This window comes from Pistacia vera, unplaced genomic scaffold (genome assembly GCF_008641045.1).
Source record: "Pistacia vera cultivar Batoury unplaced genomic scaffold, PisVer_v2 Contig625, whole genome shotgun sequence".
Taxonomy (NCBI): domain Eukaryota; kingdom Viridiplantae; phylum Streptophyta; class Magnoliopsida; order Sapindales; family Anacardiaceae; genus Pistacia; species Pistacia vera.
Genome location: NW_022196474.1, coordinates 475,385 through 611,262, shown reverse-complemented (window position 1 = coordinate 611,262; position 135,878 = coordinate 475,385). Strand labels below are relative to the sequence as shown.

The following is a 135,878-nucleotide window of genomic DNA, read 5'->3' as shown; positions in this document are numbered from 1 at the left end:
TAGGCATAAAACATAACAAAAAACATAATATGGAAGGAATAAAAATATATAAATTACACTCTTATCAGTGCTGCAACGGTTGAGAGAAAAGCAATTGTATGATAAATTTTCTAAGTGTGAGTTTTGGCTCGACCAAGTAATATTTATGGGCCATACTGTGTCTAAGGAAGGGATTTTAGTAGATCCTAGTAAGGTGAAGGCAATCCTTGAATGGCAGAGGCCGAAGACAGTAAAAGAGGTCAGAAGTTTCTTAGGCCTGGCAAGTTACTACAGACGATTTGTTGAAGGGTTTGCCCAATTGGCTAAACCATTGACAGCTCTTACCAAACAGAAGACTCCTTTTGTATGGTCAGAAGCTTGTGAGGAATGTTTCCAAGAGTTAAAGAAGAGGTTAACAACAGCTCCAGTGTTAGTGTTACCATAGGAGGGTGTAAATTATGATATTTATACGGATGCCTCATTGCAAGGTCTTGGCGGGGTGTTAATGCAGTTAGGTAGGGTAATAGCTTATGCCTCTCAGCAATTGAAAGAATATGAGACGAGATACCCTACGCATGACTTAGAATTGGCGGTGGTGGTCTTTGCCTTAAAGATTTGGAGGCATTACCTTTATGGTGCAAAGAGTAACATCTACACTGACCATAAGAGTTTAAAGTACTTCTTCACTCAAAAGGAGTTGAATATGAGACAAAAAAGGTGGTTAGAGCTGGTTAAGGACTATGATTGTGAGATCAAGTATCAACCGGGAAAAGCCAATGTAGTAGCTGATGCCTTGAGAAGAAAAGCCTATTTGTCCCAGCTCACTAAGCAGAAAGAACTGATAGAAGAGTTGTGTAGAGAACTAGATGAACTGATTCTGGGAAGGATTGCCAGGTTAGAGGTTCAGTCTACCTTACGGGAAGAAGTCAAAGAAAAGCAAGTGGCTGATGAGTGGTGTCAGAGAATAGTTCAACAAGTGCATGAGGGCAAGGTAATAGAATTCCACTTGGTAGATGGTGTCCTCTATTTTAGGAATCGATTGTGTATTCCTCAGGACGGTGCGCTGAGAAAGAGAATTCTTATGGAGGCTCATGACACACCATACACTGCCCATCCCTGAGCGACCAAGATGTATCAAGATGTAAAGAAAGGCTACTGGTGGCCAGGTATGAAGAAAGACATTGCAGAGTTTGTAGCTAAATATCTGACTTGCCAACAGGTGAAAGCAGAACACCAAAGGTCGTCAGGGTTGCTTCAGCCACTTAGTATTCCAGAATGGAAATGGGAGAGCATTTCGATAGATTTTATCACAGGTCTCCCTAGAGTATAGAGAAGTTATAATGTATATGGGTGATTGTGGATATATTAACTTGTTAGTAAACAGCCCCATATACGCAGCGGAAACAAAACAAATAATTCAGGGATCATTTACATGAGCCAAGATCAAGGGTATAATTTTAAAATTTATATTAAATAAAATCTGCAGAAATATTAAACATGAGTTAAGAGAAACAAACGCATGTTGGAGGCTCCTCCAAATTTGTCGATGAATGTTTTTCTACCGATCCAAGTATAGGATCGAACCTGCGTAGTCGACACGAAGACAATCTCAAAAGAACTAAGGAGGGATTTGCTAGATCCTCCTTAGCCTTAAGAATGAAGAAGACAAATCAAATGAATTGATTTTGGGCAAAAATTGGATTCTGCCATAGGAGTGTAAAATGGGGGCTGTGTGTTTTGTTTTTCAAAGAAAAAATCTATATGAAAAATCACACACTTTTCTTTTTGTAGTAAAAACAATTTGCCATAATCCCATACAGAATAGACTTGGGCTCCAACCCAAACGCCCCATGTTGCCAAACACTCCCAATTTGATTTATTTTATTTTCCATCATTATCTCAATTAAAATCAATTAATATATATTTAAATATATATTAACATTTAACAATAATGATAATATATTTAAATATGTAGGAACGCACATTTAAAAGTAATTTCACTTATTTAATTTTTCTAACAAATTAAATAAAGGCTACGACCTCAGCAAATTTAATTGCACTGTGAAATTACCAAAATACCCTTTCGCCTTAAAAGACGAAAACGCCCTTCTTTCTTCTTGCATCTTAAATTGTCTTCTATGTGTGTGACCCTTAGGCTCCTCATCATATCGGCAGTGTATAGTATTGCGATTAACACCAATTAATCGTCTCACTAATACACAGACCAAGATTGGCCCCTAGCAAGGCATCATGGCCACCCGATAGATTCGGATTCAGCAAAGTAGCTACCTGTCAACGATATGGTTACCGTGCAATTCGATCCTTTCATCATACGTTATCTCGACGAGACGAAGGCATAGAAATAGTGTCAACCTTCGGTTACTCTCGATATTATTTATTCAGTTTCTGGACCAATGACCCGTATTATAAACTGGATAGAGCAACAACTCAATCCCACTGTGGCCACAGTTTTAGTGTCATTGCCATATACTGAATTGCGCCGTGAGATAACTTTCTCCCGTACCCGGGAGTGATAAATCCTCTGTCAATCCACCATAGTCTTGATACACTCCTTGATGCAGCCAATCACCACCGTATTGACAGCTCTGAAAAGAACTGCGTTAGGCTAGTGTCAAACTACACCAATCGGTGCACAAGGCGCTCCGGTGATCTCAAGTCTAAGGATCACATGCACCACCATTCGTTAGAGGATTTGTTCCATAGACACTGGGGTTACCATCCATATGGAATCCTCTGGTGGGTCAGTCCAGTGAACTTGCTGTGGTGTAATCGCCTACAACAAACACCCATGTGTTGCACCAGGTTGTCACCAAACAACCTTGACAAGTGAGATCAGTCACTGCCTTTCGACAGGGTCGTTCAACACTATGATAGCCTTACCGTATTATCTGTGCCCTTAGTTCAGAATAATACTGGGGCTACAGACGTGTCTAGAATGGCCACCATATGTGCTCATAGGGTTCTCACTATCAAGATTTGAAACACTTGATACCCTCGTCATGGTTCTACCATTCTAATGAAATATATCAATACATATTGCAATAATAATGATTTACGCGATATAGAATAAGATGCCTTTTATTATTGATTAATTAACATTATTACAAAGAGTCAATTCTTGGCTCTAGGGCACCTACTCCAACAATCTCCCACTTGCACTATAGCCAATCATTCATGCACTCAACACTGAATGACCCAAGTGCCTGCACTATAGCCAGTCATTCATGCACTCAACATTGAATGACCTAAGTGCCCATCATGCTTCTACTACAACAGAAACTTTAATAGTGGGTTGGTAGGTATTCTACAAATCTGCACATTCCCTTTCTTATCGATCCTTTAGATCAGACTGAATCAACTAAGTAAGTGTTTGGATTATTGGTGAGACCGTGATTTCTCAGCCACAACAATGGCTCCATTATTATCGCAGTACAACCATACTGGATTGGCAATGCTTGAAATCAAATCAAGTTCAATAATGAACTTCTTGGTCCAAACCGCCTACATGGAAATAATGCGATATACTTAGCATCAAATGTAGAATCCACTGTAGTACACCAATTTGAGCTCTTGCAGCTCACTGCAGTTATATTGAGACAAAATTTGTAATCCCAAATTGGGAACTATAATCATCCTTTTCCCATTTGGAAATAGCATCACTGTATTCTCTTATAGTGACTCATCTTTCCTCCATAATCCAAGAATATATATTCTTAAGCCTTTTTCAAGTACTTAAGAATGTCTATTGACACTCACCCAGTGTCATTCACTTGGATTTAGTTGATATCTTCTACTAGTGCTGAATGCACATAAGACATCAATCTAAGTACATAACATATTGCTCACTTGAGCCTGATTGATATCCACTACAAGTGCTGAATGCATATTAGATATCAACCTGAGCATATATGATGGATCCACTTGCTGAAGCATGTGGGATCCTCTTCATTCTATCTCTATTAATGTGTGGTTAAAGACACATATCCTTACAGAGATAGACACCATATGCCTTACAGAGACAGACATCATATGCCATCAAAAGAAATCCCTTCTTGGATTCCTCTGTACTGAATCTCTTCAGTACTTTATGAATATATGCACTCTGACTTAGGCCAAGCAACCTACGCGATCTATCACTATAGATCTTTATACCAAGGATATAAGTTGCTTCCCCTAAGTCCTTCATGGAGAAGCAATTGGATAACCAAGTCTTTACCGACTGCAAGTTCGGTATATCATTCCCGATCAGAAGTATGTCATCGACATACAACACTAGGAATACTACTGCGCTCCCACTCACTTTCTTGTAAACACAGGGCTCATCTTCGTTCTTGATAAAATTGAATTCTTTTACNTCCAATGGCTCCAACCATTGTCCTCAATTGTGATTCTCAGTGTCAGTAGACTGGACACTACATGTCACAACGTACATATAATATGTGTACTATTCTACTATGCCTATGACACGTTTATCAACCTTCACTTTGGCGAACAAGCAAAACCATCATTTTAAGTCGACCCATCACCATTAAGAAAAACTCCAATGTATTTTAACCTCCCACTGGTAGAAGTGTACCCTTCTCTTTGGCGAACAAGGTTTCAACGAACAGTGGTTTGATTACAACCATGATGATCGAAGGCTTTCGTGACTTAATATACATTGATTGAGGGTTTCTTATTTAATGTCTCACCAGATTATTATCTTTGTTAGAATGACATTGTTTGACATGTTATTCAACATTCAACCTTAGCATGCATTCTAAACATAATATAAAACGTGCCGGTATATGGCCCAACTACAACCGATTTCCTTAAGCCTAGAGGAATCGATGGGTCACCTAGGGGTCCTGTAATAAACATCTTGAGTCTTCAAGTATGGTTGCCCGTCCTTTGCTCCGTCTTCAAGTACATTTCAAAAAATATCATTCTAAATTTACAATAAATAACTATACAAATTCTTTACATCAATAAATTTAGAAACCTTGATTTACATTCGAGGGGAATTAGATGAGAAGAGAATGTACATCGAGAAGAGGAGAAAGGCAGGACACTCAAGCCCTATTTAATAAATAATACAACCATACATACCCAAAATATTTTAAAACATTCACCCTTAGGTCTAAGGCTCATGTATCGGGCACCATGCAATATACAAACAAGTACAAAGCATACATTTTTTAAAAAAAATCAATTTTTGAAATTTATGGGTTAATTACAATTTACCCCTTGATAATTTGTAGAACTACAGTTTGGTCTAAAAGTTTTGAAGCTTTACATTCTGGCCCCTACGCACTCGGAAGTGCGCTCGCTGTGGTGATGAGTTAGATCACCGTGGCATGCATTGATTACTTGACGTTCACACTTAACGTACCTTCACCGCGGCTATTTGGTACACCGCCCATCCTAAGGACGATGGCCGCGGCGATGGGCGCTGTTTTTGTATAGCGCTCGTCCAGAAGACAATCGCCGTGGCGAGCACTGGTTTCGTCACCAGCGCTCATCCAGATGACGATCGCCGTGGTGATGCTTTATATCGCCGCGGCGAGCGCTGGTTTCGTCACCAGCGCCAGCGTGAACAACGCTCGTTACGGCGATGGGTTATATCGCCGCGGCGAGCGTACACAGATTTGTAGCTCTGGATCTGTTTATACAGTAACCATATACACTTTAAACGATTTTTGCAATCAATCAAACACATTGATCTTAACAAAAATCCATCATGCATTAAACCAAACTTGCAATTCATCAACAAATCAGATTAATTGATTAATCAATTTCTCAAAAACATGATTTAAGGTAGATTTTATAAGGCAACATTATATCATCGAATACATGTTATCAACCATCCAAATAACAATTGTAAAATTCAGTACCGTAGGCTCTGATACCACTGTTAGTAAACAGTCCCATATACGCAGCGGAAACAAAACAAATAATTCAGGGATCGTTTACATAAGCCAAGATCAAGGGTATAATTTTACAATTTATATTAAATAAAATCTGCAGAAATATTAAACATGAGTTAAGAGAAACAAACGCACGTTGGAGGCTCCTCCAAATTTGTCGACGAATGTTTTGCTACTGATCCAAGTGTAGGATAGAACCAACGTAGTCCACACGAAGACAATCTCAAAAGAACTAAGGAGGGATTTGCTAGATCCTCCTTAGCCTTAAGAATCAAGAATACAAATCAAATGAATTGATTTTGGGCAAAAATTGGATTCTGCTGTGGGAGTGTAAAATGGGGGCTGTGTGGTTTGATTTTCAAAGAAAAAATCTATATGAAAAATCACACACTTTTCTTTTTATAGTAAAAACAATTTGCCCTAATCCCATACAGAATAGGCTTGAGCTCCAACCCAAATGCCCCATGTTGGCAAATACTTCCAATTTGATTTATTTTATTTTCCATCATTATCTCAATTAAAATCAATTAATATATATTTAAATATATATTAACATTTAACAATAATGATAAATATGTGCGAACACACATTTAAACGTAATTTCACTTATTTAATTTTTCTAACAAATTAAATAAAGGCTACGACCTCAGCAAATTTAATTGCACTGTGAAATTACCAAAATACCCTTTCACCTAAAAAGATGAAAATGCCCTTCTTTCTTCTTGGATCATAAATTATCTTCTATGTGTGTGACCTATAGGCCCTTCATCATATCAGCAGTGTATAGTATCGCGATTAAAACCAATTAATCGTCTCACTAATACACAGACCAAGATTAGGCCCTAGCAAGGCATCATGGCCACCTGATAGATTCGGATTCAGCAAAGTAGCTACCTGTCAACGATATGGTTACCATGCAATTAGATCCTTTCATCATATGTTATCTCGACGAGACGAAGGCATAGAAATAGTGTCAACCTTCGGTTACTCTCGATATTATGTATTCAGTTGCTGGACCAATGACCTATATTATAATCCGGATAGAGCAACAACTCAATCCCACTATGGCCACAGTTTTAGTGTCATTGTCATATACTGAATTACGCCGTGAGATAACTTCTCCCATACCCGGGAGTGATGAATACTCTGTCAATCCACCCTAGTCTTGATACACTCTTTGATGCAGCCAATCACCACCGTATTGACAGCTCTGAAAAGAACTGCGTTAGACTAGTGTCAAACTGCACCAATCAGTGCACAAGGTGCTCCGGTGATCTCAAGTCTAAGGATCACATGCACCACCATTCGTTAGAGAGTTTATTCCATAGACACTGGGGTTACCATCCATATGGAATCCTTTGGTGGGTTAGTCCAGTAAACTTGTTGCGGTATATCTGCCTGTAGCAAGCACCCATGTGTTGCACCAGTTTGTCACCAAACAACCTTGACAAGTGAGATCAGTCACTGCCTTTCGACAGGGTCGTTCAACACTATGATAGCCTTATCGTATTGTCTGTGCCCTTACTTCAGAATAATACTGGGTTACGGACGTTTCTAGAATGGCCACCATATGTGCTCATAGGGTTCTCACTATCAAGATTTGAAACACTTGATACCCTCGTCACGGTTTTACCATTCTAAGGACATATATCAATACATATTGCAATAATAATGACTTACGCGATATAGAATAAGATGCCTTTTATTATTGATTAATGAACATTATTACAAAGAGTCAAGTCTACAATAATTGATTGGCTCTAGGGCACCTACTCCAACATAACTAAGTCTGCCCATTTCCTTCTAGTAAAGAAGAGTACCACTACGGATCAATTGGCTCAGATCTACATGAAAGAGATAGTCAGGTTACATGGTGTGGCCAAGATTATAGTGTCAAACAGAGATTCGAGACTTGTCTCAGCTTTCTAGACTAGTTTACAAAGAAATTTGGGTACCCGTTTGGCATTCAGTACCGCCTATCATCCTCAGACGGATGGCCAAATAGAGAGAACAAATCAGGTGCTTGAGGATATGTTGAGAGCCTATTGCATGGATTATAGAATGTCGTGGCATGAAATGTTACCTTTGGTGGAGTTTGCCTACAATAACAGTTATCAGTCTACAATTAAGATGGCGCCTTATAAGGCGTTGTATGGTAGACGATGTAGATCTCCACTACATTAGGATGAGATTGGTGAAAAGGGTGAGTTGAGTACAGCTCTTGGGTGAGAGATGACTCAAAAAATGATAGAGGATGTAAGATCAATCAGGAAAAGAATGAAGCAAGCCTAAGATCGACAGAAAAGTTATATCGATTTGAAGAGAAAAGAAATGGAGTTCCAAGTGGGTGACAAGGTATTTTTGAAAGTTTCCCCCTATAAACAGTAATGCGCTTCGGGAGCAAATGGAAGTTAGCACCGAGATATATTGGTCCATTTGAGGTATTGCAACGAGTTGGGAAGGTTGCCTATAGATTAGCACTACCACTTAGTATGGACAAGGTACATGACGTTTTCCATGTCTCGCTACTACGGAAGTATGTAAGTGATCCCTCCCATATCTTGAGTATAGAAGATGTTGATTTAGCAGAGAATCTTGTGTATGAGAAGCGTCCAGTACAAATTTTAGATCGGAAGGTTAAAGAACTCGGGAACAAGAGTATTCCGCTAGTAAAGGTTCTTCGGAGGAATCACAAAGTAGAAGAGGCCGCATGGGAGACAGAACAAGACATGTAGAATAGGTACTCGGAGTTATTCGTGTGAATTTCAAGGACGAAATTCTTTTTTTTTTTTGGGGGGGGGGGGGGGGGGGGGGGAGGAATTTAACGCCCACTTGAGGTACGTAGTTAAGATTTACTGTATTACTTAAATGTTCATTGATTCAACTTCAATTGAGTTTATGTTGTCTTGGTGGTTGGTTGGCCTTTAATTGAAATGGTATGTTGAGTTGGTTGAGTGTTTGCCTTGAAATTGGTTGAGACTTGAGGAATTTGGAAGAACAGTCTTCGTCGTGGCGACGTTGGCTTTTGTGTTGGCGGTGCCGTTCTGTAATTCTTCACTGGGGCGACAAAAATTTCTTCGCCGTGGCGAAGGGACAACATAAAAGTTTAATTAAGTTTCCAGAGAATTCTCCATAGGGGTAAAATGACCATTCTACCCCTAATTAGCAGGAAAAGTGGGGAGTAAAGTGTAAGGAAATTTAGTAGAGAATGTGTTGGAGATGAGGGTGTGATTGTAATGAATTAAAGGACAAAGATGGAATTTTCAAGGAAGAGCAAGGGTAAAATGGGAATGTTTGTATGTAAATTGATCTAACAAGTGACTAAGTGTAGTAAACCCTTCATTTCACCCATTTCCACCGCCATTCTCATTCTCTATTTTCTTCCCATCCTCCATTCAATCTTCCAAGATTTCTAAGGAGTTTTAGGGAGCTTTTGGGTAATTTTTAGTAAAGATTTCATCTAAAGCATCCTAAGGTAAGGATTCTTGCTTCAGATGTAAATTTGCTTATATTTGTATCTTGAAGTCTTATGGTTTTATTGTTTAAAGTTGTAGAGAAGGGATAAGTTACTAAGGAAAAGGAAAAGTGTTAGTGAAATCACTCCATTACAAGGTAAGTAAATCCAACCTAAGTTGAGATTTAAGAACTCATTTGAGCTTTAAGAATTCATTTGAGTAGAGATTGTGTATGTATGTGTATGTATTATGTTTGTTGAGATGAGATGAGATGCGATTAGTAGTTATTTATGATTATTGAATATGTTTGAGTATGAGAAGTGTTGAGCTTCTATGATGTTGAGTTGGGTTGATAGAAGTTGGAGAGAGTTTTGAGCAAACCTTATGGGAGTGAGTTTATTTGATAGGAATCTAGAGAGTATGAGGGAGTTTTCTCCCATTTTTGGATGATTAAAGAAAGGAGAATAGTTATAGTTAAAGTAGAGTTTTATATGCACATGAGTTGTATGATGAAATGCTTGAGAAAGGCATGAGTAAGAGTAAAGAACCTTAATTATTGCTACATGGCATAATTGCATTTCATGAGTGCATGAATGAGCATGAATCATCCATGTGCATTAATTATGCATTAGAGAAAGAGTAGAAAAAGAGTAGAGTATTTTGAGTGTGAGCTTCTCTAAAAGAAAAGAGAAAAGAGAGTAGAGTAGGTTATGCGATGGGGAACCCGTGAGTAATGGGTAGAGTATTCCCGCATGTACACTGCAAAGAGAGAGAGAAAGCAGCTTGAGTATGAGAGAGAAAAGTGGTGTAGCCCATAAGAGTACATGCAGATGAGGGCTATACCAAGAGTACCCGAGAGAGAGATTATACACTCACATGGCCAAGGGTTCCGAATCCATGCATAACCAAGTCCGATCGGCTGAGAATGAGTAAAAGTCATAGAGAGCGGGAGCGAGTCCCGGCCGTGCCTCTCGTAAGATGGGGCCGTGACTTACAGAAGAGAGTTGGTAGAAAGAGAAACAGAGAGAGAGAAGCAAGAAAGAGAAAACAGAGAGAAAAATATAAAAGAGAGTAAATGAGACTTGTAAGGAAAGAATTAGAGTGATAGAGTTACAGGGATAAATGAGTAGAGGGTTTACTTACTGAGTATTATTTGTGCTCACCCCATTGTCTTTCTATGTTTTGCAGGATCAAGGTGAGGACACGGTCGGATGGACGTCGGCATGCGAGGAGGAATGGCTACACTGTCCACATAGTTTTTGATAGTTTTTGTACATGATACTAACTTTTTGTAAAGAATGTGTATGTTTAATAAAGAAAAAATTTGGGCCCAACTCTTTATATTATTTTTATGTGATTATACATGTATTTTATTATGTATATTTTACGAGCATATGAATAGGAAGCAGTTATTACACTATCCCACATTCCTTCAGGTACTTCAGGTATGTCTAGCTCAACTTGCCAAAGTTGGCATAGTTGTCATTTTGAGATTATCTTTGTTGTCTTTCTTAAGAACATATTATTATGAAACATTTTCATAAAGAATATTATTTATACTGAAGGACATTAATCCATAAGTAAACTAATATTCTCATTTGTCCTAAGTGGACACAGAAATATAATTTCTAGAAACTGAAGAAACACCATAATAATCCACAAGTTCCAAGAAACAAGTCCATCGGCTAAATCTGACAATAAGATCCTATAGCAAATGCAGCAGCACGTGCTTCATTTCCAACTGGTAGGTTCACCTCTCCCTCGGCAAGCAATTTACTCTACCGTAGTTTCTGTACATCAATCAAATGTGAGAACCATATCTTGTGTCAACTAGATGTTTACGGGAGAAGTTAATCTCAAGAATGTACCTGACGAATAAGTAACATTCTTCTTCCCTTTTGCTAGGAAGGCCTTGCAATGTTTCCTCCAATGGCTGGGATTCCCACAGTGAAGACAAACGCCTTTCCTTTCTGCAACTGTTCTTTCCAATGACTTCTGAGCCATTTCCTTTTCACTTGAGTTGGCTTCAACCAACGTCAATGTTTCTGACATTTTCATGCCTGACTCAGTAGCCTTTAACAAATCCAGAAGCTCGGAAAGGGTATTCTTCTTATCTTCCTCAATAAAGTCATAGACGAATTGGGAATAAGAATCTGGCAAAGATTGTAATATTAGGTTTATCATTAGACCTTCATTAAGTCCACATCCCAAAATCTCAAGCTTATTCATATACTCGGTCCACTTGAGTACATGATCGCCAATTTTGGTACCCTCTTCCATCCTACATCTGAATAACAACCTGTAACACCTTCTTTTACTTACTAATATACCCAAACACATACATACATAGTATATGAAATATAATTGGGCCCAAAATTTTTTCTTTTATTTATAAAACATAATTCTTTACATATACAAAAGTAGTATACACAAAACTTATACACAAGGGACAGTGGTGCCTTTTCTCTCCACTCCATGATGTCCATCCGACCGCCGCTTACCTATATCCTGCAAAACATGGAAAAACAACAGGGTGAGCACAAAAAAGCTCAGTAAGTAAATCCTCTACTACTTATCCCCGCAACTTATTCTTGGTTCTTTCCTTACTCTAATCTTACTCTTCTTCATTCTTTCTTTTTCTTTCTCTGTTTCTACTTCTCCCTGTTCTTTTCTTTCTTTCTAATTCTTTCTATTCTTTCTTCCTATTCTTCCTATTCTTTCTTCCTATTATTTCTATTCTTTCTATTCTTACTCACCATGATGAACATCAGGGTAAAAATGCATGAATGCAATGCACTCACAATAATGCATAGTAATGTATTTTCTTTCTTTCTTTTCTATTCTTTCCTTTTCTTACTCAAGTTATTCTTTTCTTTTCTGTTCTTGTATGCTTGAGTTTTCTCATTCTTATTCTTAGTCTAGCTTATTCTTTCTTGTTCTTATTCTTATGCTGATCAGACTCGGTTGATGCATGGATTCTGAACTCTGGCCATGTGAGTGAGTACAGTCCTCATCTATATGCACTCTTATGGACTATACAAATTCTTTCTTATTCTTGTGCCACTCAATTAAGGTGGCGTGCATGTAGGACTTTCTTTTAGGTACAACCCTCATCCACATACACTCTTACGGGTCGTACAATTTCTTTCTTCTTCTTATGCCACTCAATTAAGGTGGCGTGTATGTGGGACTTCATTCTTATCACTCACGAGTCCCCCATCGCAACAACCTATTCTTTTCTTTTCTCTAGCACTCTCTTTCTAAAATTCTTTAGTGCTATTCCTTTGTTTCTTTTTATTCTTAGCATTCTTTATTCTTTTTTACTCATGCATATGCAAAGATACACATGTGGATGGTATATGCTTATGTTTCTTTCTTTAGTGCAATCATATAATGCAAATATGCAATGTTGCACAAAAATAAGTTCTCTACTCATGCATATGCTTCTCTCAAGCATTTTATCAAACAATTAAGCATGCATAATTAGACTTTACTTTAACTATAGTTCTATTTCTTTCTTAGACCATCCATAAATGGAATAAACTCCTCCATAATAATTCTAAACCTGTCAAGGGAAGGCACATCAAAAATCTCTACTCAATTTCTTCTCAAATTTAGCCAAACTTCCATTGGCCATCCCAACCTTGACTCTACTTCTCATGGCTCAAAACAACCATTCATCAACCCAAAAACTCATCCACAATTACAAACATAGCAATCAACCTCACAATTATAAGTATATAAATACAAATCAAGTCATATAAATACACATCAAGTCATTTGATTGCTTAAATCTTAACTTGGGTTGGATTTACTTACCTTTTTCTTGAATTCTTCCACAAAAGCTCTCTAACTTGTTGGACTTGCTTTCTTCTCCTAATTCCTAAGCATAAACTTAGTAAGAAGTTAACCTTACATAAATAAAACTCTTGATACAATTGTAAAACCCCTCCTAGCGGGTATTTCCTAAGTATCCCTTGGCCATTGAGAACCTAGAAAACGCACGCCTAGGAAAGAAGTTTATTTAAAATCCTATTCAAAGAATAAACTTGCAGTTTAAAACATATATATAGTTATGTGTTAAATTTTTTTTTTCTTAACTTTAATAAGTTTGTATAATAAAAAAATATAGTGTCCTTTCTTGGAGTAAATTAGGAAATCCATAGTAATTACTAGAACATAACACATTACAAAATTTACTAGCAATTTGATTTCCTTTATTAACCAAACAATATATACTCCATTATAACATGGACATGTTACTACATTATGAGATATAAACATAATTACTACACTAAAAATAGCAAAACCATTCAAAAGTCATAATAAAACATCCCTTCATGTCATAGCGTCCCTCGGAATCCTCTCCCAGCTTCATGCCTTAATCTTTACCTGCAAAACATTTTAAAACAGTGTGGATGAGCGCTAATCGCTCAGTAGGAATATGGCCATTATAAACTATTAAGGTTCATTATACAAGTATATTACTTAGGACCCTACCTACTACAAAACATGACCTTCATCTTTAACATAACAAGTTCAAAAACATATCATACACTTTGGACTTTTCTCATAAACATAAGTCATAAACATAACCATACATAATATAACATAGAACATATATGACTTATGAAATATTCATGTACATGGCATGCTATTTGTTTGTCTTTATACTTGACGGTTTCATTAGTCTTTGTTATCCGACGGATTCATTTGAACCATTACCTTGTTCTTGGTCGTCACCTCAAAGGACTATGGTTTCCATAAGTTCATTCCTTGATCTTGGTTTATACCTCAAGAGACTCATGGAATTCTTCTTAACATTTTATAAATTTTTCATAAGACAACTAAATAAGCTATATGCATTACCATTATGAATGCAAACATATGGACTAACTCTCCCATGCTCAATCATACTATATTCTTCTACTAAACTTCTTAACTTAATTCATTCAATTTCTCAAACATACAAGGAATTTTAGTAGTAAGATTATTCAGGGGTTTATTAGAATTAGAAACAAATGGGAATTTCCATTAAGAAGGTGGATGCCATACAGTTCGTCACTTTTCAAGCAAATTTTTTCCTTATCTCCATTTAGAATTGGTTCTTGGCTAAACATAAAAGGTTAGGTCTGTTTCTGAAATTTTTAAAACTTCAAGAATCAACGAAATTGGACTTCTATAACTCCAGTTATGACTGATTCAGTGAAGCATGTACAGTATAAGTCTCAAAAAGCCAAATCCGAATTCTATTCATTTTAACCAGCCACCTTCATTTGCACATTCATAAATTACCATGTCATTCTAAGTATAAAAGGCCATAAAAACCTTCCTTTTTACAGAACCAAAAGTGCCAAAACATCGTCCAACTACAAGTCTCTAATGGATATAATCATCCTCCATATGCACACATACACCAATCAACACACCCATTTAAACAATCCCAACCAAAACATAGCCTCACACTCATATTAACATAAATAAATGTAAGTTTCATAAACCCTAGGGGTTATCAATTGCAGTCATAAGGGAGATTTTTTTTTTACCTTAGTAGTCAAAGCAAAAGGCACTCCTCCTTGGCTCCAAAGGTTCACCTTTCTACCTTACACACATAACCACTTATGAATTTCTCTTTAACTAAAAAATCAGAAAAAAATAGGGTTTGAAACTACCTTTAACCCTGAAATTGAAGTTCTTTAAGTGGGATGGTGATCTCCTTTGAAAACCAACTTGAAATCCTATGAAAATTTGAGAATAAAAGCTTGCATTAGTGGCTTTTGTGGTGGATTTGAGAGATGAAGAAGAAGATGATGCACTTGGGGTGTAAAAGGGACTCCTCTCATTTAAAATCTTGTAAATATTATCCATTGTTGCTCTAATGTGATTGGTCAATAAAAGTTAGATATAAGGGTCATTTGGCATAAATTTTTCATATAGGGCGTTTTGGTCATTTCTACCACAACATAAGATAAGCACTCATTAATGCCATTTGACTTTTAAAACACTTAACAATTAAGCAAACCCATTAGGTAAATGACAACCTTACCCTTAATGCACTTTTATGGATACTTATTTCATATGGATTTGTATGAAAAGACCATTATACCCTTGGTTACCGTTTACGCCATTTAACCATATCAATCAACTTTATGACCATTCTACCCTCATTACTCTTCAATGACATCACCCCTTACACTTTATAATGGCCACATCTCAAAATACATGTAAATTGACAATGTTACCCTTCCATTTAAAAAAAGAAAATTATTTGAAAAGGTAAATTTCATACCTTAGGGCATCGGAATAATAACGCGGGGTTTACAATCATCCTCCCTTATAAGAATTTCGTCCTCGAAATTCAGTTGAAGAGGTCTGGATATCTTTCCTTCATATCTTGCTCAACCTCCCATGTCGCTTCTTCTACATTATGATTCCTCCACAGTATTTTAACAAGCGGTACTTTCTTATTTCAGAGCTCTTTTATTCTTCTATCCAGAATCTGAACTGGACGTTCTTCATAAATTAGCTCATCTTTTAACTTCACTTCATTTGCTTGTAATATATGCAAAGGATCACTAACATACTTTCGCAATAGGGAAACATGGAAAACATTATGGATCCGGTCCATACTAGCTGGTAAGGCAAGTCTGTAAGCTACTTTGCCCACTTTCTCTAATACCTCATATGGATCAATATATCTAGGGGCAAGCTTCCCTTTTCTTCCAAACCTTATCACCTTTTTATAAGGAGAGATTTTCACAAACACTTTGTCTCCTACTTGGAACTCTATATCCTTTCTTTTCGGGTCTGCATAGCTCTTCTGTCTATCTTGGGCCTACTTCATTCTCTCTCGGATTAACTTTACATCTTCTATCATTTTTTGTGTCATTTCTGGACCAAGAGCTTGAGCTAATGCATTCTTTTCTCCTATTTCGTCCCAATGTAATGGAGATCTACATTTCCTTCCATACAAGGCTTCATATGGTGCCATTTTAATGGTTACTTGATAACTATTGTTATAAGCAAATTCAACTAGAGGGAGAATGTCACACCAATTCAACTTATGGTCAATACAGCATGCCCGTAACATATCCTCCAATATTTGATTCGTTCTTTCTATCTGTCCATCCGTCTGAGGATGATAGGCTATACTAAAATTAAGCCTAGTACCCAATGCCTTCTGCATGTTACTCCAGAATACTGACATAAATTTCACATCCCTGTCTGAGACAATACTATTAGGTACTCCATGTAATCTTTTCAACCTCGCGTTATTATTCCGTGCCCCAAGGTATGAAATTTACCTTTTCAAATAATTTTCTTTTTTTTGAATGGAAGGGTAAAATGGTCAATTTACATGTATTTTGAGATGTGGCCATTATAAAGTGTAAGGGGTGATGTCATTGAAGAGTAATGAGGGTAGAATGGTCATAAAGTTGATTGATATGATTAAATGGCGTAAAAGGTAACCAAGGGTATAATGGTCTTTTCATACAAATCCATATGAAATAAGTATCCATAAAAGTGCATTAAGGGTAAGTTAGTCATTTAACTAATGGGATTGCTTAATTGTTAAGTGTTTTAAAGAAGTCCAATGGCATTAAATGAGTGCTTATCTTTATGTTGTGGTAGAAATGACCAAAACGCCCTTATATGAAAAATTTATGCCAAATGACCCTTATATCTAACTTTTATTGACCAATCACATTAGAGTAACAATGGAATAAATATTTACAAGATTTTAAGTGAGAGGAGTCGGCCTTTTACACCCCAAGTGCATCATCTTCTTCTTCATCTCTCAAATCCACCATAAAAGCCACTAATCCAAGCTTTTATTCTCAAATTTTCTTAGGATTTCAAGTTGATTTTCAAAGGAGATCACCATCCACCCTTAAAGAACTTCAATTTCAGGGTTAAAGGTGAGTTTCAAAACCCTAGTTTTTCTGAATTTTTTAGTTAAAAGAGAAATTCATAAGTGGTTATGTGTGTAAGGTAGAAAGGTGAAACTTTGGAGCCAAGGAGGAGTACCTTTGTGCTTTGAATACTAAGGTAAGGAAAAAATCTCCCTTATGACTACAATTGATAACACCTAGGGTTTATGAAACTTACATTTATTTATGTTAATATGAGTGTGATGCTATGTTTTGGTTATGGATTGTTTAAATGGGTGTGTTGATTGGTGTATGTGTGCATGTGGAGGATGATTATGCCAATTAAGAGATTTGTAGTTGGACGATGTTTTGGCACTTTTTGGTTCTGTAAAAAGGGAGGTTTTTATGGCCTTTTATACTAAGAATGATATGGCAAATGATATGAATGTGCAAATGAAGGTGACATGGTTAAAATGAATAGAATTCGGATTTGGCTTTTTGAGACTTATACTGTACATGCTTCACTGAATCAGTCATAACTGAAGTTATAGAAGTCCGATTGAGTTGATTCTTGAAGTGTTAAAAAGTTGAGAAACAGACCTAAAACTTTTATGTTTTAGCCAAAAATAAATTCGAATTAGAAGATAAGGGAAAATTGCTTGAAAGTAACGAACTGTATGGCATCCACCTTCTTAATGGAAATTCCCATTTGTTTCTAATTCTAATAAACCCCTGAATAATCTTACTACTGAAATTCTTTGTATTGTATGAGAAATTGAATGAATTAAGTTAAGAAGTTTAGTAGGAGAATATAGTATGATTGAGCATGGAATATGTTAGTCCATATGTTTGCATTCATAATGGTAATGCATATAGCTTATTTAGTTGTCTTATGAAAAATTTATGAAATGTTAAAGAATGAATTCCATGAGTCTCTTGAGGTATAAACCAAGATCAGAGGAATGGAATTCTTATGGAAACCATGAGTCCTTTGAGGTGACGACCAAGAACAAGGTAATGGTTTAAATGAATCCGATCGGATAACAAAGACTAATGAAACCATCAAGTATAAAGACAAAAGAAATAAGCATGCCATGTACATGAATATTTCATAAGTCATATATGTTCTATGTTATATTATGTATGATTATGTTATGACTTATGTTTATGAGAAAAGTCCAAAGTGTATGATATGTTTTATGAACTTGTTATGTTAAAGAATGAAGGTCATATTTTGTAGGTAGGTAAGGTCCTAAGTAATATACTTGTATAATGAACCTTAATAGTTTATAAATGGCCATATTCCTTACTGAGCGATTAGCGCTCACCCCACAAAATGTTTTAAAATGATTTGCAGGTAAAGATTAAGGCATGAAGCTGTGAGAGGATTCCGAGGGACGCTATGAGCATGAAGGGATGTTTTAATTATGACTTTTGAATGGTTTTGCCAGTATTTAGTGTAGTAATTATGTTTATATCTCATAATGTAGTAAATATGTCCATGTTATAATGGAGTATATATTGTTTATGTTAATAAAGGAAATCAAATTGCTAGTAAATTTTGTAAAAGTGTGTATGTTCTAGTAAGCATTACTATGGATTTCGTAATTTACTCTAAGAAAGGAAACTATATTTTTTTATTATAGAATGAACTTATTATACTTAAGAAAAAAAAAATTAAACACATATATCTATATATATGTTTTAAACTACAAGTTTATTCTTTGAATAGGATTTTAAAGTAAACTTCTTTCCTAGGCGTACGTTTTCTAGGTTCTCAATGGCCAAGGGATACTTAGGAAATACCCGGCTAGGGAGGGGTTTTACATCTAGGTTAGGGATTCTTACCTCTTGTTTATTAGGATCAATTTCTCAACAAATTCCAACCAAAAACCCTCACAAATCCTTAGAAGAAGAAGTGAAGAATTGAGAGGAAATGGAGAATGGAAGAGGCGGTGGAATGAGGAAAATGAAGAGATTTAGAAGTCTAACCCTTAATATCTCATAAATTAAGGCTTTCTTTCCCATTTTACCCTTTCACTTTCTTGAAAGTTCCATCCTTATCCTTTAATTCTTTACACTTGCACCCCTTTTCTAAAACATTCTCCATGAAATTTTCTTGCAATTCACTCCCCACTTTGCTTTCTAATTAGGGGTAGAATGGTCACTTTACCCATATGGAAAATTTTCTTGAAACTTTACTAGAAAAATCTGCCGGTTCTTCGCCCCGGCAAAGAAATACAGTTCATACGTCGCCGTGGCGATGCTTCTTCTTTGCCGCGGCGAAGTCTGCATTTCCAAAATTTCGTAAGACTACACCAAAATCAGGGCATGCAGACCATTCTAATAACTTAAATAACATGTCCATTTAACTTAGGCCAATAAATAAAATTTAAAAGCAAATGAACATCAGTCAAAGATGTACCTTAAAGTGGATGTTACACGACCAAGACACCATATGCTTCTCATTTCTTCGAAGAAAATGAAGAATAGAAGCTAAATCCATTTTTTGGCACTGCTGTCGCAGTAATTGTGCCATTGATGCAAGCACAATGTATCTAGTCATTTCTACTTTTGCGTCATTTCTACTTTTGCATCGTGTGTATGCTGCACATATACATACACAGTCTCATGGATAAAACTATCAGCAGGCTCTGATGATAGAGCTTGCTCAATGGTGTATAATCTATCGCTTGACTGAAGTATATTATTTATACTTCTATACCANAGGTGCTTCGTGATCCCCACTCGATAGTCACTAAGAACGGGTTGGTGCTGTGTGAATTCCACCCGATAGTCATGAAGAGTGAGATGGTGCTGTGTGAACGCCATCCGGCCGTACCTTCGGTAAGATGAGGCCATGACGTTTAGTAGGAAACAACAGAAAGTGTGAGGAAAGAATTAAGAGTAATACATACGGGGATAAACAAATAGAGGGTTTTACTTACTGAGCATTATCTTGTGGTCACCCCGTTATTTTCCTTTGTGGATGCAGGATCTAGGTGATGATGCAGTCAGAGGGGCATTGGCAAGCGAGAAGCAATAGCTACACTGTTTCCCTTGTTTTGTCTTTTAAAATGGCATTTTTGTAAATGACGTTCTTTGTGTATAAAAGACGTATGACTTATAATAAAAAGGAGACGTTTTGGGCCCATTTTCTATTGTTATTATGCATGCATTGTACTAGTTTACAGCAGTTGTTACAATAATGCTCATTTTGGTGAATCTACAATTGCAGAAAAGATGGTGTCTTTTATTAAATGACGCTCCCACTATTTTACTCAAGCCAATAGTCCTTACTATTAACTCGGGAAAGCCCGTTGACTTTCCTAGTGGATCGAGATCTCATCCTACCTATTTCAAACCTTCGCTTTGGCAAACAAGCCAAAATGAGTTGATTAGGTAGGCCAACAAACTTAATCCACACCAGTTGATAGCTCCCACTATCAACCTCAAATGTGAAAAAGCCAACAAGCCAATCATACAATCCAATGGCTCTAACCATTGTCCTCAAGTGTGATTCTCAATATCAGTAGAGTGGACACTACATGTCACCACGTACACATAATATGTGTACTGCTCTACTATGCGTATGACGTGTTTATCAACCTTCGCTTTGGTGAACAAGCAAAATCATCATTTTAAGTTGACCCATCACCATTAAGGAAAACTCCAATGCATTTTAACCTCCCACTGGTAGAAGTGTACCCTTCGCTTTGGCGAACAAGGTTTCGACAAATAGTTTATCAACCTTCGCTTTGGCGAACAAGCAAAACTGTCATTTTAAGTTGACCCATCACCATTAAGGAAAACTCCAATGCATTTTAACCTCCCACTGGTAGAAGTGTACCCTTCGCTTTGGCGAACAAGGTTTCGACGAATAGTGGTTTGATTAAAAACATGGTGATGGAAGACTTACGTGACTTAATATACTTTAATTGAGGTTTTTATTTAATTTTTCATCAGATTATTATCTTTGTTCGAATGACATTGTTTGGCATGTTATTCAACATTCAACCTTAGCATGCATTCTAAACACAATCTTAAACGTGCCGGTACATGGCCCAACTAAAACTGATTTCCTCAAGCCTAGAGGAATCGGTGGGTCACCTAGGGGTACTGTAATAAATATCTTGAGTCTTCAAGTATGGTTGCCTCGTCCTTTACTCCGTCTTTAAGTACATTACAAAAATATCATTCTAAATTTACAATAAAATTAATATTAAACTAAATTTACATCAACAAATTTAGAAACCTCGATTTACATTCAAGGGGAATGAGATGAGAAGAGAATGTACGTTGAGAAGAGGAGATAGGCAGGACACGCAGGCCCTATTTAAAAATTTACAACCATACATACCCAAAAATTTTAAAACATTCACCATAGGTCTAAGGCTCATGTATCGGGCACCATGCAATATACAAACAAGTACATAGCATATATTTCAAAACAATCAATTTTTGAATTGGGTGGGTTTATTAATTAATTACCCTTTTATATGTGCAGAATGATTATTGGCTTTATAGGTTATCAAAAACTATAGATTGGTCCCTTCACGAAAAATACAGAACTAGGAAAGCTGCAGACTTTGCCGTAGCAAAGGTTTTATCTTCGTCGGGGTGAAAAATTCCAGAGAGCACTCGCCACGGCGAAGATGCGAAATCTGGAAATCCCCAATATGAACAATTCGCATTATTTTACAGTTTTTGTGTAACAACACGAATCCAAATCAAATCAAACACACACACATTCAACCAGGATATCAACCAACCAATATAACATCCATCAACACATTATAAACCATTTTATCATTTGAATCATTCATCCAAACACAAATTTTTCTTATTCTGTAGTTTTTGTAGATTTTTCAAAAATGACATGTTATCAACCAAAAACATGCTATAAATCATATAATAAACTGTAGAAATTAATACCCGAGGCTCTGATACCATTGTTAGTGAATGACCCACTTACGCAGCGGAAAAAAAAATGACATGGATCATTCCTTAAAACCAAGATCCGGGTATAATATCACAGTTTATACAGTATACAAATTAAATCCGCAAAAAATCAGATTGAAGTTTAGAAACCATACGCACGTTTGGAGGCTCCTCCAACTTTGTCCTTGAGCGTTTTGCTACCGACCCAAGTGTAGAATCGAACCGATGTAGTCCACACGAAGATAATCGAAAGGAACTAAGGAGGGATTTGCTAGATCCCCCTTAGCTTTAAGAAACAAAGAAGAAAATGAGTATTTGATTTTGGCTAAACCAAAATCTGGCGTGGGAGAGAAAATAAGGCTATAGGGTTTTACACTTTTCAATGAATAGTGAATGAATAAAAAACTCTCTCTACATTTTACAAAGAAGCATTTTCTTTTATAGTGATCTTTCAATTGCCCTATTCTCATATGGAATGGGCTTGGGCTCCAACCCAAAAACACCATGTTACCAAACACTCCCAATTAGGTATTTATTTTAATTCATCATTATCTTCAATTAAAATAAATTAATATATATTTAACAATAATGATAATTTATTTAAATATATGCGAACACATATTTAAATGTAATTTCACTTATTTAATTTTTTCTAACAAATTAAATAAAGGCTACGACCTCAGCAAATTTAATTGCACTGTGAAATTACTAAAATATCCTTTCGCCAAAAAGATGAAAACACCCTTCTTTCTTCCTGGCTCTTAAATTATCTTCTATGTGTGTGACCCATAGGCTCCTTATCATACTGGTAGAGTATAGTATCGCGATTAACACCAATTAATCGTCTCACTAATACACAGGCCAAGATTGGCCCCTAGCAAGGCATCATGGCCTCCCGATAGATTCGGATTCAGCAAAGTAGCTACTTGTCAACGATATGGTTACCGTACAATTTGATCCTTTCATCGTACGTTATCTCGATGAGACGAAGGCATAGAAATAGTGTCAACCTTCGGTTACTCTCGATATTATGTATTCAGTTTCTTGACCAATGACCTATATTATAATCCGGATAGAGCAATAACTCAATCCCACTATGGCCACAGTTTTAGTGTCATTGCTATATACTGGATTGCGCTGTGAGATAACTTCTCCCGTACTTGGGAGTGATGAATCCTCTATCAATCCACCATAGTCTTGATACACTCCTTGATGCAGCCAATCACCATCCTATTGACAGCTCTGAATAGAACTGCGTTAGGCTAGTGTCAAACTGCACCAATCGATGTATAAGGCGCTCCGGTGATCTCAAGTCTAAGGATCACGTGTACCACCATTCGTTAGAGGATTTATTCCATAGACATTAGGGTTACCATCCATATGGAATCCTCTGGTGGGTCAGTCCAGTGAACTTGCTATAGTATATCCTCTTACAACAAGCACCCATGTATTGCACCAGGTTGTCACCAAACAACCTTGACAAGTGAGATCAGTCACTGCCCCTCAACAGGGTCGTTTAACACTAGGATAGCCCCTATGTGAAAAACATAAAAGCAATACAGAACAGTAGCTTTCTTGCTACGGAGAATAAATTTCTTCACCATAGCGAAGTTCATACACACATGGATGCTGCGACGAAGTTTTATTTCACTGTGGCAAATGCTGTAAATGATAATCCGAGAATCATACTGTTTTTAGTAGGCTTTTAGGTTGGATTTTAGATACTTCTTAGTTCATTTATGCCTGAATTGCTAGTTATTTCTTTACATTTTGTGTTTCACGCTAAAATGGACATTTTGAGCAAATAATGAGCCAATTGGAGTTTCTGGACTCAGAAGTAAGCGAATCACAAAATTTGGGAGAGTTCTGAAGCAGAGTGAAGCACTATGAAGGTTGTTCCCATGAGAGAGTATCGAAGATCCAAGATCCAAGCAAAGAAGCAAGCGGAGGGCAATTATGTAATTTTAGAATTCTTCATGGAGGTTCGCCGCGGCGAAATGAGTCATGCACGAGAATCCATTTCACTTCGTCGCCACGGCAAGATTTCTTCTTTGCTGCGGCAAAGTCCGTAGTTTTCAGTTTCTTTAAAACGCACAGTTTTTTTAGGCAAAGTTTTAGGTTTTTGGGCGAGGTATAAAAGCGAAACTTTACCATTTTGAGGGGGGGTCGCGTTTTCCTTAGTCTAGAACAGCTTTTTCATCTTCTTAGTTTTAGATTTGACGAATTTGTGTTGAAAAAGTGAGAAGAATTGGGATTAACTCAGGTGGATTCTGCAACTAGGGGAGATCTCTTGTCTTTTCTCTCATTTTATCATGTTGAACTTTGTGTTTATCATTTTTCTTGCTTATTGTATTGATTTAGCTATGAACTAACCCATTTTGGGTTCGGGTTTTGATGTAGTTTAGATTCTCATGGATTAAGCAATTGATTTTTATTATTTTCGTATGCTACTGCAATGATTGTGGGGTTATTCTGTTTTAAATGCTATTAATTGATGAACAAGATGAGATTGAGAAATGAGTCATGTTAAGCTTCTTGGGTAATCACCATTGTAGTATTAAATGCTAGAGATAGATTTAAGAATCAATGAAATCAATCTAGGATTCTAGGTGCTTAATGAGCTTTGAACAATTAATCTTCAATTTGTTGGGTGCGGAAGTTTAATAGGGAAAAGTAGGAAAACATAGCTTGGAAGGTATGTTTACAATTTAGAGAATTCGATTTACAATCAATGCATTTGAATATGAAAATAGCATAATCTATAGGTATAATCCATAGAGTCCGAATGAAATCAAAACCCTACCCGTTGTTTTAAATTGATATTACCTTGTTTTTAATCTTGCTTTCATAATTTAGCTTTGAATATTTAGAATTTTTTCTCCCTTTAATCCAAACAACTCGATTGCTCCAACTTGAAAACAGTAGAAAACTTAGTGCTTAGCAACCAATCCTTGTGGGAACGATACTCACTCATCACTTTATTACTTTGTGTGACTAGTGCACTTGCTATTTATGCATGTTGTAGTAACAACGCATCAAGTTTTTGGCGCCATTGTCGGGGATTGAGTTTTATGTTAACATTAAAATTTTCTTGTGTTAGCTAGATTGGAGTGTTATTTTTACTTAATTGTTGTTTGTTTTTCTTTGTTTGGTGTGATTTCACTCTTTATATTTTCCTATGTAGTTTATACGAAGAGCAAGACGTCAGCCAGTGGTTCCTGTTGATCCTGAGATTGAAAGAACCACTCGAAGACTGAATAGAGAAAGAAGAGAAAGAGAAGCTACAGTTAAACCATAAGTAATAGCTATAGAGATGGTAGAGAATAGAACAATGAGAGAATTCTCAGTTCCCACAGTTGAAGGCAGTAGGTCGAGTATTACTAGACCAGCGGTACAAGCCAACCACTTCTAGATAAAGCTGGCAATTATCTAGATGATCCAGCAGTCGGTTCAGTTCAAGGGTGATTTGAAGGAATATCCAAATCTACACATTGTCAATTTTTTAGAGATTTGTGATACTTTCAAGTCAAACGGAGTGTCAGATGATGCAATCAGATTGAGACTATTCCCATTTTCATTGAAGGATAAAGCTAAGGGATGGTTACTGGCACTACCATCAGGAACAATCACCACATGGAATGATTTAGCACAGAAGTTCCTGACCAAATTCTTTCCTCCAGCAAAGTCAGCAAAGTTGAGAAATGACATCACGTCATTCATTCAAGAAGAGTCAGAATCATTGTATTAGGCTTGGGAGAGATACAAAGAATTACTGAAAAGGTGTCCACATCATGGGTTGCCAGTTTGGAAGCAAGTCCAAACATTTTATAATGGATTAACGATGAATGTGCAAACTATGGTGGATGCAGCCTCGGGAGGAGCATTACAGAATAAAACTCCAGAAGAAGTTCACGAGTTGCTTGAGGTTCTGGCAAGCAACAATTATCAAAGACCTAATGAGAGGGTGCAACCAAAGAAATGTATGGGTCTTCATGAAGTTGATGCATATACGGCCATTTTAGCCCAACTGAGAGCACTTCAGAAACAGTTGGGAAGTATGCATGTAAATTCCATTCAAGCTCCTTAACTAACTTGTGAGTTTTGTGCAGGTAATCACATGAGCAGTGTGAGAGCCCCCTTATCTTGGACCATGGGCTATCCCAGTCTTGGCCTACTACAGCCTCATGGGGTATCCCAGTCTTGGCCTACTGCAGCCTCATGGGTTTTCCACATGTGCCCCCTTATCTTGGGCCTCACTCACTTGGATATCTCCACCCCTGCAAGTGGGTTTCTTTCGCCTTCCCCATTTCTCGAACACAAGACCTGTAGGCTGGCCTGATGGTACTCATCTCTCTTGTCACAAGTACTTAGCCTGCAGGTCTTGTGTTCGAGATATGGGGAAGGCAAAAGAAACCCACTTGCAAGGGTGGAGATATCCAAGAGAGTGAGGCCCAAGATGAGGGGGCGCATGTGGAAATCCCATGAGGCCACAGTAGGCCAAGACTGGGATAGCCCATGGTCCAAGATGAGGGCGTTTTTGTCATTTCCACCATAACATATTGATTATCACTCATTTAATGCCATTTGACTTCTTTAAAACACTTAACAATTAAGCAATCCCATTAGGTAAATGACTAATTTATCCTTGGTGCACTTTTATGGATGCTTAAATCATATGGATTTGTATGAAAAGACCATTATACCCTTAGTTACCATTTACGCTATTTAACCATATCAATCAACTTTATGACCATTCTACCCTTATTTCTCTTCAATGACCTCACCCCTTACACTTTATAATGGCCACAACTCGAAATACATGTAAAACCCCTCCCTAGCCGGGTATTTCCTAAGTGTCCCTTGGCCATTAAGAACCTAGAAAACGCACACCTAGGAATAACATGGACATATTTACCGCATTATGAGATATAAACATAATTACTACACTAAATACTAGCAAAACAATTCAATAGTCATAATTAAAACATCCCTTCATGCTCATAGCGTCCCTCGGAATCCTCTCCCAGCTTCATGCCTTAATCCTTACTTGCAAAACATTTTAAAACATTTCGTGGTGTGAACGTTAATCGCTCAGTAAGGAATATGGCCATTTATAAACTATTAAGGTTCATTATACAAGTATATTACTTAGGACCTTACCTACCTACAAAACATGACCTTCATTCTTTGACATAACAAGTTCATAAAACATATCATACACTTTGGACTTTTCTCATAAACATAAGTCACAACATAACCATACATAATATAACATAGAACATATATGACTTACGAAATATTCATGTACATGGCATGCTTATTTCTTTTGTCTTTATACTTTATGGTTTCATTAGTCTTTTTTATCCGATCGGATTCATTTGAACCATTACCTTGTTCTTGGTCGTCACCTCAAAGGACTCATGGTTTCCATAAGAATTCCATTCTAGTGTATAGAGTACTATGTGCTTCCTCTAAAATCTTCTTTCTTAACTTAATATCCTGAGGAACATACACTCTATCTCTAAATTTCAGGATTCCATTCACCCATTTGAATTCTGATTCTCTTCCGTCTTTCAACTGCTGCTCAATTCCTTTACTAAACCCATCATCCGTTTTTTTTTTCTCTAATTTCCTCCAACAACATAGACCGAACTTCAATTTTAGACAATTTTCCAATCTCCAACTCTATCCCCTCCTTCATTATCTCTTGTTGCAGGTGCTTCTGAAAAGTTAGCTGAGCTAAGGAGACTTTCCTGCTGAGGGCATCTGCAACTACATTAGCTTTCCCTGGCTGATACATAATATCACATTCATAGTCCTTCACCAGCTCAAGCCATCTTTTCTGCCTCATATTCAATTCTTTCTAGGTGAAAAAGTATTTTAGACTTTTGTGATCTGTGTAAATATTACATTTCACCCCAAAGAGATAATGTCTCCAAATCTTCAAAGCAAAAAAGACAACTGCTAATTCAAGATCATAAGTGGGATACCTCTTTTTATAGTCTTTCAGCTGACGAGAGGCATAAGCAATCACCTTGCCTTTTTGCATCAATACTACCCCCAAACCATTATGAGAGGCATCGGTGTAAATATCATAAGCTACCCTATCCTCTAGAAGGGTTAAAACATGAGCAGTGGTTAATCTTCATTTCAATTCTTGGAAATTCTTCTCACAGGTTTCAGTCCATCTGAACAAGGCTTCTTTTTTTGTTAGAACTGTGAGTGGAGAAGCTAATTTAGCAAAGCCTTCCACAAATTTCTTGTAATATCCTGCTAAACCAAGAAAACTTCTAACTTCTTTTACAGTCTTTGGTCTTGACCATTCAACCACTACTTCAATTGTACTAGGGTCCACAGAAATACCCTTTTGTGAAACAACATGTCCCAAGAATGCTACTTGATCCAACCAAAACTCACATTTGGAGAACTTAGCATGTAACTTTTTCTCCCTTAGTCTTTGTAACACAAATCTCAAATGATCTTCATGATCTTCATTTGTTTTGGAATAGACCAGGATATCATCTATAAAAATTACTGGAAATTTATCCAAACAATCATGGAAAATCCTATTCATCAAATCCATGAAGACCACTGGTGCATCGGTCAATTCAAATGGCATCACTATAAATTCATAATGCCCATATCTAGTTCGAAATGCAGTCTTGGGAATATCCTTGTCAGCGACCCTCACTTGATGGTAGCCTGACCGAAGATCAATCTTAGAAAACACCGAACATCCTTTTAACTGATCAAACAAGTCATCAATTCTTGGTAATGGATACTTTTTTTTCACCGTCACCTTATTGAGCTCCCTGCAATCGATACACATTGTCATCGAACCATCTTTTTTCTTGACAAATAAAATAGGAGCTCCCCATGGAGAATGACTGGGTCGAATGAAACCTTTATCTAACAACTCCTGAAGCTGCTTCTCTAACTCTTGTAACTCTGCTGGAGCCATTCTATATGGGGCTTTAGATATTGGTGTTGTACTAGGAGCTAATTCTATACAAAAACTCCACTTCCCTTTCTAGAGGTCTTGGGAAATCTTCTGGAAATACATCTTCGAATTCTCGTACTATGGGTACATCCCGAACACTAAAGTCTGGAAACTTTTCTTTATTCACCACATTAGCATGTACCCTGTACAACCCTTCCTTATCATCTTCATTGCCTTCACTACACTTATCATCAGGCTGTGTAGATGACCTTCCCAAAGGTGAAACTATCTCCAGCATCTAAGTTAAACCTAGCCTTCTTCTTCCGACAATTTGTCAATACTCCATATTTGCTCAGAAAGTCCATTCCCAAAATCATATCAAAATCAGGCATATAAAAAACAATCAAATCAACATTCAACTCATGCCAATCAATCACTATAGTTTCCCTCATCAACAACTTATCAGCAAAATAATTCTCCCTATTAGGCATCTCTATTTTAACAGCATGTTCCACTTTACAAGGCTCTAAACCTAATATTTTTATAATACCATATGAGATAAAAGAATGGGTAGCCCCAGAATCAATCAGTACATATAAAGAGGTAGAGTGGAATTGTAACTGACCAGTAACTTCAGATGGATTGGCTTCAGCTTCTTTCTGAGCCACTGAGTAAACTCTGGCAGTCGAACCTCCAACAGTCTAAAAGGAAGTAGCTTGAGTAACTTTACAGTCCTTTGCCATATTTCTTGGTTGTTTACATTTGAAACACACATTGGTCCCTAATAGACAATTCCCTTTATGTTGCCTCCCACATTTTTGACAATGGGAAAGATTATTCCTTCCCTGTTGTTGCTGTGGAGTCCTCTCATTCTTCCCACCCTTCTTTTGAAATCCTTTCTGAAACTTTCTTTTACCTTTGTCCTCCAAGGCTTGAGTGGAATTCCCCACTTCAACTTTCTGAACTGTTGTTTGGCCTGAACTAGAACTACCAATCACCAACTTGGGGTTCTTCATCTGCCTCTCCTTATTAACATAAATCTCTGCTCTTAATGCCCGTTCCAGTGCCTCACTATAAGTCTGGGGAGGCTAACCACCCGCTATAACAATCTAGGCAATTTTTAGGTGTAGTCCATTAATAAATCTCTCTAACCGGCACTGTTGAGTACTCACCATAGTAGGAGCAAAACGGGCTAAGGAGTTGAAAACTGTAGCATACTCTCTAACAGTCATATTACCTTGCTTCAATTCTGTGAACTCTTGAGTCTTTACGGATAACATGTCCGTCAACCGGCATTCTGCTTCAAATAGCCTTTTAAATTCATTCCAGGAAAAAGCACTCGTCACATAGGCATGCTCCATTAGCTTCCACCATACCCAGGTATCTCCTCTCAACAAATAGGAAGCATAGCGGACTTTTTCCTGGTCACTCATGGGAAACAAGGCCATTGCCCGTTCGATAGTCTCTAACCACTCCTCTGTCACCGCCAGATCATTTGAACTATTGAACTCCGGAGGTTGGTGCTTTTGAGAAAGATTATAGATTAGTTCCCCTTGTTTAGAAGGTGTAGCACCCATTAGCATAACTGGTTCGGTTACTGGAGGTGGAACTGGTATTTGAAGCTGAGGCTGAACTACTAGAGTTGAGGGATTTGGGTTCACTTGGTTACTTATACTCTCCGGGATAACCCTCCTAAAGGCCTCAGTAATGGCTGCCTGAATCATCTTGTTGATTGCAGCTTGTAACGACTCCATTCTTATAAAAACATGCATAGTAAAAGTACATGTAACAATAATATAAAAAGTTGGGCCCAAAATTTTTCTTTTATTAAACATATGCATTCTTTACACAAATACATACAAGATTTGTGACATATGCAAAACTATCAAAATAGGGTGGACAGTGTAGCCATTTCTCTTCGTGTGCCGATGTCCATCCGACTGTGTCTTCATCTAGAACCTACAAAAAACATAGGGAACAACTGGATGAGCACAAACAAGGCTCAATAAGTAAACCCCTGAACTCCAATATCTTCGTAACTCTTTCTTTAATAAAACTATATAATTCTCTTTCTCATAATTCCTCTATGCTAACTTTCTTTCTAGTAAGTCACGGCCCCATCTGACCGGAGGCACGGCTGGGACTCGCTCCCACTCCCTATGACTTCTACTCATTCTAGCCGATCGGACTTGGTTATGCATGGATTCGGAACCTTTGGCCAGGTGAGTGCATAAAATCTCTCGGGTAAACTCGGGTATAGCCCTCATCCGCATGTACACTACGGGCTACATCACTTCTCTTTCTGATACTCTAGCCGCTTTCTTGATGCGGCGTACATGCGGGAATACTCTACCCGTACTCACAGGTTCCCCATCGCACAACCTACTCTATTCTCTTATTAAGCACTACTCTAGCTTTACTCTATAGTGCTCATTCTCTCTTTCTTTCTACTCTTAGAGTAGTCTAAAGTCAAAAGTCTCTACTCTTTCTCTACTCTCTTTTCTAATGCATAAGTAAAGCATAATTAATGCACATCAATGACTCATACTCATTAATGCATTTATGAAAAGTAACTATGANTGGGAGAAAGACACAAATCCAATACTTAACAACATGTCAAAGAAAATGAAAGAGAAGTTTGATAAGTATTATGGAAGTGTTGATAGATCGAACATGATGGTATTGATTGCAGCGGTTTTAGATCCTCGGTTTAAAATAAAATATGTGGAGTGGGGGTACAAAAAGATTTATGACAATGATTTGCAAAAGGTTGGGTTGATGTCTAGAAAGTTGAGAGATTTGTTACAGCGGTTGTATGATTTCTATGTGGGGGTTGTATCAGGTTTCCAAGAAAACCAAACTTCTTGTTCATCCCAAATTACAGAAATTGGACAGCCTTCAATTACTGGTGTGAGTTGTGATGAGATTGCGTACGACCGCTCCTTAGATGAGTATGAGGAGGAGATGGAGGTAAAGATTCATGATATGACCAAATCAGAGTTAGACATTTACTCCAGGAGAAATGTCTACCCGTGAAGTCCAACTTGAACATACTAGATTGGTGGAAAGCAAATGCTGCAACGTATAAGGTTCTCTTGTATATGGCAAGAGATGTGTTTGCTATTCCGGTATCTACAGTTGCTTCTGAGTCAGCTTTCAATACATCGGGTCGTGTACTTGATCACTTTCGGAGTTCTTTAAGTACACTGTAACGACTCCATTCTTATAAAAACATGCATAGTGAAAGTACATGTAACAATAATATAAAAAGTTGGGCCCAAAATTTTTCTTTTATTAAACATATGCATTCTTTACACAAATATATACAAGATTTGTGACATATGCAAAACTATCAAAATAGGGTGGACAGTGTAGCCATTTCTCTTCGTGTGCCGATGTCCATCCGACTGTGTCCTCATCTAGAACTTGCAAAAACATAGGGAACAACTGGATGAGTACAAACAAGGCTCAGTAAGTAAACCCCTGAACTCCAATATCTCCGTAACTCTTTCTTTAATAGAACTATATAATTCTCTTTCTCAAAATTCCTCTATGCTAACTTTCTTTCTAGTAAGTCACGGCCCCATCTGACCGGAGGCACGGCTGGGACTCGCTCCCACTCCCTGTGACTTCTACTCATTCTAGCCGATCGGACTTGGTTATGCATGGATTCGGAACCTTTGGCCATGTGAGTGCATAAAATCTCTCGGGTAAACTCGAGTATAGCCTCATCCGCATGTACACTACGGGCTACACCACTTCTCTTTCTGATACTCTGGCCGCTTTCTTGATGCGGCGTACATGCGGGAATACTCTACCCGTACTCACAGGTTCCCCATCGCACAACCTACTCTATTCTCTTATTAAGCATAATAACAAATAAAAACATAAAAAAACATGTAATACATAAAACGCTAGCTTTCTCTATAGTGCTCATCTCTCTTTCTTCTACTCTTAGAGTATGTCTAACTCAAAGTCTCTACTCTTTCTCTACTCTCTTTTCTAATGCATAAGTAAAGCATAATTAATGCACATCAATGACTCATACTCATTAATGCATTATAAAAGTAACTATGATATGTAGCAACCATTAAGGCTTTCTACCCTACTTGTGATTCTCTGAGCATTTCATCATACACTCCTGTGCATAATAACTCTACTCTAACTCTAACTTTTCTGTTTTCTTTAATCAACCAAATGGGAGAAAACTCCCTCATAAACCCTAAATCCCTGTCAAAAGAGAAACACTTCCTAATCTTGCTCAAACCTCCTCCAACCCCATCAAACTCAACCCAACAACGCAAATACAACACTTCTCATAACGCATAACTCAATCATAATTACTAATCTCATTCAACAATTAAAGAAAGCACATATGTATATCAACCTACTCAAAAGAGTTCTTAATCTCAACTTAGGTTGAGTTTACTTACCTTATAAGAGATTAGCTTCTTAACACTTCTCCTTTCCTTGGTAGCTTGCTTTCCTCTACAACTTAACCAATATCACAACATGAGACTCTAATCAAAACATAATAAAACTTTCATCTAAAGCACAAATCCTTACCTTAAGAGCTTTAGATTAAAACCCACTAAAGTTACTCAAAAAGGCTCTTGGAAATCCTTGGAAGATTGAAGGAAATTTGAGAGAGTTAGAAAGAAATGGAGGAGGCGGTGGAATGGGAAAATGAAGAGCTTTCAAAGACTAAACCCTTTTTAATATCTCTTAATAACTCATTCTTCCCATTTTGCCCTTGCTCTTTCATGGAAATTCCATCCATATCCTTTGATTCCTTACTAACACACCCCCATACTAACATATTCTCCTTGAAATTTCCTAACAATTAACTCCCCACTTTTCCTACTAATTAGGGGTAGAATGGTCAAATTGCCCTTAGGGAAGAGAATATCTAAAACTTAGCAAACATTTTGGTCGGACTGTCGCCGCGGCGAGGAAGCTTCTGTCGCCGCGGCGAAACTGTCCAGAAAGTTTCCCGTGGTTTCAACACCTCTTCGCCGCGGCGAAGATTCTTCTTCGCCCTGGCGAAGCTTGGCATACTACACTTCTTCTATCTTCAACCAATTCAGGGCAAATATTCAACACAACACACAAACTAATGTCAACCAAACAATACTTACCAAGAGACCAACTCAAATAAGAGCAAAAGAAGGAACAATAACTACGTACCTCAAGTGGGGCGTTACATACACCCATTGTGGAAGCATTAGTTTGTGCACAAGATTGGTTGAGATATGCATATACCCCAACTACTTTTGAGGATTACTTGATGGATGCAGAAAGTTATAACTCAGGTAACAAAATAATATCAATCTTTTATATTCATATTTAGTTAATTTATTCCCAAATTATTTTGTTCAATATTTTGAACTTACTAATTAATTTTCTTGTACTTGTTTTGTAGAAATTAAGGCACATGAGGCGAGCAATTCAGAGCATGGAGCATGAGATATTTTTAGTTTTTCATATTTGGATGTTGTTAATTGTTATGTTACTAATTTTATATGTTATGTAATTTCATCGTTTTAGTTTTGGAGTTTATAATTTTGAATTTGTGATTTTCAATGGATTATTGTAATATTTTAATTTTGAATTTGTGATTTTCAATGGATTATTTTAATTTTGGAGTATGAAATATGAAGTTTACAATTTTAATTTTGTTAATAAGTGCCGAGTGGGGGGTATTTGTAAGTTTTTAAGAGTTTTTTTGTCATTTTAAAAACTTTGGGGGGGGGGGGGATAATTAATTTTACAGGGTATCCAGAACTGGAATCGGAACCGTCAGTTCCGATTCCGGTTCCAAAAGTCAAGGAACCATCGGTTCCGGTTCCGATTCCGGTTCCTTCCAAAAGTGTAGGGTACCCGGAACCGAACACCCCTACATAAAATCATTCAACTCTAGGGCCCTTAAGAATTGAAAGCTTTAAGCGCAATAATAAAATTTAAAACAAAACTTAATAAAAATTAGCAACAAATAATACAATGCATATTCATAAAATTGGGCTACATCTTAGCCCTAGAAAATAAAATTAGTTCATACTTTCAATAATAAAAGCCATTGTATTCATAAACATGAGTATAAGAAAGAGTAGAAAAACTTCTCTAATTGGTGACCCAAAATTGCAGGAATTTGCAATCTCCAAAGAGCAGCTGAACTTCTCTCCCTTCTAATCTCCCCCAAAAATCAGCTAAAGACATCTATTTATTCTCCTAGGGTTTTAGGGTTATGATTGCCACTATCCTAATCACTTTAGAACTCTTAAAACAGGAAATAAACATCATAAATTTAATGTAGAAAATTCCAGAATCGCAGTTGTGTCGCAGCACTGTGCCTAGGCATAGTTGATTCTGCCCCAAAACTTGAAATCCTGAAAATACGGTGGTTTTTGAGAATGATAACGTTTGAATCTTGCCAAGTGGTGAAAATATGAATTGTAGCCCTTTGAATCAGATTTCCAACAGTTTAAGAATCATCTCGATCCAAAATCTACATCTCAAGTTATTGTCAAATTATTGTCGCATGTTCAAAACTGGAGTGTTTTTCAGGATTTTCACTTTAACTTCAACTCGCCATAACTTCTTCGTTTCAGCTTCAAATCACGAACCATTTGATTCTTGTCATCCCACATTCCATCATCGATATAATCTTCATCTGAATCTTATCTTTAAGAACCTGAAAACACTCAAAACATACACGTGATCCCATAAAAGACATTTATGAAATAATTAAGTTGAATTTCACAAATAAACACATTTTTCTACAAATAATCCAATTGAATCACTAAAAAATGTGTATTTCCAAGCTTTTATAACATGGCAGGGGCCAAACTAGTCTCCATGCCTTTAGCTAGCCATTTTGTGTTAAGTAAATCACAATGCCCAAAAATTTAAACTGAACTGCTAAAAATAGAGTATGCCCCTTTATGCAAATGTAGTTGGATCTTTAATGTATGCAATGATTAGTACTAGGCCAGATTTAGCTTTTGCCATTTCCATGTTGAGTAGGTTTATGTCTAACCCTGGTATGGAACACTGGATAGTCCTAAAATGGGTGTTAAAATACATTAATAGTTCACTGTGTGTTGGGCTAGAATACTACAAAAGAACTTCTTTTCTTGATCTTGTTGGCTTTGTAGATGCTGATTTTGTAGGGGACAAGGACACTAGAAAGTCAACTACAACCTATTTCTTCACCTTGGGTGGAAATTGTATAAGTTGGAAGTCTTAATTGCAACCGATTGTGGCTCTCTCATCAACTGAATCTGAGTACATTGCAGTGACAAACGTATTCAATGAGGCACTTTGGCTTAAGGGAATACTGTCAAAAGCAAACCTAACCAGTGGAAAGGTAACAGTTTACTCAGATAGCCTGAGTGTTATCCATCTGAGTAAAAACCCTGTATATCACGAAAGAACCAAACATGTGGATGTTTGCTTCCATTTTGTGAGAGACCTGATCACCCGAGGGGTTATTGAGTTGAAGAAGATCTCTACTGAAGACAACCCAACAGACATGGGAACTAAGATTGTTACTCCAGCAAAGTTCAAGCACTGCTTGAACTTGTTGTTTGTGAAGTAAGTAGGAGTGACAAGAGTGATAAGGGAGCTGGACTGGGCAAGCTGCACTAATGAGGGTTTTTAATGCTTCCAAGGTGGAGATTGTTGAAATGGAAGCTTGAAAACGATGTCACTTTGGGTTTAAGTTGGACGGTGTTGTTTTGAAGCATGGTTAAGTGAATCCTGGTCATCAATGATTCTCTAATCCAACAGGTACAATCTGTCTCTTGGTCAACAGTATATAAACTCACATATTCAGCAGATTAAATCAAGCGAGCCATCTTCTTCATCGAGCAAAAGTTCTTAGCTAGGGTTTGGGAAATTTCTTGATCTAAACTTGTTGTAACTAGGTAGATTGAGTGATTAGGCTGTAATCATTCTGTAAGAGGGTTAGATCTCTTTGATTGGAGTTTTCAGGGTGACATTATCTGAGGGTAAATTATGGGTTGATCTTCATTCAAGGGTATTTTCTGTAGGCTGTTCTTTTGCAGGTTTATAACTGTGATTCTTGAGAAATATTAGTGCAGTGAGCCTCCATTTCTAAAACTCAACGTGGATGTAGCTTATCCAAACATTGGATAAGTAAACCACAGTAAATCACTATGTTCTTTCTTTTCTTGTGTGATTGATTGTGTGTGTTAGGTTTAGAGTTTGTGGATTAATTCAAAACAAATTCAAAATAGTTGCCATGTTTGGTTCACTCTTAGTATAATTACCAAAGAGTTAACAACTTTTTCCCATCCAAATAATAGATTAATGACATTTTCCCACCCACAAACTTTTAAAATATCATTTTACTAACCAAACTTATATTCCAACGGCGATCAGAGAGCAAACTCGGTTCAAGGTGTTCGAGTTTTTGAAGAGAAGAGGTCGATGAGTCTTTTGGTAATGGAAGGTTGGATATTGATGGTTGAGATTGATCGAAATTTGACTTGGGAGGGGCGGTTATGCAAACCCTAATTGCTCAATTATCGGTGATTGGCGGGGTCGATGGGAGTAGGGTTTGAGGAGTTTTGGTGAGTGATAATTAGGGAAGAAAATGGTGATGGTGTGGGGTCGTAACAATGTCGAAATCAGAAACATGAAATAGTATTTTAAAACTCTACTGGTGAAAAAAGTGTTATTAAACCATTATTTGGATGGGAAAAAGTCGTTTACTCAATTACCAAATTTTTGATTTATGTCTTGGGAAAAGTAAGACAAAAAATTCGTGCATGATACATAAGATTTGTTTATTTAAGTACCTTTCTGAGAGAGAATTAATAAATTATCCATTATTCCTTTGCATTGGGAACATTGACTGATTAATGTAGTATATAAAGGAATATATTTAAATAATCAATAACACTACACATACATCATTCCCTTACAACATCCCCTTACAACATGACATGGCAACTGACGTGGAAGATGCCACCTCATCTGCCACATTAGTCAGATGCCACGTCACTTCCCTCCAAAAAATTAAAAAAAAAAAATTTCTCTAACCCTAAATTTAAAAATTTAGCATAACCCCGTGAATCAAATCTTAATCCCAAAATTCATTTGCAAACCCTAAAGTTCAAATCTCCTTTTCTCTGTCTCTCTCTCTCTCTCTCTCTCTCTCTCTCTCTCTCTCTCTCTCTCTCTCGCGGCCTCTCCTGCCACCAATGCCCTCTATCTCGTCCTCTCCCCCTTATCTTCTTGGACCCTCAAAATGTTGTTCAGTGTCAAGATAAGATTTCAAAAAAATCTCCAAATTTACACCCGAAAACCTTAAGATCTCTAAGCTTTACAATGTTGCTTCAATCCAACTAAAGCTTCTGGTTTTTCGATTAGAAATATGAATTTCACAAGAAGTTTTCACGGGAACTTTAGTTTGCTGCCAATGTAGTTCTTGCTGCCATGTTCGTCTTTAGCCATTTTTAGCTTCTTTACATGTTCCTCACGTGGAACGCTATCGTTTTGCAAGTTTTAGTTCATACCAGGTTTCAAGGTAACATTTTTAGTTTGTTTTGTTTCTCAATTTATTTATTTTTTTTGGTTTCCCAAGTAATGAAGTACTGTGTTTAATGTATATTTTGCAGGAAGAAGAGAGAGATTGTTTGTAGAGTAACTGGGACAGATACAGAATCAAGGTAACATTTTTCTTTGAATGTTCAAATTTTTTTGTTAAGATTTGATGCAGATGAAATGCATTTGTATGGTTATTGTTTTTTTAAGCAACTATTTTGAATTTGGTCTTGGGGCTTGGTTTTGGCCCTACAAAGCATACTCCTTTAATCAAATGTTTGTGTTTCATTAATTGATATTGAAGTTTATATGAATATATACAGGAAAAGCAAATAAATGAAGATGGGGAAAACCCACCTGCCACTAGTACCCATCAGAAAAATGATAAACCTGAGCTTGATTCGAAGGTTGATGATGTGAATCAGATAACCAACAATGATACAGAAACAAATGGTCTAGGTGGTGGTATGCAGGCATTTATTTATGATTTTTTATTGAATTATTGCTAACCTAAATGTTAGTCAATGGATATGTTTCTTGCTATATGCTGATTGGTTTAGTTATTGGTTAATCGGTGCTATCTGACGAATTCAATTTTCCATGCTTTGCCTTAGTAGTTGAACTTATGGGGATGTGATTTGCTTCATATTTATTTTCTTCTATTGTCATAGACTTCTTGATATGCTTAGAAAGTCGAAGGGTAAAATCTTGTTCAATATTATGGCTTCGGGTAATCTCATTAAAGAATACGATATTGACTTTTGCCTGTAGCATTCAAGTCTATCAGCTTGTTCATGTCCTTTGAATATCACACTAGATCACCACTTTCTAGCCTATTGTCCAAGAGAAATCAAGTTTCCACACAAACATATTGTCGTGACTAGGATATGATCCCAAGACCTTTTGTACAACTACAAGAGATCTTACTAGTGTGCTAGCTTGAACTCAAGAAATAAAAATTAGTTCCTTACAGAATATGTTTTCTGTTCAAATTTTTGACACTTGTTTTAGTTTTCATTACTTTCTAATGATGAAGAAAAAACTAGATATTTTTTTGTTGAGTAGGACGTGATTTTTAGTTCCTCTTATCCATATTCTATTATATTTGTTTAATGCACATTTTCTAATATATGTTTTCAACAACTTTCATTCACCATTCATAATTTTCTGGTTTATGTTTTACTCAAAATGACATAGGCTAAAGTTGTTTTTAACTTCAGGTTTAAGGTATCTCATGCGTCATCCAGTAATTTTAGCTGGAGAAGTGAACGTATGGCAATGATCGAAAATCAGAATTGGTGGGTGCTGGAAGTCGATCGAATCTAGTCATGTAACTTGTTTTGTAAATGTTGTTGATGAGGTTGGTGACATTATAATTTGGTGCTGGAAGTTTATTACTAAAAATGCCAAATAAAGAGACACATAATGTGTATTAGCATTAGTTACTCAGTGTCAAATAGATGTTCAATATAGTTGATTGCTAGAATCAAGTACGATGTTTGATTTGGAATCTATCAAGGAGATGGAAACAAATGTAAGGAATTAGTGAAGCAGCAAAATGATTAACTAATTATGATTAATTGTGATCTAAGAAACTCACAGTTCATCATAATGATGGATTTGAGCTAGAAGGCTAAGCCAAGGTGGGGGCTATTTATTAAATATATAAATCTCTATATTGCAGCATTTATTTTTTATTTTTCATTTTTAAATTGTATATTGTTATTGTTTTTAAATCGCATGACTTGTTTATTGAGACTTTATCCTAGTAAAAAATGCATCATTGTGTTTCTTTTGCTTTAAATTTGCAGCTAGTATGTCTATCAACATTTTTCTGAACATTTTCCTGGAGCTTAGATTTTAGAATTATTACTTTAAAGTTTGTGATAGTTCTTAATAAAATTGGTTTGGTCTCAATAGGTAATGGAGGCAGCCCAAGCTTCAGCTGGATTGCCAGGTAGTTATTGTGGTCATGCATTGTTGCTTTAGATTTCTGCATTTTATGTGAGGCCATGATTGATGTGCAGCTGTTGTAGATTGGTGGGTGCTGGATAAGAAGCCTAGGAATGTTGTAGTTTTTGCACTGTGTAGATTGAGCAGTTGTGCAGGTTGCAGTTTGTTTATGCAATTTCCAGGAGTCTTGGGCAATATGTGCAGGGTGGTGTGTGCTTGAATTGAAGTAGTGTAACAACTGCTGTAAACTAATATAATGCATGCATAAGAACAATAGAAAATGGGCCCAAAATGTTTCCTTTTTATTATAAGTCATACGTCTTTTATACACAAAGAACGTCATTTACAAAAAATGCCATTTTAAAAGACAAAACAGGGGAAACAGTGTAGCTATTGCTCCTCGCTTGCCGACGCCCCTCCGACCGCATCGTCACCTAGATCCTGCATCCACAAAGGAAAATAACGAGGTGAGCACAAAATAATGCTCAGTAAGTAAAACCCTTTATCTGTCTATCCCCGTATGTATTACTCTTAATTCTTTCCTCACACTTTCTGTTGTTTCCTACTAACGTCATGGCCTCATCTTACCGGAGGTACGGCCGGATGGCGTTCACACAACACATCTCACTCTTCATGACTATCGGGTGGAATTCACACAGTACCAACCCGTTCTTAGTGACTACCGAGTGGGGGTCACGAAGCACCTACCCAGTTTTCGTAACTATCGGGTGGAGACCACATAGCACCTACCCGTTCCTCATGACTCGGGTAACGATCACCAAGCATTAACCGTTCCTAATCACTGTGGTGATGATCACAAAGCATCAACCCATCTTAATAAATATCAGGTGATGATCACAAAGCATCAACCCCTTTTCTAATAACAACGGGTGATGACCACAAAGCATCCACCGTTTCTACTACCTATGGTGATGATCACAAAGCATCAACCCATTTTAATGGCTAGTCGGGGGATGACACAAAGCATCAACCCGATTCTCAAACTGTCGGGTGATGATCACAAAGTATCAACCCATTCTACTACTCTTCATTCACTCCACTCTAGCACTTCCATTCCTCCACCCTAGAGTAGTTGCATCCACAAAGTTCTCTACTCAAAGAGCAAGTGCATACACAAAGTTTCTACTCTTCTTAGGTCATTCTCAATGCATAATTTATGCTTATGGATGGTTCATCTCCACTAATGCACTTATGAAATGCCAACATGCAATGTTGCAAGAATTAAGGTTCACTACTATACTCAAACCTTATTAGGCATTTCATCAAACAACTCAAGTGCATAATAAAACAACAATAACAATGATTCTAAATCTTTCTCTAACCATCCAAAATGGGGAGAAACCCCTCACATAGCCACATATCCTGCCAAAGAAAGACACTTCCAAAAGGATTTCCTCAATACCTTCAATTCCATCTCAAACTACCTTCAACCCACATCTCACATCTCACATTTGCAATGTATAAACAGTCACAAGGCACTAGAAATCTCATTTAAGGCTCAACACATGGCATATAACATGTAATAACATACATACATAAGTGCTATCAAAACCCTCATCAAGAAATTCCCAAATCTCAACTTGGGTTGGGGTTTACTTACCTGTTATGGAGAGATTTCACTAACTCTCCTTTCACTGGTTGCTTGACTTTTCTCTACCTCAACAAATGAACAAAAACCCTCAAACTCAATATATACAAAAACTCACAAGACTTCACAACCAAAGCACAGAATCCTACCTTAGGATGCCTTAGGTTGATTTTTACCCCAATCACTCCAAAAGCCCTTAAAACTCCTTGATCAAAAGAAAGAGAATTGAGAGGAAGCAAGAGAGGGAGTGGTGATGGAGAAGAAGAATGAAGGGTTTGCAATGACTTAATTCCCTTTAATGAAAATTATACACAAGCATCCCCATTTTGCCCTTACTCTTCTTGGGAATTATTATATCCTTTGATTCATTACTAACACACCCCCATAGCAACATATTCTCCATGAAAATTCCTTACATTTTACTCCCCACTTTTCCTGTAATTAGGGGTAGAATGGTCAAATTGCCCTTAGGGAAGAAAATATCTAAAACTTAACAAACATTTGGTCGGCCTATCGCTGCGGCGAAGAAACTTCTGTCGCCGCAGCAAAACTGTCCAGCAGTTCCCCGTGGCTTCAACACCTCTTCACCGCGGCGAAGATTCTTCTTGCCCCGGCGAAGCTTGGAACACTGAACTCTTCTATTTTCAACCAATTTCAGGGCAAGTATTCAACATAACACTCAATCAAAGGTCAACCAAACAATATTACCAAGAAACCAACTCAAATAAGAGCAAAAGAAGAAACAATAACTACGTACCTCAAGTGGGGCGTTACACGTAGTGATCTGGACAGTGGTGTGTATGGAGGGGCAGCAGATTGTAACAGCCACTACTACTCAAATTATCATAATAAATACATATAAAATAATATAAAGAAATTGGGCCCACAATTTTCTTTTATTAAAGATATATACATATTCTTTACAAATATATACATTTTTACACAGATTATAATGTGTACAAAAGATATTAAAACATGGTGGACAGTGTAACCGCTTCCTCTCGCGTGTCACGTCTATCCGACTGTGTCCTCACCTAAATCCGCAAAACATAGGAAAACAACAGGGGGAGCACTAAAATAATGCTCAGTAAGTAAATCCTCTATCATCTATCCCCGTAAATCTCTCTCTCTAATTCTTTCTACAACTTCTCATGCAACTTCTCTTGGTAATTCTCTCTCTCTCTTTCTCTTTTTCTCTCTAGAACTCTTTTCTAATAACTCTTTCAAAGTCACGGCCATTTACCGGGGGCACGGCCGGGACTCGCTCCCACTCTACGTGACCTTACTCGTTCTAGCCGATCGGACTGGTTATGCATGGATTCGGAAAACCTTGGCCATGTGAGCGTATAATCTCTCTTTCGGGTACTCGGGTATAGCCTCATCCGTATGCACTCTCATGGGCTACACCACTCTCTATCTCATACTCATGCCGCTCTCTCAATGCGGCGGACATGCGGGAATACTCTACCCATTACTCACGGGTTCCCCATCGCACAACCTACGCTATTCTCTTTCTCTTAATTCTTAAAGTAGCTTTACTCAACTTCTTTACTAAGTCTCAAGCTACTTCTTAAGTGTATAAACAAATGTGTATAGCTAGCTCATGCTCACTAATGCACAATGAAATGCCAAATACAAGATTCCTCAAAACAGTATTTTGCACAAGTCACACAAAAGGGCCATAACTTGCGTATACACCTTGGATTGCTACGGTTTTGGTTCGTTTTAAAGCTAGAAAAAGGGCTATAACTTCTATGTTTTGGTCTCAGCCCATTTCATCGTAAGATGCCCAAAAATTACTTAGAAAGTCATGGCAGTGACAGGGCAACTTCACTAGGCATTTCATCAAATATAATGCATGCATACTTTAATTCTATTTTTGATACCTCTTTACCCTTTCTTTAACCATCCATAATGGATCAAAACTAACCCACAATAATCTAAACATGGCCAAGAAAAACACTTCAATTATTCTACTTAAATTCTTTCTAAATGTAACCAAACTTCACTGGTTACCACAACTTCATTTCTATTCTCATGGCTCAAATCTTCTCATCAAAAGCCATCACTCATCAAAATATCATTCTCAACAATCAATCTCAAGCTCATAATATGAGCATACATATCTATCATTTGATTGCTTAAACCTTAAGTTGGGTTGGATTTACTTACCTTGTCAAAGGTGACTTCTTTAGCACTTTTCCTTTCCTTTGTTGTCTTGTCCTTCTCTACAACTCAAAACAACACACAGAACAATAAAACAACCAAATAAGACTTCACTATAACTATAAGAAAACTCACATCTAAGTATGAATCCTTACCTAGGATGTTTAGATGAAATCCTACTCAAAACCCCTTAATTCCCTTACAAATCTGGAAGATTGGATGGAGAAATTAAGAGAAAGTAGGCAAATGGAAGAGGCAGTGGAATGGATGGACTAAAGGGTTTCTCTACACTTAACCCTTTTTAGGCATATTATAAGCATCATTTCCATTTGCCCTTGTCCTTCCTTGGAAATTCCATCTATATCCTTTGATTCTTTACAAAACACCCCCCCCAAACACAAACTCTACTAAATTTCCTTTCATTTTACTCCCCACTTTTCTACTAATTAGGGGTAGAATGGTCATTGTGCCCCAAAAGAATAATTCTCTAGAAAACTCAAGAAACTTTGTCTTGGTCGTCGCCGCGGCGAAGAACTTCTGCGTCGCCCCGGCGAAACAGAGCAGAACCTACCTGTGGGTGCAGCTCCTCCTCGCCGCGGCGAAGCTTCTTCTTCGCCCCGGCGAAGATTGGATTTCCAAACTTCACCAAAAATTCAACCAATTTCAAGGCAACCATTCAACCAACTCAACATACAAACTCAATTGAAACTGAAACAGTAAACTTTTAACTAATACAGCAAATCTTAAATACGTACCTCAAGTGGGATATTACAATGATTGCTGCATTTTTTGCAGTTTCTGGGTGAAGGCTTCAGTTTGGTTGTCTTGTGTAGTCTTACTGTTTGTGTATAAGGATTGTATATTGATAAGAGCTTGAAAATACACATTTAGTTAGTGGCTTTTGGGGCATTAATTGTGGGAAATTAGGCTTAACTTGGTAAGTTGCTTAATATTTTCATAATTGTCTTTTACGGGATCAAGGGTGTTTTTTAGTGTTTTTCAGGTCACTAGTGCTTAAATGTTATGCTCGGATGAAGAATCATGTTTCCAACGGAATGAGTGATGAGTGGAAACAAACGGATTAAGAATCGGAGTTGAATTGAAGAAGTTATGGAAGTAAAGAGAAGATTCTAGATTACGTTCCAGCTTGCGCATGCCTCGGTATTTTGATAATATCTTGAGTTTTAAAACTCGTATTTAGACGATTCTTAGACCGTTGGAAAGCTGATTCAAAGGGCTATATTTCATATGTTTAAAACTTTTCAAAATTCCATAGTTATCGAGTTAAAAAATCAACATCTTTGAAGAATAGTGGAATGATATGGGAAAAGGGCAGCAGCTATTGTGCCGCAGTACAGTGTCACGGCACACTTTTTCCAGTAGCTACTATGCTGCAGCACAGTACCATGGCACAGTCATGGAAGTCACTAGTTTGTTGTCCATTTTTAGCCAGGAGACTAGGGTTAAGGGTTCCAAATCAAATAAAATTAAGGAAAAACAAACCCTAACCCTTGTGGGATATAAATAGAAGTCTTTTAGCATTATTTAGGGGATTCTTGGGTGAGAAGAAAGGGAGAAAAATCTGAAGAGGAGAGAAGAGAAGTAACAGAAATTCTGGAGCTTTGATTCACAATATAGAGAAGTTTTCCTTATTCTTTTCTTGTAAACTCATGATGAATGTTTTAATAAAGATGATTGTTTCTTTCATGTTTATTATGAACTAATTTTATTCTCTAGGGCTAAGATGTAGCCCAATCTCTTAATTATGTATTGATCTTTGATTGTTAATTTTTATTAAGAAGTCTTCCTAAGTTTTACTATTATTCCTAATGCTTTTGATTCTTAAAGTCCCAAGAATTGAATGAACTAATGGACTAGGTTGAGATCGAGAGATGATACTTAGTTGGTCTACGGTAGTAAAATCATAGGTTGAGCGAACGCTAGAGATAGGTTACCGCGACTTGTGAAGTTTTGGTAAACTCCATAGAGCGTAATGATCTCCAATTGCTTAAATCTGATTAGAGATAATTCGGGTTAGTAATTAGGGGTTAATTTGATAATTGTTCGAGAGAAAGTTATTGGAAATTTAGGGAGTTTGAACTGTGGGAAGAGCTTAAAAAATTAGCATAAGAGATCGACACATATGAATAAGAGTTGGTGTGAAGTCTTGCCCTAGGTCTTGTCATCTTGTTTTTTTACCCAAATGTTCATTTTAATTGTTCTCTGTTCAGTTTTCTTTTTAATTCAGTTGTTAATTTTATTTTATTTAGGTTTTCCTTGATAAAATTTGGATTGATCAAATAGTAATAGGATAGTTTAATTGGTAATTGATAATAGTAATTCCCTTGGGTTCGATATCCGTATTTATACACTTTATCACTTGCACGATTTCGTACACTTGCGAAAATCAACAACAAGTTTTTGCATAATAAACAGGAAAGAAACAATCATCTTTCTTCTCTATTGAAGTAGTGATCTGGACAGTGCTGTGTATGGAGGTGCAGCGTGATTGCTGCATTTTTTGCAGTTTCTGGGTGAAGGCTTCAGTTTGGTTGTCTTGTGTAGTCTTACTGTTTGTGTATAAGGATTGTATACACTTGGTTGCTCTTGTTTCTTTTTGTGTAGTTTGGTCCATTGGGCATGTCCAAGGTCCTCGCCTATGTAAAAGGGAGTGTGATTTTTAGGATGTAATTCTTTTATTTTTTAATAAAATTAGTAGGTTTACCTGAAAAAAAAAAAAAAAAAAACTGGATTTTTAATGTTTGCAATTAACTAAAAGCAGATAATACATTATTTCTGCCATCACAGTTTCAAGAGGAAAAGCTGGCTCATCTCTGGCACCAAAAAGAACAAATAGAAAAAACAAATGTGAATTGTATTACTGATCATATGCAAATACATGAAAACCATATTTATCCACATGAAAGAAAATAAAAGTTCATGAAAGATATCACCACAATTGATTTTTTCTCCAGTTTCATCCTAAACAGCATGTTCCATCCTAACATCCTAAACAATAAGTCCAATTTAACAAGCTTCGTCCTAAACAACAACTTTTCTGTAGCTTCTCAAGTTCACAAAGTGGAGAAAGACTGCACAAATTCTGATTTTTTTTCAAATTCTACACAAACTGGAGAAAGATTGCAACTTCTCAAATTCTGCAGCTGCAGTAGAAACTGCCCAAGCTTCCCATCCAGCAAACTGAGAAAGACTACAACAAAAGAAAGACAAGCATCAGATTATAAACAGAAAAAAGACATGCATCAGATTATAAACAGAAAAAAGACATGCATCAGATTATAAACAGAAAGGAAAATACATGGAAAACTAAAATTAACTAGATCATTCATATTAGAGTTGATTTATCAACTAAGGCCAAGAAAATATATGTGTTCATATTATAGTTGATTCTAGCAATCAACTATATTGAACATCTATTTGACACTGAGTAACTAATGCTGATATACATTTTGTATGTCTCTTTATTTGGCATTTTTAGTAATAAACTTCCAGCAACAAATTATAATGTCACTAACCTCATCAACAACGTTTACAAAACAAGTTCCATGACTAGATTCGATCGATATCCAGCACCCACCAATTCTGATTTTCGATTACTGCCATATGTTCACTCCTCCAGCTCTTTTATGAAAACACTCACAACAAATGCACTTGGGAAGGTTGCATTTAGCAAGGTATTCTTCTCCAAACACCTTTGAGTAGCACTCTCATATGAAATTGCATCATCATAATCATTACACAGCCAAATTAAGCACTGATAATAAATTCACACATTCCATTAGTAAAATTTAAATGAGTTGGTAAAATTTTTCCGCACAGAGATGACAAAGAAGATGCATTGAGGTAAAAACTATTTAAAAGAGAAGGCTGCTCAATAGTACAAGAGTTAAACAACAATAATTTACATCTTTTAAACTTTATTTTCTGTAATCCACAATTAATAGACTAAAAGACTGGAATGTAATAAGCAAACAAATCCAACTAGTAACCACATATTAAATAGACTGGAATGTGAACACAATAAATTATACTTCCAATTAACCAGATATTGCAGACCATAAAAAATAATTATTGAAGGCTGCTGCCAAGCTGAACATTAAATCTAATCAACTATGTATAACTTGTCTTAATTCCATCAATTTCTCTCATTGAAGGTCTTCAAAGACAAAGCAACATGTTGCCATCCATTCCAAACTCCAAACGAATCAATAAGCATGTTATTCCTGTATTCCATCCAGTGGCAGTATCTCAAGCAAAATTAATGAATAATAAGAAACACATTTACAGTGAGAAGGAGCATCAAATGGAAAAATTTCTCAATCAAGAAAGTTTGTGAGGACACTAACACAAGAGTACATGGGAACATGTACAAAATCCTCAATACCATAGTTCATATTTCAGTTTCAAGTTCAAATGACCACATAAACGGATCACCATATGGTGTGTTTTCAAGCCTAATCTAGGCTAGTTGTAGACCACCGTACACCTAATTGTCAGCCAACCCTAGCACATGAAAAATGAAAATGAATAAGCTCAGTATATCGAAATAGAGAGCAACAGAGGCCAAAATATATTTGTCATATGGGAAGCGCTTGATCAAATGATCAGTGTCATAGACTATGTATCTGTAGAAGACCAAAGAACTAATTCCACCATATACAACAATAGTCGTTGATCCAAGAGGAAAGAACATCTAGAACATAACAAAAGGATTTTCAAATTCAAAGAAAAAAGAGCAGAGATACAGTCAAAGATAAACAACTGTAATGAAATGAATAAATAAAGAAATGGATAGGGTTAAATTCCCTCCATATCTGTTTATGAATCATAATTAGCAAAATCCTATTAGAATTAAGAAAATAAAAGAGACAGAGACAGAGAGAGAAATAAGGGATGTGGACATACGGATGAAAGGGAGCAATGAGAGGAAAGGGAGAAGGCCAGAATTACTCCTTAGGAGGTTGTTGATGGAAGAGTAGAGAAGGAGACGGAGGAAACCAGAGTGGTCAACACAATCAAGGCGGTCGAAATTCCATAGACCTGATAGATGAATACCCAATAGAGCTGGTGTAGAGGTCGACTTGGTGCAGTTGTAGTGGCAATTGCGTTTCACCTGAGATTGGGGAATGTGGTGGCTAGGGTTCTAAAAATTGAAAGGAAATCTGGGAAAAACTTGAGGGTTCGAATTTGAGTGAAAATGAAATTAATTTAGGATTTGAATTTAGGGAAAATGAAATTTGTTATCGTAAGAAATTTTTTTTTTTTAAATTTTTTAGAGGAAAGTGACGTGGCATATGACTGATATGGCAAATGAGGTGACATCTGCCAGGTCATGTTGTAATGTTGTAAGAGAGTGATGTATATGTAGTGTTATTGTTAAATAATTTACGTACAATTTTTTTTTTTTTTTGGTCAGAATTTAAATAATTTACGTACAATCTAAAAAGCTATTTCCTCACCGTTTCTTAGAGGCCCATGGGCTGCAGCACATGCTTTGTATAGTGGACCAAAGAGTAATCTCTCCCGTTTTTTGAAAGCCCATGCTTTCTCAATGTCTAAAAGCCATTCTTAACATTATTAAAACAGTAATTTTCACTGTAGGTGTAAATACAAGTACAACATTGTTGCTATTTCTTAATTATGTTTAATACATATTCTTCTTCGCAATGATAATCAATAGTCTGTGTTATCGTGCCACTTCATCATCTTAACCGTTAAATTATAGGTTAAGTAAATTAGCATCTTAAATTAAGTTAAAATTCTAAAGTTACTATAACTTGACTCTATATATTATAGTTAGTAAATAAAGATATGGCAAAAAAAGGGTACGGGAATTTTACGGGTATGATATGACAAATGGTGAAAAATACGTTTATAAAAATTTGGTCATAAAATTCAGATACGAGAAAAATAATATACGGGTATATACAAGTTTAATACGGTACATTGTCAATAATACGTTTTGAAAAATACAGTAATTCTTAAGCATATGTTATATATTTTATTATTATATATATAAGTCATGTGATTTTGTATTTGTATTTTAGGTATTGGACATTGTTTTATATTGAGAATTTCATGCACATCTTTTCTTGTTGAAAATAGATTATAACTATGAAATGGTAGCATTTAAATAACAGGAAGTATTATATAATTTAAACATTTTGCAATTTCATGAAATCTATCTCTTTTATTTTCTCTAAAGCTAGAAAGGAATGTGTTTTTTCTTTTTTAAGTCGGATGATTTGGTATTTTTCATTTAATAGCATTTTGTTTGTTGCATCCTTATGCATCGAACAGCTCTCTATGCTTAATTTGTGTAAAAGATGCCATCAATAGTTTGTGCAAGTCAAGGCAAACCGCAAAAGTAGACAAGTCTAATTTGGCCGTGACTTTCAAAATATCATTTCGATACAATAATCAGAATCCCAAATACAGTTCTGTATCTACATTGTCCACCCATCTAACAGTTTATGACCCACCTAGTTTGAATTTGAAGATGTGGCAAGCAGATAAGACGAAAATCAATGGTATTATCAACGATTAATCAATCAATTTCATACCAAAATCTTGACGGAAACTAACAACATTAAGTGAAGCTCAGTAGCTCACCTCCCACATTGCGAGCGCAAAATCACACTCAAATAGTTATAGAACTCTGACAATCATTTCATCAAACATGTTTAAAAAATGGTATCTTTATAAAGACTTATACAAAGAAAGCTACAAAATGAAGAAAAAAACAAAGAAAAAACGAAAAAAAAGAGAGAGAGAGAAATTATGAAGATCAAGGTAGGGATTGTCTTTGTATGTCCCCTTTGTATTTGTCTTTGTAAGACCAACACTTCTCAACATGTTTCGTACACAAGTCAATCCACCAACATAACAAATCAACAAGAAAAATGTTATCCTTACAAAGACCCATACAAAGAAGGTTACAAAAGGACATTAGCAAGAAGCAAAAAACAAAGAAAAAACGGAAAAAGAGAAAGAGAAATCATGAAAATTAAGGGTATAGATTGTCTTTGTATGCAATATTTGTATGTTTCTTTGTAAAATTAGCATTGCTCAATCAATAATCCAATTAAAACACTAAGTCAGCCCGTACTACTACTACTACTACTCACACACCAACACAAACACAAGCAATCCATTCTATGAACATACAAGATTCAAAGAGAGTTAAAAAAAGAATGAGAAGAAATATGTACTTGAGGCTTGAAGTCTTGGAAAAGAGAGTTAAAAACGAGGAGAAGAAGAGATCAAGACTCAAAAGAGAAGAAAAGTGATCAAGATTCAAAGATACGGTTGTTTTTGTTTGATAATTGATATTTGATAGCTGAAGAAGAGACAAAGAGAAACTGAAGAAAGGGGATTTCGTTGACAAAAACCCCCCTAAAACGGCGTTGCTTCCCTTATCAAATAATGAACTTTTGTCTGCAAAAATACAGCTGTATAATTTGACAATAATTCGGTTGGGGTATATAATTCACGAATTATACGATTGTCTAGATAAAATACATAAATTCATATTTTATACACGAATTATATGATTGACCATATAATTTACGTATAAAACACAAATGTATTAACTAATTATATACTATAGGGGTGTTTGTTTGAGCTTATAGGCTGATTAAACCAACTTATAAGCTTTAAAATTAAACTAACCTGTTTGTTTATAATTTTTATACGTATAAATTGAACTTATAAAAAAAAAAAAAAAATTGGGGGAGAGGTATTTCTTTTTTTGTAACTTATAAACACTTATATTATCACATTATCCTTATTTAATTTTAAAATTCTACTGTATAATTTATTAATTGATAAAATAATATAATATTATTTTTAATCATTTTAATAATAAAATATACTTATAAATTATATTTTTTCAAACGCGTTAATTACTTATCAATCACTTATAAATATTTTAATTAAATACGTAATTACTTAAAATTTTAAATACTTATAAATTTAAATTAACTTATAAATTAATTTTCACAAGGGATGATAAGGTTCGAAAATATTAATAATTCTATATTAAGATTTATATTTATCGTATTAGTAGGACCACCTAAAATGAAAAATGGCGTCTATAGGTAAACAAGTGGGTTTTAATAATTGTCATTATCAGGAAAATTAAGCACGATTATAAAGTCAAATTGGGGTAGTTAAGTGTCTAATCTAATTGGCTGCTTTAAAGTGATGAATTTGTCATTTGCCTAACTTTCGATTGCTGACTGTAATAATAAAATAAAATATTTCCATCAATACAGAAACGACAAATGGAAATTCAAGCGTTGTGAACGTCGAGTACAACTAGACAAACACAAAAGTTAGATATGTGAAATCAATTTTTTAGCCCACATTGATACGTGTGTCTTCTCAGGAATTTTGGATTAGGATTTAACTTGATCATAATCTGCTACTTTTTTCTTAGTCATAGAGCCAAAATTTTCAATAACGTTCATATTTATTTAAATTTAGCCAATAAAATAACATTACAAATCCCAAATACGTATTCTTGATATAAATATTATCAACTTAATACATCTATAAACGTTTATATTAAGATAAACGAGAGAGGAGGAGGTATTTTTTCAGTATAAAAAGTACCTCCAATAATTCTTCACAAAATTCATATTAACCCACCAATTAAATGATAATCTATACAACAATTCCAATTTTTATTTGTTTTGAAAAGAATAATTTAATTAAACTCTGCATATATATATATACATAACCCTTAGAAGTGTTAGAAAATGTATTTAACAATATATAAAAAATTCCATAGCACATTTTAATGCACAAGATTAATCTAACACAAGACTATCAAATTTTTAATGTTATGGATTCAATTATTGGAATCATTAAAACCAATCAAAGTATGTGCATGTTTGAACCAAAATTTAATCAATTGGAAGGACCGAATTGGAGTATAACGAGAGTCTTATTATAACATTACTAAAACCCAAAACAAGCATGATCTCGAGGGCTATGACTAAGCATAAAACTCGATTAAAACATTAGTAGGTAATAATACTACTTTATTAGCTTAAACCTAATCTGTACCACAGAGAAAAAGAAAAAGAAAAAGAAAAATATTGGAAATATATTTTCTCACCCCCTTCATGATGCTTAGTTTGAAGTCTTGACAAAGTCTCGTACACTTGTACTCCACAAACTGGCAAAACTTGCCTCAACTTTCTGCTTTTGTAGGGACAATTACCAAATCCTCACTCTCAGATCTGTGTCTTCTTTCTTCATTCTGGAGTAAACTTTCATCGTATATCCAAATACAGTATGTATTCCTCGGTAGCTAAGTGTTGAAACTGTCCCTTTAACTCTGTTATCAGCCTTCTATGTGCAAGTTAAACCCATGAATAAACACTCGAAAGCATATATCTAAACTAATTAAGTCCTTCGACACTTTTTCAACTCACGCTAAGCTCTAGATTGGGAACCCATTTTGCCATTGTTATCTTAAAGTTTGGATTTTTAATCCTTGTTTGGTGCTGGTCATGGATCCTTATTCTTGGAGATCATGTAGGAATGGCAATGGTATTGAATCAGTGAGTGATGAGCTATTTGTGAATAACGGGTTGCAAGGGAGAGCAAGAAATGGGTCCTCTTCGTATTCGTCTTTGGTTTTGGATTGTGAGAGAGGAGAGCTTGTGGAGGCTAGTGTGAAGTTGCAGAGAAAAGGGGTCCCAGTGGAGAAAAGTGTTAAGGCTTTGAAGAATCATATTGAAGCAGAAAGGAGGCGGAGGAGGAGGATTAATGCGCATCTTGATACGCTTAGGAGCTTAATACCCGGTGCAAAGAAGGTAACGTTTGTTGTTTGATTTGTATTCATAGCTGTTTAAAGTAAATTAATTTGGTAATGATGGTTCCTTCAAATTTTAAAATTTAGATTTGATGAAAACTGGATTGTCTTTTCTCAAAGGTTACTACATATGAGTTATTTTGATGTAAAATGGATTGAGAATAGCTGAAACATGCTGCTATGCTCACTCGAAATGATTTATTTTTTCTTTGTAAAAAATTTAAGAGGAATTAGTGAAGGTTTACTGGTAAATTGCTGTGAATAATTTTTTCCTTTTTTTGGTGTATCAGATGATTTGAGTCTCAAGAGTGGTCTGACAATGAATTCTTTGATATTTAATTGGATTTGTTAGTTTGAAAGAGCTAGTTGGTATTGAACATGTATAACTTCATAACTTCATAATTTAGATTTCAGCATGTGAATTTGGATTTCGAGCTTCAGGTATCAGTAACTGGGATTCAGTTACATGTTCATTGTCAATACCACTGTGATCACGCAGATCTCTTAACTTTTTGTGGTTTTGATGAAAATTGGTTGGCTTTTGCTGCCAATTTGAACTCTAGATGGACAAAGCTACAGTGCTGACTGAGGTTATCAACCAGTTAAAAGAACTGAAAGAGAATGCCACAGAAGCTACTGAAGGTTTTCTCATACCAACAGACATAGATGAAGTGAAAGTTGAACAGCAGGAGGAGGGAATTGATGGAGCCCCTCATTCAATTAAGGCATCTCTATGTTGCAACTATAAACCGGGACTTCTCTCTGACTTAAGACAAGCACTTGATGCTCTTCATCTCATGATAGTGAAGGCAGAGATCGCAACCTTGGGAGGCAGGATGAAAAATGTTATTGTTATGGCTAGCTGTAAAGAAAGGAACTTCGAAGATACTGAAGTATGCCAGTCTCTTGTGAACTCTGTTCACCAGGCAGTTATGTCTGTCCTTGATAAATTTTCAGCCACAGAGGAGTTCCTTTTAGGAGCCGGACTTTCAAATAAGAGGCGAAGGGTCTCTTTGTTTGATTCTTCCTTGTCATCTTCGCCGGGGGATCTCTGGTGACCATATGATCTCTTAGTGATGGTTTGCATCTTCTATTCTATTGCATATGTTTTCTCTGTCAATATGCACTGGCATACTGGGTGGTGATACAATGAATGGTTTTTTGACGTACTTTTTATTCTGCTTTACCAACTCTAGAGATAAAAATGTACTAATGTCTTGTGCCTTCAACGTAGATCACTTAGGGATCTTCATCGAAATTGTGAATCATAGACAGTATAGCAAAGTTCATGTAATTTTCTGTATCTCTCATGCTCTTGGATGAATAAATTGAAAAAGGGATTCTCATATGCCTGGAGATAAAGGGAATTCTTAAAAATTATTTTTATGCTTCTTTAAATATATTATGCCACAAGTTTCCACAAATTTGGGGCCACAATCTCTATGATGACTGCTGACTGGTGGGGAAATCTGATGACCAGTTCTATTTAGAGAAATTGAAGGAGTTGGTGTTCTAAACTAGTATATTCCAAAGGAGTTGTGGCAGAGTGCAGACACTGCTATTTGGAGGACTTTGTAACCGACAAGTTTCTTGATGAATTTCTCTAAGACTAATTAGAAGTTAAAAATGGGAGGAAAATAATTGACCATGGACTCTAATGTTGGAGAGTACAACAAGTTCTGCTATGTGTGAATGATAATTTGGAAGCTCTTGCTCTTCAGTAAATGTAATTATCTAGTAGATGCATAGGATCAGCCGATCAGCTTGAAGGTATTTCAGTGCATCATTTGTAGATAGAGATCATTATCAGTTTATCTCTTCCAAATTTTAGAATGAATCTTTGAAACACCTGTAGAGTTTGAGAAAGGGAAAATGCCGAACATAAAAAAGAAACTAAAAAATCTCTGCTGCATTTTGAAAATCTGATAATGAATCTCTCTTAAGATTCATCATAAATTTGTCCTATATTTTTTTAATTGTATTTTTATTTGTCTACGTTGAAGTCAAATCTAAAATGGGTCAATAAAATTTTTCTAATGAAAAGAAAGCAAAAAAAGTAAAAAATAAAAATCGTCTTTTAATGTATTTTTGCCATAAAAAATGAACTTCCCTTGGCAGAGAATGACTCGGTAAAACAAATTAAAAGGTAATAATGTATGAGTTGGAGTTTGCGAGTCGAGTGGACCGAGCCCAGCCCATTTATGGCTCTATGCAATGTACCGACTACCGTCAGGTTTGATCGAGTCAAAACTCCATGAGAGTGCATGCAGTGATACCCTTTTGAAAGACGAGAAAACTATACAGAAATCAGAAACAAAATCTATGCAACAAATACACAATTTTATCTAAGAGAAGATAATCTCAAAACAGTTCAGGAAGAGCAGAAACAAGTAGACTGAATCTCTACATTTCAAATTGACGGTTGAAAACTTACCAACGTTGGGTGCGGTAAGATCTGTACCACAGAATTAAAAAGCAAAGAAATCTGTACCCAAAAATGAAACTCAACATTACACCTAGATTACTCCATTTCTGTGATTCTTTCAAACCTTGCTGCATCAGAAAGCCATCACCATACAGATAGCAGTTTCCTTCCACAGTTTGTAGGCATCTCGTCTTCCCCTTCTCACCTCCATACTCATTTATCACAAAACACTCAAACGGGTACTTAAACAAACTCAAGTAGTGCATGAAAATCCAATACCAAGGAATGTCATCTTTTGATATAAAATAGCCTGAAAACAGGAAGTAAGACCCCATGAGCCCCGCGATCAAGGAATTCCCCATTATGAAATTTGGCACCAGAGCACTGAAACATACCACGAAAGAATTTGACATCATCACCACCAACCAGACCACCAGTGAGAAATAGAGAAACCCATCTACTTCCCTCCTTAGTCCTACTAGCCAGTACACTGGAATGGTGTAAAGAAGAGCCACGATCAATAGGAAAGGGAGGAACACCAGGGTGTTTGATATGACATAAGAAGAAACTCTATAAGCTCCTCTTGAGGTTTCTCTCATCAAAAATTTCCTCTCTTGCAAGAAAATTGGTAGGCCTTCTGTTGTAGATGACAACAGGAAGGTGAGGCTGAAAGCGAAAAATCCCATTTGAGTTTGTAGCATTGATTTCTTGGGATCATTACACGCATTCATGAATATAGTTCCAAGCACAACACCAGCAAGTATGGATTGTAATATTCTTGCAGCAAAGAGCTGTTTTGTTCTGCTAATATTCTTGGAGAATCTCTGGACGAGTATTAAAACCTCCATGAACGGATTATTGGAGTAGTATGTTTTAGTTTCTTCAGCTTTAGGTAGGTAATTGGGATTTTTAGTCGTAAGTTCATATTCCTCTTCTAAGATTCCATCTTCTAATTCGCTTTCTTCAGTATTTATGACCACAACTTCCGTCACTTCAATGGCAAACTCAAGCACATTAACATGCCGAGGAATAGAGTGACCTGCAAACCTAAGCCTGTGCTCTAGGAGATGCAAGGATCCATGATGAAGAACTGTTCCGCTTGATAGTAACAAAATTTGATCAAAAAGCTCCAGGATTCGGAAGCCTGGTTGATGGATGGTTAGCACAATTGTCTTACCTTGCTTCATAGCCATAGATTTCAGCAACAAAGCTACATGAAACGCTGATGCTGAATCCAATCCCGAAGTTGGCTCATCGATCAGAAGAACAGCTGGGTCGTGAACAAGATCGACCCCGATTGAAACTCTTCGCTTCTCCCCACCAGAAATGCCACGGCTTGATTGACCACCAATTCTCACATTGGCAACATGCTCTAGTCCAAGCTCCACCAGAAGCTCCCGCACTCTAGCCACAGCCTTGTCGAGCCCACCATGCAACCTGAGACGAGCGCTATACATGAGCGTTTCTTCGACAGTAAGGTGTGGGAATAGAGCTTCATCTTGTGTAACATAGCCCGAAACTCTTCGAAATTGTCTAACGTTCATAGGTTGCTCATTTACAAGAACGTAACCAGAGACACTACTCATCGGGACCATTCCAGCAAGAATCTCAAGCAATGTGGTCTTCCCTGCCCCACTTGGACCTGCAATTGCCAGAATCTGGCCCGGTCTAGCTTCACAATTAACATTCTTCAAAATGTATCTGTTATTAGAAGGTGTCCCCTTCAAGCAAAACCAATTAAAATCATCAACTCGCCTGGACAATCTGTAAGAAAGTTTCGTAGTCCTTATTCTAAACTGAGTTTCCATTGATAGAAAACGAAGAAATAGAATTAAAAAGAGAAAGCAAAGGAGACGTGGAGTGTAGAATAGAAAGAAGTAGAACTGGGAAGATGAGCTAACACACCAAACCAAGTCTCTGCATAACACGCAAGGTAGCGGCAGAGAAACAGATAGATATTTGTGTGTATGGCATGATTGAGTGATTAATAAAGAAGGGCAGTGCTTTTATAAACAGTGGATATATGTTCGAGACACCTTGACGGGGCAGGTGGTGGGAAAAGGACTATTACGAAGATTGACAGTTTCAAATAATGTGCAAGTAAATGCAATTACAGATGAAAATTGTGGAGTGTTGACTCGATGTGGGGTTGGTGTTTATTACATCACACATGGCTCTTTCCATGTGAACTAGTAATTTGCTGTTACCATCTCTCTGAATCCGAACAGCCGTTTAAATGACCATTTGTTATTACCAAGACATCGGGATAAGGTTCGTGCTTCTCTTGTGAGCTCTTGTTTTATTTCCAAGTTCTAATTTTGTCTTTATTTTATTATATATTTACAGTAATATACTCTAGAGTTACCAATATCTCATTCATTTTCTTGATGCAATGTCATTTCCCCGTAGCGGTGGCGAGGCAGTAAATATGGAATATGGATAGTTCTTTATTCCGGGTTGACCTTGCGATGGCAAATAGGCAATAAATAATCATTATACAAACGAACAATGTGGACCGTTCTACATTTTGGGTTGACCTTCTGAATAATTAAATTTATCCTTACTTGCAAGTATGAGAATGAGATGATGAAAAATAGTACTGTCACATTTTTTATTGTAAATTTGGGATCTGCCTAGAAGTAGTCTGATCTCAAGTATAGATCAAGTGATTTTCTGTTTGGATTTGAGCCTTTGACAGACAATAAACATGAATTTAGGGTAGGAAATTAGATGCAGTGACAGTACAAGAATAAAGGGTTATAGCCGATTTCTAACCGGTTATCTAAATTTTTTTAATAAAAAACAATATATTATTTTTTTAAATAATTTTGATTTATTTTTTAAAAATAATTTTACAAGTAATAAATAAAATAGTAGTCTAATAGTTTTTCCGAAGTTTAAAATACAATGCTATTATTTTAGACCTTCTGAATAATTAAATTTATCCTCACTTCCAAGTAGAGCCGTATATGAAGAGCGGATTGCTAGTTGTATCACTTCAACGGTAGTAAATGCAGAATAGCCAATGCTTATTATAATTTATATAAGAATTAAGATCATCATTTTGCAACTTGCATGCCTATGAATATGATGGTTAATTTGTATAATCTATGACAACTTTCGTTGATAAAATTATAGTTTAATATTCATCGTTACTTCATCTTTTGAGTTTTTTTTTTTTTTTTTTTTTATTGGAGGTATTTAGATTAATCTGTGTATACTTTAATTAATATTTTGAGATCTATAAAGTAAATCTGCTCGATATCGTTTTTGTTAATGTTTGAGTCTCAGAAATCAAAAACTCATATTAAACTTTTTTACTTTCTTTACCATCAAACTATGTTTTGTCTCTTGAGTTAACGTAGAGTCTTCTCACACCATCAATTCCATTAAAGGGTCAACTTTTAATATTAATTTCATTACAAAATAATAAAAATTGTATTACCAATTGGTTCTTATTTCCTGACGCAGACAAGATTCATTCTGAAATTTACTTAAAAGAGAATGAGTGGAGGAGATAAAATCTTACTCCTCCACGTGGGAGCTTATTATAGGTTGTTAAAGATACAGAGGCGACGTGGCAATCTCCGCTCTACGTGTAATCTATTTCTGTAATCTATAGTTTGTATTGCATTCTCTCTCAAGAGCTGAAATGGCTTTGTGTGCTCCAATCCAAAAACTGTCTCCTGCATCTTCATTATCAAATGGAAATAATACAACACCAAGAAGAACAAGAAAAAATGAAACAATGCTTGTACGGATGACAGCATCGTCAGACGTGGCAGCGTACGAGGAGGGACAGCTGGAACGACCCAAATGGGCTGGAGAGACACCTCTCTCGCGTCTTGTTGCAGCTGTCATTTCCTTCAAGCCCATCTACACAGTCCTCAAGTTTGGCGCTAGACAAGTTCTTATCAGGTTTTCTCTTGCACTTTAGCTCCATCTCTGGTAATATGGCTATTATTATATAACTTATTCTTGCAGTTGAATATTTGGATTTGGGATATGGGTGTAAACAGTACAGCTGAAAAGAATAACATTCCTTGGCGGGAAATGAGCAAAGAAATTTTGGAGTCAGATGTTTACAAGGAGATGGAGAGCGTTCAAAATCCCTCCACTGTGTACCCAGATTGTATGTCTTTTTATTTCTTCATTTCTAATTTGTTGGTTTTCGCTGTTTTATAATAACAAATAAAAAAAAAAAAAATGCCCTTTCGAATGCAATTAGTCAGGAGTTGGAACGATTAATATTCAATTCTCCAAACATTTGTTGTGTAATTGTTTAGCCATGAATAATTAATTCTTTTGTGTTTGACACTAATGTATCTTTTGTTTTGTTATTAAGTACTATAGATTGTGGTATGTAATGCTATTGAAACTATTTGAAGAGATAAACCTGTAACTAACTAAACAACATTATCGGTTCCTTGTTTTCTGGTACTTTCAAAATTGCTGCTCCCTTTCTTCCTCTTTTTAAGGTTTTCTGTCTACTTGTATCTTATACTATGTATATCTTGTTGTGTAACTCTTCTCATTCTGATTAAATGCTCTTTTTGAACAGATTATCTGAGTCCCTTTCATGCATATGATGAAGGCAACCTTTCTTGGCTGGTAAGTACTAAAACTAATTCTTCATCTTAAACTTGATGAGATATTTGTTTTTTTTTTTTTTTTTGGTTTCATTTTTGCAATTAAGGAACACACATTCACAGTAACACATATAGACTTATTAACTTCTATGTTGTGTTAGAGTATTTGTGCAGCTCATGTTTGAAATCCTGCACGTTTTCCTGTCTATTATTGATCCTATCTGGAAATTAGATTACTTTAAGTTTAGGGGTGAAGTAATTATGTATTTAGCTCTTCAACTATCTAGTACTGCTTTTAAACCGACTGGTATTAATACTTATTCTGAAGCTGAGTCTCCATGGGCATATTTCAGGCACATTTTTTAGGCTTTTCAGTTAGAAAATAACTTGTACTAATTCTCACTAAATTGCGATAATTTAACTGAGACAATACTTTTTAAAGAGGGTTCCATAAATGAACTAAATCATGAGCACTATATAGTGGAAACTAATATAACTGAGAAGAAACAATTTTACTTTCAAATTGCATGTCAAATGGTAGGCTGCAGCAGAAGCAGAGGCCGCGGACTTGTCAATGACAAGACGAGCAATACCATTTGCTTCTTCAGTTGATGAAGCAAATCGTATAATGCGTGGAAATTGGCTTGAAACAATTAAACAACATCATCAACAATATTCTGGAGAGATCAGAGACATTCTAGATATTGGATGCTCCGTTGGTGTGAGCACAGGATTTCTTGCTCACTACTTCCCTTCTGCTAAAGTCACGGTGCGTTGAATTGATGTAATAAGAAACTTTGAAGAGTGAAGTCCATTTTGTCTTTAATGTGCAATATCTCACTTTTTTATGTCTCAATGCAATTATCTGCAGGGGCTAGATCTGTCACCTTACTTTCTTGCTGTAGCTCAATATAAGGAAAAGAGAGGAACCCCAAGAAAGAATCCAATCAGCTGGATACATGCAAATGGAGAAGACACAGGCTTGCCTTCTAAATCATATGACCTTATCTCCTTTTCATATGTGGTATGTGTTATTTTCCAACTTAGTAACTCACGTAAATACGTTTCAATGAAATGCGAACATGTTATTAACTCATTGTCATGACTCATGAATAATATAAAATAGAAATCATACTACAATCTGTTTTCAATATCTGCATTTGTGTGTATTTTCATAGGTGGGAAGAGAGAGAGAGAGATTTTGGTAGAGGCCAAAGCATGTGTTGTTTCTTTCATGATAGCTTGCTAATTTGTGCTTATTCTATAGCAGCATGCCAATATGTCCGGAAACTTGAACACTGCACTTAATAGTGTATTTAGGGGGTCTAACTAATAGTTTTTAATTTCTGCTTAACTCTCTAGTGCTTTTCTTGAACCTATTAAGTGCAAAGGGGTTATCTATTTGGTAGATTTCAGTACATTTTATTGCCTTGGCACAGTAATGATGAACAAGGAAATAATGGATTGTTATAGTAGGCTTCGATGTAAGGATGCATGTACCTTTTAAGTTGTATGTAATTACTGAGATTTAAACTCTTGAAACATAAATATCTTTGTTTTCGAGGTTAAGTATGCCCAAGCTTTTACCTAGACCACCAAATGAGAACCACAGGTTATTGGACTAGAACTCTATACTGTTAGTAGGGCTCTTCATCTTCCTTGGCTTAAGATCAGAAAGTTTGTATTCTCCTATCTGTGCCATCTGTTTGTTCTCTAGCTTTTTACATGTTTTATTCTAATCCTCTAATGACAAATTTGTGCATCATTTTCTTTGCTTCAACTTTTGCTCATTAATCATTGTTCTCAAACAAGAATCTGACTCCACGGATGTATACAGCTCCATGAATGTCCTGAAAGAGCAATAATTGGTTTATTGAGGGAAGCATTCCGTCTACTTCGACATGGAGGCACCATTGCTTTGAATGATATTGCGGTAAATTAATATGACTCTGTGTCTTCTATCATTTTTTTTTTCACTGAACTGGCTCACATTAATTCTGCNTCATTGTTCTCAAACAAGAATCTGACTCCACGGATGTATACAGCTCCATGAATGTCCTGAAAGAGCAATAATTGGTTTATTGAGGGAAGCATTCCGTCTACTTCGACATGGAGGCACCATTGCTTTGAATGATATTGCGGTAAATTAATATGACTCTGTGTCTTCTATCATTTTTTTTTTCACTGAACTGGCTCACATTAATTCTGCTTCTTATGCAGCCAAAATCAAAGACCCTTCAGGTATGGTGCTGATACTCAACCATTGATCTGGCTTTGGTATATTTTGGCACAAACTTTAATCGAATATATATTAACGGAAATTTCTTCCAAAACATTGAAGTTTTGCGTTCAAACTGCCTCGTTTTGAAACAAGAACCTAGAACCCATTAAACATGTGATGGAAGTGGTAATAACAGAAACATTGACATTGGTTTTATGTTTGTAATGTAGGAACTATCTCCAGTGTTGTTTACATTAATGAAGAGCACCGAACCATTTCTAGACGAATACTCCCTGACTGATTTGGAAGGAAGAATGAAAGAAGTTGGGTTTGCAAATATAAAATCAGTTCTCACTGACCCAAGGCACAGAACCGTGACAGCAAGTGTGCCACATTAACAAGTCGATCTTCACTCTGCACCCTGCAGCATACTCCATTTTCTGTGAGGTTGTACTTGTATGTGACTGCATATTGTATAATTCCCTTTGATCCACACTCATTTAGAGAAATTAGTCGACTTTTATTTTTATTTTTATTTTTTTGGCCTTTCTGTTAATACAGCGCCAGAGGTGAAATGAAAGTGTTACCATTTTTTTTCAAAAAATTAAATCAAAGTCCATTTCATTATTTACAGAAGAATTTTCTTAAAAAGTCTTGTTTTATTGTTTTGAATAGTATTTTTTAAATATTATTGTTAGGTTGAGTTGGGTTATTATTTAAAGGTAGGATTTGAAAATTAAAAAAAAAAATCCCTAAGGTTGTTAATTTAGTTAAACACTTTAATAATAAAAAGTTTATAAATTAATAAAAATATTCCTACCTATCCACAATTGTTAGATTTCGATCACTATCACTAGAATTTGGTGTCATTGTGCATGACCAATCAGATTTGATTGGTCGTGCATCATTATGACCTTTTTTGATTAGATTTACTATGGGTAAGTTAGATCCACGATGGTTAGATTTTTGACTATTCTGACCATCGTGATGATAGTGTTTAGTTAAATAAACAAACATATAGGATTTAAAATAATTGAATATTACTAGATAGAATTTTGAGAATAAGGAAATGATAGGAATAGAATATTTTCAAAATAAGAAAACAATCGTAGCCAATTTTTACAAAATAAAAAAATAAGGACAAAGTAAAATAGTGTTTGGTTGGTAGCCGGTTGTACTTGTTAGTTCAGAAGGTTAAAGGTACTGTATGTACGAGTACGCGTCCCTTCCTTAGAAATGAAGCAACAACTTCACCATTCTCTACACGCTCACTCCGTCAGAGCCGCACATCTCTTTGACTTATACAAGATCACAGACGATCTCAGCCGTTCAGTTACTGCCATAGTTCTTGTCTTCGACCAAGAAACTGTAAACGACGTTCCCATTGCACATCGTGTTACGATCAATCTCATAATCCTAAAAAGGCCATTCTAGTTTCATTAAATTACCATCTAGACCTAACACTGAACTGAAATTCCTCCATTATAACCAAAAAAAAAAAATAAAAAAAAATTTGTCTCTTTAGATCATGGAGAAAGAGGAAGATAAAAAAGGGAGCAGCGAAGAAACTGAAGCTATAGAGCTTGTTCTCTTTCAAGTCTCTGAATGTTACGTTTATTTGGTAAGTCTCTCGGTAATTTATGAGTGTTTATGCGTCAAAGTGCCTTTTTTTTTTTTTTGAGAAATTGATTTTGATTTGGATTAAGTTCGCATAAAAGTACTTTTTTTTTTTTTTTTTGTTTTTTTTCTTTTTTTTAGATAGTACTGAAAATCGAAGAAAAATATAATGAATTGAAGGGATTTTATGCTACGTTGGTAATGATTGCAAAAACTGATGAGAGCTTAGAAGTTAATCTTTCGCTCTAAATATTATTGCGTTGCTGTTGAATAGAGATTTAGAAGCCTTTTCCTTTTAGTCTTGCGAAAGTATTGTGTATCATTGGCAGTTTTGTGAGGCAACATTTGCACAAATCTCTGATCTTTATTTACTAAATTCCTGTTAGTACATTTACTTGTTGAATTGCTGTTATGATTGACTGGATATACTCTGCCCCATTGTTAACTTAAGAAAGATGCATTTGTTGATTCGTGAGGATGAAATATTAGAAGTGCCTGATACTTTTCAGAGTTGGATCTATAGTGGTAGAAAATCTCAGATTATTGATAGCAACAAATTACTTCCCAATATTCTACAAAGATTGTTCTCTCTTTGGTGGTCCGTATCAGGTGTGGGGTGGGTCGGTTAATGAGGGTGTAGTATATGAAGACAAGCGTTAGATTTTTCTTTAATTTTTGAAATCACCGCTCTATCTACGTTGGTTATCCTATCTTTCCTTTTCCACATTTAGAATTAAACAATGGGAGTTCAATGATATGATGACTATTAAAATATCCATGTTATATTTTAGTCTTCTATCGGTTTAATTTATTCTGCACACATCTATAATCAGTTATTGTTCTTTTATTATACAATCACTCATTTTGTTGTTCTGGTAAAGCTACTTTGTATTTTAGACTTTATATAACCTATTTGGTCTAAGTTTGTGATAATTTTTCTTAACGATTTCATGTTTTTACTACATATTATAAGTAGAAATATGTGTATGCTTGTATGTCTTTTGTAGTGTTGTTTTGTTTATATAGTGAAGCTTAGATGCTTTGATCTGGTGTTTTAATTCATTCATAGACCACCTTGTTGGTCTTAACATAACCTATGGAAACCCTAGCAAGTTATCCACTAGTAAGTTTGTATTTTTCTCCCCTGCCTAATCTTTCTTTCCTGGATTTTCCGTATCACAAAATTAAGAATTGAGAATCTGCTGCATCCTAATCTGTTAGTACATTTTCATCACTTCATGTGATTTTAATTGCTTAGTCTAGTTATATTTATGTTGATATATCAAATTTTTTTAAGCATGGGATTTTTCCTATTTTTGTTTTGCATTTAATCCTTGGGAATTTTTTTATGGTCTTTGTATTAGTGGTTATGATGATACTGCATTATTAAACTAATTTTGCATGTTTCTGCAGATACCCCCAAGGAAAAGTGCAGCTTCATACAGGTTGTTACTCAACTCTACAAATTGTGATACCTGATTTTCCTCTGCCATAATCTAGATCTTTGATACAATATTGAAGTTTCTAATTTGTTCTGCACTCGATGGTTAAGAAGAATCTATTGTTGGTATTCTTTATGTGTGTGTGTTTGTTGTGGTGATCCTGATCCTTTTTTAAGTCAATGCTTTGTCTCCATCAACTTGGTTATGCAATTATCTCTATTCTATCTAAAGAGTTCTGAGTTTATTTTGAGTTTCAATGGCTTATATTGTAACTAAATTCCGAGTTCCTACCTGTTTCTCTATTTGTCGTCTAAGTTTTTTTCTTGCTTTTTTGGTAAGAAAAATATATATCTATGATAAATAAGTAAAATAGAGGAAGTTGAGCCTTGGCAGTTCTTCGGTTAATGTGAATGAGAAAGCTATTCATTCGAGAAGATGTGGTTATGAGGTGGGGGCAGCTGCTTTCTTTTGTTGATATTGAATGTTTATTCCTTGTTTGACTGCTGAAGGGACAGTGGAAGAAAATGTTGAGGGTCTGCCTTGCTGACTCTTTATGAAAACGTTGAGGCAGCCAACTTTGTTCTAGACATATTACAATGAAATCAACTTAAAGTGATACGTATTTTATTTATTTCTATGGCTGAGTTTGACTATCTAGAAGTCAAAAGAAGAAAATTAAACTCTACAAGTTCCTTCTGAACCCAGCCTTGTAATAGATTCTAATTCTCCATTTCTTAATTTATCTTTTCGGCGATTGATACAGCTTCATATTGAAACACATCTCCCAGCATTAGATTTGATGCAGGATCTTTTTGTGCATTTATGTTTTATGAGAATTGAACAAGGATATTTATATCATTGAAGTCAATTATAGGGCTGATGAATGGAATGTCAACAAATGGGCATGGGAAGGGACACTGAAAGTTGTTAGCAAGGGAGAGGAATGTATTATCAAACTTGAGGATAAATCCACAGGTTAGGTTGACTTTGTGTTTTATTGAGATGAAATCTGTGTTTTACTCTTTATCATTGAATGCATGTTTCTGTAATAAGTTGATATGTTTTAAATAGGCGAATTATATGCCCGGGCTTTTTTGAGAGATGGAGAACTTCATCCCGTGGAACCTGTAATTGATAGTAGCAGGTTGAGTTTGTTTCTAACTGAAACCTTTGCCCACCTTCTCATATTGTTTTTTTATAGGAATTTACCATTTCACATACAAGATGCATGGACGTTAGGGCCTTTTTGGTATCATCTTATCCTGTTTTCTTAAAAGTAAATAAGACAAGTTTAAAATTATTTTTAATTTAAAAGTAGTTTATAGAGAATGATTCTGTTTTTCTGACCTTGATTTTCAAGTACATACCAACGCGTTTTTGAATCTGCTTTTGGACTTGTTCATTTGTACTCTATAGTAAGGTCTCTGAATGGAAGTCCTTTCTTCTGCAGGTATTTTGTTCTTCGGATAGAAGAGAACATTGGTGAGAACTATGTTGCTTCTTCTAGCAAATTTGATCGGAGTTACTAATTGTATTTGTATTTCTCAAATGATCATTTCAAACAACTAAGTGATTGTTTAAGTTGTTATGAATGTTTTATTAATTTCTCTTTTCACTCCATTTATTCTCTTTGATTTCTCATCAACAATCTGTCGAGGGATTTTCTTGCTACAAATACTGAATTTAGTCCTCTGCATTTGTTTCTTATTGTTACTGTAATCATCTTCTTGTACACAGAACAGTCCATATTCTTGTGATGTCACATGCTTCACATAATTTGAAGTGTCCCTGCATAAAAGAATTTTAACTATTTTAGCAGTATGTAATGATGATTGATGCATCATTATATGTTTCATGGGCTTATGATTGCAGTTCTAAATTATTGATACATGTGACGTAAGTAGATAAAACTTAGGCTCTTCATATCTTGTTGATTTTTGTTCCATGTTTCTGACTTCCTGCTAACTTTAGTCTGCTATGATTAAACCTGTTTCACATGACATCACCATTGTGCCATGTATTATGACCCCACATAATCCAAATTCTGAGATTAACCCTCCGTACTCCTTCATAGTGCGTCTTGTTAAATTTGAAGAGGAAATTTCCATAAATTTAACTGCTGTTTTTGTTTTTCCCTTGTATCCAACTCAATGTTTTGAAAGTCTTGTAGGTGGTCGCCTTCGGCATGCTTTCATAGGTATTGGATTCCGAGAAAGGACACAAGCTTATGATTTTCAAGCAGCTCTACATGATCACATGAAGTATCCTTCCATCTAACCTCTGTGCATTACATATCTTTGTCATACTCTTTATTGATGGTAGCTTAAGTTGATGATTGTACCAGCATGATTCTGATGTGCTTTCCTTAATTGTATTAAAGATATCTGAACAAAAAGAAAACAGCGGAAGAGATGGAGCAGCAATTCCAGAACACTTCCTCTGGTGATTACAGTTTAAAAGAGGGGGAGACAATTCACGTCGAAATAAAAAATGTAAGCTTATTTCTGTCTTCATGTCATTGTCAAACTGTCATGCCATATATTTAAGTGTTTTGATGAGATTTTACTCATATTGGTGTCATCAGAAAAGTGGTGGCAGAGTGAAATCCAAGTTTTTTGAGCAGGGCATGAACAGTCTATCTTTGGAGGATAAGGGTGATGGTAAAGAACCAAAGATTTGTATTAAACCGCCACCACCTCCTCCAGCACCTCTTTCACCTGCTAGCACTGTTCAAAAGTCTCCATCGAACTTGCCACCTAATCTCAGTCTTGAAGAAGCTTCTAAAGATGACAGCCCAGGTTTAACCAAAGAAGACTCAGAAAAGCAGCATTCTTCGGAAAATCAAAGTACACAAGATATAGCAGATGACGATTTTGGAGATTTTCAAGCTGCAGGGTGAAATGATCTATGGAATTATGGTTTATACCAAATACTCAAAACAGTGACTTGTTTTTAATGAGTTGGGGTTGCAATGCTTGAAATTTTAATACACAACTAAAGAATCTTTTGCTGAGAGATATTTGGTAAATACTGCACATATGGAGGTATGCTTGAGATTAAACTGTACGGCTTCAGTATTTTCTTACATTTTATTTTTTAAAACATAAGTCTAGTTTATTGAAGAATCAAACTGTAATTGAGATCACAATTCTGTTATTGTATGTTAACTAGCTATGTTTGCTCTGTATCCCTGTGTTCAAGGAAATATTTGAGATCATAATGAGTTATCTGCAATCAATTATGTACTTAAAAAGAGTTGAAAAATAAATTTTTTTAGTTGATTTAAGCATTTAGTACATATTCCTGTTTTAGAAAGAAAAGTGTATATTGGCATAAATGCGGGTATTATGAAAATTGTGTAGCATATTGTCGTTGAAATTAAATTGGAAAATGATATCTTCATAACTCATAGAACATTTTTAAGATAAGTTGGGCGTTCAAAACTGATTCCTTATAAATATTGCAGTGAGATTATGAGAAAAAACTTTTTAAATGAGATGCACGTGGAAGTGAATGCCAATTGCTTTGTTGCTTTCTTAGATAGGCTTTAAGACTACTTTGTTGATGTTTGGCTTGACCCTCCACTCAGATTTATTGCTAATTGTATGTATCCCCACTTGATCTGATGTTTTTACTTTTCTTTTTGCAAAGAAGATGGATATTTGTTTCATGAGATAATCAGTTTATTTAAGCAATTAATCTACATAATTAATAAAAACAAGTTTTAACATGGGTGCCATATATTATAGTTAATGAGACAACAAAAGCCCCTCATAATTTATTTTAATGAACCCCACCTCTAAGTTTTTTCTATTAAATTTTTTAAATATATCTAAAGAAGCCCTATTTATTTATAATATAAAATAACCTTACATTTATATCTTTTACTTTCTCAATCTTTGTTTGCTTTTTCTAATATTCATTAAACATATCAATCAAGCATAAAAAGCAATTGTGCACATTTGCATCAGATGTGTTTTTTTTTTTTAAAGAATAACAAACTTATAAATTCTGCAAATGTGCAAATCAATTAAAAGTAATAAAATATGATAAAATAAATTTAAAGAATTTAATGCATATATGTTAGATCAAACTCATTTAGATCAAACTCATTTAATTTTGATGTAGAAAAGGAAATAAAAAATTAAATTAATAGCAAAATATTGTGTATGAAATACTTTTGTTTCTTATTTAATAATTTTCATAGAAATAAAATAAAATTATATTTAAGAACAAAATAATAATTAAAGTCAACTAAGATAAAAGGTGAGAAACCAATAACATTGTTCTTTCAATGTTATTGCGTACATTTTTAAAATTTAATTTTTTATTGTCTTAAATGATACATATGTTTATAACATAAATTTTGAACTACCAATAAATTCTTAACTGAAATTTTGATTAAAAGTTTAATTTATTTATTAAAATTAAAAAAAAAAAAAAAGCTATGGGAAATGAAAGAATCCCTTCATCTAAAGTAGCTAACTATTTCCCGCAAGTAAATACTAAATACAATCAGGTGCGGGGCCCAATAACAACCCCAATGTGCATGAACAAGAGCAGCAAGACAACACAGCCTTCAGAAATTTGTGGCCCCCACCCACCCAATATATAGAAAAGGAAACGTGGGACCCTTTATCCACAAAAGAACCCGACTCCAGGGCCCAACTCAACAGTTCAACACGTGTCCAAACCTAGGAAGGCAGTGAACTGAGTCCCTACGTCTGTCTATCTCGTATTTACAACAACAAGAAGAAGCCACTTTTTAAGTTTTGGTTTGGGTCTTCTCTTCTCTTCTCTTTAAGCTTACACTGTCTATGACTTGTGGGGTCATATCATCTCTCTCCACACGTAAGTTGTTCACCTTTTAATTTCTTGTAATTCAATAAAAAAAAATTTAATCTTTATCTTCTCTGTTTCTTTAATTTAAGTTGTTAGTTTGTTTTTGTTTCTTGATCACTATAATTCATGTCTGTTTAGTTTTCAACTGTGTTTTTTGATTAGTTTGTTGAGTCTGTTTCTGGTGTTCTGTGAAGTGTTTCTCTCTTCTTTTTTTTAATTTTTTGATTATCATACATAGGCAGAGCTAGCTCATGAATTAAAGTTATCTCTTTTGTTTGGTGTAATTTGATGGGGGTTTGGTGAAGTTTGGTATGTTGGAAATTGTTTGAAGGGTTTTGTATGAGTTGAATATTTATTCTGGGTTCGTCCAATTGAGGCTCTACATGTTCAACTTCTGGTTTTGAGCTGGTATTTCTAGGGAAGAACCGGCTTCGGCTTTGTGACGTTTTTCAATTGTAGGTTCTTGGCTTTGACTTTAGCTTTATTATTTTTTTATTTTTTTTGGTGGGGAAAGTGTAAAGATAATTTTTTTAAGCCCATATTTTTTTAATATATATATATATATATGCTACAACCAGTTTTGGATACCGCGAACTATGATTTAGAACTACTTTTTTTTTTCAGTTAAATCTAATGGTTCATTGTTTAATATATATTTTTTGCCGTAAAAAATAAAACTTGTTCATTGTTTTCTACTGAAAATTTAATTTTGTCCCCTAGTTCTCACAGCAGTTTATAGGTGTCATTCAAGATATAGAGAGAATTATAAGTTGTTTCTGAGTTGATTGATTGTGTGGAAGCTATGCTAGATTGTTGAATGACGGCGGAGTATCTTGCCACCAATTTGTTTAGCTATCTTTGAATGCATGCTGAAATTGCAGTAATATTTTATTTGTTATCTGTCCTTTACTCGCTCAGCAAGCTTTGATCCTGTAAGAGTTTCCGAGATTTGATATAGGGATTGTGTAGATGTAGGATATGTTTCTTTTGCTTGAAAATAATTCTTGGACATCAAATTAAACCTGTAAATATTTGCCATTCTGCTCTTACATTATATTTAAAGTTACAAACAACTTGCAGAAACTCAGAAGAATGAAAACTCTGGATTAATGATGAACAAGTTGAGCTCTAACATGTTTTTTTTTCTTGGTAAATGAGTATATTTGATTTAAACTCTTAGATTATGCTATATCATTATCCTTATTAGAGAGTGTCAAAGCAGGGTATTATGATCCTTTTAAAAGAAATAAAGTACAAGCAAACTGAACAAGAAATTGGATGATTGTTTTCTAAGTACATTATGCTTCATATGGACATGACATTTAAATATANTAGGGATTGTGTAGATGTAGGATATGTTTCTTTTGCTTGAAAATAATTCTTGGACATCAAATTAAACCTGTAAATATTTGCCATTCTGCTCTTACATTATATTTAAAGTTACAAACAACTTGCAGAAACTCAGAAGAATGAAAACTCTGGATTAATGATGAACAAGTTGAGCTCTAACATGTTTTTTTTTCTTGGTAAATGAGTTTATTTAATTTAAACTCTTAGATTATGCTATATCATTATCCTTATTAGAGAGTGTCAAAGCAGGGTATTATGGTCCTTAAAGAAATAAAGTACAAGCAAACTGAACAAGAAATTGGATGATTGTTTTCTAAATACATTATGCTTCATATGGACATGACATTTAAATATATCATTTTCAAGCTGTTTACTCTATTTCAACCATATGTTCAATTCTAGGGAAGTTATGAAAACTACAAAGTTATGCCTTAGATGCTAATCCTTATAGACAAAGAAGCTTTTATTTTATCCACAAAAAGGCAGAAAATTTCTAACAGCTCTTATACTCAGGTTAATTCATGGTCACTATGGATCTAAAAGGTATAACTTGGGTTGGACATGTGTACCAGAAGTTTGAAGCCATGTGCTTGGAGGTAGAAGAAGTTATGTACCAGGTATGCTCTTCTTGGTGATCCCCTCTTAACTCTGAAGCCAGCCTAAACTTTTTGGAGTATGGAAGGGGACTTTATGAATTCAATCCCCCAAACTTGCAAAATTGAAGGCAGCTAAGTATGTTAGGGTGCAATCTCGTGTCTCTCTCTATCTTGGTTAGACCAACAGTTTTAGTACCAGATTAGCTGACCATGTTAGGTTGATTGATCACCAGGTAGTAACTTTTTAGAACTAGGTTAATTTGAGCTGTGAGGGGTTAGCTGAGCGGTCAGGTCCATGGTTTACTCCAACGTGGTCTAGGGTTTGAGTCCCCTCATGGGCACTTACATGGCCAAAGGCTATTGTTTCTTGCTTCCCAAAGATTGTAGGGTTTGGTTGGAGGCATTAGCTTCGAACTCAGGTTCACAAGCAAGGTCAGGGAAATTTTGGATTATTAAAAAAAAAAAAAAAAAAAAAAATGAGGTTAATTTGGTATTTGAGTTGGAATCTTTATCTGACCAACCAGCCGGGACTTGAGTAGCTGTTAACTTACCTTTTCAATGTTACTTCTTGGGACAGGACACTGTTAAATACGTTGAGAATCAAGTGCAGACAGTTGGTGCAAGTGTCAAAAAGTTCTATTCGGATGTGGTGCAAGATCTTCTTCCTCCTTCTTCTATGGATCTTGTGAAAGGGGCTGCAACCTCCGACTTGGCTGCGGAACAATATACTGATATTGGGATCTATAAAAAGCCAAAAGTAAGTATGAAAGAAGAGGCTGTGATGGTTGATCGTGGGCAATCTGATGATTCACATGCCACTTATGATCTGGACAAGGCTGCAAGCCATGTACCATCTTTCCATGGTTTTGACATTGAAGATACTTCATTCCAACCATATTCTGGAAATACTGCCAAAGGCTCATGCTCAGGCTCTTACCCTAAGCAATATGGTAATAGGATTCGTCGTAAATCTAGACTGGGTGTGAAAAAAATATCTAAAGAGGAAAACTTTTCTTTGAGGGAAATGTTTGGAGCAGTCACTCATACAGAAAAAGATCATAGCCGAGCATTGTTATTTTCTGAACTCTCAGATAAAAATCAAAACACATTGTGTGACCAGAGAGATATAAGTCCAACCCCCGTTACAGTTGAAGTAAATGGTTGTAACTGCACAGAAGCAATATCTGATGAGTTTGAAAATGCAAGCAAGGGTACATCTGGTGTTGTCACTGATGGCCAAGGTTGTAATGAGATTGAAATTGCAGGTGCTCATTCCTCTTGTAATGATGTATTAGCAGAAATAAACGGTGACTATTTCCTATGCCCTTTTTCTATTGTTTTCCTCTCCTTGCCAGGGTCCTCTGTTAACATTTCTTGTGGCTTCTGCAGGCATTTGTAACAACAATGGGGTAGTTTCTCTGGTAGGATCCTCTGTGAACAGGGATGTTCAGCCCATTGAATTTCCTGATGAGATCATCCTTGTTTGCAATCCAGGTATCTATATGTCTCATCCATGAAATGAAGGAAATTGTTTCTGTCGGCTATTGTGAATTATGTGTAGGTTTTAAAAGAACTCTTCAGAGTATGAGTTGGCTTCTTTAAAAGTCATTTTAATCATTTATTCTGAAGTTTTATGATATTATATATATGGCTTTTTGTTGAAGTAATTTTTGGATCTAGTTTTTTGTAGTTAGATATTTGCTTACTTCTTTTTTAGTTGCATTTTCTCTTTGAATGGATGTACTACCTTTTACTGTGTTAAAAGTTGTTCTTAGTGTCTTGTTAAATTGATTTGTTGGGGGAACTTATTGATATAACTTATGTTGTGTTAATACCTGTAATCTTCTATTTGAAGATCAAACCTAGGGCTAGAGAGAGATGAGTGAAACAATAGAAAAGGAGAAAGTACATCAGCCTTATGTTTAACTTGCAGTTTGATCCCTATTCATATATAAATAAATGAGGTTATTAAGGGTATTTAAAGTCCACTTAAGATATAATATTCCGTCGGCTTAGGAGAAGAAATGATGATATCCATTACTTGAAGAGCAAACCTATAACATTCCCAGCAGTATAAGCCATGACTCAATTTCAGCCTCAGTTGAATTTTCACTCTTTGAGGTGTCCTAATGTGCCTAGAGAAAATGTTTCTCTTAAGTTTATATACTGCCTTTGATAGCTACTCATATGTGTTATTATCAGCACTGGGTATTTGTGAAATTCTCATTTCTGTGTCAAATAATATCTCTCTTTCCATCCCTCTGCTCTGCATAAGTTATTCATGAACTTATTTACTGATTTTAGTTATATGTATGTTTTTCATGTTATGTAGTAACTGGTGTGAGGTGAATTTTGCAGGACTAGCGGATGACTCAAATCCTGATACAATTGAGAGTAATATTCCTGTTCAACAGGATTTGGGAATAATTCAACAGGTTGATAATATTCAAGATGAGGAAAACTGTGTTCTGGTTAATGGAGATGGCCTTCATTTCGTTCCTGACAAGGAACGCAAACACAGGCCTTACAAGGTACTATCCCTATCCATCTATGTCCCTGTTTTCCTTCTGTCAGTCTCTCTTCCTTTGTCTTTAATTGCCTTCAATTAAACATTCTTGTGCAGAAAAAGATTAGAGATGCCATTTCTTCAAGAATGAGATCTGGGAGAAAGCAGGAATATGAACAACTTGCTACATGGTATGGGGAGAATGTAAATTCCAATCAAGAATGTGCAGGGAGTTCAATGCAAACTAATTTAATGGGGGACATGAAGAGATCACCACCTCAGAATCCCAGTGAGTCGGATTGGGAACTTCTTTAGACGCCAATGTTTCAACTTAATGTAAATAATTGCTTCGAAGTCGCTTCTGCAGCCTCTCTGAGCTGAACTGGATGTTAATAATAGCAACGGAGGGTCCAGCGCTAATAGAATATATGGTGAAGACGATAAAATGACAACCAAATTGGGAAAAAGAGGAAACACCTTTCTAGTAATAAAGAAAAAAAAATACTTAATAGTCCCCTCAAGGGATGCACGCAGGTTCATTTACAGGAGTATGAGCAATTTAGCCATTCCACTTGTGATTGTTAATTTAATGCTCTTCTTTTCAGTTATGCTGTTTTCTGGTCTTTGGAAAGTTTATGTCCTCTCCATTCTTGAACATAAGATTGGAAATGCCCAACCATTTAGAAAATGGTTGAAAAAATTCAAAATCGCAAGATTGACCGGGAAGAAATTTCTGGATGATGTTTCTGTGCAAGTTTTCACTTGTGCTGTATTTGATTCGGCCCCTTTCCACTTCTGTGGTATAGTAAGCCCCATTTTAACTTGGCCGCTAGCTTTGTGCCATAATTATCGATCCTTATACCCCAAAACGTCAATAAGCTCATTTTCTTATTCTGAGTGAATCACTGGCCAGCCTATCAATAAAGCTATAAGAGAGAGTTTGGGAAATAAGAAATGTACGCATGGACGATTATGGAGATGGGTGTTATTATATGTGGGCTCTCAATGTTAAAAGAGGAAAATTTAGATGGATTCTAGGTTTTCCAAATAGAACTCAGTAGGTCGAATCGCGTATGTCTTTGAAAGGTTTGGCTTTCTAATCCATTGAATTTAAATACAAAAGTAATAAATAAGAGTAATATTACACATAAAATATTTTATAATAAAATATGATTGGATGAAAGTTTATTTTTATTTAAAATTAGTCAATTATCTTTTACCACATCATGTTATATAAAAAATATTGTTTGTGTAATATTATGCGATAAATAACAATAATAATAATACTAGGATAAAACCTTAAAAAAACAATTGAAGTTGAACTAGCTTGGTCTAATTAGACGTGATCACGAAATCCCGTTTTCCATTTTGAAAAGGGAGAAAAGAAAATCTTTACAATTAGTCAATAAAATTCGATTAAGAATTGTCAACCATGGATGCATAGAGTAGTCTGTTCCACGTATCAGGCACTCCAGGCAAACACCAGTGGCTACAATCTGCATAAGACTCTGGCTGCCTCTGTTGCTTTGCTATTAACACTTGCTTTTGTTTTCTCGCATAAATTGCTGGATGTGCATCAATCCGATATTGAGATAGCTTTGTGATATTTAGGTACTTGACTGGCGTCCTCATGCCTCCAATTGTTTTCTCAACGATTCCTATAATTGACTTGGGGAATGTTGTTATCAAGGACTCATCCTTCATGGGTTGAGTTCTGTTGTAGCACCACTGCGTGCCTTTGTGTTCAGGAGACATGTTTCTAAAAAACACTCTTGTTATGGTTTTGTCCACATGTTTATTGATCCAGTGAGCCCAAGTATTCATGGCTATTCCGAAGGCCAACTCTAATTCCATGTTCTCCACCAGTTTTCCATCACGTTGAAACAAGTCCCACCTGCAAAATTTTCATCATTGAATCTGAAATTTATACGGCATTTTTAATTTTAAAATCCTGTCACTGTGATTCACTTTTTTAAACTTACGCTTTGATCTTTCCACGGTGCACCCACCAGTGACCCGTGTTGAACACCATTATGTGGGCGCCTTTCCACTTTTTGGCCGAGGTCGAAACTTCATCAAGCTTCAAAATATTATTCCTTCTACCCTTTTTTTGGTTTGTCTCTAGTTGCACAAGAAACGGACTCCAATAAAACTCAACAGAGCAATGATAGTCCTGTTAACACCAAATAAACAATCTTGGTACTAACTATTAAACTTTCACTGTTTAAAACAAAGATCTTAGCGTGATGGATTGATGTCATACCAGTGCTTTGAAGACCTTGTAGGTGCCACTTCGAATGTCAACATGGGCTCGAGAGGGAGATATGGCTGAATAAAGAAGGCAAGCTAGAGACTCCCATTGGTTTCTGTTGAGAGAGTCTCCCACTATAATCACTCTCTTTCCCTTGAGTCTCTTCAACATGTCAGTAGCATTAAACCTTAAAAACCAAAGTTCGTCACAAGAAGGGAGACATGAAACAGAAGATATACACATTATAAAACTTCTCTTACAGCTTACCTAGGAATCTGGCATAATCCTTTACCCTCCCAACTCCACTTCTGATAATCAATGTCTGGTCGTCCATTCCTTTGGCAGCTGACTTGATCACTAAGGAAGGGACACTGATGTCCATTGTATAAAGGACTTTCCTTGGGATTATAAATCCATTCTCCGTCGAAAATATTACACTCTTCCATTTTTATCTCCACTGGTTTCTTTTTTACATATTCATCACGAGTTGAAGTACGTAACTCATTAATGTCGGATGGTGCTACTGGTACAGCTAAGTGAACTGAAGTATTGAATTCATTAGTGTTGGATGGTGCTGCCGGTGCAGGTGAGAGAGCTGAAGTATTGAACTCATTAGAGTTGGATGGTGCTGCAGTTGCAGGTGAGTGAGCTGAAGTATTGAATTCATCAGTGTTGGACGGTGCAGCAGTTGCAGCTAAGCTTTGAACAGTTGAAAGGCTTATGTCGTTGCGAGAATGGTTAAGACAGAAGACCAAGATGATACCGCCTATGAAGCTTGCCAATATGCAAATTCTCCATCCATTATTGATGCTGGAGCTGCCTTCCATTGCCCCTGTTTGGTTTGTGTTAGGTTGAAGAGGTTTATGGCGTGGGAAGTTGTCAAGTGATGTAGGAACATACTTGTATTTTCTTAGATGGGCTGGTTTATTTTATGTTATAAGTTGATCTCTTTATCTTTATTTATTAATTTTTTACTTATTCATGGTTATTCTTATTGAGTTTTAAGTCCTCAATAATTCATCTTAGTGTATATAATTACTAACAATTTTCATCGTAAATTTGGAAAATTAAGTTATGGCTCGCCATCAGTACATATTCATATAACAAAGAAGAAAGTGTTAATTGTACTATAGGTTGAAGAAGATTTGAATGAGCTGATGGATGTAAAAAAAAAAAAAAAAAAAAAAATCAGCCAAGAACAAAAAGCCTGCCAATGGAGTTGGTTTGTTTCCCATACTATGTAAGTGGTTACTGTTAAAGCAGTGGAGAGCAGGTATCGAGGCGGTCTGGGTCAGCTTAACTTAAAATTTTTTTTGCTCACATTTGGTGCGTGGTAGATGTAACGAATCAAGTTTTAAAGCCTTATTTTCAACTTTTTTCCAACTTCATAGAAAATATAGAAGGAATTTGTTCATTGCATGAAGCTTCCACAGTTCCACTCTTGACAATTATCTTTCTTTCGTAGTCCTCTGTTTTGGCAAGAGCTAGCTTTAAACTCTTGAAAGATTATGTTTTTTGTTTAGATGACTGAAGTCGGAAACCACTCCTAACTTCATTCCAACTTTAATATTCAATATGACATATTTGTTATGTACGCTTAAGTTTATCATTAAACTACTCATTGCAGTTATGGATGTATTTTACTGATTATTAGTTTTGTATCATTTTTTTTTTTTTAGATTTAGAAGTTGTTAGAACAAATTCTGACAGAATACCAACCCGAAATTAAACATGGGGAACAATTAAAACAGAACACTGGTTAAATTAAAGAAAACAAATTGTTGCTGACATATCAGCTATCTATACATGACAATAATGAATGTTTACATAATAGTGAGTTGGAAAGGGAAAGAACATCAATAAGATTAATGGAAGTGGTTGAAATTTTGGGCTGATGATTCTATAAGGTTGACTTAGTTATATATTAATTTCAGTGCTTAATCATTAACTTGGGTCTGCACCTACTGTTTTTTTCTTTCTTTCTGGAGCAGTTTCATTTATCAGGTTGCTATCGTGGGCTAATTTTGTCCATTCTACTTCTATCGAACTGACTGGGACTATGGTAATGGGTTCTATTCTGATGAAAAAAAAATTCACTTTGATCTTTGTTTTTGCTGTACTTATACTTAGAATTGTTCCATTTTGCTGCTAGATTGCTGGGTAGATGATAGAACATGATCCTCTGGATGTACTGATCTGTTTTAATATCAATATAGAGTTTATTTCCTTTTCTTTCCTTTGCTTATTGATTGTTTGAACTGGTATTGGATAGATTGTTTGTGTGTATCTTGGTGGTTTAACAGGTCGGTGTTCTATCACAGATGCACTCATCTAATCTAAGCTTATAACATTTGTGTTCATGGCATATTTTCATGTATCCATAAAAAAATGTAAAGCAGATGTTTAGCCATTAATTCTTACATCATGTAAAGCAGTGGAATCATGAATGGTAAGGGCAAATGTAATGTTTTGGTACGGGTGCGGCCACTTTGTACAAGGCAAGCAGTGGAATCATCATGAGTGGTAGCGTAAAAGTATTGTTTAATTGCGACCATTCTGTAAGAGGCATGCAGTAGAGTCATGAATGATAATGTAAAGCTGGCCAAGTAGTTATCTGCAGGAAATCTTAGTATTCAAATTGAAAAATACAAAAAAAGAAAAATTTCTTAAAACTGTAAAATTGCTTTTTGAAGCACCAGGAAAACATTCTCTTCAAATTGAAGGGGAAAAGAACACGGCTGCCAAGGCTGTGCACTTGGACTCAAAGACCACAATGTCACATCAGAATTACCAGAAAGAGTCAGATATTTTAACTAAAAGTAACTGCTCCCTCAATAATTTTTATTGGGCATAAATGATCTAAGTATTCTCTTCTTAGACTACCTTTATAGTTAACTACTCCCTTAGTAATATCAGTGGGATGACTCTCATTAATAATTTAGGACCACCATCAGGGGCCAAACAATTACAATTAGCATTTTACAGTCCATGTGCAATGGGCTATATTGTATGGCTGCTCAAAGGCTTTAGCTAACAAAATTTTGCAAGAATTTATAGTGTAACTAAGGGGATTTTTTCTACTTTCGTGTTTGTGTAACCTGCTTCCGAAACCCCCCTTTACAGTTTTCAGGATTGGCACCAATTTAGTTGCCTGGTAAGGTAAGGGGCCATGCCTAAAAAGCCTGGTAGCTAGTATCAGTTTACATCTAGAGAAGTTGATTGACGCGCTAATGAAGTAAATGTAGAAACACGCATTCTAGGTCAAATGGTTGATTTATATAAAACGCCAGTTCCAATTTACATCTGGACAGGAATTTGCTTAAAGAATGCACATATGCTACTAATGGAGAAACACCCCTACTCGAATGTGCCCCATGTAATGCTAGTAATGACTTCCAATATATGAAAAATCTGCTGTCCAAGTCCTTAAATAGCTTAAATTTGGATTCATCTAACCTTTTCTTTCACTTTCTCTGACTTACATTTAATAGTTGTATATGATTTTCTCATCATCAAGGATTGGCTTCTTTTGTCTTGAATATTGCTGAAACTGAAAAGGTACAAAATTTGAAGAAGAGCAACTTACACGGAAACAAAATCATATACAATTTACCGGGGAGTCTAGGTTTCAAGGCCGCTGCCCGGACTGAATTTATATCAGAAATCATCCAGTGATTGGGTGTACAAGTCCTCTATATAAAGGCTTGAGTGCATAGCAACTCATTCATTTCAAAAGTAAGCACATCCTGAAAAATCATTGGCTATTCGATTATGGGTTTAATGTACCAAAAATTTTGTGTCTCGGCCATCTTTATCATTTTGGCAATTGCAAGTCACATCCCATGAGCTCCAAGAGACATGAACAATGGATGTCAAAATATGGAAAGGATGCTGACGAGAAAGAAAGACGTTTTAAGATATTCAAGGATAATGTTGCATACATAGAAACTTCTAATGCAGCTAGAAGCAAACCATACACGCTAAGCATTGATGCATTTGCGGACCAGATTAAGGCTTCCCGGAATGGATACAGGAGGCCTAATGGACTCGGTTCTAGGAAAGAAACATCATTTATGTATGAAAATGTGACGTCTGTGCCTGCTAGCATCGACTGGAAAAAAGGAGCTGTTACTTCCGTCAAGAACCAAGGCAATTGTGGTAAGAAATTAACAACAAATTTTTTTTTTTCAGATGGCACACGTTTATTTTAAAATTACTATGTATTAAAGTACTAATGTCTAATTGTCTGTGTTAAATAAGTGAAGCATGTGCGTCGTTTAAGCTAAGTAAAAACGCTGTCATTTTTGCCTTTTAGTCCAAGTCACAGCCATCAAATTAAAGAGAATCCGACGGCTCTAGTTCAATCACAAGTCAACAATATAAAAGGGAAACTTTTTTATGCAATTGGCAACTGTTCGTGTATTAGGGTTTTCTCTCTTTTTCTCTGTAAACACATTTTATAATTTGGGTTAGGGTTTGAGATTCATTCTGATTCTTCTCTGTGTGAATGGTTCTAGAGGCTTATTTTGAGAGCAAGGTGTTCCTTAAAGGGTATAGAGTACTCTAGTGGTTGAGATTTGTGGAATAAAGAGAAGTGAATGAGTGTGTGAATGTGTTGTTGACAGGGAAGGAGATTTGTCTATAATCTGTAATATTTGAAGTGATTAATTCTAGTGCAACGAGCTTCATACTCTGGAGTTCAACGTGAATGTAACTTGTTCTATATTGAACAAGCAAACCACGGTAGATTGTGTGTTGTGTGATTTCTTGTTCTTGCGTTTGTTTTGATCTGAGACTGATTTGGTGGTTTGAGTAATTAGTATCGATTTACACCAGTCTGCAACAATTAAAACCAAAAATAGGAAGTTGCTGGGCTTTCTCAACTGTTGCAGCCACAGAGGGCATCCACGCAATCGCTAAAGGTATATTGATCTCCTTATCCGAGCAAGAACTAGTCTCTTGTGACACCAGTGGTGAGGATCAAGGTTGCGAGGGTGGATTGATGGAAGATGGGTTTGAGTTTATAGTGAAAAACCATGGCATCAACAGTGATAAGAATTACCCCTATGACGCAATTGATGGAACTTGTAACAAAAAGAAGGAGGCTGTCCATGTAGCTCAAATCAGTGGGTATCAAAATGTTCCAGCTGATAGTGAGTCAGCATTATTAAAGGCTGTGGCAAACCAACCAGTGTCAGTGTCGATTGATGCTAGTGGAGCCGATTTTCAATTCTACTCAAGAGGTGTTTTCACGGGAGAGTGTAGAACTGATCTAGACCACGGTGTTACAGCGGTTGGTTATGGCACCACACCGGTGATGGTACAAGGTATTGGCTGGTGAAGAATTCATGGGGAACCTCTTGGGGAGAGGAAGGATGCAGCGAGACATTGATGCTAAGGAAGTTCTTTGTGGTATTGCCATGGATTCCTCCTTTCCAACTGTCTAATTGTGCTTGCACATTATTGTTACGACTTAATTCACATTTGGATTTTGGCATTGAAATTAGCCAATCTGAATACTTCTATCTTTGTTTGTAATTACAGTGAATTGTATCTAAAAAAATGCTTGTTATGGTCCTCAAATTATGTAACTTCAATTCATCGATGAATTTTGAAGTACGTAATTCTCCTCCATTATGAGGTGGTTAATCTCTCCCTCTCTGAAAATAGGTAACGCAAGATAGAAAATATAACAGTTAATATAATTTAATGAAAAGACAAAATACAAGAAGCTCTCGTAGCTCAGTTGATTAGAGCACCCGTTTAGTAAGCGGGAGGTCTTGAGTTCGACTCTCAACGAGAGCATATATGATTTTTGAATAACAGTGTTTGTGGCTTTGTGCTGCTAATTTGAATATGAATTTTGATGCTTAAATAATGTGAAATTTCAACCCCTTTCGAGAAATTTGAAACAAATGGTTTCATGGACTCTCTATTCTACAAATCTTATTTAGAAAGAAAGGAATGTTATTACATATTTATTAATTAATATTGAATTTAAAAATAGATTTTTTTATTTGTTAGGAATGAAATTCTCAAAATATTCATAAAAGCTTACTTGAAGACGTATGTATGGGATTACTTAAATTACAATTTGACTTATTTGAATTAGTTCATGGAACAACACTGAATTTTGCTCTAGCTTTCTTACCCAGTTGTTTTTCTTATTATAAATTCTGAATTTGAGCAAGAAAGGTTTTATGTTGGGGTGTAGAATAAATGAGCTATATAGCATGATTAGTGTTAGCTAATAACCTTGAAGATAAATATCGTGAATTCACTAAATATGGTAAAAGATGCAGTTCCTAATAAAATACTCCTCTTCAGAGATTATTTTGATTGAGTTTCATCTTACTATGAAGTCTTGGTTGGACAATATTTTAAATTGCAGCTTCTCAATTTATCAAGATATTACGACCTGCCCATAATTAACATGCTCTATTCATGGGTTAACTTAACATATGGAGGCAGGGCTTCTGTCATCTACAACCCGGTCCAGATGAGTTTTCGACAATTGAGGTCTTAGATAAATTAAATTTATTTTTACTTAAGTTTCCATTATCTAGGACATTGTTTTAACCCATGACCCATTTCCATCCAAATATGTACAAAACAAACAACCCTCATCTTTTATTGGCGTCTTTTTCTAATATTTATTTCCTTTGCATATTTGAACTTAAACTAAAATCCTAACTTTACTAGTCTAATCGTATAATTATAGAGTGGGGTTAGTCCAATTTATATTTATAATAAAGAAAATGAGAACATATAAATCCAAATCATGCTCCCTGACTTTGGAGAATGGAGACTGGTGTAGCGTGCAAAACACATTTGTTTGAAAATTAAGAAGTCAAAAAAAACATGTAAATTACGGGTCGTCCAACTAATTAATAATGAATTAGGCAGCTAAAATGGGGATTTCTTTTTTTGATATTTAAAAAGCACAGTTAGGTAAATGCGGCCAATTTCAATCATCATTGAGTTTCGAAATTTAATCGATATGTATATATAATTCCAAAATCAATAAATCATTCTGCTTAAAGGCAATTAATGATGTTTACTCATTCAACAAGCAACTTCTACAAGATTCATCTAAGTTTCTAATGGAGCCCACTACCCCAATTTAAGATTATCACTAATTGATCAGGGTTATTATCATTCCAGTGTACCAAAATTTTATTCATCTTATAAGCCATTTATTCTGACTGATCTAATCAAATGAAATGGGTCCATATCCACTTACAAGATATGCCTTGAGAGCAAAATGTTTACTAAATTTTCAAATAATTTGATTAATCACAGCCTACAAAGCGAATTACAGAATATTTTGACAGGCATATGAAGCAATTAAATGAGGAGGTTGTTGAAGTTGTCGACTACTTCAGCATTATTGGGTAACGCAGACATATTTGGGGGTCCCGTTCCTCGGTGAGCGGACAGGGGTCGCGGAGGCAACGCCACCGAGCCGGTATGTAACGCCCCGCTTGAGGTACGTTGTTATTGTTTCCTCTTTCGCCCTTAATCGAGTTGGTTTTTGTTATATTTGTTTGTTTGAATGTTATGTTGATTGTTGCCCTGAAATTGGTTGAAAATAGAAGAATTTGAGTGTACCAAGCTTCGCCGGGGCGAAGAAGAATCTTCGCCGCGGCGAAGATGGGTTGAACCAAGGGTGAAACTCTCTGGACAGTTTCGCCGCGGCGACAAATGTTTCTTCGCCGCGGCGACGGGCCGAATTTCATGTTGGTTGAGTTTTAGACATTTTCTTCCCTAAGGACAATTTGACCCTTCTACCCCTAATTAGCAGGAAAAGTGGGGAGTGAATTGTAAGGATTTTACATGGAGAATATGTTGATATGGGGGTGAGTTTGTAATGAATCAAAGGATATGGATGGAATTCCCAAAATAGAACAAGGGCAAAATGGGAATGAGTGTGTTAATATTTCATTAAAAGGAATTAGAATCAAAGAACCCCTCATTTCTTCTTCTCAAACGTGACTCTTCATTTCTTCTCCTCTCAATTTCTCTTTTCTTTTGGTTCAAGGAATTTCAAGGGTTTTGAAGTGATTTGGGGGTATAGAAAGCAACCTAAGGCTTCCTAAGGTAAGGATTTCTCCTTAAGTTGTGTGATATGTAGATTTTAGTTCATTTTGGTTTTTGAGGGTTTTCATTCTTTTGGTTAAGAGTAGAGAGAATAGCCAAGAAACCAAGTGGAAAGAAGATTTGGTGAAGTCTCTCCATAGCAAGTAAGTAAAACCCAACCCAAGTTGAGATTTATGAAATTTCTTGATTAGGGTTTTAATAGTAATGATGTATGTATGTGAAATACATGTGATATGCCATGTATGGATGTATGAATAGAGATTTCTATGCTTTGTGAATGTTAATACCTTGTAAATATGAGAAATGGGTTGTTGGATTGGCAAGGTAGTTGAGATGGATTTGAAGGGGTGTTATGAAACCCTTTTTAGAAGTGTTTTATTTGACAGGTTATTATGGCTTTGTGAAGGGGTTTTTCCCCATTTTGGATGGTTAGGAAAAGTTTTAGATTCATGGCTATGATAGAGTATTATAGTGCACATGAGTTGTTTGATGAAATGCCTAATAGAGGTTTGAGTGTGAGTAATGAACCTTAATTCTTGCAACATTGCATGTTGGCATTTCACAAGTGCATTAGTAGAGATGAATCATCCATGTGCATTGTTATATGCATTGACAAGTGACCTAAGAAAGAGTAGGGAACTTTGTGTATAGAAATACCCTATGAGTAGAGAGCTTAGTGGGTAAAATTACTCTAAGGGTAGAGAGCATTGAAAAATGCTACAATAGAATGAGTTAGAAGAGTAGTATAGTTGGGATGATGCTTTGTGATCATCACCCGACCGTTATGGGAATCGGATTGATGCTTTGTGATCATCATCCGAATAGCCCTTAGAGATGGGTCGATGCTTTGTGATCGTCACCCAATGAGTAATAGAAATGGGGTAAATGCTTGGTGAACGTTACCCAAAATTCATGAGGAACGGGTAGATACTTTGTGACCACTACCCGATTAGTTAAGAGATATGTAGGTTGATGCTTTGTGATCATCATCCAACGGCTAGTAGAAGCGGGTTGATGCTTTGTGATCATCACCCGATAGTGACTAGAGACGGGTAAATGCTTGGTGATCATTACCCAAAATTCATGAGGAACGGGTAGGTGCTAGGTGATCTCCACCCGATAGTTAGGAGGAACCGAGTTGGTGCTTTGTGATCCTCACTCGGTAGTCACTAAGAAAGGGTTGGTACTGTGTGAATTCCACCCGATAGCCATAGAGAGTGAGATGGTGCTGTGTGAACGCCATCCGGCCGTACCTCCGGTAAGATGAGGCCATGATGTTATTAGAAACAGAAATAGAAACAGAATTAGAAAAGGAAAGAATTAAGAGTCACACACGGGGACAGACAGTTAGAGAGTTTTACTTACTGAGCATTATTTGTGCTCACCCCGTTATTTTCCTTTGTGGATGCAGGTTCTAGGTGTTGATGCGGTTGGAGGGGCGTCGGCGCGCGAGGAGCAATAGCTACACTGTTCCCCTATTTTGTCTTTTAAAATGCACTTTTGTAAACAGTAACCTTTGTGTATAAAAGACATGTGAATTGTAATGAAAAGAAACATTTTGGGCCAAATTTTCCATTGTTAATTGCATGCATTGTACTAGTTTTCAGTAGGTGTTACACGGTAGGCGGTTTTGGGCTTTTTCATGTATAACCGCTATAGGATTTCTTTTAAATTACTAATTCTTTATTGGGTTAGACTTAAGAATAAGAATCCTTGTAAAACTAGGTTTAGTCTCTTAAACCTAGTATATAAACATACTTTTTTTTTTGTTATGGGTGTGATAGCAAATCATATGACAATTCATTCATTGTAAACGAGAGAGGTGAGACATATTGCAATAATATTGACTCAACTTGACGTAGCCCACATTGGGTGAACTAGGGTAAATCACACGTGTTATTTTCTTTATTTACTGTTTGATTTGTTTTACTGTTATATTTTGTTCCTGTTGTTGCCTCTATTTCGTTCAAAGGTATGTTGAAACCTAGAGAACGCAACACGGACACAATGATGTAATTTGAATTTAGGGGAATAAAGAAAGGCAATATGGGGTCTAGTTCATTGTGTAAAACTTACGTTACTCATGTAACGTAAATAACGTTTTGAATTTCATCAGTTTTAAAGTTGATGGTCCACGTTTGTTGTTCAGTTTTCAAATGCTTTAGTTTTCAAACGTTTGGAATTTAGGCACCCATTAAACAATGCCATTAAGAGCTTGATGGAAGCTTGACTATATATATTATTTTGGTCCCTAAGCTCAAGAACTCGATTATACTGAAAAATACACCATCAATATTAGAGTGTCTTGAGAGCTTATATTAAAAACTGTAAGAAATTTATTTGTAATCTAAATAGAAATACAAAGAATATAATATTCTTAAACTATAAACCAGGAATCAAGAATTACCTCCAGCCATTGAAACAAACTAAATACGCCATCAATATTAGAGTGTCTTGAGAGCTTAGAAGCTGAAATACAGCTGCGTGAGTTTGTTTCAATGGCTGGAGGTAATTCTTGATTCCTGGTTTATAGTTTAAGAATATTATATTCTTCGTATTTCTGTTTAGATTACAAATAAATTTCTTACAATTGGTATCAGAGCCATATAATACCTATGCCTTGATGTTTTGCAAAAGAATTTTTTGAAGCTCTCTCTTCATGGCCGTTTGAAATTTTTTTTTTTTAAATCAAAGTTTTTTTTTTAACGAAAATGAATGCTATAAATCATTAGGAAATTGGATTTCTATCATTTCTAGGCTTTGAAACAATTATTTTGGAGTTTAAATAGTGGATTTCCACCCGGGTTTGGCTATTGGGTCGTTTTCAGGCGGATATACGTTTAGATCCGATCAAAGGTTGAAGACGACATAGATGACATGTAATTTTTCTTCAGTTTTGAAAACGACATGTCGTTTACTTTTCAATTAAAAAAAAAAAAAATTTAGATCTGGCTTTCAAGGACAAACCCGTGATCTCGTGTAAGAGGTTTGCTACAGAGTCAAACAGGCCACTTAAGTTTTTGTCATTTAATTGGTAAGATAAAATTTATACTATTTCTATTTGCTCATTTAATTATGCATGTATATTAATTTTGTTTAATCATATGCACTTTTTGGATAAGTTAAATTGTGCAGATACTAAATTAATTTGCTCATATTATCTTCATGAATTGATTATATCTTTCTACATGCAATTTTTTAAGAGTAATATGGATAAAGGCATAATATAAATGTTATGCATAATATTATAGTTTTAATATGCAATATTTATGCTTATGAGAATATTTTGTGCATAATAATAAAAATATTAGTATTTGATTATGTAATTCGCAATATTAAGCTAGTCTTTATGGGATTTAATGTCTAGTGATCATATAATTTATAATTAGAGAATAGCCACAGCATCTTTAATTAAAAAAATTATTATTATGATTGATTAGGATCACATAAAGAATATTAGATATTAATTGTAATTAATTATATAATATAATAAATTTTTTCCCACGGGAATTTTTATATATTATTATTTATTAGGTAAAATATCAAGTTATTCATAATTTACCCATAGGAATATGAATTTAGTAAATAATTTTTAGTTTATCATAAGTTTAATCATAAAGAATAAATGAATCTGCTTGAATTAAAAAATTTAGCCCACAGGCAATTTTTATGCATTAGATTCAATTTTTTAAGCATGATTTACATTGGTAAGTATGATATTTTGTTTAGGTCTCAGTTTTAACATAAGCATGTAATCTATAATTTTATGCAATTGTACAACCTGCAAATTCTCTGATTTCGTTTTGATATCCCTGAACTTAAGGGAGATAACTATAAGGTCTGGAAGGAGAGAGCTCTTCTTCATTTGGGTGGATGGACATAGACTATGCTATTAGGAAAGCGAACCACCAGCACTCACTGATACTAGTACAGCAGCGGACATCACGCTTTATGAATGATAGGAGCGATCTAATCGTCTAGCATGATGTTCATTAAGACTAGAATCTCTGCTAGTATCCGTGGTTTGTGATCAGCATGAAAAGGTCAAAGACTTGCTAAAAGCTATTGATGATCAATTTGTCACTTCAGACAAGGCACTAGCAAGCACCCTGATCATGAAGCTCTCATCCCTAAGGCTCACGGTGTGAGAGGTGTGCGCGAGCACATCATGCAAATGAGGGATATTATGGCTCAATTGAAGAATCTCGAGGCTGAAATGTCGGATTCCTTCTTGGTGCACTACATCTTGAACACCCTTCCGCATCAATATGGACCCTTCAAAATCTCATCAACACACATAGGATAAATGGTCAATTAATGAACTTATGACCATGTGTGTTCAAGAGGGAGGGAGACTAGTGATGGAAGGAGAAAGTGCAATGCTCGCAACGCGCAATGCTTACAAACTCGGAAAGAGAAAATCAAGCCAATAAGAAAGGGAATGGTAAAATGCCTCCCCAAGGTGGTATCAAGAAAGTTCCAAGTGTTCTTTGTAAAAGAAGGGACACATAAAGAAGGAATGTGCAAATTTCAGAAATGGCTTGCGGACAAAGGTAATCCAACCTCATTTGTTGTTATGAATCTAATATGGTTAATGTCAATATTAACACATGGTGGATTGATTCTGGATCAACAATCCATATTTCAAATTCTTTCAGGGTTTGCAAAACCTAAGGAAGCCAGTGGGAAGTGAGCGAAGCATCTTATCAGGAAACAAGATGGCCTCACATTTGGAAGTTGTAAGAACTTGCTATTTAATTTAAGTAGTGGCTTTGTTTTAATGTTAAAAGACTTTTTATGTTCCCAGTTTTCTAGAAACTTGATTCAGTTCAAGGTTGTACCCTTTGGATATTCCTTTAATTTTTCAGATTTATCTTTCAACTTATTTTATAATCTGATTGGTGTAGGAATGGTACTTTGTCTGATGTTTTTACTACATTAATTTACAAACAATGCCACTTGTGATTCAATGCATGTTCACTGGCGCTAAAAGATGTGTTATTAATGAGGACTTTTCTAAATTATGGCACTAAAGATTAGGACATATCTCCATAGATAGAATTAAAGATTAGTAAATGAAGGAGTACTTAATACTCTGGATTACTGATTTTGAGACTTGTGTGGACTGCATAAAGGGAAAGCAGACCAACAAGTCAAAGAAAGGTGCCAATACGGGTTCAAACATATTAGAGGTCATACATACTGATATATGTAGTCCATACATGGACTCGCATGGTCAGAAATTTCATCTCTTTTATAGATGATTACTCACGATTATGTATCTCTACATGCTTTATAACAAGTACGAAGCATTAGGCCTTTAAAATCTTTAAGGCTGAAGTAGAGAAACAATGTGGTAAGCAAATTAAGATCGTAAGATCAGATAGAGGTGAAGAATATATGGTAGATACGTAGAGGATGGACAAGCACCTGGACCATTTGCAAAGCTTCTTCAAGATCTGGGATTGTGCCCAATACACCATGCCTGGTTCACCAGACCAGAATGGTGGTAGTAGAAAGAAGAAACCAAACATTGTTGGACATGGTGCGGAGTATGCTTAGTAGCTCCAATCTTCCTAAACTCTTGGGGTGAAGCACTTAAGACGGAGTGATATATTGAGCCGAGTTCCAACCAAGGCTGTTTCTAAAACGCCATTTGAATTATGGAAAGGTGGAAACCGAGTTTGCGACATATGCACGTTTTGGGATGCCCGTCTAAGGTGAGAATTTAATCCACAAGAGAAGAAGCTGGACCCAAGGACCATTACTGGGTATTTCATTGGATAGTTGAAAGGTCTAAAGGTTACAAATTTTATTGTCTATCTCACAACACTAGGATTGTGGAATCAAGAAATGCAAAGTTTCTTTGAAATGACTTGATCAGTGGGAGCGATCAAACCAAGAACATAGTTCTGAGAATGATCATTCAGAATCTCAACCTTCCACCTCAAGTGTAAATTGGTTATTGTTTACTGCATCCTCAAGTACAAATGGTGTTGAACAACCAATCATTGAAGTTCCACAAGCTGCTGACAACATTCCAGTAGATCAGGCAGTTCAAGATTGCCAAGAACTTTTGAACAACGAGTTGAACCACATACTTCTCGGAATATGATGGTACAACATTAGAAGATCTACTAGACCAAGGAGATCAGCAATTCCTAATGATCATGTTGTGTATCTACAAGAATCTGACTATAACATTGGAGCCGAAAATGATCCCGAGTTCTTTTCACAAGCCAGAGTTGCAAAGAATCAAAATGATGGTACAATGCCATGAAGGAAGAGATGATTCTATGAAGAGTAACGAAGTTGGGATCTTGTTGAGTTGCCTAATAATGTAAAAGCCCTTGGATGTAAATGGGTCTTTAGAGAAAGAAGGACTATTGGGCAACATTGAGAGATACAAGGCAAGACTCGTGCTAAGGGATTCACGGGAAGAAGGAATCGATTAACGGAGACTTTCTCTCTGTATCTAGAAAGATTCTTTGTGTGTGATTTTGGCATTAGTAGCCCATTTTGACTTAGAGTTGCAACAAATGGATTTGAAAACGGCATTTCTCAATGGAGACCTAGAGGAGGAGGTTTATATGAAACAACCTAAAGGATTTTCCTCTAGTGATGGTGAGCACTTGGTGTTAAGCTCAAGAAATCTATATACGGTCTAAAACAAGCATCGCCAATGGTTTTTAAATGTATATACCAGAAGGTTATGGGAGTAAGATATGCTTTCTTATTTTATATGTAGATGATATTTGCTTGCAACCAATGATAAGGGTTTGCTGCATGAGGTGAAACAATTCCTCTCTAAGAATTTGATATGGGTGATGCATCTTATGTCATTGGCATTAAGATCCATAGAGACAGATTTCGAGGTATTTTGGGTTTGTCTCAAGAAACCTATATCAATAAGGTTTTAGAGAGATTTTGAATGAAAGATTGTTCACCAAGTGTGGCTCCCGTTGTGAAGGGTGATAATTTCAATTTGAACCAATACCCAAAGAACGATTTTGAAAGGGAACAAATGAAGAACATTCCATATGCTTCTGCTGTCGGAAGCCTGATGTATGCTCAGGTCTGTACAAGGCCTGACATTGCATTTGTTGTTGGAATGTTAGGGCGATATCAAAGTAATCCAGCTTTAAAACACTAGAGAGGTGCAAAGAAAGTGACAAGGTACCTTCAAGGAACCAAAAACTACATGCTTATGTATAGACAAACGGACAATCTGGAAGTAATTAGCTATTCAGATTCAGACTTTGCTAGTTGTGTTGATTCACGCAAATCAACATCAGGATATGTTTTCATAATGGTTGGTGGAGCTGCATCTTGAAGAAGTGTAAAGCAGTCCTTGACTGCTACTTCCACTATGGAAGCTGAGTTCGTTTCTTGTTTTGAGGCTACTTCACATGGTGTATGGTTAAAGAGTTTCATATCTGGGCTTAAAATTATAGATTCCATTTCTAAACCATTGAGAATATACTGCGATAATTCAGCTGCTGTCTTTATGGCTAAGAACAATAAAAGTCGAAGTCGAAGTAAACATATTGACATTAAGTACTTAGTCATAAGAGAGCGTATTAAGGAAAAGAAAGCGGTCATTGAGCACATAAGTACTGAATTGATGATCGCTGATCCTTTGACCAAAGGCATGCCACCAATGAAATTCAAGGATCATGTAGAAGAAATGGGACTTCATTCTACTATGTAGTTGTATATATAATGTTTGAATAAAAGTCTTATTTACTGTGATGTTTTCTCATATTCATGTGCACCTTAATTTCTTTTGAGAAAATTCATCTGTAAGACCAAGAATAAACATATGGTTTATTCATTAAGTAAGGTTGATATATATAAAGTAAACTTGAGAAATCAAATGCATTGTAATACATGGAAGATAATACTCGTTTTATTTTGAGGACTTGTCGCCATGATTCGTGTATTTGTTTCTTCATGAAATAATGGTTAAAAATTTGGACCAAGTGGGAGAATGTAAAACTTACGTTACTCATGTAACGTAAATAACGTTTTGATTTTCATCAGTTTTAAAGTTGATGGTCCACGTTTGTTGTTCAGTTTTCAAATGCTTTAGTTTTCAAACGTTTGGAATTTATGGCAACCATTAAGCAATGCCATTAAGAGCTTGATGGAAGCTTGACTATGTATATTATTTTGATCCCTAAGCTCAAGAACTCGATTATACTGAAAAATCACCATCAATATTAGAGTGTCTTGAGAGCTTAGAAGAGCCAAAATACAGCTGCGTGAGTTTGTTTCAATGGTTGGAGGTAATTCTTAATTCCTGGTTTATAGTTTAAGAATATTATATTCTTTGTATTTTTGTATGGATTACAGATAAATTTCTTACACATTGTCCATTCTTGAGCGTTTAGTGTGGAGATGGGTTTTGTGGTGGTGCTGATTCTTACGACGCCAGGAGAAACTGGAATCAAAGCCGTCTCTCTTGACTTGCTTTCACAATTATTGCGGCAGGCCCTACTTCTTTGTAATCAAGGCAGGCCACCCCGAAAAATATGATATGTCTATCTCTCTCTTATTTTCAACTATTTCTTTGTAATCAAGTTGTATTGCTTTGTGAATGCCTATTAAAGGTGACTTTTAGTTTGATTTTTTTATTATTATATCTTCGCTAAGAAGATAACACTGCTTTAATTAATTGGATTATGATGTTCTTTTTTCTGGCATGTTCTTCTATTATGGCCGCCTGGAAAAATACCTTTATACAATGCAGGAAAATCTTTACGAATTACGAAGATTTTCTGTTCAATGGAATGTTGATTTTTGATTTATTGAATCCAAACTAATGATCCGGGTCACAGTCAGTTCTGAGTCACCAGTCACTAACTCTTCGGTAGCAAGTTGCAAATTTTGTACAGTGCTCCATCAACTTTATAACCTGGCAGTAAACTAGAGTCTAAAAAGTGAGTGTTTGGTGGAGCTGCGTGCACATGGAAGGATGGTGATGAGTTATTTTCTCATATGCAGTGCTGGGTGACTGTCACTCGACCCAGCACCATTTGTTCTCTTATTGTTTTCCTGGTTCCAGGACGGTTATAAGCTTATTACAAACCTACTTGGTGCAAATTCAATTCGGATAGATAATGAGTCACAGTCTAGAATGTAGTTTCCAAAACGTGTACGTATTACGTATAAGTGGGGGCAAAAGCTTTGTTGCCATCTGGGTAAACTTTGACATTATTGATGGGTTATATATCTGTCTCAGTAGCGTTGCCTAATTGGTGACTTCGTTGGTTAGAAGGCCCTCCAGATCATCGCTTTGTTGTGGTCAGAAAGAACCATGCAATTTATGGTGACAAGCTTATTCTAAATCTCATTATTTGTTTTTGAAATTCTTAATTTATATATAAATCTCCGATGTTCTATTTTTGTACCATCAGGGATATATTTTGTTACCTAAATTTTTTAGTAATTCTTGTCCAGGAAGCAACTCTTCTACTAACATACAAAGCTCACAGATTTAATAATAATTATTCTTTTTTAATTTATAAATTAAATTGATACAGTTTTGAACTCTTCTGCACTAAGTAAAATACACACTTTCACAAAAATGATCGGATTCTGTATTATAAACTACTGAATTTGGTGCAATACTTTTAATCTTTCTCATTAACTAACAGGTTTTATAATTATATATGTCATCATGGTTCGAAGCCTATCCCTTTTTGATCTTGTATATCATTCAATTATCATTTGCTTCATCTTTGAGGGATTAAATTGCTATGCCACATTAATTATTATGAAGCAACTCATTCTGAATTCTTAAATTCGTTTGGTTTGACCATGTCAGCTTCAGGCTGATTCTCAATTAAATAAATGGAAATTGTCCCCTTCCACATTTATCCATAGCTGAATTAAGCAGCCCTCCACCAAGTCGCACTACCCCATATAATATTTTCCAGCGAATTTTCCATTTTATTAATATACATGCTTGGAATTTTCTTGTGTATCAAAAAAGAAAAGATAATTATCCAGCAAAAAAGTACAAAACCTAGTTGAAAATAGAAGCCTGAAGAGTCTGTGGGTAGTCAACTGACTCAATTGTGGCTGACAACTCATTGCAATTAAACTATAGAACTTTAATCCCATTTTAATTAGTTGAAGCTAAAATTAATCAAACAAGAGACTCGGCTCACTGCTCATTAAAGCTCTGGTCCCCTCATTGAACTGGACACGTGCATTAATCCAAATTTCTGTAAATGGTTTTCACATTTCAGAAATTATTTCCGCATATTATTGCACGAATCATGAACCAGAAAAATGTGAAACTGAACACATGAACTATTTTTTATTTTTTATTTTTTTGCTTTCTGATTTTGTGCTTATTAGGTAGAAAGCATTTTGTAATATGGGTCTGGTACATGTACATACCTAAAAAAAAAAAAATAATAAAAAAATCATTATTATAATTGGATCGGCCTACTGTACTTTGAAAATTTTGGAAAATGGTAGGCAGCTAGTACACTTTCGTTTGTTATCTTGTTCAATTGCTTCACAATTTCCCTTTTTGTTTGCATTTGGGGATGAATTCAAATGGAGAAATAAGGCATAGACTTTTGAGGGAGGTAGAAATTTTGCTCCTATAAGAAGACGATAAAACAATTCTTAAATGTGAGATACATATATATGATTTTTTTTTTTTTTTTTTTTGGTTACGAATATCCACAATAACCATAAATACTAAATAGGGCGAGATTGAATAGGATGTATGCGTGATTAATTAAAATCAGTAAGTATATAATACCAAACCGAATAATAACAACACAAGAAGATTTTTAAATTAGTTTGACAGGGTAAAACCAAGCCTACACCCACTGTTATATTATTATTTTGGGTTGAAAATGGGGTGATTATAAGAAGAATAATGCAGTGGTGAACTGATAATGCTTCAGCGAGCTAATAATGCTCTACTAAGCAGACTTTTCTTTCTTTTTTACAGGGTTAACTTTTTTTTGGACCCCTTAATTAGAGGTGGCATCCCCCTCTTATACTAGTGTTCTGGCAGTGGTTAAGAATTGATAGATTATGGGGTGGATTATACACATAATCTCTCGTAATCTGAATCTAAGTCAACACCCTCCCATGCTTAAGTTAGAACAATCATACTTAATGATTGATAAGTTCACTGGTTAAGCTATCGACTGATTGGGTGACACATAGGCAATCTTGGTCGCTCGATTTTGTCATGGTCTCCGGACAGTTGGCGCAAATCAGACTGCGAAAAAAATCATTCACAACACACACACACACATATATATATGGTTAATTATGTGTATACATACCACAATATTTTATTTTTATTGGATCCGTGATATTGAAGTTTAATCAAATTTAGAAGATTATTGACAATACATTAAGAGCAAATAAACTGTTTGGTAATTAAACTAATTAAGTAGCAGTTATGATGGAGTTTGATATTGCAAGAGATCATCAATGGTGTCTGAAATAGAACAATGATGAAAAGGGTAAGAAATTATTATTCGACTTTTATACTTCATCAAATCATAATAATCTTGTAAGCAAGGTGATTATTTATTTTATTGCTGGATGTGTTTGTACCATATCAAAATAAGATTGTCAAAGATATATATGCACATGTGATGTGATGAGCTGAATGTGACCTTGATTAAAAGCAATTGAATTATAAACAAATCGATAAATAGAATTTAATTGTTGGGATTATGTAGATCCAAACTCAACCTAATTAATCATTTGTATTAAATAAGTCAACTTGCTTTAAACATAATCAAGATAAATCCAAACATGCTGCTTTAATCTTTATTCTAATTAATTAAGTCGTGTTAGTGATGTCATCCACCGATCCAACGTGGAGTATAAATATCAGCTACAAAAGTTCTTGAAGAAAAGAAAGCAAAGCCTTTAAAGGTTTGAATCACCTACCGGAAAAAAAAGAAACTTTAATAGCATAATATAATTTTTATCTTTCTTGGTAGGGAAAATGTTTCCCCTTATTTTAGAATCAAAATCATCATGATTCCTAAATTTCAAAGTAAGGGCTTGGATTAAATCCCACATGCCACAGTTAAAAGAATCCAACAAAAAAAAAAATAAAAAAATAAAACTCAAACCAATAAACTACTCTCATCCTGTGCGTCAAATTCCATGTGAAAACAAATCTCTCTCCTCTCTCTCAGTATATAATCACCAGTCACAGACAGCTTTTCTTCAGTACTCTTCGTCTTTTTCTTCAAACAAATTGTGGATCGAAACCCGAGATGGGGTTTCTATTCAATGTCAGGTTTCTCTCTCTGATATTGTTATTGATATTTCACCACACATCAGAAGCTGAGGACGTCAATGCCTTCACCAATACTATTGATAACACCAGTTCCACAGCCAGAGAACTTGCCGGTAACTGCAATTTTTTCAGGGGAAAGTGGGTTTATGACTCTTCGTATCCTCTCTACAGCCCTTCCAGCTGCCCCTTCATAGATCCACAATTCAACTGTCAAAAATATGGTCGACCCGATAACACTTACCTCAAATACAGATGGCAGCCCTTTTCTTGTAACATTCCCAGGTATCATTGGTTCATGCATTTTTTAAATTTCGGATATGTTATTTGTGCTGTTGGTTTGTTGATTAAAGTACTGAGCTATAATGAAAATGTTGCAGGTTTAATGGCTTGTATTTCCTGGAGAAATGGAGAGGGAAGAAGATCATGTTTGTGGGTGACTCACTGAGTTTGAACCAGTGGGAATCGTTAGCCTGTATGATTCACGCATGGGTGCCCAATACTAAGTACTCAGTCATAAGAACAAACGGTCTATCTGCGGTGACATTTGAGGTTGGTTTAATTAATTAATTATCCTTTAATTTTCAGCTTAATCATCTTGTTTTCTCTCACTTTTTTGGGTTCAAATAGGCAATTATGATTGCTTTTGCGGTGCATGCATGACCTGTGTGCTGTCATTTTCTCTGTAGCTAGCTTTTTTTTTTTTTTTTTAAATTTTAATTTTAATTTACAGAAGTTAAAGCTCTATTGTTTGAATTCAATTTCTTTTAATTCCAAACTAATAATGGTTAATAAGCTTGAAGTGTGTGGAGTATACGCATAAAAAGAAGAGCGTGATTGGTGGTGGTTAGGCTTTTCTTTTGTATTTGCCGGGGACATGTCAGGTCGTTATTTTTATGCGGTAATAATAAGTGTTTTTGTTTTTGAAATTTAAACCAAGGAACAGTATAGAACCATATCCTTGAAGTGCTGTCTTTTTTGTCTATTTCTTGAAAACGTGTCAACAGGATAAAAAAATAAACAATATTTACTTGGAGTCCTGAAATTAAGCAAAAAACAATTTCTCCTTTTTGGATTGCCAAAAAGTATGTACATTGCTTTTAGGAGAACTTTTTTTTTTCTGGAAACATTTCAAAAATATTTTTAGACACGACTTTTTTTTTTTGAAATATAATTTTAGATTGTTTCTCAAAAATAATTTGACCATCTTTTTTATTTGGTGGTGTTTAATTGAGACATTAAAAAAAAAAATTCAAAACTATATAAATATTTGTTAAATCTTTTTTTTTTTTAAAAAAAAATTCAGCACCATCAATTACTTTTGCCCAAAACCAAAATACTTCCGGAAAAAGTACTTCCAAATGGTGAAACTCTATAACAAGAGTACAAATTCCTAGTTATTAGAGTTTGAGCTAAATTTGCTTTTGTTTAAGTTATTTATTGTTTCTGAAATATAATTTTAATTGGATAGAATTGTACTTGCGCATCTTGTCGTACAATTTTAAAATAAAGACATCTTAATTAAGCAATCAAGTTGGGTCAGTTATGTACACCGGTAACACCATAATATAATATCACAGTTTAAATTTTACTAACAATTGTTACCATGGAAATGGAATTATTTACCTATCATACCTCAAATTTAAACGTATTCCATTACTTTGAGAATTTAGTTGAGAAGAAATTTAACTTTTCTATGTGTTTGATTTGCAACTTGAAAATCTTTTTTTGGTGGCTCTTTAGAAATCTTCCTGTATTTAACTCTCTTCTGAAAAAGTTGTTGATTATTAGATACAGGGCATACCAGAGGACCACTTGTCACATTACAAGTAATGACAATATAGAAGCAGAGTCGATAATCTGACCTATTATTGATAAATTTATATATTTTAAAATTCTTTACTGTAAAACGTGATATTGAGATTGATAAACTCATTTGATTAATATTTGTATTTTAATTCTTGCAGGACTATGGTCTGAAGATAATGCTATATCGATCACCATATCTCGTGGACCTTGTGAGCGAAAAGGGGGGAAGAGTGTTGAAGCTTGATTCAATAAGGAGTGGCAATGCGTGGAGAGGCATGGACATGCTCATCTTCAACACTTGGCATTGGTGGACTCACTCTGGAAGGTCCCAACCGTACGTTTAAACTTTTTAATTACCTCATTTTTCAGAAAGGAAAAAAAACCAGAGAATTCTAATTAATGTAGTGTGACCTGTAAATCTAATGCAGTTGGGACTATATGCAAGAGGGAAACAAATGGCACAAAGATATGAACCGGCTGGTGGCATATTACAAGGGGCTAACCACATGGGCCAGATGGGTCAACCGTAATGTTGATCCTTCTAAAACCAAGGTCTTTTTCCAGGGAATTTCTCCCACTCATTACGAGTAAGCAAACACTTGTAATTAATTTCATCTCATTCACTGCTCCAACTTTTATCTTCTTATTTATTATTTTGTATGTCTTTAATAGGGGCAAGGACTGGAACCAACCATCACAATCATGCTCAGGGCAGACCCAACCATTCCTTGGGTCACGGTACCCTGCTGGGATACCAATGGGCTGGGTCGTTGTGAACAAAGTATTCAGTAGGCTCAAGAAACCAGTGTATTTACTTGACGTTACAGGGCTCTCTCAGTTGAGAAAGGATGCTCACCCATCAGGATACAGTGGCGAACATAGTGGTACTGATTGCAGCCATTGGTGTCTTCCTGGTTTGCCAGATACTTGGAACCAGCTCCTGTATGCAGCACTATTTTAGTTGAAGTTTTCGATGGTAAAAAAAAAAAAAAAAAAAAAAAAAAATCTATTGTTTTCCAGACGCCTGGAAATTTCTTTCCATTTTTTATTGTCAAAGTGGGGAATAAGAGGGATGATGCTTCGATTGTAAATTTAGATTGATTATTTGGTCACAATTAGTTGCCTGAATTGAAGATCATTCCCTTGAAATTCAAAGGCTAGCTCAGGAGTTGTTAGTATTTAATTACATTGAGCATCTCGCTCTGCAAATTTGTATGAAGTTAATTATTTGATAGGCATAAACTCTGTTACCATGAAAAAGAATGGACTATATTTAATGCCTTCAAATTTACAAAAGCTTGTAGTTACGCGCAATCAACAATAATTATGTAATGTTTAATGATTTCAAATTTTCAATGATGAAACTGGATAAAAGAATTCTCATTCTTTTACTATCATTTAATAAGAGAACCTTAATATAGAAACTTGCATCATTATGTTTGAAATCAGAAATAGGCACTTGCATATTCAATTCTTTTACTGTCATTTATTAAGAGGACATTATGTTAAAATTTGCATTATTATGTTTGAATCAGAAATGGGGGGTTGCATATGCAATTGGTTATAGGATTGTGGGGCTACAAGTGACTAGCGACAGTGCCTGTCCTAAGTTTGGGTTAAGGCTCTGGCCTCTGGGACCAGCCAATCTGAGATAGAGAATTCGGAATTTGGTCACGCATAGGAAATTATCAACCAACTCTAGCTTAGAGCGCAAACTAATGGTAGATTGGCAATCCTCCAAATGTCTGAACTGGGTTGATCAGAACTATTGAAATTTACCATCTTTCAGCGGGGTACATACAGGTCAAATCCATCGAAACTTACAGAGGAAGACCTCATTTGTCAAAAGATACCCTCTTTTGGTGTTTAAAAGTCCAAGAAAAACCTCGATTTTGAGAAGTTCAATCCATCAACTCGACAATTTAAAGCTCTTTATTTATTGATAATCGGCTTTTACTGTTTCTAAACTTTCTATAATTTGAGGTCTGTTACTCTAATACCCATTATGACCCTTACATCAATTTTGAAGATTCATATCAAAATAATATAGTATTGACATATAAAAATATTGTATTATGACCTTCTCATATGAATCATTTGATTTTTTGAAAAACATAATACATAATGGAAAGAAAATTGACATTTAACACGTAGGTCTTTTTTGGGCTGTGCCGCATGGGCCAAACCTCAGTTTAGGTCCATCACATTTCTACAATGCCTTATTGAGTTATTCAAACCTGGTTCCAGTCAATTATTTTCTTAACGTTCTCTTAGTAGACTCCCCAAATACACGTCTGGGCCCGTTATGATGAACTGCCTGCTCTGGAACAGAGCACTACTTACTTGACACATTGCTAGTTCCAGTAAATCCTTAAAGTGTAGCTTATCGGCAATGCGGCCCTCCACTGTGTGACACGTTTGCACATGAAACAGACTGATAGGTGACTCATCACTTTAGGCTCCACGAATCTGACACGTTGCATAGGTGCAGTCAACACATGTCAAACACCCTGCATACACGTTCATTTTCTTCGACCGCCATTACCACCTTTTTAAATCAATCATCTTCTCCAACTCATCAAGCCCAGCAAAGAAACAACAAAAAAGTACCGTTAGAAAATATTTGTGAGAGAATACACAATCTGAGAGATACAAATGTCGTCTGAGCAAGTTCGCAGAGACAATACTACCCATAAGCGTGAAATTCACATAGAGAATGACACAGTCCCTAAAATCACAAGTCACTTCGAGTCTTTGACTGTGATAGCAAAGGATTCAGAAACTCCTCATGAGAGCGGGAAAGAGCTGTCACATGATAGTGGAGCCAGGAGTGGTAATACAACTGGTGAAGTAACTGCACGGTGGAAAGCAAGAGAATCCCACGAGTTAGGCTCTCATAAGATCGAGTCTCTTAATAGGGATGTCAATAGAGAAAAGGGTAGAGAGCATGAAAAAGATCGAGATAAAGATTCGTATGCTGATCAAGCAAGGAAAGCAAATATGGCTGGTGAGAAACAGGCAGAAGATAAAAGATCAGGGAGAGGAGAGCATGAGAAGACAATAGGGCTTCATGCTGTGGGGAAATTTGATATGAGCGGTGAAGAAAGAGGCGGACAAATGCAAGGGCAAGCCGGGGGAAGACAGGAGAAAGAAATGGGCAGACAAATGCAAGGCCAAGCCCGGGGACGCCAGGAGAGACAAATGGGGAGAAAAATGCAAGGCCAAGCGGAGGGCCACCGCCAGGAGAGAGAAAGGGGCACGCAATTGCAAGGCCATGCGGAGGGCCACCGCCAGGAGAAGGAAATGGGGAGGCAGATGCAATGCCAAGCCGGGGGCCAAGGCCAGGAGAAGGAAAAGGGCAGGCAAGTGCAAGGCCAAGGCCAGGAGAAGGAAATGGGGAGACAAATGCAAGGCCAAGTGGAGAGCCGCGAGAAACAACAACCACCTTCTCTCGAACAAATAACAAAGGCCAGAGGAACAGCGCAGCAGAATTCAGCGGAGGCTTTAAGGGCTGCAGAGGAGCGATACAATCAGGCAAAAGAAGAGACCAGGCATAAACTTAGTTCGGCAACTGAATATGCCGCTGAGAAGGGATCTCAAGCAAAGGACACTGTGTTTCAGGGCGCTCAGAAAACATCACAGCTCGTTGCAGAGAAAGGCAGCCAGGCCAGGGACACAGCTCTAGAGAAGGGTCAACAAGGTTATGAGGCTGCGAAAGAGACCCTCTACAATGCAGGCAAAACTGCCAAGGAATACACCGTTCCGAAAGCAGAACAAGCCAAAGACTATGCACTAGAAAAGGTCACGGAGGCAAAAGAAACGGCAGTTGATACTACCAAGAGGGCTGCAAGTTACACAGGAGAGAAGGCTGCGGCTGTAAAAGATACGACGGTAGACAGTGATAAAGGGGCTCCTGAGTATGCAGGGAAAGTGGCTGAAGACGTGAAGGACAAGGCTGTAGTGGCAGGCTGGAGCACCGCGCATTACACAACTGAGAAGGCAGTGGAAGGGACGGCTGCTGTGGCAAAGGTAGCACAGTACACGACTGAGAAAGCCGTGGAAGGGACAAAGGCGGCCGTGAGGGCTGTTCAAGGAGTTGCAGGGTATGCTGGTCACAAGGCAGCTGAGATAGTGACCAAACCGCTGGGTGCTGCTAAAGAAGTAGCTGTCTCTACTGGTGAGACTATGAAAGAATATACCGCTAGGAAGAAGGAAGAAGCAGAAAGAGAACTTGAGGCTAAGAGGTCTTCTGGAAGACAGCAGGTATATTTTTCTATCAATATCAATTATATGTTTTACAATTTGTGCTTAGTTTTTCCTTGTCCTATTCCTATCTGTAACTGTTCATGACTATACTACCAGTATGAGCTTGCATGACTCGTGAGGTGTAGCAAGTGAAAGAAAATATTAATTTAGATACTGCATAGATTCGGTTAAAGAATGAAGAAAAAAAAGGAAAAGGAGATTACCGATTGGAAATGCATATAATTTTTATTTTTATTTTTTGGGTAAATGGTAATATAATACATTTAATTGGGCTTCATTAGAAAACACCAACTAGTAGTTATACTTATATCAGACCCCAGTCCCTTTTTCTATTATGCCATGAAGTAACGATTAGGGGAAATATTCAATGTTTACTCAATATATTAACTTGATTTCCTACTTCAACAACAAATTTGAATTTAGTAGTACATGAATGCAACATTTAAAATTGTGTTTGGACATAAGATGAGAAATGTTTGATTACTTCCAATATTATTTTTATTTACTCTGATGCTGACATTGTTGTTGAATTACTGTTTGAGGACACCGAGTGGACTCACCAAGGAGGTGATAACGAAGGAGAACGAAAGTCCTACACACAAAAAGCACAAGAGAAGTTGCAAGACGTCGCCAGACAAACGGGAAGCAACATCCAGGAAACCTTTCAAGGAGGCCAAGAACAAGAAAAACGAGGAAAGGAAGGCTCAGAATACGGACGAGAGGAAACCTTTCAAGGAGGCCAACAACAAGGACAGCGAGAAACGGAAGGTACAGAATGCGAACAAGAAGAAACCTTTGAAGGAGGCCAAGAACAAGGAAACCGAGAAAATTCAGGCGCAGAGTACGGAAGAGAAGAGAACCGTGGAGGAGTGCTCAAGGCCATTGGCGAAACTGTAGTTGAAATTGCCCAAACAACAAAAGACATCGTCATTGGGAGCGGCGAGACTGACGATAATATACTTGGTTTCGAGTCGAGCCAATATGAGGAAACACAGCAAGGAGAGGCTCGACGTGGACAGACAAATTGAGTGGCGAATTTATGAAGTTTAGTATGACCAGGGAGAGTTTGAATAAATGTTTTGAGCGTTGACAAGACTGAAGGAGAGATTTTGCTTCGGCTCTTATCAACTAATTATGGGTGTGTTAATGTGCAGAAGTGAAGGATGAAAGTTGGTAGAACTGTTTGTATAGCTGGTTTTGTTTTTAATTTGGTGTTTCGAATAATAATCTGTAATCAGTTTGATTATGTCTTTGTATTTATGTTGTCATCATTGTAATCCTATCATGATTTTCGTTTGATGTTTAGGATAAAGGGAAGTAGGTAAAAAATATGATAAAATAAAAGCCTTATTTCTGGAATTTGTTGATGGCTATGAAGTATATACGTTAATGTTATTGCTGAAGGCTGAAGCTAGCTCTCTCTAGAGTCCTCATTCCTTAATTAGTTTAGTTTCAGTTGGACATGCTTTTGTGATTGTTTAAATTAGTGGGGCAAAGCATGAATTCCAATTCCTGCGTGAATTCATTATTTTTAATATTAAATGGACATGCTTTTGTGGTTGTATAGATTAGAGGGCTTAATTGCGTTCCAAAATAGCTCTAACTTAGACTTCTGTTAGCTTACAATTTTGCTTGAACTACTACTGATATCCGGCAACAATCTTTGTATGGAAAATAATAGCTTTACCAGGGACAAGCACTTATTTATAGCGTTAAAAAGAATTCAGTAAAACACGATTCCTCGTTTGTTCTGTTTTCTAGTAGATGATAGGAAACATAGCCAAAAGATGGCGGTTGCTTAGCGGCCAGGATAATTGGAAGAACCTCTTGGATCCTCTAGATATTGACCTCCGCCGCTATATTATTCACTATGGTGAAATGGCCCAGGCAACCTATGATTCCTTCATCGCTGAAAAGGCATCCAAATATACGGCGGATAGTCGATATGCAAGGAAAAATTTGTTCTCCAGGGTGGGTTTAGTTAAAGGCAATCCATTCAAGTACAAAGCCACTAAATACTTTTACGCTACTTCTCAGATTCCAGTTCCTGAATCATTTATTCTGAAGTCATTATCGACTGAATCTTTGCACAAGGAGTCAAACTGGATCGGATATATAGCCGTAGCTACTGACGAAGGAAAGGCTTTGTTGGGTAGGAGGGACATTGTAATTGCATGGCGAGGAACGATCCAAGCATATGAATGGATTGACGATTTTGATTTCCCTTTGGTGTCGGCTTCTCCTATATTCGGGGAAGCTACTGATGCTAAAGTTCATAGAGGTTGGTTATCTATGTATACTTCAAGTGATCCACGATCTGCTTATGATGTAACTAGTGCTAGAGAACAGGTTTCTGCTGAGGTGAAGCGACTGGTGGAAAAATTTAAGGGCGAGGAAATCAGCATCACGATAACTGGCCACAGTTTGGGTGCATCTCTTGGAAATTTAAGTGCAGCTGATATTGTTGCCAATGGGCTCAACAAGCCGAAGAATGAACCTGACAAGCACTGCCCTGTTACGGCGTTCTGTTTTGCCGGCCCACTTGTTGGAGATATTGGCTTCCGAAAGATCTTGGAGTCTAAGGAAGATCTTCACATTTTACGTGTGAAAAATGAACCTGATATCGTACCCCATTATCCCATGATCAAAGGATACACCGCGGTTGGAGAAGAGCTTGTGATCAACACCCATAAGTCAGAGTACTTGAAATTTCCTGGAGACCTCAAAAGTTGTCATAACCTTGAGCCGTATCTCCATGGAGTTGCTGGAACTCAAGGGAAAAAGGGAGGGTTTCATTTGGAAGTTAAGCGGGACATCGCGCTTGTGAATAAAGATTTAGATGCTGTGAAGGATGAGTATTTGGTGCCTGTTTCTTGGTGGTGCCTGCACAATAAGGGGATGGTTCAAGAGGATGATGGCTCTTGGATACTGAAAGATCACGAAGATGACAATGAGCTTTGAGTTGTCGAAAAGTAACCTAAAGACAGGAGCGTTATAATAATTTATCTGTTTATACACAAATTCGCAAACTGGAAGGATACTCATTTATATTATCAAAATCTGATGGGTGTATGATGTCCTTTGTAATCCAATAGCCGTCAATAAGTATTCCGCAGGAATATTTTAGGCAGTCCATATTAAAACCAAAAGAACCAATCCAGAATCTGTTTACATGATTAGATATGGTCCTGACTAAATTTTATATCAAGACGTAAGAATGACTACATGTATGTAGTCACTCCATTTCCATAATTCAATAGCTAAAAGTTTATTTCGATGAATCTTGAAACGTGAGACAAGGATGCTCACTCCACTACATTTCAGACATAATATAGGAAAGAGAGGACCACAGACAGTCTTATTCTGCTCCAGGATAAAAACTTATATGGGGTAATTATGAATACAAGAAAGAAAATTAATATCAGATTCTGAATGGCAAAAGAAAGAAAGAAAATCTTTGGCTATTATTTTGGCATTCTAGAACTTTCTGGTCTTTCAAAATTTATCAAAGATATTCATTAATTTTTACATGAAATTTATTAAAAAAATCTCCTTTTAAATTATTAAAACATCTTATATTATATGTAGAAACCTCCATATATATCCATAATTTTATTTTTTTACAAAGTTGTCAACGAAATAATAGACCAATATTCTGCGTAATTATGGCAAACTTTAAAAGAGATATATATATTTCATCATTATTTAACTAAAGGAGGTTGATTTATGAATTACTGTGACAAAGAAACGCATTAGAGAAAATGTTAACATTAACTAATCGATGAACAGAAAAAGAAAACATGTTAATTTTTCTCTTTTTGAATAGCAAATTTGACATATATGGACCGGAAGAAATGTGAGACGAATATTAACACTCAGGCCATCCAATTATACCATTCTATAATTTATGGGTAAAATCCTCAATCGAATATTTGATGAATCAAGGATGCTCTCTCGGAAAGCTGTAATTGCAGTTTGCAGACGAATTGCCCTCACCGAAGCTATTATAGAGTCCTATAATTTTTAATTTTTTATGATTCCACATCCTTCAGACGCTGAGTTATTGCTCACTGCGTCTTTAAGTCCAACCATTAATTCCGCATTTTGCTCTTTCTTCATATCATATATATGCATGCTGAAGTCCTGCACTTCGGATGACAGTATTAGGGCCTATTTCGCACATTATCTGAAATATGATATTCTAAACAACTATTATGAATAAGATATGATATGATTAAATCAAATATGATAGTATTATGAAGAATGTGTTTGATACATTTTTTGAAAATATTTAGATTGTTTTTTAATTCCCCTCCTCTCATTTCACAATAAAAGTTTATAAATTAACAAAAACAACCATATCTACACAATTGACTATCGACAGTCGACCACCATCGTCAGACGATGGCCGACACGCAGGGCCGGCTTAAGGGGTAGGCAGGTGAGGCACCTGCCTAGGGCCCCAAAAAAATGGGGGCCCAAATTTTTTATAATTTTTTTTTTTTTTTTTGAATATCTTACAAAAATGAAAATGGTTTATAATTTCTTATCTAAGCCAAGGGGCGCCCCAAAAAAAGTTAAAAAAGCCCAAATTTATTATAAACTTTTTACATATATTCCCACCCAAAGTTTAACAAAATAACAAATTTATACCTCTAGTTTTATATATTATAGTTTATACCCATAAATTAACACATTAAATCTCTTTTAACAATGGAAGACTAAAATAGTTATTTACATATCTCAATTTACTCACCCCCGATTCAATCCCAAAATTTGACATTCACATAAATCATCTCCAGCCCTCTTCCGCCGTCAGTGGTTTGGAGTTGATTTTGGTCAATTTTGGTTTCGATCGATTTTCTCACCAAAATCGACCGAAATCATCATTTTATCATTTCCCAACCTTGATAGCCCTCGATTTGACTAATTTTTGATGAATCTCGCAACCCAACTCCACCACACGGCAGCCATTTCCAGCCTTTTTGGCATGTACCCGACATTGTTGGCCTTCCCCGACACCACCATCTTCCTCCCCTCAACCTTCTCACCAAAACCCCTATCATACCTTATCCGTTTACTCTGCCAATCGCCGGCCATCGACACCTTTTGGGCCGTGACTTCTCAAGCCTTTTCTTGTCAATCTTGGCATTGGAAATCACCCATTTCACCACCCATCACTTCTCCAACATCTACTCTCCAATACCCCCCACCAACCTAACCTTGTTAGCATGCTGATTGTTGTTCACCTCTCTTAGTGATTTTTCATCTCAAAATGTCAAAAAAAAAAAAATGAAATATTTTTTTTAATAATGCTTATATTATTAGAGGGCCCCAAAGTAACTTCTGCCTAGGGTCACAAATGTTCTAGAGACGGCTCTAGCCGACAGTCGTCAGAATGACGTACAACCGGTTGGATCTGACCAGTCGTGCGCTGATTTGACTTCTTTGGCCATCATTAACGGCCAAAATCTAGCCGTCGTCGATTGCCAGACAGATATGACAGTCGTCAACGGCCAGATAGATCTGGTTGGAAACGACCAAATCGACGCACGATTGGCCAAATTCGATCGATCATGCATCATTCTAGCGTCGAAGGTGACAGTGGCAGCGACTGGCGATGGTTGCTAGCGACCAACAATGGCTTGAGTAGGTGAAAGTGTTTTTGTTAATTTATAAACTTTTATTGTGAATTGAATGTAATTGTATGTTTTGAGTTGAATAGAATATGATTAGATTTTGAATTGAGAAATAAACGCGTTTTTACTCTTTACAATAGGATAGGATAAGATTTGAAAAGTGTACCAAACAGGGGGTTAATTATCAAAAGTTGTTGCTGGACATATTCTTTGGCCAAACATCTCCATAAATTATGTTGATGAACTATTATTTGAGATATCCGACGTCTCTTTTGGGAGACAAATGAATGTTTCTCGGATGTAAGAGGTTGTCATGATATTCTATCTTAAGGAAATTGCATTGAGAGAAATGAGAATTATTCTTAATCCCAAGTGAAGGATGTATGAGAGACACTTATTCCCCTTGAGCTTTACATCTACTAGGGTCAAGACCTTGTCTTTTCAAACCCTAAGAAATGCCTTCCCTCAATTTTTTATTTTTTTTAATTTTATTTAGATCATTGGGGTGTCCGAGCTAACTTGCTCGTATCTTAACTAATCCCTCAAGGCCTTGGAACTGCCAGTCGGATAAAAGCCTCAGTGATCACCCCTATTAGTGCCTACGGGAACTCGAACTCAATAACCCATGGAACCTCCTTTTGCTATTTTACATCAGACCACCCAATGGTGGTTTTCCTCAATTTTTTTTTTTTTTTACGTAGGGATGAGTAAATTAGCATTTCTACCCTTATGTGTACGTGTAAAGTACTCATTCTACCAATATGTGGGTTAAGGTATGCTAGAATAGGGGAGTTTATCTAGTAGTTTATTTAAACTACAGGATATGGACATGGTAGACCCACACCTCAAAAGGGTAAATGCAATTATCTCTGGGCATATCATTAAAAACTTGCTAGTTTGACTTTAGATAACAACAATTAAAAAATAAAAAACATAATCACAAATCATGGTACTCCTTAAAGGACTTTGAAATGTAAATGCTTGTGATAAAATAAAAGGATAATAAGAAATCAAAAGTGTTAGCTACAATATAGAAAACAACTGGAATGTAAATCCTTAAGAAAAGCTAAAAGAGCGGTTGACACTTGACTCAGGAAAATACCAGACTTTAAAAAATTTCAACGTGAATTTTAGGAAAAATACACAACAAAATTTATAGATAATAGATGGAAACTAGTATTGTTGTGAATCCTTTCAAAGGAGACGTTACTCCTTGGCTGTATTCTACCCATCCTGTTTAAAGGATTCTGCCTTTCGTTTGAACAGAGTTATGAGTTATGCCAATGGCAGGTAAAGCTTTCTGTTTGGTGTGATAATAAAACGTGATTTACACCAACCTGGTATTATTAATGCCTATTTTGCACAATTCCACAGGTTGTATCCTTATTTCATGCACAAACTGGAAAAGGCCAAGAGGACTAGTCTAAGGGGTTCCCAATCTCGATGTCTCACCAGAGAATTGGATAATGAAATTTAAGCAAGGTTTTGACCATAGCTACCTACTTTATATATATATATATATATATTCACTTCCTCCCTTGAAATGGTGGCATAGATACATAATTTCACCACATAAAGACACAGATGAATTAAGACCATAGTTGTGAATAATTTATTATTTTTCCCCTACCTACTCTTCATGTTTAAGGCATGTAGTTCACTTAGTCATATCTAACTTTGACCTCTATGGCTCTATCTACCATTTGCTTTTACCAAATAAATCCTTACCACAATGAAGTTTGTTTTCCAATCAACTTCATACATTCTCAGCAGTCTTTACGAAACCATAAAAAAGAGAAGACACTCAGCCTGTACTGCTGGTTCCTTGATAAATAAAATGTCTTTATATGTGTATGCCCGCGTCAAATCATTTGGATAATTCCAAAAATTTAAGAGAATAGCACCCTACTCAATTGTCCAGATGAACTTCAATTTAGTGAAATCTAAAAATTATCATAAACGAACATGGAAAAGAAATTGATAATAATTCACATCAACAAAAATCAAACAGAGTATCATCCATGTCTGCAAAGGTAGATCAAGACACAGGAATTATACCTCAATATTACCAAAGTAATAAGAGAAAAAAGAACATATCTTTATACACAACCAAAAACCAGAGGGAATAAGAACACAACACAGAAGGGAGTAGGTAGCATAAAAAATGGAATTAGCAAGGGATTTGCGAAGTGAACCATTCCATTACATGGATAGGAGCTTTGATCAACTCAAGAGCAAGTTCCACTATTACTGTAACGCACAAACAACATGGACATATGCAAGTCAACAACAACCTGCCCAATTACCAATTTATCATCAATTAGTTTTAAACCAAATCATCCCCAATAAATGGGCAAGTGACAAAAGAATATCTAAATCTTATGTAACCACGTCACAGTAGAGTAAATTGAGACACACTGACAAATGCCACAAGAAAATCAAGAAATTTGATAACTCAGAAGCAGAAAATCTCTTAAAACGGTAAAGAGTTTTGAAGCCAAAATGAATTAGGTACCCAGAAGAATAAAATGAATTAAAATGGAAAAAGTAGAACTAAAACTTGTAGAAATTAAAGAGAAACGACCAAGAGAGAAAGAAAACTGACCCCACGATCCAAACGACGACGCCGACGATTGAGATGAGGAGGGAGAGAAAGGCAAAGGGAAGGCCCAAGAGAAAGCCCAATGGCCTACAATCACCATCTCCACAGCACATGATTTCTAGTTTGTTTGTAGGTTGATGGAGAAGTTAGCGATGAAAATGATATGGTTAAAGTATATACTGTTTATGGAGGAGGATGCTATTGCGATTGCTAAAGAAGAAGAGAGAGATACACACGTTTTCTCTAACTTTTCTGCAAAGCAACAAAGGGTCAAATTGACACAAGTAGAACCAACCAAAACCACCTCACCCGAAAGCTTCTTCTATAAAAGGTAAGATGGCAGTGGCATCTTTATATTAATTAACATTATGTTTTACTTCTTATTTACTGATAATTCTTTTATATGTCTTAAATTAGTTCAACCCTTGAAGGATTATTTGCTTTTGAGCTTATGCTTCATTTTTCATCTTCTCTTTTTCACAGAAAGTGCTAATGTTAATATGTTTTATCTTTAACTGAAAAAAAAAAAAAAAATTCTTTCTATAAGAAGCTTTCTCTCTCCTCTTTTTCTATCTCGACTGATAAAAAACTGCATATTTTTTTTTTTTTTAAAACAAAAAATCACATTTGGGTAAGGTCACTTAGCATCATTGCTCAAAACGTGATGAGTTATCTTGTAATTTATTATGTGAACATTGGAGAAAAACCTTAGAATTTTCGCTTCCAAATCCACAAGCAAGCTCAATTTACATTTTATCAAAAGAAGCTGAAATATGGACATGGAGAAGGTTAAAATTTCAGTAGATTGGTTGTAAAAGCCTTTTCCGGTTATTATTTACATGGATGCTTCAAGTATTTGCATGAAGAAGTAGAAAACACATGATTTGCCAAGGTGGTTACATTATTTTCATTTTGTATATTGGCATATATGCTCTTCGAGCTGTCTTAAAGATTCGTCAGCTCACCATTCAAGCACCCAATTCATATCTGCTTTACTTTCTTTCTAATTATAATGTATTTTTTATTGAATGACAACCATTTCTTTGATTCTATCTAGTGGAGGCTTGCTCATCCGTCATTTCAAAAAATTGCTTTTCTCAGCCATGGACCAATAAGTTCTCATCTACTGACTACTGAGAACGAAATCATCTGTATCCATTCAACCCATATGCCAAACCATAAAACTGACAGCTATCAAGTACCGACTCTAGGAACACTAAGGCAATTTTTAACCATTCCAGCTATGTTCCTTCGATGAATCATCAAAATCTTTATAGATTCTTATATGAGTACATAGGCTGAGAAACGAGGATTTTTTTTGGGTATTATATACACTGTTACTATCAAATAAACAGTTTCATCATACAAATGAAACAAAAATAGCGCCACCAGATCAGTTGACCTTTGAATGCGGCTGCACCAGACGTTCAAAATGTTTGAACAGCAAACACATGAGATGGAACATGCAACCAGGCACTTGGAGTCATATGGCATCCTAAACTACCAATCATCATCGTGCTGAAGAATCAAATTGGTAAAACAAGTACCTAGCACTTGTTGCTTCAGACAACCTGCTTACTAAAAATACTTTTGAGTGAGAAAGTGCTTGTATCATTAAGCATCATCTAGGTGGGCTATTCAAACTTGAGTTTTCACTTTCCATGGAGATGATAGAAGCAAGCCTCTCATAAACCTGTAACAAAAGTTGGTCTTTTAGAACATCCTTTGTTGGTTAAGAGTTCTATAATTAGTTGCATTGGATGTGCAATTTTAGCTAAACATACCACTGAAAGCTTGTCATCTGCATCCTGTTTTTGATTCTTGTCCTGTTTTACAGCTGATGATGGATCATACCTAGCCGAAAGATGAGGCAAGAAACTTGTCAAGAACAACTATTTATATCGATGCAAATTTAAAATTCAGTCACATTTTGTTTTGTAGCCAAGGAAACAATTGTCCACAACATTATAATTCAAAACTCTTAAAGGTTCTTTCCAGCCATATTATTACATAATTTTCTTACCAATCACGAGGAATGCCAGCTTCATCCCGAGCTGAATAATTGAAGGGCCCTTTCAACTCCACATTGTACTCTTTCAACAAGCCTGCATGATTACCCATAATCAGGGTTGATATTTTTCATAACCTGCAATGAATTAACACCCGTTCAAGTAACTACTACACTGAAATTTAAAAGGGACGCTAAACCTTTAAAGGTGGAACAGGGTGCCCGATCCATTTTCTGACAGACTGAAAGAAACCAATAGACACCAACTGCTACATGTGCAACTTCCTCATCTGCGATTCTAGCGACAATATTAGATGTCCTATGATCTCCAAACCCAATCAATTTTTGCACTAACCGTGGCCCAGCATCAAGTCCTCTAGCCTCCTACACGAACAGTGAAAGTAAACTGTAAGTTTTTACCAAATCAGATTAACAGTAGAAAAAAGAAATATTTAGGAATCCACAATTAGTTTGGCATTAAGCTTTGGTGGTGTGAAAAGCTAAGGGCAGCTGAAAATATTAGGATTGAAGCAAATCGTTTGAAATGCCTGGAGTTAATTCTGCCTACGAAAAGATGGTGTCCTTTTCCTTTCATTTTAAGTGGTACATATGCAAGTTCAGTGAGCAGAAGCCCCTCTAGAATCTAGAAACAGTTGCACTTATGAAAGGTCTTTAAATGTATAAGTATCTCTGCACAATCCAGTATAATAAAGGAGAAAGTACACATACAGGTTCAATGCACTAAAGCCCCAAAGAGGATAGACATAGACTTCCACCAAGCTCTTGTTGTACAAATTGAGGCAAAAAGACCATTAGAGAGTATTTGAATGAGTGTAGCATCATTTGAATGTTTGTTTTTTAAATAAGAATATCATACCACTCTATCGTTCTAGCCCATTCTGGCAGGCAGTGACTGTTACTTTCGGAAAACCCTCAACATGATATTTGTAAATCAATGCTGAACTTGATGCAAAAAGAGAAAGTTCAGAAGAAAACAAAGATGAAATGGAATCAGAATTTGGGAACAATAAAACTCATTGGAAACGGAGTAGAAAAAGAAGGTTGAAATTCTCCTCTCCCTTTCAAAACCCATTTCTTGAAGAGAAAGCACACAAGGTCTATAGATGCACAAAAATGGCAACGAGTTCCCTCAATGTGTCTGCTCCTCTCTTTCCCAAAGTGTGAACATCCCATTAGCTGATCCAGGAACCAACATAGCCTCCCACTTTGATTTTAACGATAAAGAATCTCCAAGGAAGAGCACACACGCCAAGTTACACTCATCATGTAAATTTGTTTCACTTCATTTAATGTGTAGAACTCTCATAACCTTGAGTGAACTCTGCACATAGTTAATCCACAAAATGGAACAAATGACAGAGGCAAGGGCATGTACTGAAGAGCAAAAGATTACCTGGACTAAGGGGATCACGGCCAAACGTGCAGCAACATTGTCAGATGATTTCTCACACTGATTCCAAAGCACATTATGAGCAGGCACATCTCCATATCTAATCATGAAGGATTTTTCGAAGGTTAGACTCAGTAAGAAGGACCAATAATATATGAAGTATAAAACAACAGATTAAAAATCCTCACTTGAAACCAAGCTCAGCAAGCCTCTGTGAACACCAAGCGAAATGGCGGCTCTCGTCGTCAGCAACATGAGCAAAGTCGGCGAAAAATTCCTCCCCAAGAATATCACAGTTGGGTGAAAAGCGAACAACGGTATCCCATGCCAAATCAATAGCGTTTAGCTCCACATGAGCGAGGTTGTGAAGCATATAAGCATTAAGAGGCAAAGGTGAGTTTTTGGGAGACGGAATTTCCTTTGGGGAAACCTGAAGTTCACATAAAGGAGAACATAAACAAAATACGAGATGCCCATCAAAGCAGGAAGCAATATAAGTAGAACGAAAAGAGAAACATACGAACCAGTTGAGGTTTAGGAGGACGAGCGGGTCGAGAAGGCGGAGAACAGACTCCAATAGGCAAATTGAGATTGCGCCATTTAGAGAAAGCCAAGTGAGAAAGAAGGGATTTGGAAAGAGGGTCAGGGGTGTTAAGAACAATAGCACCAAGCTCTGCAAGAGAGGAAGCATACCCAATTGAAGCATGAGTATCGATATCACAAGTAGATGAGTATTGCAAAGGTTCGGGGCCATTGGGTCCCCAAAAGCGGTTCTCGTTGAGTGGATTATCTCTCCAGTTCTGGAGACCAGACCATACTGAGAATTGCGAAGAAGAAGATAAACAAACGGGTTTGGGTTTGGGCAGAGGAGATGAGGAGCAAACGTGTTTTGGTGTGGGGAAAAGCATGGCCGTCAGTCTGAGTCGGAATATGAGGTGCATTTTGTTTTGTTTTAGAGATGGAATAACCAGAGTGATATGTCACTAATAATCTAAGGAAATTTAACTAGCCAGACCTCCCAAGTTTGCATTTAAAAAAACAACAAAATTACGGACATAGATTATTTTGCACCGAAAATGTACAGCGGCCTACGTTTACCCCTGACTCACACTAGTAGTCCAGATACCTAATTTTTCTAGTGAACGGTAGACAATCGTTCACTTATATGGACTCCCGTCCATATTATATAGACGGGCGTTCCTATTTAAAGGGCATTCGTCCATAAGTAAAATAGAATAAATTTTTTTTATAAAAATTAGGGACGGCCGTTCATTCGTTATGAACGACCGTTCCTTCATTTTGGACGGACGCCCGTCCTTAACCAAAATATGAAAATAAAAAAAAAAAATTTAGGGACGGCCGTCCAAAATTTTGGGCACCCGTCCAAAATGAAGGGACTGCCGTCCATAACGGATGAACGGTCGTCCCTAATTTTTATAAAAAAAATTTATTCCATTTTACTTATGGATGGGCGTCCTTTAAATGGGAACGCCCGTTCGTAGTAAATGGACCCCATTCCATATAATATGGACGGAGTCCATGTAAGTGAACGGTCATCCATATTTGATGGACGGCCGTTCACTAGAAAAATATTTATAGAAAAATCAGACGTCTGGACTGCTGGTGTGAGTCAGGGGTACACGTAGGCCGATACACATTTTTGGTGCAAAATAATCGGTGTCCGTAGCTTTGTTGTTAAAAAAATGACCTTGAAAATATTTTGTAATTTTTTTTTAATTTAGAAAAATTGACATGGCACACTTAGGATTCATTAAACATATAAAATGGATTAAACTGAAAAGATTTAAACATATGTAGGTAATATTATAATTAACAGAAGTTTGTTTAAATTTTGAAAATTAAAAACGACCCTCACCCTTCAAAATCGCTTAATCGAGCCAAATACCCAAAAAAATGACCGATGAACACCTTTGACTTCTTTGCCATTTCCGACGATGAAAGTGCTCTATTCCGGCAAATATTCGATCCTAAAGTTTTCTTACACAAAATCACGGTTGATATTCACAAAGAGGAGGAAAACTCAACCCCACTTTAAATCCTAGACTCCGTCGGCAGTGACGGTTCAAAGGCTGTCAAAGAAGACGCTCCGGTGGATCATCCGATGAGTGAAGGTGGTCCAAAGGCAAGGGAGACAACGGCGGCACAAGAACAAAGAGAAGAATCGGAAAATGGTTCTGAAGAGGAGGACGCTGGCGAGAATTCAAGCGAGGAGGAGGATGCTGGCGAGAATTCAAGCGAGGAGGAGGATGCTGGCGAGAATTCAGGCGAGGAGGAGGACGTCGATGAAGAAAAGGTACGTTTTTTACTTGTTGTTTTGAATTTGATTGATTTGTGTGAATTTGGGGGATATGTAGTTGGTTTTATTGTTATGGTGGTTGTGGCATTTTGTCGAACAATTGGCGGGGATCGGGGGAGTGGCTTTGTTTGGGTTCCAGAGTATGGGGGAAGGCAATGGAGGTTGTTTGTGGGAGGTTGGAGGGTTGAGGATGGCAGGAGGTGGCAGAATAGGGGGGCAGGAGGGCATCCTCAACCTTCCAACCTCATGGAACCTGCCACAACAGCCTCTGTAGGGCTTGCATTGGCTTCCTTGGTCCTCTCAAGGCCAAAAACACCCACTCCTCGATGCCCTCGAAGCCCATATCCCCCAAATTGGCAGTCTATTGGTTGTTTTGATTTTTTTTTTTTTTTCTGATATTTAGTTTATATCGATCATGCAGATTTTCCTAAGTGTAAATTATAAAGACTATGGGTTGGAGGTTATAAGTGATAAGGTACTGTACTTCCCCATAAGGGTCACAGTTAGGTCAAGTTGGCAAGTTTTTACGAGAATAATGGAGATTTTACAGAAATAAAAGAAGGATATGGACCGATTCAAAGAGAGTTGTTTCGGTCATTTTGTGAATATCGAAGAAAATTGGAAAAAAGCGTTTTGGGGGTAGGGAGTGCATTATATGTGTCTGCACTTAGTTAAAAGCCAAAAAAAAAATGAAATGTGGTTCGTGGTGGATGGGAAGCCACTACGTTTTGGGATGATGGAATATGCCCTGATGACAGGCTTAAGATGTGGGGCATTTCCAGATGCGGAAGAGCAAGAGAGAATAAAGAACAGTAGGGCAGTCGATAACTTGGCTAAAAATGTTTTGGGGGGGAAGGCGTCTATTACGGGACACGATTTAGAGGAGATGTTAGGAGAAAGAGGGTATACCTCTTCAGAGAGGTTCAAGATATGCCTGGTATGGTTCATGCATTTGATCCTAATGGCTTCTGACTCAACAAAAGCCGTTAATATGGATTGGGTGAAGTTGCAAGCAACATGGACTTCTTTAATGCTTATCTGTGGGGATGGGTATCATTTCAGCTAACCATGGACTCCCTGCAAGGAAAAGACGTGACGTTAAAGGATCGTCAATCTGTCGAGAAGAATACACCAAGCACGTACAATTTGTTTGGCTTCCCGTGGGAAATGCAGGTAAATATTAATAGTTTTTTGTTATATTTTTTGTATTATATGTGTTTTAATTATGATATGGACGGTTTTTTAACAATGTAGGCTTGGATGTATGAGGTTGTCCCTGTCCTAGCTAAAGCGGGGGGGAGGATGAAGACTTCAGATGAGCAACCGCAATTTCTTAGGATGTTGCGGTGGCACATCGAGAAGTGTACCCATTGGGATTACGACAAAATAGACATGGAGATTCAAGCAGCTCGGGTAAGATTAAAGGATAATCTTTTGAATATTCACTTGCTTTTAAATGTGGCTTAAATTTGATTGATTTTTTTTCTTATTGCAGGGAGTCGTCCGTCCTTTCCTCACCGCTACTAGGGGTGAAGTGGGAATGAGTATGTTACATCATTCAAAGCACTAGACGATGCGTATGCCTTAGCGGGAGGGAGGAAGAGGATGAGGATGAAGAGGTTCGTACGCCTCCACCCAATTGGAAAACCGATGCAACAAGTACTGCTTTACCGAGGCGTTGGGTTTGGGAGAATAAGGTGGTTGACCTCATAAATAGTTTGTTTGAGAGTTTTACAACAGCCATTTATAAAAGGTTTGAGAATATGGAAGAGCGGATGAAAAAGATGGAGGAGAAAGTTGATGGGGTGGCGGAGAAAGTTGGTAGGGTGGAGGAGGAAGTTGGTGGGGTATTGAAAGTGGTTGCAGTGCAACCTGAGCATAAAAGAGAGCCAAAAGAGTAAGCACGTAATTTCTCCTTCCACGGCAGTAACGTATGGAAAGAAGAGGAAAATGAAGAAAAAAATGAGGAAGTCCGTGAAAGTGGAGAAGCAAAAATGGAGGAGGGTGCGGAGGAAGTGGAGAAGTGAAAATGCAGGAGGGTGAGGCAGGACGCGAAGGAAGTGGGGAAGTGAAAATGGAGGAGGAAGTGGGCAAGTGAAAACGGAGGAGTTAAAGGTCGATTTGTATAGGTCAATAGATGAGGAAAAGAAAAAACTCTTATATGCCTATTACAATGATTCTAGAAGTGATGGACATGTGAAGTGTAAGACCAGGGATTATCCCCGGGAGTGGTTTGAAAAGATGTTGATGATGGGCAGATGGCTCGACGACTCAGTGAGTTATTTTCCCTTATTTTTCCTTATTTTTGTTTATGTTTTCCATAAGGTATTGTATATTTATCATGTTGTTTTTATTTGATGCAGCACATCAATGAGGTATTGACACTTATGAGGCTACAACAGAGCAGTAATGATGATATTTTGTATCCACACTGTGTCATCGCTGATGTGGCCTTTGGCCAAACGCTAGTAACCACATATGACACTTTAATGAAAAAGGTCATTGGTATAGGTGCAACAAGGGGAGACAAGTGGAAAAGATTGGCCACAGATGACTTCAACGGTGTCCCTGATGATTTTTAGTTTGATGACTGGATGATGCAGTATGTATATGGGGAAAGGCCCAAACATAGCAACAGTTGGGCAAACGTTAAAAGAGAATACTGTATCATGAACATCAAGGATATGTATTGGATAACCGTCGTTGCGCTACTAGATGAGGGCTTGCTGTAGATCCTTGACTGCAACCCAAGTATTTGTCGAGAGAGAAAGTTGGAGACGGAGTTGCAGTCACTGTGTGTATTGTTCCCACGGCTGTTGTACGACAGCGGGGTGTTTCAGCACTTGGGTGATGAACTACTAACGGGAAAGTGGCCACTCAAGCACCTTCCCGTCCTGACAAATGACTCAAGGTAAATTTTGTATAAAATTTACATAATAGAATTATTCTATAAGTTGATTCTAATACTAATGTCTTCCTCCTATTGTAGTGCTAATTCCAGGGTATATGCACTAAAATTTATTGAGTTTGACATGACCAACACCCCGATGGATGACTTGAATGACGAAACAATGAGCAACTATCGAGAGTGTTAGGTTGTTGAGTGCTTTCATGGGCATATGGATCCCTTTTAACTGATCAGAACCCAATCCAAGTCATTGTTGATGCTGCCATCAAAAGGTATGGAATTTGGACTTAGAATTTTGTAGTTTATGTGATGTTATCTTATTGGGTTGTCTTGAATTGGATCAACTGATGTTGTTAGGCGTTCGACTGTTGATACTTGGGCTGTGCTGTTATGTATGCATTGTGGCTAAGGCCAAGGCTGGATAATGTTGGAAAGGGTGTTGTAGAAGAAGACGAAAAGGTTGTTGTTGCTACTGAAGGTGAGCTGGATAATTTTGGAGGATGGGGAAGTGGCTAAAGAGAATGATGAAGAGGGGGGATGGAGGCTGCCAGCCCTGCTTTTGTTTTGAGTGTATATAGGACATTTATTTATTGTATATAATGTTGTAATTTAATGTAATTGACAAATTTCATATTTGTACAAAAGCAATTTAGTATTTCTTTCCCTCTTTTGAGTTTGAGTTTATTTAGTATTCTTGTTACATGGCATTGATGTGTTGATGCAATTAGGTTGTCAAATTCAGGAAAAAATATGGAATTAATATGTGTTGGTGATTTTAGTTTGTCAAAATTCAGGAGAAAAGCTGGAAAAAATATGTACTGCACATGTCGTTTAAGCGATATATAAGCGACTACATATATCGCTTAAGCAACCAAGGGTTTTCTATACAGGATCGTTTAAGCGATCGTGCATTTGGGAAGATCTTTATTCTGCCATGGACTTGATCGCTTAAGCGACCAAGGGTTAAAATGAAAAATCGCTTAAGCAAGACCATAAATCGCTTAAGCGATCGTGCATCTGGGCAGATGTTGATTCTGCCTCAGATTTGATTGCTTAAGCGATACCAAATCGCTTAAGCGACCAAGGGTAAAAGCAAGGAATCGCTTAAGCGGAACAGTAAATCGCTTAAGTGATCGCGCATCTAGGCAGATGTTGATTCTGCCTTGGACTTGATCATTTAAGCGCTTAAGCGACCACGGGTAAAAGCGAAGAATCGCTTAAGCGAGACAATAAATCGCTTAACCGATCGTGCACCTGAGCAGATCTTGATTCTGCCTTGTACGTGATCACTTAGATCTCTTAAGAAACCAAGGATAAAAGTGAAGTATCGCTTAAGTGATCTTGATTCTACCTTGGACATGATCGCTTAAGAGACCAAGGGTAAAAGTGAAGCATCACTTAAGTGATCTTGATTCTTGCTTGTACGTGATCGCTTAAGTGACTGTACTAGATCGCTTAAGCGACTAATGCTAAATACACAGAATCGTTTAAGTGAGAAATGAAATCTCTTAAGCGATCGAGTGTATTCAGATTATTTTTATTATGCCTTTTTCAAGATCGCTTAAGCGATTAACATTACCGCTTAAGCGATGAAAGTTTATAAACATTGGATCGCTTAAGTGATGATAAGATCGCTTAAGCGATTCCTTTTTTTTTTTTGTTTTTTTTTTTTTGGAGTAGGTTGTCAACCCCATATTAAGTGACGTTAATGCGAACTTCGGACATCCACAACATCACATGATTATTAACGTTAATGTTAAGCGACATCTGTTAGTAACACTTATTACGGCCAATTAAAAAGGATTATTTGCAACCTAATTCCATCAACACATATTAAGGTTACAACCGTATGATATATGGATGAATAGCGTGACATATTAGTAGCACGTACTTGATTTCATAAATATAGATAATGTATTTCAGAATGATTAGATTGAAATAAGTTTTAATTTTGATTGTACGATTAGTTCAGTGGAACATGATCTGTCTTGTGTTAATTGATTTGATTATTTATATTACTTAATCGATTTTTTTTTTCAAAATTATATTTTAATTAAATTAATTCTTTTACTTCTGTACATAAACATGAAAAAGAAATATTAAAGTATAGAATGATTCTATATAATACAAATTTTAATGTTTTTAAAGTACCAAAGTAAATTACCGTTAATCACTTAAGCGATATATGGTTTCGCTTAAGCGATCCTGTCTATTTAGTCTTGGTCGCTTAAGTAATCCTGTCTATTTAGCCTTGGTTGCTTAGCAATAATAAATTGCTTACGCGATCTTATCAAAGGTAGAATAAAGGTCATCCGACTATACTGGATCGCTTAAGCGATCTTAGCTCTCTCTTAAGCGATCCAGTATGTCCAGCCTTAGTCGCTTAAGCGATCACGTATAAGCGAGGATCAAGATCGCTTAAGCGATGCTTCACTTTTACCCTTGGTCGCTTAAGCGATCATACGATCATTTCCAAGGCAGAATCAAGTCACTCCAGGTGCACAATCGCTTAAGCGATCTAAGGTCTTGCTTAAGCGATTCTTCCAAGGCAGAATCAAGATCACTTAAGCGATTCTTCACTTTTGGCCTTGGTCGCTTAAGCAATTCATGATCACTTAAGCGACCAAGGTCATTTTGCTTCTTATCTCGCCAATCTTTTGATATTATGCACATTTGAGTGAGAAATTATATTCTACATTGTGGGTGAGCTCTATATTCAATCATAACCATCTATATTTGTGAAATGAGGTACGTTTCTACTAACTACTACACTCGTGACTAATTCAGTAAATTGATTGATTGATTGATTATCTTGATACAACAATTATGTTAATAATATTTATTTTGCTTGTCTTACTTCTTTGGGCAGCAATCAGTGTCATATAGAGGTAATATGCGAAATTTTACTTACTTAAACCCTTTTTAAAATGGATGAAAATGAAAAATAATTAATTTGATTTAATACGTTATAAAGGATGATTTATTCAAGGTAACAATTATATTTAAAACATAAAAAATTGAAAACAACTCTTCAACGGTTAGCCTTGACAACTCTCTCGATTTCATCCTTCTTCTTGATGACATAACTAGAAATACAAAGACATAAAATCAGTTTAATACACCACAAAAAAGAAACATAATAACTTCATCAGATCGCTTAAACGATCTGCTTGTCAGATCTGCATATAAGAAAAGATCGCTTAAGCGACCTTATGTCGCTTAAGCGATCTGGTGGTCACAGATTTGATCTGAGCAGCAGATCGCTTAAGCGATCTAGTGTTCAAATCTGATCTAAGTAGCAGAACGTTTAAGCGATCTTAGGTCGCTTAAGTGATATAATGTTTAGATCTACATATAAGAGCAGATCGCTTAAGCGGCCGAGGATCGCTTGAGCGGTCAAATGTTATCTACATATCTAAACATCAGATCGCTTAAGCAACCTAAGATCGCTTAAACGGTCTGCTGTTCAGATCTGCAGATAACAGCTGATCACTCAAGCGATCTTATGTCTCTTAAGCGATCTGATCTTATCTACAGATTGCTTGCTTTCTTGCTACTGATCAATTCGAACATAATTTTATAGATCTGCGTGTGATCAATTCTGACAATTGCTTCTCTTGTGGCCAGGTTGCTTGTAAATTGAGCACTTATTCATCCTTCGGGGAACCTCACAAGCTGATGGAATACGCTTAACTCTTTTTCTCCCCTTTTTGGACTTCTTGATGGCAGATGGATGATGATGTGAACCAACTCTGGCGGCACCACCCGTTGTTCTTCTAGAGGAACTAGATATATCGTTTTCGAATAAGCCAGCATGTAGTGATTTGCCATATAGAGAGGGGAGCAAAGTTCCATGTAAATTCTTGAACCAAAATCCAGCTTCTGTTGGTGTTTCAATGCTGCTAGTGCATGAGGACAAGGTAAACGTTGAATGTCAAGCACTTTAAAGTTGCAAGTTTTACTAAGAAGGTTAATTAGGGCATCCAAATCGTAGCTGTGCACGGTGAACTCTTGAGCATTAAGAGGATAGGCAAACAGTGCATTTGACAGTTCCATACGTTCTCGCAATAATTTTTCTGCTGATGGAATAAGGGTTATGGTAAAATTATCTGACTTCATACGACGTTCATGGAACCACCGTGACAATGTCCTCTAGATTGCATCAAAAAATGCAACTATTGGAAACTCTCTTTCTATTAACAACTTCAAATTTATGGACTCGACTATGTTCATGGTTATGACATCAAACCTTCTTCCAGGAAAGCAAGCTCTACTTCATCGCTCGAAACCAACATCATACTCAAGATACTTAGCAATTCTATCATCCTTGATTCAGATTTGCCAACAGTGCATGCTCCTCGAACTCATCAAGTCGATAAGTTTTTGCAGTCATGTAGTATGTCTGAAGGAGGCCAGCACACTTAAACTTTTATTTTATATTCTCACCAAGGTGCCTCATACAGAATCTGTGATGTGCTTGAGGGTAAATAGTGGCAATCCCCTTCTTTATAGAGTTGTGCCTATCGGATATTATGCACAACTCATCACTGTCAGGCATTATCGTACGTAATTGCTGAAAAAACCAAGTCCATGACTTGTCATTCTCAGAGTCAACCACACACCATACCACAAGATATGTGTGATCCTCGTTGTCCTGTGCAGTGGCCACCAACAATGTACCTCCATACTTTCTCGTCAAAAAGCAACCATCAACAGCCAACACCTTTCTCATGTTTACAAAACCCCTTATAATAGCACCATAAGCAACAAAAAAATATTTAAACCTCATATTCTTGTCCCACTTCAAAGCCGTCTTGCCTCCTTGGTTTGTCAACTCAAGCATATAATGGTATGCTTCTAATACTGCGTACTCATGCTCCGGCGTGCCCCTCACTAAATCTTATACATGTTGTCTCCCTTTCCAGCATTTCCAGTAACTAACAGCGTATCCCAAATATGTGCGCACAAGTTTCTGAATGTCCTTAGGAGATGGACATTTCCCTTCAACAAACTGACTTTTGACAAATTGTCCAATAACATCAGTAGACTTGTTGATGCTCACCTGAAATACGTCTCAAACCACATGTGTGCTCACGGGTATATGTGCTAATAATAAATTTTTCAGACTCTGCCAACCTTCTTCAATAAACCCGCCACTTGCACTTTCAATCACGACATGCAACCGTCAATACCGATGAATTAGACTTTTTGGTGATGAACTCAAAATTATCTCTCATGGCAACAAGTTTTAGCTTCCTCACCACTTCCTCTTTGTTGTCAAATAAATACTCTATGAGCAAGTCCGATCCATCAATAAAAAAATGAGCTGATTCATCACTACCTGCAATTGCCACCTCTAAACCTGCATAAAGGACCATAATGTTCTCTTCCTCATAATCTGTATTTAAAGGAATCTCTACATCTGCCGGAACATGTACGGGATCCTCCTCCTCAACATTTTCATTTTGTCGCACATGACTAACCTCTTCTATAGTGTCCTCCTCACCACCCAAATCACTGCATACTCTTGATTTTTCAACTAAGAAATCAATGCTCTCGTAGTTCAAATTAAAATCGACATTCTCTCTGCCAACTTCCTTGCTATCCCCTTCCTTGGAACCAACTTCCAATGGTTTATCTACAAAAGAAACCCTTAAAATCGGCCTCGAACCATTATCGCCCACATCAATCATATATAACTTCACACTTTCATCCGACTTTAATATAGCAAGAGGTACCTTATAATGTTCAGGAACTCTGCTTAAAGCAAACTTCACAACTATATCACTACGTGAGCAACTCAAATCACCTCTTCTAATTATTTCATCAATCAACTCATCAAAACTCACCTCTGTGCTCACAGCAATTGGTATAACTTCTTTGCTCTTTCCAATCAATTTCCAGCAACTTTGTTCCTCCACCCACTCACCAAAATATTTAACACCCAAAACAACTTGTCCCATGTCTAATAATAGCCAAGTACCTATACTGCAAGAAAAAAATATTATTAACTGATGTATTAAGGGTTGAAAGATTTTAAAAAGCATTTGCAGAGTCGTTTGAGCGATCTGGTGTATCGCTTAAGTGATATGGTATATCGCTTACTGGATCACTTAAGCAATATAATGGATCGTTTAAGCGATCTGGTATAAATAAGCCTGATCGCTTAAGCGATCTTCTGCCATTTACCTGATCGTTTAAGCGATCTGCTGCCATACACCAAACTTCTAGCAGATCGCTTAAGCGATCTACTGCCATATACCAAACTTATAGCATATCGCTTAAGCGATCTTCTATCATATATATGCTCGCTTAAGCAATCTACGATCTGCTGCATTATACCAAACATACCAGATCGCTTAGGTGATCCATCATATCCAGAACACATTTTCAGTCATCTCTACCTACAATCGGTGCTACCACCCCCAGTTACCCGCAATGCAAGAAAATATTCAACAAATTTCACTCCTTTCAACTTACATTACATCAAACACAACCCAAACCTAAACAACTAAATCAAAATCATAACCCAAATCCAATCCATTATTAAATCTTTGTAAATCGAAATATAAAAGGGAAAAGGGAAATACACATACTTGGACCAAATGTCAAGAGGAGGAGGAGGAGGAGGATCTGTGGAGGAGAAGATGTTAATGGCGGAGGAAGAAGATAGTGTAAATGGCAAGAAGAGGAAGATATACAAGAAAGAGGAAGAAGAAAATGTACACAAAGCTTAGAATAAACAGCAACCAGGTGAGGAATGCATTAATGGCGGGAGGAAGAAGAAGAAGATGTTATGTTTGGGTTTGTTTGCAAAAATTTTAGGTTTTTGATGACATATTATAATTTTTAAAAGATTACACAATACTTCATTAATCCTAATTAAGTCATAATTAGTGTTTAATTGTTATTAGTTTGTCTTAATAAAAAATAAGACCATTTAATAAAGACTAAAAAACTAGATAGCCTTTTAGTTAAATTCAAAACCAATATGGCCTTTTGATCATCAATAAAGCTAGGGACACTGAAAAACCTATACCGAAATTGTGTATCGGCCTACGTGTAACACGCCTCTGATTTTTTTAACAATTTTTTTCTAGTGAATGGCTGTCCATCAAATTTGGACGGCCGTTCATTCACATGGACGCCCGTCCATATTATATGGACGGGCGTCCATATACAAGGGACGGGCGTCCCCATTTAAAGGACGCCCGTCCATAAATAAAATACAATAAAAAAAATTTATAAACATTTGGGACGGCCGTCCATCTGTTATGGACGGTCGTCCATTACTTTTGGACGGGCGTCCGCAAATAAGGGACGTCCGTCCTTAATCAAAATATGAAAAAAAAAAAAAATCTTTGGGAACGGCCGTCCATAAATTTTGGACGGTCGTCCCTTATGTTTGGACGCCCGTCTATACTTTAAAAAAAAAAAAAACACCTTCTTCGCTCTTCTTCTTCTTCTTCTTCTTCGCCAAGCCAAAACTGATCGCCTCTCCAGCCACTATTAATTTACTTTTCCAGATAACCATGATCCCTCTTTACACGCTACAAACTAAACCATAAAACCAATGCCAATAACTCAACTAAAGCAAACATGACACTGAGAAGTCTACACATTCACAAAAAACAATTAAAAAGAACATACAGATAAACAATGGATTTCAAAACAAAAACTAACTATCAAAACAATTTACTTTTCCAGAAGGGACTTTTGTGGCGAGGAGCTCTTGACCTGGGCATTGGAACCCAAATCTAGCATTAACCTTCCATCCTCTACCTGGACGATGAAGGCTATGAGAGAGGTTCAGGCTTTTATTCTGTCACTGAAGAGTTAAAATTTGCGGCCACTCAATTCAGGCGCCTTCACGGTAGACAGGTTCAGCACACCTTCAGGTTCTACTCATAACAGTGGAGGGACATGGGCCGCATGCTTCATCCAAGCTGCATGGCGCCGTTATTCCAAGAGAAAGAAAATGGAACATTTCCGAAAGGAAGAAGAAGAAGCATTATCCATGTTTAGAATATATATATTTTTTGTTTTAAAGTATGGACGCCCGTCCAAACCTAAGGGACGACCGTCCAAAATTTATGGACGGCCGTCCCCAAAGATTTTTCCCGTCCATAACAAATGTTTATAAAAAAATTTTATTGTATTTTATTTATGGACGGACGTCCTTTAAATGGGAACGCCTATCCCTTATATATAGACGCCCGTCCATATAATATGGACAGGCGTCCATGTGAGTGAACGACTGTTCAAATTTGATGGACGACCGTTCACTAGAAAAAAAATTGTTAAAAAAATCAAAGATGTGTTACACGTAGGCCGGTACACAATTTCGGTGCAGGTTTTTTGATGTCCCTAACTTTATTCTTTGATCATTTGCCCCCTAACAATTTTAAGATAAATCTTGGATACTAATACAATTACTCATAAACCCTTCATCACAATGGCGACTTGACAACAATGATCCATGTATTTGTCTGCATTCACCCTTTGATTTGCTAGCAATTTTCACACCACTGGATGAGTAAGAAAGCAGACACTGAGCTTGCCACGAATTACAAATAAACTTAATACCTAGTAAGTAAATTTCTTATAATTATACAGATAACCTTGGATAAAAGTAAATTGTTTCCAACCGTAGCGCTGATTCTTGCCTGTAAATAATACAAATAAAATAAGTACTATATAGTATACAGCATTCGACAAAACAAACTCGCGTGGGCTGAATCATATAATAGGTGCCTCCAGTCCACATGCACATCCTCGGAACAAACCTGTCCAAACCAAAATCAAAAGTTCCAAACAACCATGAACAAAAATGATTTTCATATGAAGCCATCATAACTCCATTAACTTGAATTACAGACTATTTTTGTATAACACCAAAGAATTCTGAATCGGCAGAAGAAACTAAGATGAGTGGCGGTAGTTAGCAATGTACACAAGCTACGCAAACAAACCAACTACTTCTAATCATTACAATATTCTACTGGATAAGATATTATACAAATTTCGGACAAGACAGATAAGCCACCCTACATACTAAAAGCCCTAGCTCTGACGACATCAAGATACAGCCATGGTTGCTGGCCTTGCGAGCTTTTCCACTGTACACCAATACGCAGATTCTGATTCTAATCACCACCTTCAGCCCAGCAAATAGTAATCATCTACCCTAAACTCCAGAATCTGTCACATTCAATAAAATTACGAGTCAAAGCAAATATAAATGGTGTCCAAATCATCTAGTAAGAAAGTTGAGATAGTCGATCACGGAAAAAAATACTAGTCAACTGCAGAATGCAGAAAGTAAAAGAAAAGACATTATTGATGAGGAGTCCAAGAAACACATGAGAGACAAACAATATATTTTATATCTTAACAGAACTTCACAAGTGCAGAATGCAGAAAGTAAAAGAATAGACATTATTGATGAGGAGTCCAAGAAACACATGAGAGACAAACATATATTTTATATCTTAACAGAACTTCACAAGTGAGGCTTCAAACAGATATCAAAGTAAAACTCAGAAGACCTAGAAGAAAAGGAAAATGGATAAAGAAGAAAAATATGAAACTTACACAACCAAAAAAAAAAAGCTAGTAAGCACCATGCAAAATTAATAAATAATTAGAAATTTATTATATAAATATTCAGTAATTTATGGAGTTAACAAGAAATACAAAACTAATTTTCACCCAGCCTTCTTGTGCTGGGATCACATATTATAGGCAAGGCCAAAAGCAGAATCAGATGAATGTGACACAACTAAGGAAAATTGTTTGCCAACACGTGGCCGTAATATCACACAAACAATCCAGCGGCAACTAAGAAAATTCAAGATGCCAGAAGGTATAAGAACAAGAGATTGTTTTTATACAAGGAAAACAAAAAATCTCAAGATGGTAATTCTAACTTTTAACATGGACTCGTTTTCTTGCATTCAAGAATCCACTACTACATTAGCGAATAAGGCAGGTACCAACTTCAGGATTTTCGAACCCTTGAAAAAGCATTTAAAGAGAACCTTATGATATCTAATTCCATGAAATATATAAATGGTCCATGCAAAGCTAGCAAAAACATTAAAGCAAAACACAATGACAAGTAAACTTGATTTAGATTAATAATCTATTGTGACATTGACCAAAAACAATAAAAGGAAAAGTGGAGTTTGCATGTCATTAATTGTTTGCAATTCCATGTGTTGTAATTTTCTCTAACCTTCCATAGGCATAAATTGCAAGCAACGATGTAGTTGACAACTTAAAAACAAAAACATTTATCAAATTTCAGTGCTAGAAGTTGATAGAAAACATCACTAAAATCAACTGGACGAAAAACAAATATCATGAGGCGGGTGACACGATGAAATATGTTGTTGTATATGTCTGTATAACATCTCCATTGAGAAAATAGAAACCATTTCAAAAAGTTCCCTATACAACCCCAAAAGTTACATCAGGTCTATCCTCAGTCAAGGTATAAACCACCCAAAAATATAAAACTCCATCCTCATCAAAATTCCAAAATATAGAAATAACTTTATATTTGCTTCTTCACAGGTCATGCTTGCTTGCTAGAGAAAACAAATACCCATTATACCTTCTAGAATCACAGGTTTGAGAACTTTACAATTAACAGGACACCCAAGTGCCTTCCATCCTAACACCCTGCCTCCCTCTCTCAAGACCAACAAGGTATTCCACGTCTTCGTGCCAAAGTATAGCATCGTCTATATAGATTGTGCAGCAGTTTCACAGAAATGCAAATCCACTCTACTTGAATCTAACCCAACTTTCCCTTTTCCCACTTAAAGAGCACAGTTATCAGATCTTTGGCTAGCATGGCAAATTAGCCATAATTGAAACCAACAGCTCCAAAGATCAACACACCCCAACGACAATAAATAACATGTGCTTGAGGGAAAAAGTACAAATATACCCCAACCTAAATAATAACAGGCTTGTCTACATCACAATAGTCCAATGTCTGCGTCCATGAAATTCTCCATCATTACCATCAATTGCTACAATCAACCAACTACGCAAAAAGCGAAATTAGGCTATCTGTAACTCTATGTTGTCATAGAAGAAGTTATCACTGAAGACCATAACAGCAAATAAATTTTAAAAAGCCATATTTTATTAGAACTCAGAATCTCAAAACAGGGATACATGTATAAAAAGAAGATACTCAAACCCAAACATAAAATTAGCATTAGTCAAGAGATAAGAGAGCTCAAACTACCAAATAACATACAAGTAGTATGACCTTACCTAGACAAGATATGTCATGTCCTGGGTGAATTCCCGCCATCAGATCCAGATGAGGATGTTTCACTATCAGAATCTGCAAAAAGAAATAAGAATAAAATCAGGGAGATAAATGGGGCAAAACATTTCAACAAAGCATTGAACTACTACTACTATGGATTTTCAACATAGTTACAGATACATCACAGTACCACTTGAAGAAGATCCAGAATCACTGCTAGAGCTACTTGAACTACTTGACCTACTCCCATTATCACCTTGTTTTTCCACCTGAGCTGGTGATGAAGAAGAGGCATTCCTTTCACCTACCAACAGCAGAAAAAGTCAATCATCAAATCTATACCAATCAATAAGGAATGACTACCCAAAATTCCACCAATACTTGTAACATAAGACCATTACCTGTTCTGATTACTTTTGGCACCTCTGCCACAACTTGGACTGGGGCCTGGAAATAAAGGACAATAGAAAGCATTTAGCAACTTGACCCTCTTTGAAGAGGAACAGAGAGCAAGGGTACAATTCAAGGCTTTACCTGTTGCTGGACAATCTGTTGAGCTTCTGCTCTGGCCTGAATTGCAAGCTCGGCCTTTCTCTTGTTCTTGCTCAAACTTTTCTTGTAGTTGGTAACAAACCTATCAAGCTCCCACAGAGTCTCAGCATCAACACTATCAATGTCTACTTCAATTTCATCATCATGTTGGAAGAGTGAAGAATTCCTCTTCTTTATAATCTGTACTATATTGTCCAGCTTCTCCGATGGTAAACTCTGCAGGTTGGTACTAAGCTTCTGCTTCTCCTCATATGTCATGTCCCTTTTATGTGGGTCCTTTGCCTTGGGCTTCTTAGGAGCAGGGGTCCTACTCGACGGAGTAAGACTAATGGGTTTTGTTTTTGGATTGATAGGGTATGTCATCGATTCTGATCTATCCAAAATCCTCCTCATATCAAGAGGAGGTGGCAGTGGAGGAGCCTTTCTTGATGTGGGTGTATGAAAAGTCATTTCATAGTCTGCACCAATCCTCATCTCACGATTATATTCTGACTCTATAACCTCCCACTTGTCCTCGAATATCTTCAATAATTGTTCTGCCATTACATGAACATCTTGCCCTTCTGGGTTATATGTCATAGCATTATGAAAGGTAAGTCTAACATCCTCTGCAAATTCTTTTGGAGACTTGTACCAATTCTTGTTCAGTCTTGATTTCACAGTTCCCAGATCCATTGGATGCTTGATAATGGCAAAATAATCGTGCAAACCAAGAGCCCTAGCATCAACAGGAGCATTAAACACCCAACCATGCTTGTGCTTCATCAATTTCTCAAGCAAATTGCTACAATTCTTGAAAACCTTACTTCCCGGTCCAAACCCATGTCCCAATTCCCCTCCTGCCTGCTTCTTCCCATTCAATTTGGACTTCTTGTTACTCTCAGCTGGTGGGAACTTATCTTTAGCAAGTAAAAACTCTGAATTTCTATAAAATTGATTGGCTTTCGGGGTCCTCTTCTCTTTCTCCACATGTTCACTCAGTGCTTGACCATTCTCCAACGTTGATATACTCAACTGATTCAAAGGCCTAGACTGCCTACTAATACTGATAGCCCTATGAGGAACTGGGACTCCCACAGAAGCAACCTCTGAATGAACCCTCTTCACTCCATTATCAACTCCATCACTCACTACCACTGGCACAAGCGAATTACTAAACCCACCACTAATTTGCCCCTCTTTTGCCTCAATCCTCTTCACCAAGCTCCTCACCGTATCAAGCTCACCTTCCAGCTTCCTCCTAATTTGACGCATCTCCTGCTTCGACCTTGAACCCAAATTAATCTTAACTTTATTCTCCAAGCCCGACTTCACCCCACCATTCCCCAAAGGCGCCTGCACTCTCGTGGTAGAGGCCACAATCTGTTGCCTATTAAGACTAGAAGAGTCATCCGAGACAGCATCTAAACGAGAAATTAACGGTTGCTGGGCCGAATTCGTATCTTCTACCGCTAGGGTTTGGGTGGGCGCCTCTTGAATTGAGCTCTTGGCGTTGTCGTTGTTCTCCCCTTTGTTGTTGTCGTTGTTGTTGTTCTCTTCGTTGTTGCTCTCGTCGTTGTTGTTGCTGATATTCTTGCTCTCCTTGTTTTGGTTGGTGTCATCATTGGGGGTAATATCTGTTGTGACGGTAGTGGTGGCGGTGGTGGTTGTTGTTGCAAGGGCGGTGGTGGTAGCTGTTGTCGGGGTGGTTAATGTTTTGGTAGCTGCTGTCGGAGGGGCTGTGGGTGTGGTTATTGTTGTCGGGACAGTTGTGGTTGTTCCCGTGACGGTTGTTGTTGTAGTGGTTACTGCCGGGGTGGTGGTTGTTGTTGCTGTTGTTGTCGGGGCACTTTTGTTGTTGTTGTTAGCGGCGGTGTTGTTGTTCTGATTCTTAGGACCTTTATAAGCTTTTCTTGTATAAACCTTGCTTTCCGAATATCTCTGCTTCTCTCTATTAGCCCCATCAGTTCCTCCAACTATTGGCCCCGAAGCCATACATACATCTATTTACTCAGCAAAACCCTAATTACTATACGCAAATCCCTCAATCAATTCAAAACCAACCAATAAAAAAAAAAAAAAAAACTAATCCGACTGACAAACGCAACAAAAATTAGGGCTTCTCTCCGCAACCACAAGATCTAGTATTTCATAAACCTAAAAGCACTACTGCGCATGAAAAAAAGACAACGACGACAACTTAGGGTTTCGAGCCTTTTACCTTTCGCTTCGATCAGATCTTCTCTCCAGTTTCTCTCTCTAGAAACTTTCTCTCCTCTTACAGTTCCTTATCTTACAGGTGTACGGTGGCAGAGACATTCGTGAATCGCAATTGATTTGCGAGAAGCGTGGGTGCACTAAAGAGCCTGCTCCAGAAGCATCATAGCGCAGATATAAGGTGTTGGACTCACGTGTTTCTATGCCGCTTGTCACACGGTCCAATTAGACGAACACAGAGTGTATCTCGTGACGTGGACATAATTTTGGCTAAGGGGTTTAGCTGTGGCGGGGACTTTTCAGTGTGCGATTTTAAGGAATAACGTCAGTCCATAGACTTGCGCGTCACTGTCATTTGCCAAATTTATGTTGAGGTTCAGTGTAGGGG

At 36.4% G+C, this 135,878-nt stretch overlaps 11 protein-coding genes, 1 long non-coding RNA gene, 2 other non-coding genes and 1 pseudogene across 18 annotated transcripts; 8 read left to right on the top strand and 7 right to left on the bottom strand.

Moving 5' to 3' along the window:
* Positions 1–25,864: 25,864 nt before the first annotated feature.
* Positions 25,865–25,971, bottom strand: LOC116111101. Its single transcript, XR_004125000.1, has one exon. It is a non-coding gene; the product is annotated as a small nucleolar RNA R71 (small nucleolar RNA).
* Positions 25,972–47,265: 21,294 nt separating this feature from the next.
* LOC116111085 lies at positions 47,266–49,674 on the bottom strand. The gene is made up of 3 exons (XR_004124998.1): positions 49,338–49,674; positions 47,948–48,186; positions 47,266–47,622 (listed from the first exon to the last, which is right to left on the bottom strand). It is a non-coding gene; the product is annotated as an uncharacterized LOC116111085 (long non-coding RNA).
* Positions 49,675–53,564: 3,890 nt separating this feature from the next.
* LOC116111081 (transcription factor bHLH30-like) lies at positions 53,565–55,539 on the top strand. The gene is made up of 2 exons (XM_031397281.1): positions 53,565–54,259; positions 54,822–55,539. Exons 1-2 carry the CDS (start codon positions 53,954–53,956, stop codon positions 55,314–55,316), a joined length of 801 nt encoding a protein of 266 aa, XP_031253141.1. The 5' UTR covers positions 53,565–53,953; the 3' UTR covers positions 55,317–55,539.
* A 1,148-nt stretch (positions 55,540–56,687) lies between these two features.
* Positions 56,688–58,491, bottom strand: LOC116111072 (ABC transporter G family member 10-like). Its single transcript, XM_031397274.1, has one exon. It carries the CDS (start codon positions 58,489–58,491, stop codon positions 56,689–56,691), a length of 1,803 nt encoding a protein of 600 aa, XP_031253134.1. The 3' UTR covers position 56,688.
* Positions 58,492–60,310: 1,819 nt separating this feature from the next.
* Positions 60,311–69,809, top strand: LOC116111082. Its single transcript, XM_031397282.1, has 15 exons — positions 60,311–60,601; positions 60,703–60,815; positions 61,245–61,294; positions 61,814–62,041; positions 62,144–62,296; positions 63,110–63,205; positions 63,493–63,513; positions 65,019–65,114; positions 66,524–66,555; positions 67,427–67,527; positions 67,624–67,696; positions 68,003–68,034; positions 68,723–68,813; positions 68,933–69,044; positions 69,137–69,809. The coding sequence occupies exons 1-15, from the start codon at positions 60,336–60,338 to the stop codon at positions 69,449–69,451; spliced, it is 1,779 nt and encodes a 592-aa protein (XP_031253142.1). The 5' UTR covers positions 60,311–60,335; the 3' UTR covers positions 69,452–69,809.
* Positions 69,810–71,300: 1,491 nt separating this feature from the next.
* LOC116111087 lies at positions 71,301–76,618 on the top strand. Of its 3 annotated transcripts, none has more exons than XM_031397292.1 (6): positions 71,301–71,403; positions 73,258–73,361; positions 73,918–74,605; positions 74,730–74,834; positions 75,699–75,871; positions 75,964–76,618. In XM_031397292.1, exons 2-6 carry the CDS (start codon positions 73,266–73,268, stop codon positions 76,159–76,161), a joined length of 1,260 nt encoding a protein of 419 aa, XP_031253152.1. In that variant the 5' UTR covers positions 71,301–71,403; positions 73,258–73,265; the 3' UTR covers positions 76,162–76,618. The 3 variants fall into 3 exon arrangements, with proteins under 3 accessions (XP_031253152.1, XP_031253150.1, XP_031253151.1); XM_031397290.1 differs by having other exon boundaries at positions 73,918–74,647; XM_031397291.1 differs by lacking the exon at positions 71,301–71,403 and adding an exon at positions 71,530–71,849 and having other exon boundaries at positions 73,918–74,647.
* A 626-nt stretch (positions 76,619–77,244) lies between these two features.
* LOC116111071 (protein trichome birefringence-like 3) lies at positions 77,245–78,948 on the bottom strand. Its single transcript, XM_031397272.1, is given in 4 exon segments — positions 77,245–77,740; positions 77,829–78,019; positions 78,110–78,284; positions 78,365–78,948. Coding segments are annotated over 4 exon segments (1,422 nt in total). The 5' UTR covers positions 78,925–78,948.
* A 2,991-nt stretch (positions 78,949–81,939) lies between these two features.
* LOC116111070 lies at positions 81,940–83,670 on the top strand (annotated as a pseudogene).
* A 158-nt stretch (positions 83,671–83,828) lies between these two features.
* Positions 83,829–83,902, top strand: TRNAT-AGU. Its single transcript has one exon. It is a non-coding gene; the product is annotated as a tRNA-Thr (tRNA).
* Positions 83,903–98,152: 14,250 nt separating this feature from the next.
* LOC116111089 (protein trichome birefringence-like 39) lies at positions 98,153–101,615 on the top strand. Of its 2 annotated transcripts, none has more exons than XM_031397294.1 (5): positions 98,153–98,777; positions 98,873–99,044; positions 100,460–100,626; positions 100,730–100,888; positions 100,974–101,615. In XM_031397294.1, the coding sequence occupies exons 1-5, from the start codon at positions 98,473–98,475 to the stop codon at positions 101,260–101,262; spliced, it is 1,092 nt and encodes a 363-aa protein (XP_031253154.1). In that variant the 5' UTR covers positions 98,153–98,472; the 3' UTR covers positions 101,263–101,615. The 2 variants fall into 2 exon arrangements, with proteins under 2 accessions (XP_031253154.1, XP_031253153.1); XM_031397293.1 differs by having other exon boundaries at positions 100,460–100,635.
* A 1,283-nt stretch (positions 101,616–102,898) lies between these two features.
* Positions 102,899–105,625, top strand: LOC116111069 (seed biotin-containing protein SBP65). Its single transcript, XM_031397271.1, has 2 exons — positions 102,899–104,564; positions 105,110–105,625. The coding sequence occupies exons 1-2, from the start codon at positions 102,957–102,959 to the stop codon at positions 105,593–105,595; spliced, it is 2,094 nt and encodes a 697-aa protein (XP_031253131.1). The 5' UTR covers positions 102,899–102,956; the 3' UTR covers positions 105,596–105,625.
* Positions 105,626–106,331: 706 nt separating this feature from the next.
* LOC116111098 (phospholipase A1-IIbeta) lies at positions 106,332–107,528 on the top strand. The gene has a single exon (XM_031397307.1). It carries the CDS (start codon positions 106,332–106,334, stop codon positions 107,526–107,528), a length of 1,197 nt encoding a protein of 398 aa, XP_031253167.1.
* A 4,636-nt stretch (positions 107,529–112,164) lies between these two features.
* LOC116111099 (signaling peptide TAXIMIN 1) lies at positions 112,165–113,134 on the bottom strand. The gene is made up of 2 exons (XM_031397308.1): positions 112,812–113,134; positions 112,165–112,500 (listed from the first exon to the last, which is right to left on the bottom strand). The coding sequence occupies exons 1-2, from the start codon at positions 112,919–112,921 to the stop codon at positions 112,377–112,379; spliced, it is 234 nt and encodes a 77-aa protein (XP_031253168.1). The 5' UTR covers positions 112,922–113,134; the 3' UTR covers positions 112,165–112,376.
* Positions 113,135–114,025: 891 nt separating this feature from the next.
* LOC116111067 (uncharacterized protein HI_0077-like) lies at positions 114,026–117,135 on the bottom strand. Its single transcript, XM_031397270.1, has 7 exons — positions 116,752–117,135; positions 116,416–116,657; positions 116,231–116,327; positions 115,017–115,200; positions 114,832–114,913; positions 114,593–114,662; positions 114,026–114,501 (listed from the first exon to the last, which is right to left on the bottom strand). Exons 1-7 carry the CDS (start codon positions 117,133–117,135, stop codon positions 114,430–114,432), a joined length of 1,131 nt encoding a protein of 376 aa, XP_031253130.1. The 3' UTR covers positions 114,026–114,429.
* A 13,151-nt stretch (positions 117,136–130,286) lies between these two features.
* Positions 130,287–135,352, bottom strand: LOC116111074 (transcription factor GTE4). 2 transcript variants are annotated; one of them, XR_004124997.1, is made up of 6 exons: positions 133,277–135,352; positions 133,144–133,189; positions 132,933–133,046; positions 132,745–132,817; positions 132,071–132,508; positions 130,287–130,653 (listed from the first exon to the last, which is right to left on the bottom strand). XR_004124997.1 is itself a non-coding variant. In XM_031397275.1 (5 exons), exons 1-4 carry the CDS (start codon positions 135,266–135,268, stop codon positions 132,759–132,761), a joined length of 2,211 nt encoding a protein of 736 aa, XP_031253135.1. In that variant the 5' UTR covers positions 135,269–135,352; the 3' UTR covers positions 130,287–130,653; positions 132,745–132,758. The 2 variants fall into 2 exon arrangements, 1 of the variants encoding a protein (XP_031253135.1); XM_031397275.1 differs by lacking the exon at positions 132,071–132,508.
* Between the last annotated feature and the right edge of the window lie 526 nt (positions 135,353–135,878).

What these genes read in the sequence shown, in the direction of transcription:
- LOC116111081 (XM_031397281.1), top strand. Translation starts at nt 53,954, where the DNA reads ATGGATCCTTATTCTTGGAGATCATGTAGGAATGGCAATGGTATTGAA. An exon ending in TAATACCCGGTGCAAAGAAG is followed by an intron (nt 54,260 to 54,821) that starts GTAACGTTTGTT and finishes TTTGAACTCTAG; the next exon opens with ATGGACAAAGCTACAGTGCT.
- LOC116111072 (XM_031397274.1), bottom strand. Translation starts at nt 58,491, where the DNA reads ATGGAAACTCAGTTTAGAATAAGGACTACGAAACTTTCTTACAGATTG.
- LOC116111082 (XM_031397282.1), top strand. Translation starts at nt 60,336, where the DNA reads ATGGCTTTGTGTGCTCCAATCCAAAAACTGTCTCCTGCATCTTCATTA. An exon ending in AAGGCAACCTTTCTTGGCTG is followed by an intron (nt 61,295 to 61,813) that starts GTAAGTACTAAA and finishes GTCAAATGGTAG; the next exon opens with GCTGCAGCAGAAGCAGAGGC. An exon ending in TTATCTCCTTTTCATATGTG is followed by an intron (nt 62,297 to 63,109) that starts GTATGTGTTATT and finishes GGATGTATACAG; the next exon opens with CTCCATGAATGTCCTGAAAG.
- LOC116111087 (XM_031397290.1), top strand. Translation starts at nt 73,266, where the DNA reads ATGGTCACTATGGATCTAAAAGGTATAACTTGGGTTGGACATGTGTAC. An exon ending in TAGAAGAAGTTATGTACCAG is followed by an intron (nt 73,362 to 73,917) that starts GTATGCTCTTCT and finishes TTCTTGGGACAG; the next exon opens with GACACTGTTAAATACGTTGA. An exon ending in CATCCTTGTTTGCAATCCAG is followed by an intron (nt 74,835 to 75,698) that starts GTATCTATATGT and finishes TGAATTTTGCAG; the next exon opens with GACTAGCGGATGACTCAAAT.
- LOC116111089 (XM_031397293.1), top strand. Translation starts at nt 98,473, where the DNA reads ATGGGGTTTCTATTCAATGTCAGGTTTCTCTCTCTGATATTGTTATTG. An exon ending in TTTTCTTGTAACATTCCCAG is followed by an intron (nt 98,778 to 98,872) that starts GTATCATTGGTT and finishes AAAATGTTGCAG; the next exon opens with GTTTAATGGCTTGTATTTCC. An exon ending in CACTCTGGAAGGTCCCAACC is followed by an intron (nt 100,636 to 100,729) that starts GTACGTTTAAAC and finishes AATCTAATGCAG; the next exon opens with TTGGGACTATATGCAAGAGG.
- LOC116111069 (XM_031397271.1), top strand. Translation starts at nt 102,957, where the DNA reads ATGTCGTCTGAGCAAGTTCGCAGAGACAATACTACCCATAAGCGTGAA. An exon ending in GGTCTTCTGGAAGACAGCAG is followed by an intron (nt 104,565 to 105,109) that starts GTATATTTTTCT and finishes TTACTGTTTGAG; the next exon opens with GACACCGAGTGGACTCACCA.
- LOC116111098 (XM_031397307.1), top strand. Translation starts at nt 106,332, where the DNA reads ATGATAGGAAACATAGCCAAAAGATGGCGGTTGCTTAGCGGCCAGGAT.
- LOC116111099 (XM_031397308.1), bottom strand. Translation starts at nt 112,921, where the DNA reads ATGTGCTGTGGAGATGGTGATTGTAGGCCATTGGGCTTTCTCTTGGGC. An exon ending in GTCGTCGTTTGGATCGTGGG is followed by an intron (nt 112,501 to 112,811) that starts GTCAGTTTTCTT and finishes GTAATTGGGCAG; the next exon opens with GTTGTTGTTGACTTGCATAT.
- LOC116111067 (XM_031397270.1), bottom strand. Translation starts at nt 117,135, where the DNA reads ATGCTTTTCCCCACACCAAAACACGTTTGCTCCTCATCTCCTCTGCCC. An exon ending in CTTGCTGAGCTTGGTTTCAA is followed by an intron (nt 116,328 to 116,415) that starts GTGAGGATTTTT and finishes CTTCATGATTAG; the next exon opens with ATATGGAGATGTGCCTGCTC. An exon ending in CCGTGATCCCCTTAGTCCAG is followed by an intron (nt 115,201 to 116,230) that starts GTAATCTTTTGC and finishes CTGTTCGTGTAG; the next exon opens with GAGGCTAGAGGACTTGATGC.
- LOC116111074 (XM_031397275.1), bottom strand. Translation starts at nt 135,268, where the DNA reads ATGGCTTCGGGGCCAATAGTTGGAGGAACTGATGGGGCTAATAGAGAG. An exon ending in AACAGATTGTCCAGCAACAG is followed by an intron (nt 133,190 to 133,276) that starts GTAAAGCCTTGA and finishes CTTTATTTCCAG; the next exon opens with GCCCCAGTCCAAGTTGTGGC. An exon ending in TTCTGGATCTTCTTCAAGTG is followed by an intron (nt 132,818 to 132,932) that starts GTACTGTGATGT and finishes TTCTTTTTGCAG; the next exon opens with ATTCTGATAGTGAAACATCC.